The sequence below is a fragment of the Clytia hemisphaerica genome, unplaced genomic scaffold, assembly GCF_902728285.1.
Source record: "Clytia hemisphaerica strain Z4C2 unplaced genomic scaffold, Clytia hemisphaerica genome assembly, whole genome shotgun sequence".
In the NCBI taxonomy this organism is placed as follows: Eukaryota; Metazoa; Cnidaria; class Hydrozoa; order Leptothecata; family Clytiidae; genus Clytia; species Clytia hemisphaerica.
The window spans coordinates 602,198-716,293 of NW_027103770.1; the positions used below are offsets into that span (position 1 = coordinate 602,198).

Consider the following 114,096-nt stretch of genomic DNA (forward strand, 5'->3'; position numbering starts at 1 on the left):
TCCATTTATATACATTTATTATTTATCATTATTAGTCCAGAATGTATAAATGTCCGCCATCAAATCACAGTGGAAAAATGCAAGTCTAGAAAAAACATAATTTTTGTCAATAATTTGATGAAGAATACTTCAGCCTTTCTGAAATTTACACAGGAGCTGCACTTTAAATATATACTTGATTAATTTCTATTTACGCTTGATCCTAATTATCTCCAAGTCAAAAAGAACAAATGCAAGTGTCTGCTTTCAAATCGCAGTGAAAACTTAAGTCTAGAAAAAATCATTTTTGCGTCAATATAATTTGATGAAGAACTTTGGTCTTTCTCGATTCACATAGGAGCGGTACTTTAATATACTTGATCAATTTCCATTTACGCTTTATAATAATTATCTCCAAGTCGGTCCAAAAAATTAAACGTAACTACCAGTGAAAAACGCAAGTCTAGAAAAAAATCATATTTGCGTCAATATAATTTGATGAAGAACTTTGGTCTTTCTCGATTCGCATAGGAGCGGTACTTTAATATACTTGATCAATTTCCATTTACGCTTTATAATAATTATCTCCAAGTCGGTCCAAAAAATTAAACGTAACTACCAGTGAAAAACGCAAGTCTAGAAAAAAATCATATTTGCGTCAATATAATTTGATGAAGAACTTCGGTCTTTCTCGATTCACATAGGAGCGGTACTTTAATATACTTGATCAATTTCCATTTACGCTTTATAATAATTATCTCCAAGTCGGTCCAAAAAAACAAACGTAACTGCCAGTGAAAAATGCAAGTCATTTTTGCGTCAATATAATTTGATAAAGAACTTCGTTCCTTCTCAAATTTACATAGGAGCTGTACTTTAATATACTTGAACGATTTCCATTTACGCTTTATCAATATTATCTCCAATTGTCCAGAAGAACAAGCATATAAAATTTCTATAAATGTATCAAATAAAAAAAACACTCAAGTTCGAGAAAACATTATTTTTGTGAATGATCAGATAATTAAGCTGTGAACTGTAATATATGTACACTCCATCAAATTCCAGCAATTGTTGGTGGTTATTCTATATTCAAGTCCAAAATGAAAAAATATGTTTTCATGCTACAAAATAATGAGGTCTAGCAGGTAAAAGAATAACTCACAATTCAGGAAAAAACTTAAGCAAATAAGTTAAAATCTTCATACTTTAAAGAAAAGAACATCCTAATAATCTAACTCCAGTGTTGTATCTTCCTTAGTTATAAGTTTAAAAGCCACTTCAACAAAATATAATGATTGTATATAAAATAAAAGCTGGCAAGAAATAAACAACGAACGAACGAACGAAAAAGCACCGCTTTGGCAGCCATATTGAATTGTTTTTAACACATATCGGGAAACCAAACTTAGCCCGATTGGATGAATTGAAAGCGTATCCCAACCGGAACACTGCCCTAAAAAAGCTTGAGAGTAAATACACAGATCGGGAGACCAAACTTAACCCGATCGGATAAAAACTTTAGAAATCGGAATAAAAAAACCAAACTCTTAAGCGGCGGCTGGAAAAAAGGGATTTGAAGGGTCATCGGGGCTGACCAATAATCTAAAATTTTATAGTTGATGTAGCTAGGCCTGCGTTTTAATATAAGAAAAAATCACATTTTTATAAACATAAATCTTATAAGCATACCAAGCCTGAGAATTGTCAAATAAATGAATTTATGCACACGCTCTTACCTTAAGAAAAGAAATTTTCGCGGGAAGAAAATTCCGCGAAACAAGAATATTCAAATGATTTAAAAATCACCTATAGAATTGGTCTTTTTGGGGAAAAATAAGCCATACTTTAAAGAAAAATTTCTCTCTGGCGCGAAATTAAATTCTGCGAAACTTCCGAATTTTGATCTGTGAACCGCGAAATTAAATTCTGCGAAAATTTTTTTTCCTTAAGGTATTGGTATACATTGAAAACTTGATACCACAAAAATACTGTAGAACGGGGAAGCAATTGGCACCATCGGTTTTTCTTCAAACATTGGATAACATTGAATAGAGCAATTGGAGTCAACTTATAGGTTGGACCCAAAATCGATTAAAACTTATCATATTTCTAAATTTGATATTAATTTTTTGCTTCCATATTATATTGCATCCATATTCGCACCTTGCTTAAATTTCTCGCATAAATACGATAAATGTTCATTTTTAAGGTTTATTTCATAACTAAAAAAAATCGATTGTATTCTCTATCGAGAACATGGTGGCCGAAAGGCTGGTTTGCTTTGGATAATTTGACCGTTTATTTGTTGTTTCGGTAAACAGTGGACTCTCGCTGATTCCAACTTTTATCATTTGAATCTTTCTATAATTTGCAAGTCCCTGTTGATATAGATGCCATCGTAAAATAATTTCCATAAAACGAATCTCTCTCAGCTAAATTCGAGAAATGGCTTTTTGGCCAAATTCGAAGAATGCTTGAAGTTTAGTTGTTAGGATATTTAAATTATACTTGGGGAAAATTTGTTAAAAAAGTTCATGTTTTCGGATAGTTGTATTAGAAAACAGCCTCGATGTATTAAATGAATTCGATGACGCCATCACACAATGTGTAATCCGTTAGAAAATAATTATATGACTTGCCAAAACGTGAGTATCTGAATGACATGTTTACAATTTCGCTAAAACGTTTAGCCAGTAGAAACATTTCGTTTTTATTGTAATTGACTCTGAAAATACAGTTGACGCTCTGTAATTCGACGTTCTACTATTCGATAGGCTCCCTTATTCGATGAAATTTAAAGTCCCCGTCAACAAGAAACTCTTATAAACGACGCTCCCTTATTCGATAAGTTCCCTTATTCGATGAAAATCCAATTCCCCTTGAAGATCGAATTAGAGAGCGTCAACTGTACCTTCAACACCAAAGGGATGTCGGTAACCGATAATAACGGCTGGCTGGCTAAAATGCACGAGTACGCTTGAATTGCCTCAATGGTGACCAAATAACCTTTATATTATTATGTTTAAAATCAAAGTCGAGAAGTTCCAAGTACTTAAGAACCGTTTGTAATTCAAATTTCAGTTTTGATTGATCAGGTACTGGCTAAACGCATAATTACTTGTGGTTACCTCTAATTGTATGATTTCCGTCATGCGGAAATGCTTTTTAACTGAAAATGCATTTTTGTAATTTATGAAGCATTTCTTTTTGTTCTGTGAGTCTTTCATTGCTCTCTCAATTTGTCCGACACCTATGCTTGGATGAAACAGCTCAAGATTTTAATTTTGGGATTCTTACTTTGAGGGAGCCCAGCTGGCACACAACGTAGTTTCGACGTTTATCTAACCTTCGCAACGTCCATATAACGTTAGATGAATGTTGAAACAACGTTGTGTGCCAGCTGGTTGGGGGCTTTGTCGTTAGTCCTGGCTCTAATCAACAAAAGAAGGTCCAGGGTGGTTATTATTTTGTTATATTTCCTAGACTTTTTACTTGTTATTCTTTAGATAAAACATCCCTTTCTCTAGTCTAGTAAGTTTTTCCAAGTTCCTTGGTTTCTCAGGCTACAAATAAAGGGCTTCTAAATCCTTCGAGTAGCTAATTCTCGTGTAAGGAAAGTAATGTTTTCTTTTATCAAAGACCGAAACAGGAATAGTCTTCGTTGTAGAGATTGTCAAAATAATTCGCTTTAAGTCAAATATGTTTAGCTAATATTAGTTCTTGTTTTTCCAGGTTAATTTTACTAAGATTTTAATGGGTTTGAGATTGACAGTGTTTTTGTTGAATGTACAGCCTGTTGTACAAATTTCAAGAAAGAATTTATTGATATTGTTCATTATTCAAAGTTACAAAGTCTCCATATTTAATGGACACGCTTTTATTCTAATTTCTAATTTTGGAACAATCGCGGAGAATTTTCGAGTGGTCCGAATGGTACGGGAAATGCCGAGAACATATCTAGAACAGTAGCGTGGGGACAGGGGGCAATGCCCCTCCTCCCAGCGGCCGATTTTTTTGAGGGGCGCCGAAATACAAAGGGCGCAAAGAGACGCCTCTTATTACTAATTTCGGCGCCCCTTTGCTCTCTTTTTAGGCTGTGCGCATCCCCAGAATTTATTTTGTTATAGGGGATGCGTATCGTGTATGAAATTCTCGTCCGAGAGTTACCTCAAATTTGGGGTAACCAAAATTTGCATAAATTTACATGTTGTTTCTTAATTATCAATTTTCATTCATTGAACAAAGAAAAAAAGAAGTCATTGTATTGCTATGACGCATAATCAAAAAAGAAAAAAGAAAAGACGGGGTTAAGTTGGGACAGAAATATTTTAGACGATACGCATCCCCTATATCAAATCATATCAGAGGGTATGCGTGCAGCCTACTCTTTCACATATTAGATATGGCAGTTTTTCAGCCAAAAAGCCAAAATTTTTGTGCTCGCTTCGCTCGCGTAATTTTTTAAAATATTTACTTTCATAGGAAGTTCCAAAATCAAAATCTTCTAAAATTGCCTCCCCACTTTGCCCGAATTTTGCTCCACCCACCACGCTACTAATCGTAAGCCTGTCCCTGATTTACATGGTAATTTTTTTGGCTTAAAAGTAAAGATGGATATACAGGTTCAAGTTTGGCATTTTGAGTCTCGTCGCTCTTTTATGATTATTCTTATAGTTCTACTTTTTGTTCAATCAAAGAGTCAATTAGGTAACATCGGAAACTGAAGTATACGGTAATCGATTAAGTTTGAAAGATCCTGTCTTCATGTTGTCATCAAAATATAAAAGATTTTTCATAAGAACATTTTTGAACATTAGTCAAAGTATATATACCTTATCGGCGTAAAAAAAGGCTAAAATTTTGCAATTTTTACCTAAAAACGGCGTTAATTCTTTACCAAAACTTCACAAAAATCAATGATTTTCAATGGAATTTTCAACAGTTTAATACTGAAAGATGACATTTTAATATAAATTTTAGTTAATACTTACTGTTTTGAAGTCTGAATAGCGATTTTTACAAGTTTTATTGGCATTATTTACGGCCCTAATTGGCGTAAGCCAAAAATTAGGTTGTGGCGGAATAAAGGCCGGCGTTAAATTAGGGCCGGCGTAAAAAGGGCCGATAAGGTACTACCAGAGTGTATCCAACTTTTACTGCAACGTAGTACAATCAGTTCTGGCCACAGAGAATAGTCCGATATTTCTATATACATCCTTTTACTATAAGATCTTGCTTCTACATTAGAATTTTCATCCTGCTTCCTAAAACTTTGAATCAGATCATCATACTTTGAGGACATTGCTTTGTTTTTTTGATTGAGGATACGGACTTTCTACTTACACAAATTGAACCACCGCGGACTTATAAGTGCTATAAGTGAATTTATTTCGAGTTTCGAAGAGAGTACCAACACAAGATAATCGGACCATCAAAACAAGGGAGTTGATCTAGAAATCACTTCGCCACGCTAGCAAGGATACGCAGATTCACTAAGGAATCAATGTTCTTATAATGATTACATTGTATCTTTTTGAATGTCCTTTTCTTTCTATAGCATTACACAAGACATCAATCACAACAGGAATACACACATAAATAAATTGACATCAAAAAGGCGGAGCAATCAATACAAACCGACACTGGCTTTTGCTTTATCACAATTATTGGTCATACACGAAAACCACATGAAGAGGCTGGAGTAATTCATAGCTGGAAGGTGAATTGGATTTTCTTTTTTTTCTTTTTTTTCCTTAAAAGTATATTTTCAAGTGCAAAACATCAGTGGACTTACGACTTACGTAATCAATTTAGCTGTTTGGTTTGCGGAGATTTTGATGATGGTGTTTTGCAAAATATGTTTGCAGCAAATAGGATTATCTAGATAGATTCGAGTAATCTAGGACGATTGAAAAGATTTTTCAATTTTTTTTCACGGGGTCAACGGCCAACTATGAACTGAACGAATATAAGAGGGATCGTGGTTTGGAGCCGGGAACCCCTGGTTTTTGGCGCTGACTACTCGGCCATCGGTCGGGCATTCTTTACAGTTATTGTTATCTGTTTTCATCGATTTTAATTAGTAATATAAATAGTTAATCAAGTAGATACATATTATTACTTCTAGTTCTCAGGGTTAGAGCAATCGTAAATTCGTAGTGTATTTTTAAGAAGTCCAGTCCAATAGCGTTCTAAGCAGTTTAGGAAAATTTGTGTTGGAGAGCACAATTTTGTTAGGAAGTAAGGCGAGACCAATTTGATTAGTTGTTTTACGAGCCCAACCGACCCTGAAAGCCAAAAAATAGAAATAAAAATGAAATTGATTTGGTAGTACATTTTTGTTTTAAATGCTTTACAGGGTTCCAAATTTTCAAAATTGTGGTAGCTTTTCCAAAGTTTTGAGGATTTTATGTTCAATTTTTCATTTGATTCATGAATTCGAGCTATATGTGTCTTTTTTTTCTTCTATTTCACATTTTTAGGAGATTTTAGGTAAAATCGACCCTCTTTTTAGGGTGGCTTAGCCCTTAAAACAAAAAATCAAATTGGCCTTGCCTAGTTATATTTTAATGTTATGGATAGATAATTACTTTGTCACGAAAATTTGCTCTCCTACACAAATTTTCCGATACCCCTAAGAACGCTACTTTCTGTCCTGGCATTTGGAATATACGGTGCCAACTTTTATTATAATTTAAAACTTAAAAATTAAACCCAAAGACTGTAACAATTACTGTTAAATCTTCAAAAACACTATCTAAAAAGCTCATCTTGATACGTTAAAGTAATTTTGTTAGCTGTCTCGGTTCTCAAAATAACTAAGAATTTGTTAAATATTTAAGCGTACCAGAACTTATGCATATGAATATACTTAAAAGCGTACACGTTTTTTTTTTATTAGAACACCTAAAATTTGGCTGAGCCTGGATGTGCTTATTTTGTTTAGCAATTTTCAGCCTAAAATGTTCTTAAATGCGTTCTTAATTTTTCAGACTACTCTAAATCGATAATATGATACAAAATAAAGAGCACTTAAATTTGGCAAAATTTGGACAATATTTGACTCTCGACTTTTGAAGATCCACCCCTAAATTCGGTTAAAACTGCTTAAAAAGAGGAAAAATTTGTAGTTTCTTGTCATTTTTTTCCAAACTGAGGCTGGGCATGTTCTTAAGATGTTCTTAATTTTTCGACGAATTTCAGCCTATATGTTCTTATAAACTAGGTTCTAATAAAAAAAAAACGTGTATCTTACACTTTTGTTACAGTAACGAAAAAATTCTTACCAAATGCTTGGTCATCAACAACAATACGCCCTTATGGATTATCCGAGCATTAGAGATGTTGATATTGCACTCCAGGAACTCGATTACATGATATCAACGATGGAACCTTTTGGTGGAGATCAGTCGTCGTAAGTGTGATGTTTTTGTCGTTTTTATAATTTTTGTTAGTTCAGGGGGTGGTAATTATCTTACCATCAGATCTATGATCATCCCTTTGATGCACGATTCAACAAATTTGTCGATTTAAGCAAAAGATTTAAGTGAAAGCATTGCTCAGCTTACCTTCGCCCGGGTCGACCCATACCATGCGAGGGGAACTGTTTACCATCACTCTGATAAAAGAGTATGGGGAATATGACAGGCATTGCATGTGGTGTGGTGACGATATTCATAGGCTCAACACCTGCAAACATGTGTGTTCTCCCGTGTAGTTCGAGTATCGTCGTATATACACCAATAACTCTATCGTGTCGCGAGCGTGGGGTTAGCAGTGTCTGGTAAGCGTGGTAATTTCCCTATCCTAGTGTAAGTTAAGTATCTATCCAGGGATAGGACCCATTCCGGATGATTCGGAGGATTCACTTCTCTTCTCTTCTCATTTCTCAGTGCTTTGATGCACACAAAATTTTGTCCAAGTTTGCATGGAGAATTCAAATTGCGTATTTTTACCTATCCGTGAACTTTCAAGACGTCTGAATGCCAGAGCCCATCGCGAGAAATAGCCCAACCACCATTTGCAGCCATGAAAGCCATGACAACACACTCTTCTCACAGACCCAGTAGGATTTTTCCAGCCATCAGGGATTGGTATTCCCTTATTTTTCTTGGCTGGGGATTTCAATTCTTTTGTTTTCATATCAGAAAATTCAGTGAGGATGGGAAAAACAGCATAATATTTTGCAGTGTGGTTTATTTGATTATTTTCAGTGGGACAAAAATTGGAGGATAATTTTCCACCGGGGACGATATTTTGGACAATTTTCCCGGTGGGAAGGGGTTCCAGTGGGTCTGTGAGAAGGGGACACTTTTACTAGGCTGGCTTTTCGGCCAATCAGATGACCATTCTGTTGACATTACGCTCTGCTATAGTAGATGGATGCGGTAAATACCATGATTTGGCAAGCTTGTTCCGCCAAAACATTCAAAACCGCGTTGTCTTTAGCGAGTACCTCACAAAAAAAAGGGATTTCTTCATTATATTACCTTATTGGGGAAAAGAATGTCGGTGTTTAAAGCATTAATCCCGGTAAATAAAGGTGTAAAAAATTAGATTTGAATTTTGGTTGCGGTATAAAATTTCCGGTAAATGTTTTGGTTGGGATAAAAAAATCGGGTACAAGGTTTGATCGGGTGATAAAATGTCGGGGAAATATTTCGTCGGGGAAAAATTTCGTCACCCCCTCAAAATTTCCGTCACTTTCCCCCGTCATTTTTTTCCCCGATAAGGTATATTATTTGATGAGTTACGCGAAAACAAACCTTTCAAGCCTTTGGACGCAAATTTGATTTTTCGCTATAATAAGAGCTTCGAAAGAATTTAATATTTAGAGCTCAAAAAACGTATATTATTCCAAACATTCGAAAAAGTTTCAAAAAGAATTAGACGTTAATCCGTAAAAAAGACTTTCTAGCAAACGCTATGTTGCTTCTAAGCTGACTGAAAAGAAAACAGACTGGGTTCTGATACTTATGTTATGATCGCGCTTAAATTTAGTTGTACTGTTTTGCTTTATCCAATCAGCGCGCTCAAAAGCACGATATTTATTCCAAATCTGAATAATAATCCTCAAACCTTTGAAGTGAAGTGATCAGGATTCGCTCAGAGATAATATTATCCCGTACGTCTAAAAATTAGGCGTATTATCACCATACCTTATCAGCCCTTTTTACGCCGGCCCTTATTGGCGTTATTTTTGGTCTTGTGGCGCAGTAAGGGCCAATTTAAAGGATTTTAGGCATGATTAAAGGATGAAAACTATCGATTTTTACTCTATATTTAAAACTCAATGATTTTCAATGGAATTATCAACAGTTTAATACTGAAAGATGACATTTTAATGTAAATTTTAGTTAATACTTACTGTTTTGAAGCCTGAATAGCGATTTTTACAAGTTTTGGCGTTATTTGCGGCCCTAATTGGCGTAAGCCCAAAATTAGGCTGTGGCGGAATAAGGGGTGGCGTAAAAGGGGCCGGTGTTATATCAGGGCCGGCGTAAAAAGGGCCGATAAGGTATACACCTTTTCGACCGTAGCCGCCAATTCCGCGTGGGCTTTTTTTGTCCGTTTTACCACCCTAAAACCGTCCCAGTCTTTTTTTCGCACCTAAAGAGTAAAAGTTGTAAAAAAGGATTAGAACGAGTTTAGGGGGATAATTAAACAATAAAGTGGCACGCGTCTGACCACGCAACTACGGTCGACAAGGTGTATTGACGAAGGTAGTATCTTGCAAGTATTCTTCAATCGTAAACTAAACAAGAAAAGTTAACAGGGAACGGAAATCATCAAATGAGAAGTGTTCAAGGAGTTGGTAGGCTTATATATTTCAAAACCTGGAAGATGATCCAGAAACTTATGAATTTTGATACAATTTTGAGTGATGTTATATTTTAAGTTCATGCATGATTATAAGCAAACAAGGACAGGTACTTTATACAAAACCTTATAGTATTGTCCTTCAAAATATAAATATTCTTCTTTTTCAACTTGGACTATATTACAAACAGGCATAATTCGAGAAGCAAAGACTGGTAGCTTTGGTCTACAATTTTTGACCTTTCCTTTCCAACATCTTATGAACTCCGCCGGTGTCTTTCGACCAGCACATTTTATCTTGGCTTCTTCTTTGCAAGATATACCAGCTTTCTTTAAAATGCTTCTTTTGTTCAATGAAGGATGATGACTTCTCGTGTCTATACCATGTATCTTGAGTGTAATGATGATTGTCAAAAATACGAATATCAGAATGTGCCTCATTGCCGGCAATGATACCACCCACCAATAAATATTAACAGTTTTTTTACAGCTCAAGTCGAGCAATTGAAATATATGTTTATTGTTTTCGCTAAGATTTTAAATGATTCTCGACAATTTGAACACAGTGTTTCTAAAGTCTTCTTGAAGAGTATTGAGATTTTTTCATTTCTGTTTCTATCTCGATTATCTTTCCTTACTTTTACTTAAAGTAACAAGAGACCGTTTTTATACCCCTTTATTCTTTTGACACCTTCTAAAGAGATTCGACCAATCACCGAGTTGTCAATATTCAGTATTTTTGCCCTAAATTTCAAGTGTGAATATTTAGGATTTTTTTAAAGTGTCTTGACGAGAAAGCTTCTTTTCGTGTATCTCGGCCGTGTCCTCTATTCTTTACCACAACGTTAGAACATTTTTTAGTTAGAGCTCTGTTTTTGTTCCACTCCAAGTTTTAGCAAATTTCTTGAAATTTCACTTCAGCTAAAACGGTCTTTCGTTCAAAGTCAATATTGCAGTTAATTTTTTAAAATTTACAATTGATTACCTTTAGGCCCTAAAAACAATGACATTTCGCACGCATTCTTCATGCTGCAAGTCTTCAAAAGGACTGGAGAAGTGGGTTAGTTTTGTACGCATTCCTCATACCGCAAGTCTTCAAAAGGACTGGAGAAGTGAGTTAGTTTTCGCACGCATTCCTCGTGTCGCAAGTCTTCAAAAGGACTGGAGAAGTGGGTTAGTTTTGCACGCATTCCTCATACCGCAAGTCTTCAAAAGGACTGGAGAAGTGGGTTAGTTTTGCACGCATTCTTCATGCCGGAATTCTTCAAAAGGACTGGAGAAGTGGGTTAGTTTTGCACGCATTCTTCATGCCGGAATTCTTCAAAAGGACTGGAGAAGTGGGTTAGTTTTGCACGCATTCTTCATGCCGGAGGCCTTCAAAAGGACTGGAGAAGTGGGTTAGTTTTCGCACGCATTCCTCGTGTCGCATCTCTTCAAAAGGAATGGAGAAATGGGTTAGTTTTCGCACGCATTCCTCCTGTCGCATCTCTTCAAAAGGAATGGAGAAGTGGGTTAGTTTTGCACGCATTCTTCATACCGCAAGTCTTCAAAAGGAATGGAGAAGTGGGTTAGTTTTGCACGCATTCTTCATGCCGCATCTCTTCAAAAGGAATGGAGAAGTGGGTTAGTTATGCACGCATTCTTCATACCGCAAGTCTTCAAAAGGAATGGAGAAGTGAGTTAGTTTGCGCACGTATTCTTCATGCCGCAAGTCTTCAAAAGGACTGGAGAAGTGGGTTAGTTTTGCACGCATTCTTCATGCCGCAAGTCTTCAAAAGGAATGAAGAAGTGAGTTAGTTTGCGCACGCATTCTTCATGCCGCAAGTCTTCAAAAGGACTGGAGAAGTGGGTTAGTTTTGCACGCATTCTTCATGCCGCAAGTCTTCAAAAGGAATGGAGAAGTGAGTTAGTTTGCGCACGCATTCGTCATGCCGCAAGTCTTCAAAAGGACTGGAGAAGTGGGTTAGTTTTGCACGCATTCTTCATGCCGCAAGTCTTCAAAAGGACTGGAGAAGTAGGTTAGTTCTGCACGCATTCTTCATGCCGCAAGTCTTCAAAAGGACTGGAGAAGTGGGTTAGTTTTGCACGCATTCTTCATGCCGCAAGTCTTCAAAAGGAATGGAGAAGTGGGTTAGTTCTGCACGCATTCTTCATACCGCAAGTCTTCAAAAGGAATGGAGAAGTGGGTTAGTTTTGCACGCATTCTTCATGCCGCAAGTCTTCAAAAGGACTGGAGAAGTGGGTTAGTTTTTGCACGCATTCTTCATGCCGCAAGTCTCAAAAGGAACTGGAGTCACGCATTCGCCGCAAGTCTTCAAAAGGACTGGAGAAGTGGGTTAGTTTTGCACGCATTCTTCATGCCGCAAGTCTTCAAAAGGACTGGAGAAGTGGGTTAGTTTTGCACGCATTCCTCATACCGCAAGTCTTCAAAAGGACTGGAGAAGTGGGTTAGTTTTAGTATGGGATATTAAGTTGATGAAATTTTGATAAAATTTTAAGTTAAATAATTTACTTCGTGATATTTTACCAAGTTCATTTACTTATAATATATTACGCATACATTGATTATAAGCAAATAAGGACAGGTTCTTTATACAAAACCTTATAGTATTGTCCTTCAAAATATAAATATTCTTCTTTTTCAACTTGGACCACTTCACAACCAGCATCATAGCGAGAAACACTCCCAAACAGTTCTGAATCTGGTTTACAATTTTTGACCTTTCTTTTCCAACATCTTTTGAACTCCGCTGGTGTCTTTTGACCGGCGCATTTCAACTCTGCATCTTCTTTGCAAGATATACCAGCTCTTTTGTTCAATAAATGACGATGTTTTGGAATATCGATTGCAAACGTATCCGTGCCATGTCTGTTGAGTGTGATAGCCAATGTCAAAAATACGAGTACTGGAATCTGCTTCATTGCTAAACGGTTTGAAGGACAAGTATATTCTGAGAAAAAGATTTCAACGAGTCTTTAAAACTTGACTATTCTGTACCAAGTCCCATTCTATACAATTTAAGAGATTCAGACCAGTTATCGAGTTGTTAATATTTTTAAACGATAAGCAAAGAAGTGTGAAATTCGGATTTTTGGATTTTGTAATTACTTCTATTTTTCTCAGAATACAGAATAAAAAGTAGGCCCAAAATTTGAAGCTACGCAACTCGTTTTTTTTATAAGAACATCCAAAATTTTGAAGCCTTTGGATGTTTTTAACTTTTTGAGTTTTTCATGTGGTTATGGTTATCCTTGGCGACAGTTTCTTGATCCCGACCAATAAGAATCTTTGATCCGAATCGTTTAAATATTTATACTCTAATTGGTGAAAAGTAGGGTAGAAAAAGTGGAATAAGCCTAGTAGTCCTTACGTGATTACAGCTGGTACACGATTCTTTTATAAGAACAAACTATATAAGAACATATGGCTTCGATGACCAAAATGTTGAGAACAAAATAAGAACATTTTAAGGCTTTGTATAGGTGCGCTAGATTGCGGACGGGGTTAGTTGGCGGACGAGCGGACGAGCCAATTTCTTAAGAAAATGCACAAAAATGCTCACAAAATGGTGAAATTGAGAACAAGTTAAGAACATTTTCGGCCTAAAACTCAAAAACCTTAGGAACATTCTAAGGCTTCAAAATTTTTGGGTGTTCTTATAAAAAACATGTAAATGGCCTTGTGTATTTCCCCTTCTGTTTTCGCACGACCTTTTATACTAATCAGAGGCTCATTCTGCCCCCATTTTTATTCGATTTGCACTCAATTTTGAGAGATTCGAACTGATCGCTGAGTTGTGAATATCTAGTATGTTTTGTTTCCATGATGAAACTAGCCGGTACCCGACGTCGCACGCCGGTTAAGTTGTAGCTGAATGCACTAAAAGTCCTTTGGATGTTGAAGCTGGCTTAAAAGCACGATTAAATGAAGAACAAAAAGAAGTCTCTTCAAAATTTGATTATAGTCCTCCCGGGTGACGTATCTTTTAACTGTATTTGGAAAAATATTTTTTGATTATGTCCTCCTAATTTTAAATCTGCCGCAGTCCCGGGGGGGGGGAGTACTAGGATTGGTGAATGAGGGGTATGTGCGGACGGGACCTCCGAAAACCGACCCTTAGAGAGACCAAATTTTAATGGAGAGACTTTTTCGAAAAATTTTCTCTGATTTTCAAAATTTCCTACCCTTAGTGAGACTTTTTTGTAATTTTTTCTCTCAAAATCAAATTTTTTTCTAAAAATCGTGATTTTTCCCACCCTTAGAGAGGCTACTTTGAAATTTCCTGATTTTTGTAACCCTTAGAGAGACTTTGAAAGGTGAAAAACCCGACCCTTACCGTCCGCACATACCCAGCACCTATTTTTGCCTAAGTACCCCCCCCCCCCCCCCCGGGGGGCCGCAGTTCTCGATAATTCTAAAAACTTTGATGTCGAGATAAAGGTCTGGGGCCACTTGAAACATTTTTTATCAAATAGAAACATTTTAAAAACTGAAATGAAATACACAAAAAGTTCCACTTGATGAAAACGTTGCTATTGACCCCATATCTCAATTACGGAAAGAAAACAAATCGGTTTCTGAAATAAAAAGTGATTCAAAAAATTCATCAGCAGTTTGTCTAGATCATTATAGATAGAAACAGGTGCAGAAAACCTTTGCAGAATAAGAGAATTTTTATCCCTTATGTGGGAAAAAGTTTCACCGGTGCTGTGAGACAGGGGTGTACTTATCGAACCACTCAAAGTCATCTTTTAGAAGAACAAAAACATTGCGTCGTCAAAACGAAAGTAGAACACACGCAAAACAAAATGACATACAGACTACCGCTATTAATATATGGAAGAACTCGTAACGCTCTCTAGATATTCTCTTATTCGATTGGTTCCTCTTTTCGATCAAATTGAAAGTCAAAATCAAATTTCCTTGTCATCAATGCTGTATTAATCAACACTCTAGTACCCGATAAATCCTATATTCGATGGGAGTTAAAGGTAGTTCGCTCCCTTATTCGGTTTCTACCTAGCATGTAAGGTCTTTAGAAATGAGGACTGTTTTTACGGATTTAGAATTTCTTTGGTGTGCAAATATAAGAATTATTCCAAGAAACTTGGCAAGGTCTTCGACAACCAATTGAGTTTTGCATTCATGTCGGGGGAAATGGGGAACCACTTCCCTGACAAGAAGTGTGCTTAGATGTTTCAGACATTGTGACGTACCGCGACAGTTGCATCTGGTTCGGCCTCGCGATGCTGTTCTCCCGGTGACGTACACCATGACTATACATCTCGCATATCTAGTTTGTCACGATGCTGGACTGCGCTGTGACTCCTACCTTTCTTTGGGTAGGACCCACTTCAAGATATCGGTGGGCATATACGTTGCAAGAACAAACTGTATAAGAACATTTAAGGCTTTGAATGGCAAAACATTAAGAACAAGTTAAGAACATACTAAGGCTTTGTAAACTTTGAATATTCAGCATTGCCTTGTTCAGCATTGCCTTGTTCAGCATTGTTCCCAAATTGTTCTTATTTTTCGACAATTTTCAGCCTTGTTGTTTTGTAAAACCGTTCTCATAAAAAAGAGTTACTATTACGAAAGTACTTAAAGATTAGTTACTGGCGAAACGCACCAAACCTTTAGAAACAAATCAAACTTGTTCTTTTTATGTCAGCTAAAAAGTTCGAAACCTATCTAAGAATGTAGCACTTCTTTTCAAAATATTTGTTTTTCATACTTCTTTGTTGAATCTATACACGGACTTATTACATCCTATTTTTTTGCCAATTTCTTAAAATCTTTACTAATTTTTCTAAAGCGATATCTAGAAGACAGTATTTGACTAGTCGAGCTTCATTTAAACAGAATAATCTTCTAACTGGTTGTCTTGGATTAAAAGTATGAAGTTGAAATAATCTTACAGTAACTAGGAGGTTTTTTAGATTAGATACAGTAGTTGATTTTTTCGGTTTCCATTCGCTTTCCATGAATTAGTTTGGAGTTAAGCGAGTTAGTTGTGTATCCGGGGGGGGGGTACTTAGGCAAAATGGGTGCCGGGTATGTGCGAGGGTACCTTTTCTCATTCCTCAAAAGTCTCTCAAAGGGGTACAAATTCAAAAGTTAGTCTCTGAAAGGGTCCCAAAATCACAAAAATAAAAAATTTCTCTCTCAAAGGGACACGATTTCCAAGAATTTTGACCAAAATTTGGTGAAAATCAAACCAAAATTTGGAAAAAATGGACCAAAATTTAGGAAAAAGTCTCTCAAAGGGTCCCAAAATCACCAAAATTTTGTCTCTCAAAGGGTCGATTTTCGATTTTTGGCTCGGACATACCCGTCACCTCGCAAACCTAGTACCCCCCCCCCCCCCCCGGGTTGTGTATGTAACAGGTGGATTAAAAATTTAGATATTCAAGTATAATATTTTCAACTATAATTGTTTTTACTCAAAGGAACCAATCAGAAATCGGCTTATAAAGTAATACATCATACACAGGATGTGAAATGGAAGTTGTTTATTATCGATTTAGTAATTTGAGCTATACAGTAAATGTCTAAAAATGTCTAAATCATCGACTTCCTACTACAGATCACCTCTAATGTCAAAAATATCAATTCTTTTTCTATTGTATTATAAACTTTTCACAATATTGTCATTTTCGTGGATGTATTGTACAAGCTTTCAAAATTTTTAGAATCGTTTTTCAATGTGATTGCCATTTTTGTATTAATGTGTTGCTGGAAGTGAATTTGAATTTGGAGAATATCTGGCACGAACGTTTTCACAGTTTCTTATCTAACGTTATATGGATGTTATATAAATGTTGTTTTGATGTTCGTGAATGTACAAACTTGAGAATTCATGAATCACTTTTCAGTCTGATTGGCATTTTTTCATTAGTTTGTTTCGTTAGCTAGAGGTGATACACCATTGCATTTTCAGTCAGTCTTTGGAAGTCCAAAAATCACAAGGACTGCTAGCAAGCCTGTAGGTTTCTTCTGCCAAATTACCACTTTTGGTTCATTTGGGGAATTTCCCAAGTGTTAAAAAAGCTTTTCTTGGAACTTTTGAGTAATTTTTGAAAAGTTTACAGACCTTTTGTCCATGATTATAGATCACCCACGGACCCAACAGCTGATTGGGTCTGTGATTTAATGTCAGAAGACATTGCAATGGTGCATATGATGAATACAACTCTCAACACGAAACACTTTAAAGGGATGGGTTTGAATCTACCAGGCGTGATTGGCTTCGAAATTCTGTGTATATGAGAAAACAATGCAACGATTTCATACATTTTGAGGTCAATCCTGCGGGTTGATAGGTGAGGTTCAAAGATTGTTCACAACGTCTATGTTTAGATGGACGTTTGCTATGATATTTGAACAAATGACTATGAAGCAATACCGCATTCTGTATTCCCTTCGTGGTTATTTATTTTTATTTTGGGTGGTTAATCCCCGCCAATGTTGTATTAATGTTCCTCTATTCATATTCCCTAAGTAAGATGATTTTCATTTTGGATCAACTTCATTATTTGAATGTCACCTGCTGCTTGATTGTACCTGTGTGGAAATTTGTTTGCTTAAATCTTTGTATTGACTCTCAACATGTTCTTAGACACCTTCTCATTTTTCTTGCATAGGTTTAGATATAAAAAGGATAAAAAAACCTTGTATACTATGGGAAATAATGGAAGTAAAAATAACCGGTACCGAAATGATAATGGAAGACATCGTCAAAAATATCATCGGTAAGTATGTTCTCTTACCTTTCTGCTGGGATTGGGTTTTTTTCCAGAAAAAAACTTCACCCCCCACCGTTGAGGATATTGATTTTTCGAAGTATCAAACCCCCTGGATACTACTTTATTAGTAAAGACCCCTTGGATATCCACTCTTAAAAATATGCTCAATTCTCTGGATATCCTTTCTTATAAAGATGCTTACCCCCTGGATATCCACTTTTGAACAAAAATATTTAACCCCCTGGATATCCGATATCTTCAACAGGGAGGGAAACGGACTATTTCTGGAAAAGCTCTTAACATTTTTCATTGTTTAATGGTCAGCTTATTAAGTACCCGATGTAAAAGTTGCGAAAACTTCAAGTCCGGAAATTCATTAAAGAATTTTATCTGACTGCCATCATCACCATTTGTTCTTTGTTTGTTACGATCGCTAAGAACAATACGATAGCGGCCATTATAAAAAATCATTTTTGCGACATTTACAAGTTTTCAATTTGTTTCTTTGATCCTTTTTTGGCGTCTTTTTGCTATTACTTTTTTCATCAATAGTTCGACGTTATTGGGCCATTCCATTTTATAAACATACAAGGGGGTGGACGAACTTTTCCAGGGAATAAACTGAGAAGAATTTCCAGGAGGTCTAAGGAAGTGTTTTTTCATGTTTCCAGGGGTAAAAAGCTATTCTTAAACTTCCAGGGAGTAAACGACTGATATTAGTTCGTCCACCCTCACTTTAAGGAGATGAAATTAATTTTTCCAAGGGTTCTTTTGCAAATTTTGCAATTTTCCAGGGGGTATCCACACATTTCCAAGAAATGTGTTTTGACTTGAAATGGTTCGTCCACCCTCTGTATGGAACTTTTTTGGAACAGCCCATTAAGGAGCGTGGTAAAACCGAACATGATTATTTAAAGACTTTTGATAGGTATAGGGGTAAATGCTAATATCGGTAATTAGTTACCCCTTTCTTCCAAATTCGAATATCATTCCAAATAGTGTCAATATTTTCCTTTCTCAGATGGCTTACGCCGTCTTTTTTTTACAGGATATATTTTCAATAAACCAGTTTTTCGTTCTATCACTGGGTAAAGCCCTTTGAACCCGTGTTTTTAGTTCATTCAGCTGGCACAAACATTGTCTTGACGTCCAGCTAACATCTAAAAAGTCCAGACAAAGAAATACAAGCGTTAAAACAATTGTCGTGTGCTTGCTAGGCAAGAAGACAAACTTCAAGGAAGTTCTCATTATGATCAACTTTCTAAATCTTCTTGAATATTAATCCCCTTTAAAAGGTAGAATTTTTTTTTTGACCGCCCCTTTACTTTCGAAAACAAGTTTGGGCCGTGGAATCTCATCTCACTCTTACGTCTATTACATCTTGTTGTTAGAAACATCGGCAGGATCAGCCGCTGGTCGACTCCCCGATATGCGAGATCGGAGTCGCGTTCCTAATCGCCTGATCCTTCTTTTGGTTGGTCTATTGATTCGTAGCACTACAATTCCATTGATTATTGCGTTGATGAGATAAATTGATGCACAAACTTCGATATATAAGACCAAATTCCCCCTGATTAATTGTTCCATTATGTCTGCGAGGATCCATACCCGTGCGACATACAGCGCGAATAAGAATCCGTATGATATAAGATACAAGAAAAAATAAGATTTACTGACTTTCATAATGTCTCGATTGGATCTTAAACTGTTCGATCTTTGGACAGTTGTAGATCTTTGATGTCTATTGAGAATTTTAAACGATGCTAGATATGATACTAAAAATATGGTGAGCACGCCAGAGTTGACAGGATGGGTGTAAAGCGAGGTCTTGTTGTTATTATAAAAAGCATTGAAAACAAAATGAATCAGGCTTTGATAAATTATTGTCTCCGAGAATATAAACAGTAAGATATGAAAACGCAAAGATGTGAATTTAGTCTGGTAATCTTGTAAGTATTTGACTCGACATAAGCAATCAATACCTATCAAACATACCAAGGATGTGCTAGCGAATCGCGTGAAAGGAGATAGAAAACGCTCTGCAACCAGGTAAGAGCATGTGATGTGATTTGGCACAACCACCATAGGAATTTTGTAGAGAGTGATCAATGATGCCAGGATATCGTTGATGGATGAGTAAAAGATAAGCCTATAACATGAAAGTGGATAAGTTTTATTTTTAGGTTCCTAATAAACAGGGGGGGCTAATTCGAAAAATTAACAAGCGGGGGCCGTTTATTTGGAACCTAAGAGTAATCACGAGTTGTGCACTTTGCCAATTGCAATGAAATAAAGATGTTGTTTTCACCAGAACCGTTCGAAAACCATTGGATCTGGCGGGTTCCGAATCCACAATCGTGTCGTTTTTGGGCATTTACTCAACAGTCATTTGAAAAAAGACATCTCTAATTTTTGCTTTAAATAGGGCAGCTTTTACTTGAAAGAGCAAAAACAGCCAAAAATTAGATTTTTTTTATGACGAAAAACAGAAATCTATGAACGAAACAGACTTTTTGGAGAAGAGGGGATTAAAGCTGGAAACCCAGCTTTAGACCGATCAGTCATCTTGTCTAAAAAGCTGAGAAGTGAATGTATTATACTGGAGCCTAATTCGAGTGACGGTCTATCAAACAAATAAGGCCCAGTGGGTAAGTGAGACCAGACTACGAAAGGGACAAGCTTAGAACCTAGTGGTGCAGAACCTAATCTTATCTACAGACAGTGATGTGAGACTATGCAGTTACAATACATTCAGATTATTTAACAATAAGAAAACTTTACATTCTAACTATAGATATAAAGATATTTACAACCTTGAGTCCTGAGCTGGTTCGCCGCCGATCGCTGCCGAAAATAACACTAAAGTTTAGGAGGGCTGGACAGCAATTGTCACGTTCATCGGAGCGTGGAAGGCGCTATTTGGCGTTAGGAGGGCGCTAGGTGGTTGCTATAAAGGTGTGGCTGGAGGAACCTTGGTAAAGTATTACAAGGGCGTTGCTTTCAGCTTTTGAACAAGCTGAGAAATGCACTGAGATCTATTGGGGTTACCTACCTGAAAGACTGATTAGCCAGTTGTTTAGTGACAGTCATAAAATACACGACCAAAGAATTTACCACACATCCACCGAAAGCTAACAATGTTAAGTAAATCACCAAAAACAACTTTGAATCAGGCTTTATGTCTAATAGTAATTGTAATTGAACTTGGCAAAATTTTTCTCTGTATGTAAGCAAGTTTCCGGTAGAATTAGTTACATTCGGTGTAAAGTTTTGTATTTTCATGGCTTCGGTTTTATTCCATGTAGCATTCGTCATTATGGTCAAAAGTTAAAATTTCATATGGATCAAAGCATGCATAGTCCGTCAACTATCATCACCAGGATAATCTTTAACGACTCCAATAAAATAGTAGAGCGCTTTTAAATAGTCATTATCTAAATGAAAAGGGACGGACTATATGTTAATAACTTCCTTTGTATACCCAAATAATTTTTACTATTCTCTTGGCCTTGATAAGAGTTCGTGAAAGGTTTTACTTATATATCTTAAAAAGTGTCTTGCCAACAATACTTTGAAAACGAGGCGGTGATTATTTTACGCATTTCAAAAAAAGAGTGCATTATTGATTATCTTTGATGTTTCATTCCCTTAAAAGTACTCATAAATTGAAAATAACGGTTTTTATCTTACTACTTTTATAACAGAATCTGAAACACATTAATGTTTCAACGTCCATCTATTGTTTTATGGACGTCATGAATGTCAAATAGATTTGAAAACAACGTTTCATATCAGCTAGGTAGATTTACTGATTCTCCTGGTCGGTGCATTTGAATTTGGTTTGTGACGTCTATTGCTTTCAGTAACCAAAAAATCAATACGTGGTAAAAGTAATTTCGAGACTTTTTCACAATACTAAACTGATTACATTTTAAAACCGACCGGTAAAGAGCTAAATTAATCACAAAAGAGAACCTCTCGTCATTTCCATGATCTTCGTATCCAACTAGAGGTGCTAATGTACTAAGTTTACAATCGAAATTGAGTTACTTTTATCGGTTTTGTGAAATCTACTCATTAAAGCTGAAGTGGAAAACAGCAAAAAAAAAAACAGGATCTTTCCATTCCTACAAGTTACATTCGAGAGTAGAGTCTCTTTCTACCTGAACTTTGCTTTCTGATAATTTTCGAAGGTTCAGTGTTAGTAGACTAGAGAATTCCGCGAGTTTGGAATATTTTACTTTCGTTTTTAAAAATTGAATTAAAAAACCCAAAACAATGAAATATATTTTAAACTCCCTTCCCATCAAATGTCATGAACTAAAAAAAAGCGTGGCAATATCTTAAAGTTTTAAAAAGATTCGTCTATTGGTTGCCCCCGGGCAATGTTATTTGGGGTCATTGAGTTTGAAGCCCGAAGGCCTAGAGTAGAATCTCTAACTTTTCCCAGGCAAGAGAAAGTGAAGCTAATTATATTTCTCGTTCAGATCGCGTCTAGAACGTGCCGTAATCATGACGACGGATTGTATCTAGAGCCGTTTCTTCATTTTTGAGGACTGTATTTTCTGAAATCTAGCGATATATTTTAATTTCAATCCGGTGCGTTTGTGTAAAAACAACGTGCGGCCGTTCTGAATGGGAAATAAGTGGTTTCATTTCCCATCCAGGAGTCTTGAGTCTAGCTCTTCGGGCTTGGAATTCAATGTTTGGGGCCTCATGTGTGGCCTAGACAAATAAGTTATTTTCGGTGTTCATCGCATGCACGAATTAATGATGAAATGGTATTTTGTAAGATTTGTAATGATTTAAAGCAAGACAATTTTCTCAGGTATCCCCGAGGGTGATACACAGAAAAAGTTTTTTTCTTTAATAATTACGAAAGTAAAAAATTGAAATACCATCCAAAGTTTGTATAAGACATGTATGAGGACGGTTATAGATGAAACGATTTCTTTCAATTTTGTGAAATTTCTTACTTTTCGAATTTTGTTATTTTGAGTTTTGGTTTTGAGATACATAATGAAGTAGGATGAAAAAATTCAATTTGACAAGTCGAAAAGATAATTTAAAGTAAGTATTTTTGTAGGCTGGATGTCCAGCGTGTTAACTCTCTTTGTTTTGTTTTGGCATTTCTGAGTCTCCTGGTCTTCTTAAATCGCTTTGCATTATAAAATCATTAAGGTAGCGCATGCGTACTCGAATCAATCAAACCAATGATTGTGCGCAACTAAGAATTTACTGATCAGGAAAGTTACTTCACTACGCAAACAAATGAGTCTATTTTTTCTCCTTCGAATATCATCTTCATTAATAATTATTTTGGAAAATTTCTTAAAATAATACCTTACCTTGGGCTTTTCTAGAAAAAGAATTACCCCCACTGTTGAGGATATTGATATTTACCCCCCTGGATATCCACTTTTGAGCAAAAATCGGGGGCACGGATTAATTCTGGAAAAGCCCATTTGAACATGCAAAAAAGGTTGTCACTTTCCAATAATCTTGTCACTTTGTAACGACGATTATTTCTTGCTGATTTTTCTCTTACCAGAGAAACACCAGCACCAATAAACTGAGCAATTATTGTATTTCCTTTTAGTTTCTGTGGCAATCATTTTTCATAAGTTGTCACATAAACCTGCAAACTTCGAATTTGGCGTATTAAGTCTTCAATTTTGAACGGTAAAATGTTCAATGTAACCGGAAATTATCTTCAAAAATAATTTTCGGCAAAAAAAGGACTTCGTCGGTAAATAAATTTAGTCACTAAGCAGTTCTTTCGTCGTCAATTTCTTGCAGACAAATTTTCTACCGGTAAGTTAGTTCTAAGGAGATTTTTCAAGAAGTACAAAGCTCTATTCAGCGAGTTAATCGAAATTCACCTAACTGCGAATTGTTAAGAAGCTTCTAATTGGTAAATGAAAGGTTTGACATTTTAAAATAGATGAATTAGAATATTTTCAAATCGTACAAGACACTTTCAAATTTTATTTTTCACATCAAGATATGGCTGTGCTAAATAGCAGATTTGCTAAAGTAAAAAACCTTGGCTTGGATGATTTTCTATCTCTAGTATGAAGATATATCCATAAAACAACTTTATGTCTGACTTGTTTAGACGGGAGAACAGGAATGTCATATCTCAGGTGAGACAATTGGTTATCTTATTCTTGTGTGTAAAAAATACCTGTTTGAGTGTTCTCGATTTTTGTTCGATTTGAAATGCGTCTCTTCACTCTTCACTTACAAAAAAGCGTCGCATATGATTTATTTTACTCGGGCGGTATTTCCTAGCTCAGACGTAATACGTCCAGAAATGTAAAAATGAGACTATATCATTAGATGCCAGTTAGCTTTCGAGTCAGATGGGTAGCTGAAGTTAAACAATCGCAATAAATCGCAATATATATCAAAAACATTAACCTAGAAGAAACTCAGGTGTTTTTGCTTTCATTGCCATGCAGAATGCAACAGGGTTTTGAATGGATTGACTTTTAAAGGTGATGTTTTAAATAAGAGTGATATCGTTTGCTTACTCATCAATTTTAATTTACAAGCTTTTCCACATTGGATTAACAGGGATGTGGAGCAAGATTGGTCGGAAAGAGGAAAAGAAAAACATTTTTTGCTTATGTCAGCATAATATAACAATAGGTAAACACTATCTTAATATGAGATATGTGTCTGATATAAAACTGGAACACTTTATATAAAAAAAAAACCTTTAACAACCAGGTCAAATTATCGCATTTGTCGCATCGCGAGAAAAAAGTAAAGCGTGGTGTCTAGAAATTGCTGATCTGATAGTGAAATTAATACAGATTATCTCAAAAGACCATGTAATGTTCCACCAATAACATTCAAATAACGTTGCGTAAAAGCTGGAATACTAACCTACTACAATAGAGTCTGGAAACTCCGTTCGAATTATGGAAAATTCCAGTTCTGGAGATATTGTTATAAGGCATTGTTCACTGAAAGGAACAAAGAAATTGTTCGAGTTAAAGAGACATTCGAGTTATAAAGACATTCGAGTTATAGAGGTTCAAGTTATGACGGAGATAAAAGTTATGTTATGAAGTCATGAAGACTTCAGACTCGTTTCTCAACCGATGATTTGCTTCATGTATACAGTACACTGTATTATGCTACCACATGAAAACCAATCTTTGAAATTTGTCTTAATACGCTTACATGATATTCACATGACAGGAAAAAGAATGCACACTTAAAAGCGGATAAACTTTAGAAACTCACGCCCTCTGTAGGTGCATAAAGTTATCTCAACCTCAATATATTGACGTTTTTGAACGTTGTTTAGACGTTAGTTTGATGTTGCTCTGCAGTTTTATGAGGGCTGAGATAACAACCTTTTCATTTTCATTTTCAGGCACTTTCAACACCCCACCGCCGGCAAGCACCCCACCACCGGCAAGCACCCTTCAACTCAAAAATCAGTGGACTATAACCAAAATGTCAATGAAAACCACCCCTCTCAATCTCAAACGGACGGTTTCCACTTAACCACAGCTGACCAACTGATGCAACAAGATCTATGCAAACTGAAGCTCAACCTTTTCTCCATGGAAAGTATGCCAGTTAATTTTGGTACTAGTGTGGAGTCTCCATAACTCGAACACGCGCGTGGAACACAAATTTGTCCGAATAATTGAACTTTCGAGCTATGTAGATTTTTTTATAAGACATTGTTAACCGAAAGGGAAAATAAAACTTGTTCGAGTTAAGGAGACATTCGAGTTATAGAGGTTCGAGTTATAAAGATTCCACTGTATAATTTTTTACACTTATGAACTATACCGCCTAGTAGGGAGTAAAGAGTTTCAATGTTCTACAAAGTGTTAGTTGGGGTCGTTCTGATGAGCTTGACATCATCGGACCCTTGTAAACTCGGTCACAACCCCCTTCCAATCAACTGTAACGCATAGGTTTGATTGGTGTATATAATGTACTGTACCAGCTGTGCCTCCGCTGTGACGTAATGTTAACGTAACTTTATATGGATGTTAAAGACGTTAAAAGAACATTAAAATGACGTCATGTTCCCTTGACGTTTGTCATATTTTACAAAAAATTATCATTTGGCCACATATTTTTTATAGGAAAATCCACAACTTTTGAAGCCATAACATTTTCAGTTTTAAGCCTGTTCTTAAAATGTTCTTAATTTAACCTTTTCGTGAGTACTTTTGTGCAATTTCCTAAAAATTGGGTGTTTTAGAATCAAAGGTCTTTAATGTTCATTACTTGTTCTTAATATTTTGGCCATCGAAGCCTTATGTCCTCATATAGTTTGTTCTTAAAAAAAGTGTGTAAAAAAGTCACACGGCTACTGATTGTTGATTTTTACTCATCGAAAGTGAAAATCTTCTGGATGACGTGACAAACAATTTAGTAGTACATGCATTTATAGATAACAGTTTATCAAAGCTGATAAATCTTACAGGGCACTTGATAACGTTATATCAGTGGTCATGCCACTTTTTCATCCTTGTGACTTAAAATGAAATTAGAATTGCTGATAAATTTTAGAATTGCAAATAAGAGGAAATCATTGCAATGTCTTCCACGGACCCAACAGCTGAGTGGTTGGTTTACGTCACTTACAAACAATTAGCTGTTGGGTCCGTGATGTAATGTCAGAAGACATTGCAATGGTGCATATCATGAATAGCGGGTTTTTGAAAAGAACCAGGATTTTTTTTTGAGTTTGAGCCTCAAATAGCTCTGTATTCTGTTCCTATTTTAGTGTTAAAAGGATATTTGGACAATACATACACGTATAATTATTGTGCACACTTTTTAAAAAAATATAATAGTGTTTTCCCATTTCATTATGGATATTCTTAACTTTTTGGGGAAAATCATCCTAAGAGAGTGATCAGAAAGTATAGGGGTGGCTCTAATTTTGTTTTTTCATCTCTGCCCCTGAACCTAAACTCGTGGCTACGTCTCTGGCAGCTGTTATTATTGTAGCTTCAAATCCTCCGTTTTAAGAGCGTCAAAGAACATTTTAAGTGGAAAATATATTGACTGGTTAGGGGGGGGGGTGCTTGAAATTTTTTTGAGGATATTATTGATTTAATGGGGGTGCGAATTATTTTTTGAAATTTTGGAAAATATTCTCCACCCCACCCTAGTAAATACTTTCTGACAACTCCCTAAAATACTCTTACGGTATTCTTAGGTTAGGATTGAAATTCACCTAAGATCAACATGATACACATCTACACTTTTTTTTTTATAAGAATAAACTAAATAAGAACATAAGGCTTCAAGGCCCAAAAATTTAAGAACATTCTAAGAACATTGTAAGGCTTTGGAGACTTAAAAACATGCATTTTCTTAAGAAATTACATCAAAATGCTCAAAAAAAGCTGAAAATAAGAACATTTTAAGAACATTTTTAGGTTTCAAATCCAAAAAACAAAGAACATCCGAAGGCTTCGAAAATTTTTGACGTTCTTATAAAAAAAAACGTGTAGGGCATAAAATGGAATTTTTGTGAAAGTATTGAGCCTTACTGGGGTATTATTGACGATTTACAGATTTACAGCTCTAAAAGTAGCATTCTTAGATTATGTTGCCGAATTCCATGATGGTGTACCAGACTTAGATTGTTCTTAAATTGGACTTTTTTTGTGATTCTTAGCCTCATTGCTCTTACAAAGTTGTTGTGATAAAAAAAGAGCGTTGTACCGTTGTAAATACTGTGCTTGCATGCAGTGCCGTAGACACTGGGGGGGGGGGGGCAAGGGGGCTATGCCCCCCTCAATAATTTTTTCAAAAGTGGTTATTTTGCAAAATGTTCTTCTTGTTTTTTCTTGAAAGCATTTTGTTTTGAGTGCATTTTCAAGCAATCTAGAGCTTAAATTTTCAAAACCCCCCCCCCCCCCTCGGGCCAAACCATGGTTGGCCCTCGCCGTGTCACTAAACTTCAGCCCCCCCCCCCAATAAGAAAATGCTTCTTACTTCATACACTTATTTATAAGAACAAACAATATGAGAACATAAGGCTTTCGATTGCCAAAATTTTAATAATAAGTTCAGAACATTTTAACATTGCACAGAAATACCAAAAAAATGATGAAATCAAAGACATTTCAAGAACATTTTCAGCTTAAAACCCAAAAAGTTAAGAATATCGGAAGGCTTCAAAAATGTTGGACGTTCTTATTAAAAGAACGTGTTTTGTGATTCTGATTGATGCCGACGCACCGATTGATCTGATATTTGATTTGCAGTCAAACGGATATGCAGATAGCATGACGTCACTTGGCAAATGTCGGTCATTAGATAAGAATTTTTCATATCTTTCCATCCACGCTTTTCGAGTAATTTGATGCTTCAAAAGAGGAAATGGTATAAAGAAAACCTCTGTGTTGGTATCGATAAAAGCAGCTGTGGGTGAGTGTAGTGCTATGATGCTTCCAGCCTAGTAGGTGTCAATTTCTATGTGCTCTCCGTCGGAGGGATTTCAAGTATATTTGAAACTGTTTTTGTTGTGTTGTTTTTCTTGATAAGTATTAAGTGTGTCACAATTGAGTCATTAGTACATATCTAAAATCAAATCGAATTTTTTGTCATGATGATGATTTTTATGGGCAATTTCTGTTATAGAGACAATTGAAACATATTTGATCGGTATTTTAGTTTTTATGATAGGCGAGGGAATTTGGATTGAATGTTTGTGTGTTTGTGTTTGTATTTCGAATGAGGTCGTTAAAAATTTTATGGTTCAGTTTTCCATTTGTTGGTTTTTACGATTTATGGAGATTTTTAATGTGGATGAGGACATAGCGTTGAAATGCTTTTATTTTATGTGTGGTTTATTCAAAAGCTACAGAAACTTGAACTGTGTCTTTTAGTTGACCTTCTTGACTCAGAAGAAAAATATCGTCGATGAAAAGAAATATTTCTTTCTAAAGTGCGCTTGAGTGTGATAGTTTATAAAAAAGTAATATGTTTGAAGGGCGCTCTTTAAAATATTTGTGTTGCTCCCTGGCCTTGGTTTTTTTGTATGTGTAGTCAAAATTGTTATAAAACACGGAATTTTTATGATTCATGTTGTTTTGATTTTAATGATATTGATACTATAGTGAAAACTTGATAAAAATTAGAGAGAAGAAAAATAAAGCAGTTAAAAATCGGCAAAAATAAGCTGTCTGATACAAAACATCAGTCGTGTTTGCAGTAATGTCATAAAAAATTTAAAAGAGAAAAAGTTAATTGCTTGCAACTGGACAATCATGAAATCAAATCGAAAATTGATATAGCAGAAAGGCATACTTCAATCATTCAATCAAGGAAAAAAAAAATTTGTATGATCGTGAAATTAATTTTTTTGAGTTAGTTATTGTTATTGTCACCGAACCAAAAGAATATTTGATTGAGAAAGAAAATAAACTTATATTGATTAAGTTTTTGTTGTTTGTGGCTATTGTAATAGAAAATGGCATCGAGATTCAATAGTTTTATGAAACTTTTTGGATCAGCAACTCCGGAGACACATGAAGACCGAAGGAAACAGCGAAAATGTAAGGTTGATTTTTGATTGCATTTTTTTTGATTTCACTGTACAGAATTTTTTCTATCTTTGTTGCAGTGAATTTAAAAAACTTAGCAGCAAGGACCATGGTTTTTTCAATTCACATGAATATTCTTAATTCTTTTGGGAAAATCATCCTTTGATCTTCTTACGGTATTCTTAAGCTTGGATCAGCTAATATCTAGCATGTAATACATGAAGCAGAAATTTGGCATTTTTGTGAACTCCCTTAGCATTGCTGGGGAATATGGAAATTTGATGGCATTCTTAGGTTCAGTTGCCAAATTCCATGATGGTGGTATTCTTACCATATTCTTAATTTTTTTGCCAATTTCATCATAAATATTCTTAGGTGAGGCCAATTTAATTTGTTGTTTTACGGGCCAAGCTACCCAAAAAAGAATATCGGTGAAAAAAATAAAAATAAAAGTAGAATTTCACCTATAAAATCTCCTAAAAAGACACAAAAAGGTCAAATTCATGGATAAAATGAAAAATTCTCAAAACCTTGGAAAAAACTACCAAAATTTGATTGTCTATAAAGCAATGAAAATAAAAGTTTACTACCAAAATCTATTTTATTTTTATTTCGATTTTTGGAATTTCAGGGTCGGTCGAGCCTGTAAAACAACTAATCAAATTGGTCTCGCCTTTTATAAAGTTTAATCTTATAAAAGAAAAGAGTGTAATGGACAAAAAGAAAAAAGCAGGACACAAGATTTGGAACAATCTGGAAATTCAAATTTCTGACTTTTGTCCAAAATTTTTTTCCTCGGGCAGCTCTTATTTACTTTCTGCAATAGAAGAAAGGAAGCTTGTTTATGTCTAAGTTAAGTTTTTAAAACTTTGATAACTTTGTTTACGATATAGACAAAAGGGCTTATGGTGTTTATTAAACATGAGATCATGTCTGAAATTTAGTCTAATTAAGGCTAACTTTAGATTTAAAATTGATTTGAAGGATTACTGTATACATGTTTATTTCTATTTAAGAACAAACTATATAAGAACATAAGTCTTCGATGTCTAAAATGTTAAGAACAAGTTAAGATCATTTCAAAGGCTTTACAGGCTCTAAAACACCCGAACATTGGCGAAAACACTTATAAAAATGCTATAATTAAGAACATGTAAAGAATATTTTTAGGCTTGAAACTCAAAAAGTTAAGAACATCTAAAGGCCTCAACAATTTTGGATATTCTTATAAAAAAAACGTGTACTCGAATAGTTTTAACTATACCCTCCTCCCTTTTCCACTAGATTGATCTTATAGTCACTATTTTTTTAGGGTAATTAAGGTGAGCTGGAGCAATTTGTCTCTTGTTTGTGCGATTTCTATTCCCGGAGGTACTAGGTTTGCGAGGTGATAGGCATGGCCAAACCAAAGTTTGAAAAATCGACTCTTTGTGAGACTAGATTTCCAAAACTTTGACCTTTTTTGATGTTTTAACGACCTTTGGAGAGACAATTTCTTTCCTTTTATCCAGAATTTTAGAACTTTTATCGAAATTTCGAGAAAGGGGAAAACTTAGTCGGAAAAAGTGACAAAACTTTTAAGACAAGTGACAAATTCAAAAACTTAGCCCGAAATAAGTTTTTCCACTTTAAAGTATGGCGTATGAATCTTTACTTCACTTCACACATCCCTGTGTCCCCCAGCCAGACTTTGATTTCATCCCCATTCAAGATCCAATGTTTGAAAATTGCACTCCAAAACCATCCCCACTGGATTTTTTAACCTTGGAACAATAAAATATCCATCCCCATTGAGATTTGAGTAGGAATTTTTATCCCCACTGAGGGAAAAGCTCCATCCAGGCTGTGAGGCAGGGGTATCTTCACTTGCCCTTTAACTGCCAATGTCGGCATATGCCGACATGAGCATTTTCGATTTCTTTGCCGATGTCGGGATTTGCCGACATGGGCACTTTCCATTTCTTTCCCATGTCGGCATATGCCGACATCTGGCAAATAGTTCGAACCTTCTTTTTTTCCCGTGGCAAATAGGTCGAACCTTTCTTTTTTCCCGTGGCAAATAGGTCGAACCTTAAAAAATACGAACGGGTTAAAGGGCTAGAAATATTTTAATAAGAAAGTCTACGCCACTGAATAGACTAGTAAACCCGATGACGGTATAATCAATTTATACCAGCACGTCGCAAAATCTCTTATAGATGATACTGTTTACTTAAGTAAAATGTTTGAGTGCTTAATTCTATACTTTGTTGCGATATTTGCGTCAATGACATACCAACAGAAAGAAGATATTAAATGAATTTCGTCAGTCACTTTGATTCGCTTTTTGTGACTAATCGTTATTAATCTTCATTGAACCAGCCCAGCTGGCACACAGCGTTGTTTCAACGTTCATCTAACGTTATATGGATGTTGTGAACGTTAGATAAACGTTGAAACAACGTTGTGTGCCAGCTGGGAGTTTCGTTTCACAGGCAACTACAGTTGAAACTCTCTAATTCGACGTTCTACTATTCGATACGCTCCATCATTAGATAATATTGAAAGTCACCGTCAACAAGAAACTCTAATAAACGACGCCCCCTTATTCGCTGAAAATCCAATTCCTCTTGAAAATTAGAGAGCGTCAACTATACAGTATATCAGTAGCGTAGACGGGGTTGAAGGAACATTTGCTTAGGAGAGCAGATTTAAACGACACAATAATTATGTTTTCATACTACGAATAGGTAAGTGCTTTGTCGTAAAAGTCTGCTCTCCTACGCAGATCGATCTTCACCCCTGTCTACGCTGCTGGTATATCATCTCAAACTTTCATCAGCCAGAGAGAAATCAACATTTAAGGTTGAGCTAGCGCAGATTTTTAAAATGTTTTTTTTCCTACATCAGCTTAAGATCTGTTAAGCTTTCATACAATCACCCCACCCTCACCCGCTGGATAGGCCATTGAACCTAGTACCCAGTACACTCATACTGTCATTTTGCTGAACCCAGTTCCCTTAGTACACGTTTTTTTATATGAACATCCAAAAATTTTGAAGTCTTTGGCTGTTCTTAACTTTTTTAGTTTTAAGCCCAAAAATGTTCTTAACATGTTCTTATTTTTACCATTTTTTTAGTATTATTGTCCATTTGCCTATGAAATTGGGTATTTTAGAGTCCTCAAAGCCTTAAAATGCTCTTAACATTATTGGCTATAGAAGCCTTTTATATTCTTATATAGTGTACTTGATTCTACATGGTATTTTTTATACTAAATTCTCAGCGTGCCTAAAATACGTAATTCTGTGAATACAATGTATAGCAATGTGCCCTCCCGGTTATTACCATAGTGGCTTTATGGCAACTCCTGAACTTGGGCACAGGATGTACGGTTACACATTTTATGGATTGCATTGTGGAGTCACAAGAGTGCTCAAACTGCGAGCAGCGAGCAATGCATAATTCTGTGAATAAAAATATATTTCCATCACTCTCAAACAAAGAGAAACCAAAAATTACCATTTAATGAGTTTTTTATTGGTAATTTACAATTAACACTGAATTGTAATTAAAATGTTGAAATGTCACAAGCTGAGCTTTATGTAATTTCTCAGTTCTTGCCAGCAAGTGACGGTTGTTTGGAAGCTTAATGACAGACCTCCATTACCTTTAACTGCCGGTCCGTTTTCCAATTTTGTCATAAATATTCTTAAAAAAAGTTTACGTGTCGGTTTTCCTTCTAGCTAAATATTAGTTGCACCCTAGCTAAAAACTGTCTGTGAATTTCCCATCCATACGATTTCATGGAAGAAAATTAAATGTTCGTTTTGAATTTTCATATTCTCAACTTCAGTTGAGCTAGAATCTGAGAATGTCTCTCTGTTTGTGCAAAAAACTTTGGGGCAGCCTGGAGATTTCAAAATTGGTCGGATTTTGCTGAAATTGGGCACACCTTTTATTTGGTTGAATATCTGGGGGAGTTTTTTCATGTTTTGAAAATTTTGATTTTTGGGGTCTAAGGACGAGTTTTTTGCCAAAACTAGGCTAAAACTTTGGGGCAGCCTGGAGATTTCAAAAATGGTCGAATTTTGCTGAAATTTGGTACACTTTTTCCTTGGTTGAATATCTGGGGGAGTTTTTTCATGTTTTGAAAATTTTTATTTTTGGGTTCTAGGGACGAGCTTTTTGCCAAAACGAGGCTAAAACTTTGGGGCAGCCTGGGGACTTAGAAATGGTCAGATTTGGCTGATATTTGGCACACCTGTTCCTTTGGTGAATATTTGAGGATTTATTTTCCATTTTTCAAAAGTTTTAATTTTTGAGGCCTGATCACTGTTTTGTTTCATTACATTGGGCCTATGAATAATTTGAAGCTACTGAATTGGTGCCAAGGGCGTCGCGCACGTTTGATTATAAAGTAAAATCTTTAAAACTTATTATCTAAACTGGGCGCAGAATAATTGAAATAAGATTAAAATTCTTTGCTCAATCAAGAGATATACAATTCCCAAGATGATTGAATAGTTTTTGGAGATTGAAGTATACAAGTCATAAAATTTCGCATAAATCATGAGGTTTTTGCTTTACACCAAAATTTTTCCGCCCTTTTTTTGGGACACGCGGATTTCCAACCCGTTTTGGTGGATAAACTAGATACCTTATCGGAAAAAAAATGTCGGGGGTAAGTGACGAAAATTTTGAGGGGTTGACGAAATTTTCCCCCGACGAATTTTTTCCCCGATATTTTATCACCCGACCAAAACTTTTACCCAATTTTTTAAACCCCAACCAAAATTACAATCTAAATTTTTTACACCTTTATTAACCGAAATTAGTGCTTTAAACGTCGAATTACAAGATCTTTTTTCGAGCCATTTCATTTGGACAATTTAGTTGGGTGAAAGTGACTAAATTATAAATTTGGTCGGGGAAAAGTGACGAATTTGAAATTTCGGTCGGGGGAAAGTGAGGAAAATGTCTTCTGGGTGACGAAATTTTTCCCCGACGAAAAAAAACTCCGACTAAATAAAACTCTGCCATTTTTTTCCCAGATAAGGAAGTGGTTTATAGCCTTTCAATGCACAATTTTGTTCCGGAAGATTAATACGAAGGATCGGAACTGTAACATGTGAACGTAGTCTTATTTTAAGCATTCGCTTTCAAACCAAGGTTATCAAGGGACCTTATCGGAGTTTTTTATTTTTCTAAAACAGAAATGCATTGCGGGATTGTTTCGGGGGTATTACAATAGAATTTCCTCGAGGAATTCCTAAGAGATTTCTATTGTAATACCGCCCCGAAACAATCCCATAATACATCACTTTTTTAGAAAAATCAAAAACTCCAAAAAGATCTTTTCAAATTAGAATAACGTGTGTAAAAGTCAATGAAATAACAGCGTCATACCAACTTTCATTTCAGTTACCACCCGTTCGAAATCTCTATCCAACGATTTAAACGAAGAAGCTTTCAACCTCAAGAAAGCAAGTCATCAATCACAAAGCGTGACCACCCTTCAACGCCCTTCACGTTCGCCCTTTACCATTCGTCGTGTCAAAGCAGTCAAACCTGATAAAATCACTGTTAGCAACAATAATAACAGTCAAAATGGCGGACTGAGTAGTGCAAGCAAGAAACGTTCAGTTTTCCACCGGCGGAAATCACATTCTAATGGTATAATTTGTTTTTATTTTCTTCATCTTTTCTTCTTGTGACTGTAAAGGAAGAAGCTTAAAAGATATCCATCGTGAATTATTTAGAAATTTACTGGCCTTCATGAATCTGCAATTTAGTGAAAAGTTCAATTTTTCAACTGAATTATAATGATTTGTTAACCGGTTACTTTTTCGAAGCGGGCTACATGGCTTTTTGCGCAATGCAATTGGTTCTTTTCGCATGACGACGGGCCTACATTGTCCAGAGTTGCCCGTCGTTAGGAAAATTCATTGTGACGTCACTTTTTCAAAGGAAAATGAACAATGCGTTGACATCATTTCTCTCATTTTTTATTTCTGACGTCAGAATTTATAGCAATTTTTTATCTCTTTTCGCTTGTTTTTTCTGCTTTATTTCGCTATTTTTCCTGGATAAAGCGCTAAAAATCAATCCAAGTTGAAGGAAACGGTTAACAAATACAATAATGACCGGTTATTTTCGGGCTGTACTGAAAATATTGCCCTCGGTCAACGCAACAACCTAGCAAGCTCGATCGTTACTTGACCTCGGGCAATATTTCTCAGTACAGCCCTCACTAACCGGTCATTATTGTATTAGTATACACTATACAGTATAAAGTAGAAACAGCCAAGATATCTGATTATCTTCTAGACTATCCAACCCCTACCTTTAACATATCGAGTGAAGGTTTGAGTGACTGAGCCATTAACTATCAAGAAATCTGATCAGTATTCAAACTCAAACTCTGTATCCACCGGAGAAAATCTATGTGATGCGAATAAACGGTGCAATCTTAATACAATAATGACCGGTTAGTGAGGGCTGTACTGAGAAATATTGCCCGAGGTCAAGTAACGATCGAGCTTGCTAGGTTGTTGCGTTGACCGAGGGCAATATTTTCAGTACAGCCCGAAAATAACCGGTCATTATTGTATTTGTTAACCGTTTCCTTCAACTTGGATTGATTTTTAGCGCTTTATCCAGGAAAAATAGCGAAATAAAGCAGAAAAAACAAGCGAAAAGAGATAAAAAATTGCTATAAATTCTGACGTCAGAAATAAAAAATGAGAGAAATGATGTCAACGCATTGTTCATTTTCCTTTGAAAAAGTGACGTCACAATGAATTTTCCTAACGACGGGCAACTCTGGACAATGTAGGCCCGTCGTCATGCGAAAAGAACCAATTGCATTGCGCAAAAAGTCATGTAGCCCGCTTCGAAAAAGTAACCGGTTAACAATAATACAATAATGACCGGTTAGTGAGGGCTGTACTGAGAAATATTGCCCGAGGTCAAGTAACGACCGAGCTTGCGAGGTTGTTGCGTTGACCGAGGGCAATATTTTCAGTACAGCCCAAAAAAAACCGGTCATTATTGTATTTGTTAACCGTTTCCTTCAGCTTCGATTGATTTTCAGCGCTTTATCCAGGAAAAATAGCGAAATAAAGCGAAAAAAACAAGCGAAAAGAGATAAAAAATTGTTATAATTTCTGACGTCAGAAATAAAAAATGAGAGAAGTGATGTCAACGCATTGTTCATTTTCCTTTGAAAAAGTGACGTCACAATGAATTTTCCTAACGACGGGCAACTCTGGACAATGTAGGCCCGTCGTCATGCAAAAAGAACCAATTGCATTGTGCAAAAAGTCATGTAGCCCGCTTCGAAAAAGTAACCGGTTAACAATATATAATACTTCCCCCTTTTCGCACAGATCTTTACCACAATTTTACAATTTTTCAATCATTGAATAAGAACAGTTTTTTTTCTGTCGCCAAATTGGTGATCGTAATCTGAAGGAGTATTTACACTAATTTGTTCACTAATAGACTAAGCTATTTAAAAAGTTATTTGTTATGAAAGTTGAATGTATGTATAAGAACTCTTGTGTAAAACAGTCTTCCCTATTCCCTTACGGAAGAATTTGACCAAAGATAAAACAAAAACAGAGAGTATGCCTAATCAGTAACTATTTAGTTATAACTTATGCTTATAAGCTTAGCCTTTAAATTATCAAATTCAGTCAGCTACAAAATTATTGATTATAGTCACAAAATTGTGGTATATACCCTCCAAGTGGAAGTCTCGACTAATCTCGATTTTCCCATGCACTACACTTCGATTTAATGCAGATTAATGTGCTTTTGTCAGATATAAGAAGTTCTCAAAGAAAGTTAAAGGACTAGTTAAATCTAGACTAATAGCTATTGTCTCTTATACTTAATACGATAATTCAGTCACAGCAGGCGGCCGGTGGATAAGCTATTTTGTAAGCTCTACAATTTATGCGCCTCCTTGCATAGGTTGTGATAAAAGTAGATCTGTAGGCTCTCATTCGTAGAGGCTAATAACATTTAATAAAATCATTAGACTGGAGTCGTTTATAATGCATGTAATACTAATAATAAACACAAATAATGATACGGGATTTAGTTTGTTGGTTTGTATAAACGGCTGGAAGAATCCGGTGTTCCAGCCTTATAGATACCGGGCCTAGCTACGCAGAAACTTGCGTAGCGAAAAAACAATTTATCAAGCAACAACAAACTCTCAAAATAAAATCAACTCAAATGAAACATTTTTAACACACAAATCCACACATTTTATTTTCAAGAACTTTTTTTGAGCGGGAAAAAATTTTAATTGCGATATTGACACTTTTTTTTTTGTTTGGAGTTGGTGCACAAAGGTTTCTAGACGACTAAAATTTATTTTTTTGCTTTATTTCTAATATGACTGAATTAGTCGTCTAGCTTGCTAGACTATAAAATCATGGACGATAACCATACCTGGCAATATCTACAAATACGACGGACCGGTTACGACGCTGTACCAGAATTCCACAAGAAATCCCGATATTTTCCTCTTCCCGTCGCTAAAAACGCTGAAATTTCATTCGCCGTACCAGATTCAAAAAGCTTCCATTGTGCCTGATAACTAGAAGCTAACCTTACCAACAAATAACATGTGTAGTATGTCTTTTGATTTTTGCACCACCTTACAAACCATCAAAATCGACGTTCAAAATCGAATGCACTCGGCCATAGAGACTTTATATGGCCTTACAAACATAGGCTTTTGTTTTTTCTTATCATGGATGATTCAGCGTGAATATTTTCAACCAAATTGACTGACATCGTCAGATTCTAGTTGACCAGATCGACATGCTTTACTATCGCTTAACTGAAACAAGGACCCTCGGCAATGTTCAAAGAAACAAGTTTTTTTTCACTTTCAACTGAAAAAGTCAGAGTCAGTAACTTACTACCGAAAGAATGAACGGTGGAGTGCCGATAGTCCCAATATAGGAGAGAAGAGGAGCAATCTCATTATGATAAAGATGATAATCAAGCATTCCATTTGGCATTTTAAGTAATCTACTTTAGGGATTGTTGATGCTGTATTTTAAAAGATTCTATCATTAAAGACCGCTTTTGGCAGCTTTCAGATTGATTTTCGTCGTACTTTCAAAAGGAAAAGAATTTTGTTTACCTGCACAAAAGTTTACTTTCGAATACTTGCAAGGATATTTATATTCGTGAGCAAAATGTTTTCCAGTAGAAGAGCAAGTTGTTTTGGATTTTGATTATTTTCACCATATTATTTTACTGATTGTTTGTTCGGAAGAACAAAGAGTCAAATGGTTTTTATTGGTAACAGCAGTTTGACCGGCATGAGACGCAATGACTTTGGATATACGCCATCGTTGGCCATTTCCTCACCGTTGATATCTCCTTCTTACACTACCAGACGATTCACTCTAACACTTGGTAAGTGATTTAATATTTATGTAATTTTCTATTAAGCAACCTTGTTGCCCTCTAGCTGTGTGGCTGTTCTCTAATTCAAAAGTCTGCCTTATTATTATGTGGACAATTTGTTTACTTCTCAGTTTACCCACAAATCTTTGAACCAGTAGAAAAAAATATTGACTTTTCTCATTTTCGTTTTTCTTCTTCATTTTTGAATATTTTAAAAATCCTTGTCTATTTACCATGGAAATAACTTTCCTGCAGTGTACGACATTTTATATCATAGCATAAATGCGTGCTGAGAAACTATATTTAAAAAGTAAAGTGTCCACATACTTTTGAGACGACTTTAGTCTAGAGAACTAGTCCGACTAACGTTGTTTCAATCTTTTGCTTAACAAAGAATTATGTGCTCCTTATAATGTTTTATGAACATTTCATCACGTTTATATGCTTTGATTTCTTCTCTACTGTTGGTGAAATAATTTAACGGCTCGGTTGATGGAGTCATGAACATATAAACGACTGGACATCCATCTCCTTTGTCTTTTTGTAGAAAGGGCTGCTAGCTTCGTTGCTGCCTCGTTAAAAGCATAAAATGAAACAATAGATTTTGATGATATACCACTTGGGAATACCTTACTAACAACGTCAAAACTTCGACAAAAGTCTCTGTTGTTCTACTCTTCTAATGTCTTTCATCTATATCATAACAAAGATAACAGAGGCAAAATCATCGTCAGCTTGTCAAAACTCCGACTAATATTTCTAAATTTTGACTTAAAAGTGTCTAGTAATTTTAGAGAGTATCACATTCTAATTTCGATATTCTTATTACACAGGCTCTTCTTAACTTTGGCAAGCTATTTTTTTCATGTCATAAAAAAAATTATTGGAGTGACAAAAGGGATTCAAAAGTATACACGCAGTTGAAATTCTGCATTTCAGAGTTGAAAATGTTGATAAAATAAATTACAAACTTGTAAAAAAAATCGAAAATAATTTTTTTGTACATTAGGAGTAATGTTTAAGCTCTATCAATCTTTTTACCTAAATAATTCAAAGATATAAAATTATGACGGAATATTGTCGGATTTTTCATACCAATTTTGAAATACAGACGGCAACGAAGCTCGCTTCAAAGAGACAATAATAGATAGATGTCCAGTCGTTTATATGTTCATGCTGGATGGAGTAGAGTAGAGTATGTCAACACTTTATTCCTAGTTTCTTAAAGGTTTTGTTTTTAAATAAGATTGATATCGTTTGCTTATTCATCAATTTTGATTCACAAGCTTTTTCACATTGGATTGACACGGATGTGGAGCAAGATTGGTCAGAAAGTGGAAACGAAAAATATGTTTTTGCTTATATCAGCATAATATAAAAATAGTCAGACACTGTCCTGATATGAAATATGTGTCTGATATGAAACGAGAACACTTATGTTAAAATAAAATCTTTAAGAAAGAATCTATAGTGATACATTTTCTTTATCATCTAATCTAATGTCATTTAATCCGACCCTGATCTACTTGGATTTAATCCCAGTAATAACTAATTACCAAATAACAAAATCAAACAAAAATATTCCCACCAGTCAAGGAACAAACCCTTCATCTTATTTCCTACACAGTCAATAACTGTTTATCTATAATTTTTGCTCGTTTTTGGCATTTCTTCCAGCCTGGAAATTAGACATTTAAAACAAATAATTTCTTCTTTTTTTTTGTAAGAATATTTTGGCTGAGGCTCGACTCTTTCTTAATCTTTCAATATTTTTTGGTTCAAGGATCTTATCTGTTCTAGATACTTTTAATTTCCTTACTTCTGGAGACAGACAGGGCTTTCAAAATCATTATTTCTTATTAATTTTTGAAGCAAGAAGCTACGATTGTTCTCAATTTTGTTCATAAAGTCTGCAAAAACTAAGCTTTGTTTTCTTTTAAATCTTTCTTATAAAACTCCATCCTTTGTGTGTGGGAATGTTTCACTCACTGGGATCATTTAAGTTTCTAACTTTAAGAGACATCTCACCCGGTCATTTTATTCTCAGCATGCCTTTTTAATATTCCAATAAATACGACAATGTTTTCTTTGGCTTTGGAATATACATGCTTTTTTATATAAGAACCTGTACATTTTGGTGTGTGCCGTTCTCAATTCTGATAAGTGACTAGTGCTTTCAGTCGTTTTTGAAATCGAAGGCTGGCAATGTTTTTCATTTTTGTTTTTTTTCAAGTTTTTAGGTTTCGTTTTTCAGTTTCACCCTTTTTTAATAAAAACTTTTTTTTAATGAAATTCTTCTCGCATCTCTTCTTGATTTTGAACTTCTCGACTGTTCTTATTAAATGCTACTTTTACAAGAAGTTCTTTTGAGAAGATTGTATAGTTTGCCATGATTTTAAGATTTCTTCAAATATTTCTTTGGATGTTTGGTGGTATGCTGTTTTTTGACTGGGAGCTTATCGTTGTTAGCTAAAGGTTGTCTTAATATGGATTGTTCGTTACATAAGCGGGTGGCTTGCAAAATTATGTAACTAATTAATTTCTTTGACTGGGTGTAGAAACTTTTGAAAAATTTGTTCTGTTAGGTCATCTATTTAGATCATTGCAAACAATACGTGAAAACACTGTTTTGATACAACCTCCATATTCGCCTAATCGAATACTTTCTATCAATCGGTTTGCTGTTTTGGAACATTTTAATCCAAGATCGGTTTAATCTTTAAATAGAAGGACCTACCCTCTTTTTTGAATCTCATTCTCGGCATATTTCGATTTAATACTCATGACGTAAATGGTTGTCTCAAAGTTAGGTATTATGTAATTTTAGTTTTTCTATACCTATAAAACTTTTGTGTCACCACTACTTACTGATTTGATACCTTGAATCTTTGGGTGTAGTAAAAATTTACTGAACTTTGTATTTCTATATGGGACTTGAGAATTATTTACACTATATGGTCGAAAATTCATTGATAACTGGGTATGAGAAATCTTTTGCAACCTTCTGGTAAAGCTGGTTGGTTTGATATGAAAGGTATTATTGCTCTTAGATTTTACAAAAGTGTAGATAGATACGAAATGGGTGGGAGAAATCTCTTGGTACATAAAATTTCTGAAAAGATTACGGAGAAATTTGCTTAACTTTCTGAAGCGATGGTATTCTAATATTTCACAATCATGTAGAAATCCTTGTTTATGATTTCCCCAAAAAAACGTTTTTTTCGGATTTGTCAGACACTTGTGAATTTCTCTTTAGGTCTACTTTGGCTATTTTATATTTTTAAAAGCTGAAATATAAGACAAAGGCTTGATAAATGTGTCCCTGTACGTTTCGATAAATTTCTGTTGGACAGGCTAACAAGTAAGGAGCCTTTGATAGGGTTGAGCCGATGTTTGACGTGGATAGTTGAGTAATCTAAGGACTTTTAGACAGTCTTTTGATCTTTTTTACGGGGTCCAGCCGGCTCGTTTTTCTTCCTCAAAGTGGGGATTCGGGAATTCCTGGTTTGTGACGCAGACCCCCACAGACAACTCGGCCATCGCTTCCTAAACGAGCGTTCGTTAGTTAATGTTACATTTAGTTAAATTGTAATAAAATTAGAAGCTCTTGTTAAATGAGTAACATATGTGTCCTTTAAGTGTCTCCATCAACTTTTAGACAGTCTTTTGATCATTTTCACGGGGTCTATGGCCAGTCAGCCAGCGGGCTCGGCTTTTCTTCCTCGATGTGGGGATTCGGGAATCCCTGGTTTGAGACGCAGACGCCCACAGACAACTCGGCCATCGCTTCCTAAACGAGCGTTCGTTAATGTTGCATTTAGTTAAATTGTAATAAAATTAAAAGCTCAGCGTAAACTTAAAATCCGTAAATATGAAAAATCTTTAAAGCGCCGAAAACGCTATACTACCATAAGCCGTGTGTCCTAGCTTTGTGTATACGGGTTAGTTAACTAGGCTATTAAAAGCTCGTGTTAAATTAGTAACATATGTGTCTTTTAAGTGTCTCCATCAAACTATATTTAAACTTTTGACAAATCAGATGTAATCTTTTCAACCTCTGTAATTGTTTATCAAATGATAAATACTTTGAAATCTAACTAAAATTCAATCAAGGTATTTGTATCGACTTAACTTTTTAATCTTTTCATAATCACTTGTGGTTGTTTTTCGATTATCTGTACTAGATTTTATGTCATCATTTTAAAACATTTTGATTTGTCTGGCGCTTGTTGTCTCGGATGATGGACATCTGTTGAATGGGAATAACCAAGCTGGTAGAAAAAGTCAAAACAACGTTGTGTGCCGGTGAAATATCGTGTTAAACTGAGTTCTTTATTTTCCTTTAAAAAATATTTTTTTGTTCTAGCCTGTAGACCAATTCTTACCCAACTTCTTGCTATGTGGTGGTAGAACATTACGGCTAAGGCTTACATTTTCTAAATATTCTAAAGTATCTGAATTTCAAAGAGCTAATTTTGAACCACTTAGTGTCTTTTCTATGTCAGAATTTTCGTGTAAGCCATATTTTTAATCAGCTTTGGTGTCAACTATTGCTACACCATAGTCTACGAAGTGTAATTGTGTATGTGGAGTTCACAGCTGTGTTATTGCAATGAAAGGAGTACATGTGCTTATGATGTTATCTTCTGATCAGTCACTAGAATTATTGGAAAACCAATGGATCTAGCGAGACTTGAACATAAAACAATGCCATTCACGGGCAAATCTTACCATTGAGGTACTGGTAGTAAGTGGTACTTGAGTGCAAATCCAATTGGCAAAGTTTATTATTTGCATTATTTTTTATTGTTTTGTCGGTGAAAATGTTAGGTTTAGGTGTGGTTAATCTACTCGAGATTACTTCCCAGCTGGCAAAAATCTTTTTATTTTCTAAGCTCAATTAATGTTAAAGACATATTTTATGTAATTTTTAGAGCGTTAAACTTCCTTTTTTATTTTGTGTTGATTCTTACAAAAGAAATAGATAGTTCACATATTTTCAATCAAACGATAATCGATCGTTTTGGAAATCAAGTGAAAGTTGTATGTTGTAATAATCCAACATGAAACCCCACTGAGAAGGTTTTCATTATAAATAAATGTCCTATTGTCTTTTTACTTGAAATGTTGGCATATTGCATATAGGGGTTATGTTTAAAATTAAAATATATTTTTTCATAAGAAATATAGTTAAAACAACAAGCTTAACTTTTTAAGTTTTTTTCTAAATCCTGACCCTAATGGACTATGAGAACTAATTTTTGTATAACTGAAATCATTTAAAGCTCCTTTTTAAAGGAATCTCTTGCAAGAGCAGGTAGTTGATTGTCTTTGCATGCAGATTCCATAGCTCTAGGTATACATCACGTGAAGAAGAAAAAATTATTGAAAGCATCAACCAGGGAGTAAAATACTTCAACCAAAATGATTTTACAAGCACAACTTTTTTGTCATTATAAGATGAGAGACTGTACTAAATACTTGAAGTATTGCTCTATCTCAGTATGTTATAATAAATACATCAAAAAAGCTTTCTTTGATTAATCTCTATACAACTGTAAAGGATTTATCAGTGTGTAGTTAATCATCTCAACCATAATTTTTTTTCTTTCATTCTCTCTCCTTCTAGCTATACTTAGTTTTTGAAAGAATTTTTATGATGTTTTGTCGAATAAGTTTGTTTTCTATCAAATCTGTTAAAATCTTGTTGTTGGTGGAATGATGATTTTAGTCAAATTTTTTGGACCTTTGGAGACTTGTATATGTGGGAATACTAAACTGTACTGTTAAAAAACACTTTAAACACAAGGCATATATTGTTTAGAAGGTTTTATGTTTATCGAAATGTCTATTTTTTCAATCTATCAAATAGAAGGAGGGGCGTATCCAACCTCAATCCGTTAAGACTTTCGCATTCTTTAAAATCCTCAAAAACTAGATATCATCAATAACCAAGGAAGTATTTAGATGTCGCGACCCTTTGGTTTTTTGTTTTGATTTTGCAAGCCTCGCTTCTTGGAAAAAAAATATTTTAAAGAAAGACGCCTTTTTAATCAGTACAAGTAATTCGGTATTGGCTGAACGGCTGAACTGAAGAATTCATGGTATTCATGATGTAATGTTTTATACGAAAGCACCCAAAAAAGACCAGGTGATTGCCACTAATTTTTAATCTAAACAATCAAAACTAGCGGCAAACGCCCGGGCTTTTTGGTCACTTCCCTAAACCATTATGTCATGAATTACTTTCAATTTATCCTGCAGCAATGTGTGTGAACTATTATATCCAATAAATTTTCCTTGCGAATGCTTAAAATGCTTTATCAAAAGGTTTTTTCAACGTTGATAGGATGTTCATAAAGGCATTATTAGGTTAATGTTGGAACGGCGTTGTGTTCCAGCCTGGTACCTTGGCGAGTCTAGTTGATTTCTATTTGGAATTAGAAAAAAACGATATCCCGAGGTTGATTGATTTGAACCGTTGACATCTTAGCTCCATGTCATTTTCGTCATTCTACTTTCTTTGCCGCGTCCCAAACTTCGGTTTTATTTCTATTAATAAATGTTTTACTTCAGTTGTGGGTCCCTTTACAGTATTTTGAAAGGGACAGTGTGCTTGACATTTGATTCGTTTTAACATCATCCTATCGAGGAATTTTCTTTCTTTTTAAATCACCTTTAAATCACGGTTAAATGCATTTTCTTTTCATAATCTGTACTTGTTTGTTTGGAAGTGCGTGTTGTTATACAGGATCAATAGTTTATGAAGTAAGGATTTTCTACTTTCTTCCATTACTCCAGATATGAAATTCCGTGAACCAGAGCCAAGCTTCAACGTTTTTGCATATTGGGCTTTTCCAGAAAAAAAACCGTGCACCCCCTGTTGAGGAGGTCCATTTCCATTTCAAGGGGGTATGGTTTAAAATGCAGTGGAATTCCATAGCAATAGACAAAAATCCGTCAAAAATAAGTAGATTTCCATGGGGGTAATGAATGAAAATCTGTAAAAATTCGGAATTCCAGAGGGATTTGATCCCAAAATTGCCCGGAATTCCAAGGGGGTAGTTCACAAAAGATTGGAGCTCCTCAACAGGGATGTATGTTTATCTCTGGAAAAGCCCTTTGTGCTTTTCAAATTTATTTGATGAGGAAAGAATTTCTACGTTCCTCTCTGTCTCTTGCTTATTGAGACCGTTTACTCATTTCATTGAAAACAGAGGGCTTATAATTTCCCGAAAACTTTTAAGCTTTTCTTTTTTGCTTTCAGTGGTAGCAATTAAAATGAAAAGAAAATATATTGCTATTTCGAAAAGATTTTGTTTGTGAATATTATATTGTTTGTTTGTTAAAAATGTCTTATCTATTTTCAACGCCAAAAAGTGGTAGGTAACTTACACTCTGGCAAAATGAAGACATCATTTTGATGCAATTTCTTTATTACTAGTCTTCTATACCAAATTTGAATTCTACTTACAGAAGGCTGTAATAGAAAGCCGATTATAGGTTTCCAAAGCTTACTCAAGCTTTTATTGTGGTTGTGGTACCTCAGCTATCTATAAAACCCTCTTTTAATTTCCATGATTTTTATATTTAATGATTTATGCTCGGTTTATCTGTCGCACTGACTTTATAAAATTAACGCTTATCATTACGAGATCATTACGGTTGCTTTAGACCTTAAGAACGACTTGCAAATGCATCATTGGAGCATGAAGGTAATAAAGATAGATGGAGAGTCAATGCCTTTTGTTCTATTCTGATTTATCATCGGAAGCAAACAGCTGTTTGGTTGCTTTAGGAATGAGATGATTAATTTTGGGTATACTCGCGGGAATATTTAAGATGAATGAAAAGACATATAATAGCCTTGTCATGAAAAATTGAAAAAAACTTCACATAATAAGCACAATACTCCAAACTTCTAGGGGAAGCTGCCCATAAAGCCATCGATAGATTTAAAAAAGAATTACGTTTTACGATTAGGAACCTTGTATCGATTATTTTGTCAGAGTATGAAAACTGCTGCCCACTTAGACGTGAAGATTTTAAGATAAGAAACTTTCAATGATAATGTGATGCGACTCTCAATGTTCACAAAATGCCAGCCCAAAAATATATCCTTATGAAATCAATATATTCTTTTATCCTTAAATCAGTTGAAACTATTTCGAATCGCATTTTAACTAATATTTCTCGCAAAATTAAGTTTTTCAAAATAAACGGACCAGTCTCTTTCTGTTCTTTTAAAGTTATAAATTGATGTTTTTTGCTTCCAATGATGGTACATCAAAGAAAAGCCGCTTTGAATAGATTTATAAAAGATTTCAACGACCATTTAGGTCATTACCGAGACGTTTTCTCTCCATCTGTATTTTTATTACATTCATGATTGGAGATACCTTTTCATAAATTACGTTACAAACACCACTTGCCTCGTTTTGAAGTTATTGTCATGGTAATTAACTCCCAGCGGATTTTATTAAAACTACTTTTTATTCATAAAAAAGTCATTTAATGTCTCAAGGGACATAATCACCATGGTAATTGTTTGAATACGAGGCAAGTGATGTTCGTGACGTAATTTATGAAATCGTGTATTAATATATTTTTCTCTTTTCTAGAACCAATCGATTCTGAAAGCAGAATGGTGATCCGGCGTAACAGATCACCAATTTCGCCAAACCGTGTTTTGACAAGTTCGACGTCGTTCACTGAAACTTCCGATCCGATACTCTCGGCGGCAGGTCCACGCCGTAAGAAATTCAGCGTTCCGTCAAGGGGAACCTTTGACGCGAACCTATCGGGTATTGATTTACCAGCCGTAACGAGTGATATAGAACGGCGACGTCAACGTATCCGAAGAATTTCGAATGGTATGCCACCGCCGCCAGTTTCGTCAAAATACCGTGGTTACTTGCCTAGAAGTAGTAATACGATTTCACCTAAACTGAGTGAAGATTCGAGTTGCTTGTCAACTCGGTTTAACTCATCACCATCACGATATGGAAGTGCTTATGATAATGGTATATAATTAGCTAGCTAGCAGTTTATATAACAATGCTTTACGCGAACACATACTTACTATTTTCTTTGAAATTTTGCCATTCCAAAAGTAAATTTAAAGAAAAACAACAATGTTTTTAAAATTGAGCAAAAGCTTTTCGATTAAAAATCATCTTCAGTGCTACAAATGATGTTACTTACTAAATGTAAGGGTTTATTGCTAGCTGTCTCTACTGCGGTCGAGTAAAGATTGTGATAGCGTAAGCAAAAAAAGAAGCTTATAATCTTCATTTTAACAGGATTTTACAGATCTATTGTTCGATCATAACTTTTCTTTTCCTAGTAGTTTGTGATAGTACGTTACAAAGTCACGGTGATGTAAGTATCGCATATTTAGATTAGTTTATACGTGATGTTGAGTTTTATCACCTGCAGTATTGATTGAAGTTGAACGGAAAGTTAGTAGCTTTCATCTTAGCAAGAAGGGAAGTACATTATGATCAATGTTCACGATGATACTTCTCTTTTCGAAGTAGGAACCTTTTATCTTTGGCTTGAAACTTCAATACACTAAGTATCGATTCCTTGTGTTAGGAAAGTAGCAAAAGGGTCTACAGAACCATATAGCAATTACAGTCATTACATTGTAGCGTATAATTGCTTTTGATTTCCAAAAAAAACAATCTTTTTCATCGGATTTTTTGTACTGATTGCTAAAAAGATGGCGAAACTTTTCTCTTTTATCTCAGCAACTTGGCATTGTCACCTTAAACTTTAATTGGTTAATTTTAAAATTTTTAACACAATTAAGCCCCCCCCCCCATCTTGAATCGCCGGAATGAATGTAAATCAGTAACATTTTTGATCATTTTAAATTCCTTAAATTTTAGATAAGTCTTCCTACTCATCAAGAGATCGCCGTGGACTTTTATTCTCCTCCAAAAATGGAAGAACTTCAGAGAAAATCAATTTCTCAGATGATAACAGGTCTGGCACGGAAACGCCGCCAAAATCTACTGCGGCGTCTGAAAAAGATCCATACAAGGGGGATTCCGTGGAGGTTCATGTAAACAAGAACACGAAAGGTGAAGAAGAAGGATCGAGCGATCAACAGCAAAAGTAAGTTTTTTCACGTTTTTTCCTGTCTAGTTTTTTCCTCTTCTCTGTAGTTATTTATGTTTTCCTTTTGTTGTGTAAAATTTCTTTAGGTTTCTATTTTTCTTAGTTGGGACATACATTCCTTTTGCTGTTAAACTTGAGGGGTTAACTGATTTATTTTTCCTGCTGCAAGCAAACTTTTTTACCATGAAGTCGGGTATTGTATTGCATCCAGTGGAGAGGGAAACATGCATAGCCCTCAAATGAATGACCTGGCTCGTCATTAAGAATATAAAGTTAAATCAAAACAGAAATGATAGAGCTGCAAGTGGAGCTGTGTAGTTGATTTGTTTTGAAATTTTGCTGCTTTGATAAAATAGGTCTTTTTTAAAACCATGCATAATTATTACAATATGCATGATACAGTAATTATGCATGGCTCTATCATGGTTTTTATGGCTGGACTACATAATTATAGACCATTTACAAAGAGGCCACCCTGTTGAATAATTATGTAGTCCAGCAGAAAAACAATGATAAAACCATGCATAATTATTACAATATGCATGATACAGTAATTATACATGGCTCTATCATTGTTTTTATGGCATGAACCTAATTATTCAACAGGACGTCCTCTTTGAAAAAAGGTCTATTCAACAGGACGTCCTCTTTGAAAAAAGGTCTGTATATATAATATGACATGATATGATGTGGTGTATTTTGGCAAAAAAAAGTCCATGACTGACGCATGTGGCATATGGGCATCAATTTTTGCCATCATTATTCCACCTTCCTTTAGGACGAAAGGCAGAGGGAATTAATGAACCGGTTTACTGTTGACCACACCAGCATGCCTTCGAGCTCTGCCGCTTAAAAAAAGTTTATTTTGCCGTTTTTATTATTTCAATAAAAGTTCATTATTTTGTTTTCTTTTGAAATTTCCCAGTTCCATCATCTGAAATCCCATATAGAACCTTCCATATTATATACACCATTTCGCCACCATCTTTGAATTTTTAGCACGTACCGCAATTGAATAATGTTAAGAAGACATCCATACACCATATAGTCTGCACCTTAACTCAGGACCAGGCTAGGCCCAATTGATATTTTGGTTCGTGTCCTCCGACCGACTCTAAATTTTTTAGAAAAAGTGTTTCACTTTGAGTCCGAAAAATCAAAAAAAAAATTTACCTCCTTTTCACATGATAACTACTATCTCTGCGGTTCTTTTTTAACTGACTGCTTTGATTCTTCTAAACAACATCCACTTCGTGCACAGAAAATGTCCTGATGTAACTCGTACTTAAAAACAAATATTAAGCACCTAAAAGCAGAGGCGTACAGCTGTATTTCTTTATGCACACGCCATGAATGCCTTAATCTCCAACTAGAAGTTATCTTGGAATTGCGGCGCGAGCCTTTGTAGATAAGGCTCTAGGCTATTTCTTTACATTCGCGTTTGGATTCCAGGATTGCACGATTGCTTGAGGAATTTCAAAAAGTGAGGTTTTTGGTGGGAAAATGAAAAAAAGCTTCCAACTTTAGCTACCGATCGACCAACCCATTTTTCAAAGCTTCTAGGACACGAACCAAGCAATCGATTGGGTCTAGCCCCCCGCATTAACTCTTGATCACTTATCCAGCCGTGTAGTTCGCTTATCTGGCCTATTTGTTTGTCTGAGAATGGAAAAATTTATTTTGTTCCCCGGATATTTGCCCTGTGCTGTATTGTCTGGGAGATGGGGAGGTTCCTTATATTCTTTGACTAGTTTTGAAACACAAAGTTGTGGAATGATTCAGACATAGATAAAAGGATAAAATAAAATGAATTTAAGTTAGAGACATTAGTGCAGATGCTGGTGAAATGAGGTTGAAAGCACAAGAGCAGGTGAAGACTCAAGATATCAAGGCCCATAATGAGCAAAGACAAGAAATGTCTAGCTTCTAAGTAGAGAATTGTAGGAATTGTATCTGATTGTATGGAAAAAATATTTGTAATTGAATACAAGAATTAAAAACTATTGGAATAAAAATTTTTTGTATGAAAAATTTAAGTTAAGAATATATATATAGTCAAGATATCAAATTAGGTACTCAAATCTGCTCAAATTTCCAAAAAAGTAGACAAAAATTTACGAAGTAAGTTTGTACAAAAATTAGTGATTTTTTATATTTTTTTGAGTCTTTTTCAAAATTGTTGTAATTTTCAAGAAAAAGGAAAAAATTCAAAATTTTCACATTTTAAAGAAAATTTCCTAAATTTGAGAAGTTTGATTAATTTTGCATTCAGTCAAATATTCCTAACGTTTGTCCAACTCATAAAGAACCAGTATTAAAAGTATCAATATTTTCAAAAAAATAAATTTTTCGTTGCAAAGTCATCACTTTTGAGAAAAATGGTCTTAGACAAAATTTGTACTGAAAGGACCAAAACTGAATATGGTCACAGTGTCAAAATGTCCCCAAAAATTTTAGTATATACATATGTTTACTAAAATACCAATTTTGGTGGTATGCCAAAACCCTTTAGTATTCATATATGTCTGAGATTTAAGTACCGAATACTTTTCTATATTTCTTTATGCTGAGTGAACCAGTTATCTTTTAATGCTGCAATTCTGTTGACTTTGTATGTATGTATGTTCAAAGATCTTGAGATCAATGTTTATTAAAATAAATAGGCTTTAAAGCAGGCTTCATAAAGTTTTATGGTGTCTATAGTTAATATCAAAGTCTACATTCTAGAGATACCAGGCAAGTAATGCCCCTATTAGTTGCCACAAGTTTTTCTGATAACTCATAGTGGGAAGCATCCCTCCAACTCCCACCTAAATAAAGTCAACCCCACCTACAAAGGGTACTCCCCCACCTGCATGGGTAGCTTTTACCTGAAATTTGCTATTATAATGTTTTTGTATAATTTTATGAGCTAGGTTGAGGAAAGAAAGTTTTTGTGACAAAATAAGAAAACTAGTCTTAATAAGCTCTCCAATTCTTGCCTGAAAAAAGTCACTCCACCTGCATAGGGTTACCCCCATCTAAAATTTGTTGACATCCTAATCTTGTAATTTTCTACTTTGGTTCAATAAATTTTATTTTAGTGTCTCCTTCTGAAAGTTCTTTAGAAAGAAAGTCAATTATTAAAAATTGAAACAAAATCAAACCTCAGATATTGAAATATTTACTTTAAAGATCTTCCAAAGACTGTTAAGTGTATTTTAAAAAGTCAATATTAGCTACCCTTTGTTTACAACCTTATTTTCTGGTTCTCTTTTTTTCCTTATAGGATCATTTCTCAGATAAATTTAATACTTAGGTAAAAAATGCATGTTGCTTCATAAAACTTCTTATTGAAATATCAAATTTCTTTTAGTTTTATGTAAATTTATACAGTGAAATTATTTATCATTTACAAAATTTGTAGTAGGTGTGCGTGCAAAAAAACTTGTGCAAAGGGAAATGAAGCTAAAATTCACTTATTTAAATTATCATTTTCAATGTGTTTTTTTTTGCTACTGAGAGAAAAAAATTGTAACTTAAAACGACCCTTACCATTTTTTTGTCAGAGCAGAGAAAATACCTTTGTTTACATTCAACTTATATACAGTTTATAGCTTGTTTTTATTTGTGAAGTGGGCTATTGAAAATCTGATACTGTTGCAATATTTTCAAATCACAAGTTTGAATGTTAAAAGCTGGCCAACAAACATGTCTTGACTCAGAATTTTGTTTTTATTTTGATATTCTTAGAGAGTGAGCTGGGTGGGTGAGGGCAAAGAAATATGCCAAGTATCTCTTAGATAATAATCTTGCTCTAAAAAGTATACTGATCAAAATATTTCAGTGGAGACGATACGATATATATAAAACTCATAAATTGAGCAAAATACAGCTAGTTTTTTCACATGTACAATCAACAAAAAACAAACACCATTTAGACTCGTATTAGAGCTTTTGATACATTCATTAGTGTCTAAGAATACCTTATTCAGTGTGTTTGTGTTATTGGTATTTATTGTTCTGTTAGTTGGGATATGAGAACTGTTATTTAAAACACCTCTTGACAGTTTGTTTGTGAGAGATTACACACATCAAAATGTGGTTCTGGGTCGAAGGATACTGGTAAGTTTATATATTTTGCTTTTTCTTCATAATTCATTTCCACTCAAAATATATAACCCATACTAATTTTCAAATATTATTTGCTTCGAAATGTGTGCTTGTTTGCACATTTCAAAGCACATTATATTTAAAAATATCTAACTGAGGGAAAGTATTTTTCATACTTCGGACCGGGGGTCCCTTTCTTAAGGGACACCTTTCTGCACTACTGTATGTTTTTTATCTGAACTGGGTCCAACGTCTCTGGGTTTATATCTACTGGAAAGATTTAGGAGTCTTATGTGTGATTTCATTAACATGAAAGCACAACCAAACCCAAAAACGCCTAAATTCTTTTAAAGCGATTTAAGTTTCACAGGAATCTTTTATAAAAATAATTTCAATAAAATTATTAATTTTGATAGTTTTTAGATTATTCATCGTATCACGATACCATATTTTTATGACATTAAATGTTATGGAGGGTGATTTGGGAATAATAGTTCCAAGTTTCATTGAAAACATTTCAAAATAGCCTGAACCCCCTGCGAGGGCTATTTGAAATGATTTCAATAATGAATCAAGGGGCTATTATTCCCATAATAGCATCAAAATTAAACAATGGTCTTGCATTAGTTGCACAAAGAATTCGAAAATGAAATATATTTGTTTATTTTTCGTGTCTCTTCAATGAAAGAAATTGTACAAAAAGTGATGATTTGTTGTTGTTTGACTAAACAAACTTTCAAAAAATAGTACTGGATCTTGTGTAGCCAGTATCTGACTAATTCTTTGAACATTTTTTCAATGCATTTCTCTAATAATGTCATTTTGGAATACTTTTTTAGATTCCCAAAAGTATTCACTGTTGTTCTGTTTACTAAATAATAGTCAATGTTTAGTTCGACAAGAACTGACTTTGTTATAATTTGTTACCTGGATTTATTACTTCCAGCTATACAGTAGTTTTTCTTGGTACTTTAGAATTAGGTAGTACGGTACTGGCTTTAATGGGACTTGTGAAAAAGTGAAGAGATTTCTGGTTTCAGATTTTGTTGTGTTTTTGTTTTGTTTTGATAAAGATTAGGAACCCATCAATGAACGTCTGATATGACTTGCTTGACATATGAAATGATTGTCATCTTAAACATTTGTCTGAATTTTGCGAAGTAGTTTTTGTAATATTACAGTGATTTGGGTCATTTTTTTTTTCTAAAAAAGGAAATTTTTGGAGGTTGGTTGCAACTTTTGCTACTTTTTGTATTTTTTTTAATATTTTTAAAGTACAAAGATTTTCAAAAATGTTCTTTTTAAAGAACTATTAGCAGAATGTTTAATGTGGACTGAGCTAATCATGATATTTAAGACTTTAAGCCTGTAATTCATTTATTTTTCGCTTTGCAATCTTTTCTTTCTATTCTATTTTCCAAAATCTAGTAGGTACCCAAACATGAAAATTACATTCACTTTCTAACCATTACATTGTCTTTCACTTGTATAATTTGAAGACGAGTACCATTTTTAAAGGTTATTATAAAAGAGTTGTAAAGTATTGATTGATGGGAAATTCTAAACTGTCTGATCTGACTTTTCACAATTCAAAAAGAAAAGTTGGTTTAATGTTGTTTTCATGAAATGGGCGATAATCATTTATTCAATTAAGTTGTTATCTTTAATAATGATGTTGCTACTTAGCTTGATTCATCATTTTTTTAATCAGCTGCCTTCCATTGCAGAAAAAGAAACTTTTATGATCGTTTTATAAAAAGTAAAATGGTACCTCTTGTGACTGTTATTTTTACATTTTGAAAATTGCTTGTGATTTTACAGTGATTTAGCTTTTACTTCAGTTGCAATGCGTTTTTTTTTGGACTTGTATGTTTGTTGTTTTAATACCTAAAGCAGTTGAATTGGCTATATATTGTTTATTAATGGGACAGTTTGCTGTCAGTTTTACAAAAAGAGATATATATCATCACTGTAAAATCAGTCATTACTCTTTTTATAATAAGCGTTATGTGTAACGCTTTCATCGTCATAATATGTGAGCATGTTGTTTCCTTTAGAAAGCCAGATAGATTGTAGTTTATCATTTATCAGGAAGATTGTTTTTATGTAATAGCATCTTCCTTTTCATCATTTCTTCCTTTGCTTTTTCTCTTTTTCGATGTAAATGTAATGAGAAATGATATGAAAAAGACTTTTAATCAATTGAATGCCGACTTGTGCTTCTTATGTTGATGTTACTGTGTTTTATCATTTTCTGTTGATGATTGTTTTTTGAAGTAAAGGCAATGTTGTTCGAAAATCTTGTGGCTAAAAATTTCAAAGAAAATTTATGTCTAGCAATTTTTAAGTCAGTTTTATTGTTTTTATAATCTTTGGGCAAAATTGCACCATATCATTTTCAAATAGTGTTGCTTTTTGAAGCATTCGAATGCTTTAGGATTTTGTATTTGATATTATTGATATTGTACTCAATGTACAGTCAACTCTCTCTCTCGTTCGAATCTTTCTTTCTGCAATTCGAACTAAACCACTGATCCCCTCAGCTTGGAGTAGTACCTTCTGTAATTCTAATCTTTCTGTAATTCGAACTAAACCACTGATCCCCTCAGCTTGGAATTTAAATGACGTACCTTCTGTAATTCAAATCTTTCTCTAATTCGAACTAATTTCTTTTTCCATTGAAGATTGAATTAGAGAGAGAATCAACTAAAGTCATGTAACGACAGATGCATAATTATACTTTCCATTATGCTTTTTTAAGGCAGCACACAAAAGTTTTTAAAGAGTCGTAGATCATTGTTTGTATTTTCAAACTAAAAGGCTTTGATATCGATTAGTCTGGAACTATACTTTGTAGTATTGAATTATTAGTTTTATCTTATATGAAAAGACCAACATTTTTAGCGTGTAAGTGTTGACTGGACGTTTGGTTTTCTGATTCTCTCAATCAAAAAACTGAACGATAACAAAAGAATTTGTGTTTCGACACTTGACTAATGTATCGTACTGACAACCTATCAATCGTCTATTTGCTATCTGTTTGATTGATAAAATCAATTCCTTGTTGTTTTATTGCAGCTTTTTTGTGATGTATCTGGAAATGAAAGGTTTTTGAATTCTATAAACTTTTTGTTGATTTGTTTTTGCAGTATTGCAGTATAACTTTTCCAAAACTTGTGTGTTTGTTTATGTATACTTTGGTTATACTAAACAAAAAAGGTCCAAGAAGTCTCTGAAAAGTATATTTAAGAAATAACCATATTATAATAACCACAATCACTCATTCTAATCCGTTACATTACAACGATTTTTCCTGCATCCAGTTTTGATATTATAGCCTAGATCTCCCTGGTTAGGTAAATAGTATAGAGGACCTACCTATCTTACATATGTCGTCCCTCACGGATTTGAGATAGTAATTAGCTATATCGAGACCCTGGTATCCGATACTGGTCATTACAGCACAGCCAATGTTTGTACTAACCGAACAAACTATGATTTTTCATTTCATTCATATCATTTTTTTCTTCCCTTTATTTTTGTTTCTGTCCTTATGGTACAAAACCAACTGTTTGACAACTGACTATTGATGTACTAAAGGTTTTTTTGAAACCGCACTATCTCGTTACATCCCTTTATTTTTAGTCGTTTACAAGTTATGTTTGGGTATAACAACTTTGACTTTTTACACAATTTTTTTCTCTTCTTGTTTGGGACCTTGACAGATTATCAGCATCATGACCGCATAAAGCATATCATAGTATTATGCAGCCCCTTTAGTTTTATTAGTCGAGTTTACTATTAAATTTTTCCTGTTTTATAATAATTTTTTTTATTAAGCCTATCCATGTCCTATATATGAAAACCAAAATTTTGTTATAAGAATCATGATAAAGACTGATAAGTTGCTTATAACCCACGACGTACAATTTCAAACCTTTTTAATGTATTTCTAGCATCATTTTAAAAACGCCGAAGACATGCTCCAAAACCTTATGAGCTTCAAATGGGCTCCTTTAAATTACCTGTTATAATGAGACATTTTATAGTTCTTTTGTCCTAACATGAGACAAGTCAGATTTTAATTGTTTCTATCATTAATCTGTTACGCATAATAAACATTTCTATTGCGGCTTCCTGAGTGTCTAAAAACAAAACTGTTGTGTAAAAAAGACGAAAATCAATCTCATACGTATAATCTTGAATTTCAATCATTTTATTAACGACTCGGTGCAGTTACTGATATGAGCAGACAGTTATAGTGGTTGCTTTAAAATAGTAGTCTTTTTACTTTACTATAATGTTTCTTCCTTTGTCGGGGAGGGACCCAAATTTTGGGAGGGAATTTCGGGGATTTTTTTTTTGTAAGCAGTGAAGATTGTCAAAACTTAAATTTTTCAGGTCCTTGGTCACGAAGAAAGGGAAATCTTACACTGTCTGTATGATGGGAGATCTTTTTTTACGGAGTAGCTCTCTGGTTTTGATTTTGTTTTAATCAATTAGTGTCTGATTGATAATTGTGTTAAATGTTCATTATCATAAATTGTATTGTATAATCTTGAACTCAACTTTCATGTGCTATCATGTGATCTTTGTAAGTCCTATCTCTGTTGCCCAGGACCTTGGTGATAGCTCTTAATAATACAGTTCATTGGTTAAAGCAAATGAAAAATTCATCTACAGCCAACTCTGCCCAACTTTGTTTCATACGATTTGTCGACATTGTAACAAAAAATACTCTCACGTTATTTGAAAACTGCTAGATACTTTTTGTGAACTTTCTTTTGCCAGAGAACCCTTTCCATGGATGATTCTAGTCTAGATTCTAATCTAGATGATTCTAATCTAGATGATTCTATCTTTACGGTGTCGGCTTTTCGTAATCACCTGACCAATTGTAAAGTAGCGTTGACTTTTATTAGCCTTTGTTGCTACCTGTTCGTCAACTTGAAATAAACTATTACACATACATAGTATCGAGCGATCTAGTCGCAATGAGATATGATTACATCTTCAAATGAAGGGATCTCGAGGTGGTGAACAATCTTGAAAGAGTTTGGGTTGTTGGTGAATATCATCTTTAATAAAGAGTGTATAGGGGGTTTTGCCTCCAAGTTGATATGAATGAGAAATTTTTCCTGCCAATTGAACCTCAAAGAAACCACTTTACCACACAATTCTGAACTTTTCTCTTAAAACTATTTTACTTTGTTTTTCAGCAATTCAAGTAATGATAATACCACCAAGAAGAACGTCCTGAGTTTGAGTAAGCTATTTTGAAAATTTCCGGATTCTCAATTTTTGATTTATTCAGACTTTTATGGTATTTCGGTCTCCTAGTCAGTGCTTATGAGTCGATAAATTCCTCTAGGATGCCTCGGTTTTGCTGATTGTCAAAGAATGTCTTTGATTTGATCTTTGTCCAATTTCAGCTTTGTCCGAAAAAGTTGGCGTGTGTCATCTTTAAAACGAGGCTACAAAATCGAACATCGTAATAAATAATTTCCTCTAATTTATAGCTCTCAATCTTTCGGACAAAAGCGACGTCGATGAATTATCGGACATGGAGAGCAGTAACAATAATAACAATAAGCCAAGGCGTTCAGCATCCCTCAAGGTGCCACCAAGAAGTGCTCCAGTACCATTGGAAAGGTAAACATTTTGATCTCATGCAGTGAATTTTCCTGTACTTCGAACTAAAACATTGGGTCCCTCATGCAAAAAGTAGTTTAAAATAATTCGAATTTTCCTTTAATTCGAAAAAAGCTGTCGGTCGCACTTGAAGATTGAATTAGAAAGAGGCAACTGTATTCAATTTCTTTTAAAAAATTAGACTCTGTAACATCAGACAAAAATAGGCGATTTTGGAGGTAAAAAGCACGTCAAAAATATAATTAAAAAGATTTTCCATAATAGGCGCATACGCAACCCACCCGCTTATGCTTTCTGGTAAAGTTTTACTGTGAGCAGCGCGTGATTTGAATCAACTATGTATGATTGTATTGAGCTTAGAGGGATAGGGTTTATAAATATTTTCACAAGAAATTTGGACTCAAAATGTTCTGAATTTGTAAAAAATATCTTTACTAAACAAGGGCTTGGCTATCAGATCAATCGTAGTATTGAATGTAAACTTCATGAAAGCAGGATATTTTGTCATCTCGCCAATGTTATTTAATTAATGATTTTTGACTGGGAAACTAGTTGTCTTTGATAATGAGATCACCCCCTTCTTTCAGCAGAAAAGGTTGTTTTTCTATGGAGACTTTGATTCCATTTTTGCTAGTTTGGGATCTTTTTATCTCATTAACATTTTATTAATGATACTTTGTTTTTGAGCTTATGATATTCATGTGATATTAATCTTGCGTTTGTGTTTACTTTGAGATGCAATCTGTTGTGATTTCTTTTGGGGAAAATAATATTTGAAAGTATAGGAGCTGTATATCAAGGTCTACGTTTAGTCTGCAGACTTTCCGCTGTAAGAATATATTCAGCCTTGTTGTGATTTTGTTTTAGAGATAATGGTCATATATTTAAATGCATATAAACTTTGTGTAGTGTTGGCGTATACCAGGGTTCACGCTTTGTCTTCAGACTGCGTCAGATCGAGAGAGTCGCTTATTTCAAGAAAATAAATTGATTTAACTGAGGGTGCATTTTCTCCTTTCCATACTGCAATGAATTGAATACAGTGGCTCGGATGTTGCCTCGAATCCTTATCTGTAAGCTAAATGGGATAAGATTTTACACTTAATTCTGTTTGATTATCTTAACTAAAACTTACAAAAAATTTCTCATTTTTTTCAGGAAAGTGAGTTCTCCAATTATATCAGCCAATCACTCAACAGATTCCTTACCAGACCTCGAAACACCGCGCACTCCGAACAACAGTGCCACTCGCTTGAAACGTGACTACCATATCACGGACACGGAAATAGCCGCTCTGCGTGCCATCATTAAAAAGGCTGATCTGTACGACCAAACAGTCCGAGAAAGAATGTTTCAGGTATACCATTTTGTGTTTAGTACAAATGAATGTGTGTATCGTGAGCCAAGTGTAAAACTTAAGCTGTCGATTTCTTTCACTGTTTTCATGATTTTTTACACTTTTCAGGGATAAAATTATTTTTGTTTGATAATATTTGATGGCACTCTTAGCCAATTTTTTTTACATCAAGTTTAAACAAACTGTTTCATCTTAAATTATTTAAAAAGCTGCCCTGTAATATCAGCTACTGAACCAGAGATAAGACAATAAAACTTAACCATAAATTGAATTTTACGAAAAGCGGTCCCACGAGTTTTTGTTTATAAGAAAATTAGAATAACCAGAAGTTTCATGTATTTTTAACAAATATTTTCGAGGTTTTTTTCTAGATTTTATTTTCATCCGTAACTTCCTATCATAATACTTCCTACAATAATAGTCATCTCAATTCACTTTGTATTCAGTTTTCATCTAAGCGAATATGATTTTGATGTTTCGGTCGATGGATGCAAATTTCTACGTATTTACACTTTTGCATCCATTAGCTTATGACATGCATTATGACTTGAGCTGATCTATAAATTAATCAAATAGTTAACATTGCTTTTGCGGACAGAATAAAATGCGGGAATATTTTTTGGTATCAAGTGAATTTGAAATAAATTGATTTTAAAACTTTAAAATTTATCTTATTTTATAGCAATCTATTTCGCAAGTTTATTGACCTCTGTGAAACGGGTAATATTTTCTTTGTAGGTTTTGAAGATCGATGAAACGGACGAGGCAGATGCTGAAGCCATAGCTACCAAGGTAAATAATCAAGTAACTTACTCTACTAACTACAAATGTTTCTCTAGACAACTTTTGCGTTTTCTGTGCGACTTCTTCTTCACTATGTTTGATCAGGTTTTCTCAGGATTATCACTATCAGTGTCTTTTTCATACCTCGGTCGTAAATTTTTCACTCGTAGTTAATTTCAAGTCATAATAGTCACGACTAATACACTAATGAATCTCGATAGCTGTTAGTCCTATTCAAATTATAGAACTAGAAGGAACTAGAAAGCCGGCCAGGTTGATTCTTTATAAAATAAATAGATTAAAAATAGGACAAGTTAGGATCTGATCGTTTTTACTCTATTGGTTTCTTTCTCTCGCAGGTGGTTAGCGACAAAGAGATTGAATCACTGAAACAGCGTTTATTTATGTCTCGTAAAGAACTCGACTCTTATATCTCCTTCACCAAGAAGATGGAGCGCGAAAAACGACAATCCATTTCCGAAAAGGAAGAACTCGAAACGAAGATTCAATGGCACGAAAGACGTTTATCGCGTTTCGAAAACGAAAATAAGACCCTTAAACAAGAGCGCGCTAACCTGATGAACCAAATTTACGAGCTCCGTAGTAAATCAAGTAAAGAGAGCGGACACACGCGACAGAAATCAGTCGACGTTGCGGCTCTTTTAAGCGAGCAATCGGAACTCGAATCATCTAAGCAACGTTTTATTCACGAAGCCGACGTCTTTGCTCAAGAACGTACTAAATATATCAAGGAACGGCAACGACTTGACGAGGACAATAGGAAAGCTCACATTCGGAACGTCTCGCTTATCGCTCAAGTACAACACTGGGAGAAAACGGTTAAAGAACTGGAAACGGAGAAGGAAGACTTAAAAACGAGATTATCGAAAATGACTCGACAATCAGTTGATGAACAACGAAAATCGATTAGCGCCGGTACTTTAAACAATAACAACAAACTCGAGAAAACTGATTCGATAGATGAAACAGACAGCAATAATTACAGTTGTTTGATTGAAACGATTAAATTCGATGATTCTGAGATCAATCGATTACGAAAGGAACTCGAAAGCGCGGAAGAACGCTATGAGAACTTGAAAAACGAATTTCGAAACTTGGAAGAGAACCAAATTACGATTGATCACGAAAACATGGCTTTGAGAGACACTGTTAACGTTTTGACGAACGCCAAAGAAGACTCAGATGTTCGTCTTAATGATATCGATACAAAATACCGTGAATCTGTCACCGAGCTCAAAACTCTCTCGATCGGTGCCGAAGAGCTAGAGAAAGAAAATCTACGTTTACAAAAAGATTTCGAGTTGGTTTCCTCCAATTTAGCGGAGCTTCAACAAGAAGCAGTCGAAATGGAATTAGACCAAGATGCTTTTAAGAAATTTTTGGAGAAACTATCGATGGAGTTGCAAGAGAAGCTGGGAGAAGAGCACGTCTCTAAGGACACCCAGGCCGACTCGCTTCAAGAGCAAGCGGAGATTGTCGGCCGCGAGATCGTGGCTCATTTGAATCCGTCCAGGAAATTACAAGAGGACTACGAAGCTATGAAGGAGGATAAAGAAGACCTAGAAGAGGAAATCCAATTCTTGAAATTTGCTTTATCCAATCGTATGGAGATTAAATCCATGCAGAAACCGGTTGAGAAGTGTGATTGCTCGAAAGAAAAAGAAGTCTTGAAACGTGACTACGAGGAAGCAATGGGACGGTTAGAGAGTTTAGAAGACGAGGTGAACAGGCTACACCAAGATAAACAACAATTGTTGATGAGCTTTTTGAACTTACAAGCGTCTCAACGGTCGTCACGTGATGTGAGCCGGATTGACGTTGGCATGACGACAGATGATGATTTGTCTGATGAAGAAGGTGAGTATCTTAGAGGAGGCTCAAACCACAGATATCTAAGCCCGAAGGGCTAGATTTGCAGCTTTAAGCTTTCTCCAGCAAAAAAAAGTGAAGCTAAAATTTGACTTTTTAAATTTCGTGCCGATGGATAGGATCTAGCATTTTGATTGTTTTCGGAGCGCGATATCAAAAAAATTAGGTGGCAAACGCTATTTCACATCTCTCAAACCGGTGAAATTGCATATTTTAGTCACGTGACTCTGGTAGGAAATCCTTCCAAAGATGAGCTTCACTTTTTGAACAAAGCTGCAAATCTAGCCCTTCGGGCTTTACAGATATCTGTGGCTCAAACCATTCTTTGCTTATAATAACGTCTCCTTTGGTATAATGTGCGCGCGGTCGACTAAGTTCCTATATATCGCTCAACCATTTTCAAAATTCTAAGTTCGTGTACGACTACATTACATGACATCAATTTTCGTATCAATTTTTAAATCCTCAGATCACTCCGATCGCATCGAAGGATCCTCAGTGCTTTATATTTTAAATAATGAGATTGCTCCAAAACGAAAATCTTCCAACCCCCGGACCTTATTAGGACACCAAATAAGTGTAGAAATCCCGAACGTTGTGAATATGAGATTTTTTTAAGAGAGATAACCATCCTCATTCAATAGTGTATCCAGAACATTCTTTGGACATAGACGAGAAGTATCACATTTTTCTTCATTTAAGGTACACAATCTTCAGGTTCTTATCATTCATCACGTCGAAACACTGGTACCAGCTCTAACGGGGATACTAGCGACCTCCAAGAACGCTTAGAAGACGCTCTCAATCAAATTGAACGCTTAGAAATCGAGCGGGAAGAAATGCTGGAGTCGCTCTGCAAGCAGGCTGATGCTAACAATGCTCTAAAAGATGAGATTGAGGATCTGAAGAACGGTGGCAATGGCGGTGGATCTTCTAGTAACGTTGATACCCGACCCAGTTCGCGCACGGGAAGTCGGCCTAATAGCGCCATCTCGAAGAGTGAAAGCATGGCCAGTATTTCATCGGAACGATGTCCAAATTGCATAGAAAACAGTAAGTCACTTATCTCATGTAACACTTGTCAATTTCTCGAGGTCAACCGATCCTGAATTCCTCATTTTCGATTTTGTAATAATGGATTTGAAACTAAGCCAGTATATCTATTCATAATTTTGTTTGCCTATTCTACAAAAACATTCCACAGCTCCATTAAAAACGCAGACAATTCATTCCAATTCTTATTCGACACTTTGCAGTCAAAACATCGTAAGCTCTCTGGTCATTAAAATGTTATATTAAAGTGAAGACATTGCGGTGTTGAATCGAACAATTACGTCACGTGCTATCTTTTGTTTTGACGGTTGGTTGAATAACTGCAATCTTTATGCAAGCTCAGCGTTTTTGAAGCAGCAATTCAGACCTCGGAAAACATAATTTCAATTTGGCTTTAATGTATGAATCGATATGCTCACAATGCAACTTTTATTTTCAATTTACCAGCTAACGAGATCCGCAAGTATCTTTCCATCATTGAAGAACTGACCGAAGACAAACTACGTCTCGAACGAATGCTGAACGATCTGGAACTAGACAAAGACAAAGCTGAATCCGACCTCGCTAAACTGACGGAAGATTTCTGTCAGATGGAGAGTGAAATGACTTTAGTAGACTCTGAGAAGGAGAGCACGGTGCGAAGCGCAAAGGAGGAGACCAAGTTGTTGCTACGCAACATGCAATCGTTACAAGAGGAGAATCAACTGTTGGAAGAGAATCTGAAGAACTTGGACGAGGACCGACGCGAAGTGCTCCAGAATTTGAAACAGGCCGAGGAGGACCGGTTAGGTTTTATCCGGACTTTGCAATTGATAACGGAACAGAAAGAAAGTGTTGAGGAACAAGTGGAACTTTTGAAAGCGGAAAACGAAACGCTCAAAACTGGAGGTGAGTTTATGATATGATATGAGGTGAAGTGGATGTATGGGATTGTTGTTTTTCATCACTTGATCAATCAAACCCCTCCCCCTCCCCGACTCTCTTTTCTTTTTACATAACCTGGCAAGGTTCTTCTTCCCGACCTTCAATTTCAAAATAATGTCAAAGTAATAATTCCCCGCCATTGTCATCCCTATTTCGGGAAATTATTCCGTTTAACGATTTCAATTTCCTTCTCCTTTACGAAAATCGCCTTCTTTTAAACACCACTTTTAATTTTTATCTGCCTAATTTTTCTAATGAAAACCAACGGTCCATACATCCACTTTTTTCTTGGCTTTTGACCATTTTTCTAACGTTTGCTACTAATCAAAATGACCTCTTCTGATTTGTATTTTAGTGACGTTTTGATAAAGGAAAGTAGTTATTGTACTTTCCACTTTGCTTTTTACGCACGTATTATCTTTACCGTAAATTATTTTTATGACAATTTGCTTTTTATGACAATTTGCTTTTCAATTAATTATCATGCATGGTAATAACTCTTGTATGACACTCGTTAACTTCCGATTTCGCGCACTTTTACGTTTAACAAATATTTCTATGCACACTTTTGAACGATATGCATAACCTATTTTTGTACGCACATAAAGATAGGAACGTTTTCACACCCGCGCACGCACATAATGACACGAACCCTTTGCACCTACACATTAGCTGGCAAGCTAATTTGATAAAAAAGGTAAATTTTAAAAGAATTTAAACTTTAAAAGGTTATAGCCAAACATTCCATCATAGTTTTGCAATGTCTTCTTGAGACCACTATAAAGAAATTAGCTTGCCAACCACTCCCAGTCACATCGTCTTGTGTTAAATTCTTTCGACTGCAAACGACGTGTCAACCCAAACTCAACGCAACCGAGAAAAACTGAAACCAGCAACAACTAACATTATAACCGACATGCGCGAAATCGGACGGAGAGAAAAAATATTCCTATATTGGTAAGATTCATTTTCCTTCTGTTTTTCTTTTTCATAAAAAGTCACAGGCAACTCAATTGTGTCTCCTTCGGATTTACCAAAGGCTATTAATCGCTGTGATGACGTCATCAACGAGCACGAGGAGTCTGGCGGCGACATTGCCGGCCAAGAAGATTTCGAGCTCGTCCAACGTTTGTTATCGCAAGAACAAAAGGCGGACTTACATCTTGCGCTTAAGCGCTCTATCTCAACGCCCCTTGGGGACTCGGTAACGCCCACGACGGAGAGGGCGCCTTTGGAACGTTACCATTCAACGGCAGTTACTTCGCCACGTGAACACCCGATACGGAGAGCAGATTCTGTAGAAGACATTGCTACGGGGGAGGACGAAAATAAAGAGTTGGCACGCCAGCTAATCTCTTTGAAAAACGAAATTCTTTTATTTAAAACTAAAAACATAGAATTGAATAAATCATTAGAGAGATCGAACACGTTATTACGGGAAGAACGAAAACGTAGACTTTCGGAACGTAGCCCGGCCACGACGCCCGTCAAAGAATATACGAACGTCGAAGTTGATGTTCAGCAACAGCAACAAGAACTACCTTTGAATACCATCACTGAGCTACCCGATATGGGTGAACGTGCTGACTATGTACCGACGCGCCGGCTAAGCGGCGAACGTCGTCGGTCGGCCGAATTTAAACTTTCGGAAGAGCTTTTAACGAGACCACGTTTGTCGTCGGGATCGTTTATTTCCGAGGACGAGGTGGCAAATCGTCGGAAATTATACGGACAACGGAAATCGTCAATGTCGTTAGACGAAATGTATAATTTATTCGGCGTGACGGAGAAAAATAATATGGAAACAAAAGTCTTACCGATGTGAATTTCTTCCGTCTCTCGTTTTTTGTTGTTGGATTGATAAATTGGTTGTTTATTATCTCGTACAATTAGCCTTTTACCCACATTGTAAAAATAAAAGATTTTTTGTAGTATATTTTCTAAACTAGGGACTTTTTTATTAGATTTGTCACTACTGGTTTTACATAGTTTTTGGAAAGCAAATTGATTAGGATGATGTGTTTTTCATTCATAAATCGCCGATTCCTTAACTATTGTCGAAATATACACCTTTTCGACCATAGCCGCCAATTGCTGCGCGGGCATTTTTTTGTCCGTTTTACCACCCTAAAACCGTCCCAGTCTTTTTTTCGCGTCCAACAGAAAAAAGTGTAAAAAAAGGATTGGATCGAGTTTAGTTGGTTAAAAGTGGCACGCACCTGACCGCGCAACTACGGTCGAAAAGGCGAATTTTGGTACGGAATAACCTTGCTTGTTCTGCTTAAGTTGATTGATCTTGTCTATCTCGTGATACTAAATGGGTTTTACATTGGCGGTGTTAGCTTTCTACCTAAAAACCTCAAATTTAGAAATGTTTTTTTTTGCATGTGTTTCATGTTGTCTTTTATTGTTGAAAAGGGAATATTTTATAAATAATACTTTTTTGTCTCCTTTGTAAATAAAAGAATACTTTTGTTATTAAAAAATACCATTTTACGAATAACAGTGCCCACCCCTATTGAAAATCTTATGGAAATGGAGCAAAAGCCGTAGAATGGGGATTTCTACATCCTTCTTTTTCGCATTTTTAGGCGAATTCCAATGTACTTTAATCGTAGAAATTTTAGCGAGACTAATTTTAGTGTATTAGCGAGTCAGGAAAATCTTGATTTTTTTGGATTTATTTTAGCGAATCACGATTTCAAAAAATTTCGCGTGGATAAATTTCAACGAATACTTGTATTACATTATTGACTGAATTCGTTTTCTAGCATTTCTTTGCACTGAAACCCTTCCTATTGATAAAAATGTATCAAGGCAATATAACCAGAAATTTCGCGCGGATAAATTTTAGCGATCTGTCGATTCGGCGTGTTTTAGCGAGATTTATTTTAGCGAAAATAGGGAAAACTCGCTAAGACGCTAAAATTAGTCTCGCTAAAATTTCTACGATTAAAGTATTGTGCGAAAAATGTGTGTGAAATTTTGAAAATTCTGCGGGTAATCTTAGAACCTTTACCAAAATATTTAAGGGCTCTGACCATAGTGAATTTTTCATAATTGCCGTGTTTAAAATGTGTTTTCTGACTGATGTAACCAACAAAACAATGGCATGTTATACATTTTCTGTTAGACAAACTATTCCTGAATCTGAAAAATTCAAAAATTGCATTGAAAAAGTTTGAAGAAGAAAATGAAGTTATTTCAACTTTGAAGAGCTTAGTTTCGGCGAAGAAAAAACATTTTGAAAATAATTTTGCAGTAGATGGTGTATCTTTTACCGAACAATAAAAATTTTTGCGGAAAATTTTTGTACATGCTTCTTTGTCTCGAAATCTTCAAAATAGTGGTTTTTCATCAATTTTTCATCTGGATTTTGCTTAAAAAAACAGTCATAACTTTTGACACATCTTTTTAGAAAAGATTTTCCGCAAAATTTAAAATAGTTCAATTAGTGACTGGGAGACAAGAAATAGACACAAAGTTGAGTCGTTTGACCCTGATGAAATATATTTTGTAGTATTTTATAAGTTGTATGTACAAGTGTGGCGGATATATTTGGGTCACTCCTAGAGGAACTAAGTGGATGGCAATTCTTTATTAAAAGTGTTAAAGACGGGGGGGGTACTTAGGCAAAAATAGGTGCTGGGTATGTGCGGACGGTAAGGGTTGGGTTTTTCACCTTTCAAAGTCTCTCTAAGGGTTACAAAAATCAGGAAATTTCAAAGTAGTCTCTCTAAGGGTGGGAAAAATCACAATTTTTAGAAAAAAATTTTAATTTTGAGAGAAAAATTACAAAAAAGTCTCACTAAGGGTAAGAAATTTTTGAAAATCAGGGAAAATTTTTCGAAAAAGTCTCTCTAAGGGTCACTTTTTCACTAAAATTTGGTCCCTCTAAGGGTCGCTTTTCGGAGGTCCCGTCCGCACATACCCCTCATTCACCAACCCTAGTACCCCCCCCCCCGGGGTAAAAGAATCTAAAATATAACTTTTATGTTCAGATACTAAAATCAATTTTCTGACTATGGTCAGAGCCCTTAAATCTCTCTTGAAATAATAAACGAAAAAGGCATTGGGCTTTTCCAGAAAGAATTTAGGGGTGGAGGATTTTTTTTGGAAATTTACCCCCCGGACATTGTGACTTTTGACGGGGCAGCAGGTCCGACCTCCCCCTCCCCCCCCCCCTGGACATTCAGAATTACCCCCCTTCCACTACCTCCGGACACTATATCCTCCTCCCCATGTACGAACATTTTCTGGAAGGGCCCATTCTTATGAAAAGAAGACTGGAAAGTGAAGCTTTGAGATTTGTGAGATGCTAATTTAATATTGCTTGGTTTTGTCTAACTTTCTAAAAACATTATTTTGAGCTATAAAGATGGGAAATTACAAATTTGTGTCAAATGTCAAATTAACTTTTTTTTGATATTCAATATTCCTGTGAGAACGGATCGAGTTCGAAACATTTCGGGAAAATCAAAATATTCTTTATCACCGTTCAACAAATTAACTTTTTTTGATATTATGACATTTTGAAAAAAAATTGTTTTACTGTACACCATGTTACATAAATTTTGACTTTACACAGCAAATAAAATATATTAATCTGAGAAAAATATCATCTGGGCTAAGGCTAAAATGACGACTCAAAATAAAAGTATTTCTCCTTGGAAGAATCCTTGCCTTTTTGGAGTTTTCAGTATCGAGGGATAAAGTGAGTACAGTATTTTATAAATATATTTTTAAACTCAAGGATATAAGAAGATAATTTCTCGTCTCAACTAGGTTAGAAATGGGCTGTTTTACATTTTCATTACATAAAATTGGAGGCATTTTGAAAAATTACAAAATCAATTTTCAATCTGACACTGAAATTCTGCTTTGTTTTGAAAATAATTCCTCTCGGCAACTGTATTATAAAACTCATTTCTTTCTAGTTTCAGCTTTAATAACCCGTTTAGCTATGAAGATCCAACTTGTTCTCCTTCTATCAACATTGTTGCTACTACCCACAATAATGGCGCTTGTTGTTGTTGAGAAAACTTTTGAAGAGAGACTCACTGATTATAGCAAGACAGTTCCTTACATACCGCATAGAAATACAGAGGAGTCATTACTCGAGTGCGAAAGATTTGTCACACGTTTATGTCGTGATAAAATGTATCGAAATGTCGATCATTTCAACAGGTATGTTTCTAATCATAAGTTCCTTCACGTCCCACCAGCGAAATTTTGTTCTCTCAGGAACGATATTTTCGGTAGCCGGTAGTTTTGATTAAGAGTTTAGCTATTGCTAAAGCCGAAATAATTCGATTCAAAGTTTACGCATTGAAGAATTTTTAGTTTTTTGAGAACGTCAAGTTAAACTTTCTTATCCCCGGTAAATGTTTCAAATCGTACTAGGTGGTCATTCTCAACGTCGTTGCGTGTTTTCAACGCATTTGTTGGTATGCCAGGAAAAAAACAGCGGAAATTCATCCGGAATGAGAAAGTTTAGCCATCATGCAGTATAATATTTACTCTAAAGAACAAAAAGGTATACAGATGACGATGTTTGCTAATATGATTTTTTCCCAAATGATTTGCAGTCGGTGCAATTTTGAGGTATGATGATTGCTAGTATAATTACTTGCTGGAAAGACAATTTCAAGTTGATTATAGGTTAAAACCCTTTTTTTTTTAAATTTGGGAATCTTAATAAGTTAATTCGAAATTATATGGGCCTTGTGTTTAGAAAATTTAAAAACATTTTAACGTATAATTTCTATCAATTTCTAGCTGTTGTGCTGTGGAATACCAGTTTTGCTTGGAAAGAAAAACACGAATTTCAGACGGCCTCCCTTGTGAAAACACACTGGTACCTGTCGTTTTTTGTTATACTCCTGACAACTGCTTCACATGCTACGTTGAAACTATTTTATGCACTCATGTATAGTAATTGAAAATGATTATCTTACAATCCAAAAGTCTGGTCAACAACCAAAACTATTTGTGAATGCTGGTTGGTTGACATTTGGCTCAGTTACATTATAATTTGTCGCTAACCAATTGGATTTTTCGAGAAGAGATAGAGTTTTTACAAGCCCTTATTTGATTTGGTTGGTTGTTAACCAGTATTAAAACAATTTTTGTTACTTTTTCTAAAAGAACACGTAATTTTTATTACTTCAAATGACCAATTATTGAAGTATCTTATAAAAACTCCATCTTATCTGCTTATTTCACAATTTATTGATTTATCTTATTTGTTGTATGTGAATATTCAGGCCTGGGGTTTGAATAAAACAAATTCAGTTATATGATTTCACGCAAACCCGATTTTCTGAATTTGTTTCGGGAAAAATCGGAGAGTTTGCGGATAATCGGTGGATTTTTACGTTCACGCAATTTTTTATTTTAACTCACGCATTCACGCAAACCACATCCTAAGGCATCCCATCCTTTCTGTAGCATACATAGGATCCTTTCCTCAAATATTTTATTTTAATTTTTCTTCACTATTTACAATCTTCAAAATATTACTTAATTACGAAATATCACTCACACGTAGCTGTATTCTAAATTCAATGTTTTCATCAATTTTCAAGCATCGAATACAGTTGGCACTCTCCAATTCGACGTGCTACTAAAGGGAAGAGATTTTGGCGGGAATTTAATTTGGCGGATAGCTTGAAAAATAAAATTTGGAGGATGAAGAATATTTTTGGCCAAAAAACGGGGAATGAATACAATAATTCAAATTTGGCAGATGGCGGGAAAAATAATTTTGATTGGAACTTAATTTGGCGGATTTTGGTCAAATCCGCCAAATTTTCTTTCCGCTAAAATTTCTTTCCCTTAAGGTATTCGGTACGCTCTATTATTCCAATTATTCGATGATAATGTAAGTCAACGCCATCAAGAACTCTTGTAAACGACGCTTTACTATTCTATACACTCCCTTGAAATCTAAGTTCTCTTGAAAATCGGATTAGAAAGCGTAAACTGTATTTTCTTTCCTTCAATATCACGGTTTCACGCAACGGTAATAAATATCCGTGACAGTGTCTTCACCGTACATTCCCCTCTTATACACCAATTGTAAACTGACCACGCAACGTTTGGTGTCTCGTGATTGGATAATCTGCTTAGCGCAGTATTTATTCAAATTTTTGACGTCGTCGGTGGTGCCACGGACACCGTTATACGTAATATCTGAGATGTGGATGGCCCCTTGACATGTAAGCTCAATTTCTTGATTCCCTCTTGCAGATGCTAGAAAAGAAAATGACTGCAGTAAGGAACCTTTAAAATTCAATAAAGGACTGACAAAGCCGATCATTGAATAAGGGTAGAAAGGCATCTAGATCGAGGAATAAGTCCATCAAAAGTCACCATTTTCCAAAGTGTCATATTAGTTTAAAGAATTTTGAGAGGAGTGAAAATATCTCTTGGTCGCCACAGGTTTGTTAAGATTAGAACTCTTTATTTATATTATCCTCTACTTTATCTAAGTTTTCAGGCTTGCAGGTTTGGTGTCATATTGAGTGATAAGCTGTCGAGGATGCTAAAAGAGCTGCGGTTAGAATTACTAGAATGTTAGAAGAGCATGAAATCTATGTTAAAAAAATCTTGAGCATACCTCTATGTGGAAGCATACCGTAAACAGGTGCTGAAACAAAATAAAAGGAGATATTTTCGAAAAAGTATTCATATGGTAATTTAAAAGAGTTTTGGATGGACAGCTTAGTACTAACAAAATTCGTCTTAAATACACCTTTTCGACCGCAGTCGCGCAGTCAGGCGCGTGTCACTTTATTATTTAATTATCCTCCTAACTCGATCCAATCCTTTTTTACGCCTTTTTCTATTGTCTCTTGGTACGAAAAAAAAGACTGGAACGGTTTTAGGGTGGTAAAACGAACAAAGAAATGCCCGCGCGGTAATTGGCGGCTACGGACAAAAAGGTGTATCATATAAGAGCTCTTGACAAAACCTCGGGGCTCAAAAGTATAACTCTTACAGCTTCCTTACTCTGCTCTCCTACGCAAGAGTGTATGGCTGCTAGGAAGCCGATAAAAGGACAAACTATAAGACCCTCCAAAGAGTTCCTCCCATTGAACTATCAAATACCATTGGAGCTTGGAAATAGCATGAAATTTCAGATAAGATCAAAGGTTTGATAGTCCATTGTGTTTTTAGTAACTCCTTCTTTATCATTCTTGAGTTTTTTTAGGGTTATATCATAGCAAACTCTGGAGATGTCTTACCAGTCAACGGCATTCCACCACTGCTTGCTCCAGTATTAGTGACAATGTTTGTATCATTGTAACGTTCTATTAAGCCTTGGAAATCTGTCAACAGTTTCCTATCAGCTATGGCGAGAAAAGAAAAGATTATAATCGAAGGAAAATTAATATTTAATGTTTTTTTTTAACATATTTTTCTTTAATAAAATTCATTTTGAGCATGGTAACACCGTTCTGTCACAGACCAGCTGGGGCCCCAGCCTCACTGGAAATTTTGGCAAAAATTTCGTCCCTGGTAGGAAAGGTACCCTAGAATTTCAGCCCCACTGAGAAAATGACTTTGATTTCATCCCCATTTGAAATTCATTGTTTAGAAATTGCACTCCAAAACCATCCCTACTGGATTTTTTAACCTTGATGAAATAATAGAATTTTTATCCCCATTGAGATTTCAATTGAAATTTTTATCCCCGCTGTAAAAAAAAAGTTTCACCGAGGCTGTGAGAAAGGGGTGTAGGGTATTTTTACGAATTCTATGGGATGGTTTCAAAGTTGATCGATGAGCAGAATTGGCTCTTTTTTGAACGGTTTGGCGGATATTGAGCAAAATCAGGACGACGGTGGTTCGAAAAATAGGTTAGCCTTAGAATTTCGCCAAAATTTGGTTGAAATTTCGAAATTTGTAAAAGAATATTCAATATTTCCGAAATTATTGACAAAATTCTTGAATCTCAAAAAATACTTTCAATGGTGGAATTTTGGTTCCTGACGGCCTAACAGAGTTTGACGGAGGTAACTCTTAACTCCCCAATTAAATTGCAATCAAATTTCGTCAGCAGCAAGGTTTAATATTGACAACAGAAAGAAATACAGTGATTGGATGGCTCGAAATCGATTGCCAATTCTAATCTTATTTTTGAATTAATAGACAAATACACCTCTGTCTCACAGCCCCGGTGAAACTTTTTTCTCAGTGGGGATAGAAATTCCTATTGAAATCCTAATAGGGATGGAAATTATTTTGTTCCAAGGTTGAAAAATTCAGTGGGGTGGTTTTGGAGTGCAATTTCTGAGCATTTGATTTCTAGCGAAGATGAAATCAAAGTCAATTTCCCTATGGGGCTGAAATTCCATTTTTCATTCCAGATTTCGGCCAGTGGGGATGGGGTCCCAGCGGAAAAAGTTAGGTACATTGAAAACAGTTTATTTTTTTCGAAAACATTAAAGAATTCCTTACATTGACAAGCGTTCATATACATTGTGATGTAAGGTACAAATCCAAGTGTAATACCAATGATGAGAACACAGAAATAAGAGAAACACATGACGGTCTTTGGGTGTCGTTTAAACCATTTCACTAAATCGAATCTCTAAAGGAAGACGAAAATGAAGATTGAAAAACATTAGTAATAGCGTATACGCCTTTTCGACTGTAGTCGCGCGGTCAGGTGCGTGCCACTTCAATATTTGATTTACCACCGTAAATTCGCTCCAATCCAATTTTTTCTATTGTCTTTAGGTGCGAAAAAAAGATTAGTACGGTCTTAGGGTGGAAAAACGGACAAAAAAATGCCCACGCCGCAATTGGCGTCTACGGTCGAAAAGGTGTTTTAAGAAACCAACCTTAGGATGCGTAGTATTTTTTGTGGGATGCAACCGTATCTGATTGGTTCGAAAGTAGATAGGATTTTGAGACTTTTTTGAGAGAGGGCCTGCAAATAGGACCAAGGAAGATGTTTTTGGTAAATACTAGAAGTCACGACCAGCTCAAGAGAATGGGTACTAGTGTCAGACTAATACATCAAGTTTAGACGAGTTTCATTTTTGAGTCACTTGAACCACTTTTTAATTTTACTGATGGACGTGATACAAACCTCTTCTGAGCGCTATCAGAATCATAAAAAAGCGGGCTAAGGGACTGGATTCGAGTCTGAGTGTGTAATCAAAGTACAATTAAAAGTAATTTCCTTGAAATTTGGAAATTTTCATCATTTTTTTAATTCAATATTTCTCACCCTTTGTACTTTGAAAATCTCTCTTGTAATCTCGATCCTTTTTCCATTGTCAATCCCGCCTCCACCGCCCCCAAAGTTGTTATTGCTTGTATAAGGTGCAGGTGGTTCTTGGGCGTATGTTGGAGCTTCGTGATAGCGTATTTTTCTACCTGTACTGTTCGACCAATGGGCGTTATTTGAATTAGGCGGTTGCTGTATGGATGGATATTGTTTACGGGCGTAGTTATGCTGCATCTTTGTTTATTTTGTAATCTGGAAAATTTGGTGATAACTTAATGCTTCGAATTCCATTGGCCAGACCAACCCAATAGATACAAAAATAAAATTTAATAACATTTTATTTTGAACGTTTTACTTGTATATGCGCTGATGATGTTTTTTAATAAAACGGAAAAGCTTAAGCTGAAAAATATTTGTCGAAATGTTTTTTGAATCAAAACAAAGATACAAAAAAACTTCATTTGAAATTGAAGATAAATAGTGACTGAGATCAAAAATGATATTATCGTTTTGGTGATAGTTTCAAAACGAGGCAGGGGTTGTACTTGGCGTAATAAATGAAAAGGAGTATTTCTTCAGTGATAGTAATCACAATATACGATATGTTTCCAAATAAAATTCATGCCAGTAAGATCTCTTCTTTCCACCAGAGCTTGTAAACAAACCTTTTATGCTAAAAATTCAAACCTTTCAAGAATTTAAACGTCCGCAAAATAAATAATATTCTGATATTTTTCATCTTCCAATGAATGAAAAATATTCCCGGAAATATATCATCGTTTTTTTGAACCAGGCAAATAATTTATGTGAAAAATAGACAACAAAATAAATAAATTAAATATATAGTCGCTTTTTATGAGTCATCTTAGTGCTCTACCCAAGAGTGCTATTTTTAATTCAAACTTTTTGGCGTTATGAGTTTTTAATTTAAGTTTGTTCTTTTTAATAACGAAAGTCCGAAAAAAATTGTATGTGTTTTTCCTTAAAATGTGCTCCTGGATTTTAAGAACCGATGTCTTTAAAAGGCGACCGCTGGATTTTACCTGGGTGTTTAGAGAAAAGTCTCTCCTAGATTTATCCATAAAATTTACTCTCCTGGAAAAAAAGAACAGATATTTCAAAAAGATCTGCCGGCGGCTACTCTTGAACCTGCATAGGATGTGAATCTCCAAACCACACTCTTTAAGTCCGAAAAAGAAAACCTTAATTAAAGTTCCAACGAATTTTTCAGAATTTCAAAAAACGATTAAATTAAATAGTCATAAATCAAACTGACACTTAACCTCCAAGCAGATTGTGACGACTATGCGCATGGACATCATATGGCTTCAGAAGAGGATCTTTTTTGGCTAGCGGAACCCTTTGATGATTTGCCATGATTTTCATTCAGATTTTGAAAAAATATTGAATGAGCTTTTGAGCGCGGTGATTGGCTAAAGTAAACAATCGGACCAAAATCTAATGTCAATCATAAACATTTAAACATTAGACCCATTCGATCGATTTTGATTTCGTTTTTAGGCAGTAGGAAATGGATTACACGTTTTTTTAATAAGAACATTCAAAAATTTTTGAGGCCTTGAGATGTTCTTAACTTTTTGAGTCTTAAGCTTAAAAATGTTCTCAACATGTTATTTTTGCCATTTTTGGGTATTTTTGTCAATTCGGTGTTCTAGAGTCTGCAAACAAAGACTTGGAATGATCTTTACTTTTTCTTAACATTTTTGCTATCGAAGCCTTACTGTATGTTATGATATAGTTTGTTCTTATAAAAAACCCATGTATGAGAAAAACTGTCACGTAACTTCGTTTCAACGTTCGTATAACATTACTTTGAGGATGCACGTTTTTATTATAATCAAGTTGGATGGCTGAAATTTTAGAAGAAATAAGAACAAGACTTGCCTGAGAATTGAACAAATCAGCCAAATTTGCTGTAAATGAATCCATAAGAAACTTCCGTAATTGCAGATATGTCACTGACAAGAGGGTAGATTTAACCAAAGAAAATTATATTGGTCAGTTAATTTACGAAGCCCGAATAAGAATATTAGACTCGAAACTGTCAAAAATAAGCATATCCAGGCTAAGCCCAAATTAATATGTTCTAATAAACATACGTTAAATGGGAGTTGTTTGGCACGAACAGACACCCCTGTTTCACTACCCCGGAGGAATTTCAAATTTTTACGCGTTAGATAAAACAGAAGAAAAATTTAAGCCCAAAACTATGTGATTTGATCGCGAATATTATACTTTGAAGCTTATTGAAGTCGCCATTGTAAATTCAAAATTTAATTAGAAGATAAATATAGATATCTGTAAAACTTTTAACTGAAAGCCACTTGCAGTTATAATGCTCCCTAATAATTCCACCAATAAAATCAAATTAAAAAATTAATCATCTCTCAGATATATTCGTCATTTCTTGAAAGTATATTGTGAGAAAATAAAATTTAAAGGGCCCTTACTGCTCCTTTGCTTTTCTAAACCACGTCTACAAAAATTCATTTTGCTTTTATTCTTTTATTTAATATTTTTCCCAAAATTCATAAGCATATTTTAAATATATTTAAATCATCAAATCGAAAGCTATAAAAATTGATAATAAAAATGAAGAAAATATATTAACAGGGTCAAAATAGTTATTTATTTATTTAACTTCTTTTTTTCCTAAGGGAAAAAGGACCCTGCGTTGTTAACTTTTAAAAATCTCACTTAGGGAAAATGAGGTTAATTATTTATAAAGGTCTTGGGTACTTTTGATGAGTTTGAACATTAATAAAGTTGTACTTTTTTTATGAATTTTTTCATAATTTAAAAGTTTGTCAATCTTTGTAAAAATAGATTTATGACTCCTTGAAAAAACCCGCTCTATAATATCATACCTTCTTGACAATCTTTAATAATTTGGTTGAGGTTCCAGATCATACTTATTCGACCCAACGACTATCTATGACTCAGGCCATCACCTTGGCAACTAGCGACATGACGACAACTGGCTAATATGAGCAAACTTTCATGTAGTACCTCGAAATCATCACCCTCCAATCAAAAGTCAAATATATCAATAATATGACTCAGGCCATCACCTTGGCAACTAGCGACATGACGACAACTGGCTAATATGGGCAAATTGTCATGTAGTACCTCGAAATCATAACCCTTCGATCAAAAGTCAAATAGATCAATAATATTCGCGAATCATACCGTCAATAATGGGTTATACAAATTAAAATCTTCTAATAAGAAATCTTTTAAAATTTTGACAGGAAAAATTCCCACTATAAGCCTTCCTATCTAACAATTTCATCTCGGACCAATCATTTATATCGAGTTGTTATGAAAACCCCGTTGCCGGGTTATTTCGTCCTTCAATAGGTTTAACGCGGAGCGACCTTTTTCATTCGCTAAATTATATAAGACCAACCCCTTTTCCCAGAAAAAATAATTTTTCTGTGTAAATTTTCTCACTTAAGAATTTGAAATAATTTCTAAAGGTTACTTTCTTTTTATAAGATGAACAAATTATTTCTTGATTTATTTTTCACGCCCTTGTGACACGTGTGAAGATCCGCCCTAGAATTTTATTTCTTTTTTTGTGAATAAAAAAGTAAGTCAGTGAAGCTTTTGGGAAAAAAATCCTAAAAAAACCGAAACAATGATTTTAGGTAAGAAAACTGTATTATCTGTGGCTTCAGATAAAATTTCGGTGTAATTTTGGTTTCAGCTTTTTAAAAGCATTATCAGGAGAGTTTTCCGTCATCACAAAAGAAATTCTAAAATAATTTTTTCCAGCCTATTTTGAAGTAAGTAAAAAATTCCCGTAGGGTGGTTCCTTTCATAATGATCAGTCTATTCATCCATTTTTTATTTCAACCTTTGAAGTTTTTGATTGTATTAGATAATATGGAATAGACAGTTCTATTTTCTAGAATATTTTTCATATATTCTCGTATGTCAAATTTATTCAACTTTCCAAAGGAGAAAGTTAAATGCATGACTAACAATCATTTAGAATTTGACTTTTGAAATTACTTTGGGGTTCGTGAAATTTTGCTCATTTACGATGAAATTTTAAGTCTACTGCTAACGTTATTCGTACTTAGTAGATTTTTTTCTCGTTGATTTGTCGTCTATGCTATGGACATTAGATGGACGTTGATCCGAGGCTTTGTGAATCAGTGCCCGGTGAAAATGATATTAGGCTGCTATTCTTCTAATAAACAGTGCCGTAGGAAGCATTTTCATATTGAGGGGGCTGAAGTTTAGTGACACCGCGAGGGCCAACCATGGTTTGGCCCGAGGGGGGGAATTTTGAAAATTTGAGCTCTAGATTGCTTGAAAATGTACTCAATTGTGACAATTATGACAAATTAAAAAAGAAAAACTTTGCATTTAGCAAAATAACCATTTTTGAAAAAATTATTGGGGGGGCATAGCCCCCCCCTTGCCCCCCAGTTGCTACGGCAGTGATAAATCATATATAATTTTGTATTTTTCCAAGAAGTCTGTCCTTGACTCGTGACTCTGAAATCGATCAAGTTTAACGAAAGTTTAAAATAATTTATAAACGAGCAAAAATTGTGTTTCTGTATAGCAAGATGTTTCCTAAACAGTTTCTATCATGGTTGATCTGAAATGGGCTCTTGAGACCCCTGTGTATAGACAATACTTAAAAAATCTTGCTCGCCGAATGTAACATTACTCTAAGATCCAAATAAAAGGGTGTGGGACCTAGTTAACGGGAGGGGCTGGAAATGTTCTCTAAATAAGGCAATTATACACTAAACCCAGGTTATGTAAAGCAATCCAGCCTTTGATTGAAAATGAAAATATTTTCAAAAATAAGTAAAAGGGGAGTCCGAATAAGAACAGGGGTTGGACCCAAATATTTTTTCGACAATTGAAAATAACTGGTTTGGGACGTTTATAGTGAGTATTGCTCTTTATGTAATGACATTGAATGACATTGATATTCTGATGCAGAGAAGTAATCAACAGAAAAATGGGTGGACATTTCTTAAACGAGGAAAATGAAGAAAAAGCTGCAAAGATTTTATTATCAAAAGAATATGATGGAAGTAACAAGTCTGGAAAAGTAAGCCATTTTTTTAAAATTTAAATTCAAACTGCTACTACTAAGAACTCCTGATTTGGAGATTGCACTACCTTTGTCAATCGACCAGGATATTAGAAAAGATATTAGTTAGAAAATGGGCTTAAAGATTGACTTCTTTAAGAAGTTTTTGGCTAAAATGTTTGAAAATATGACCCTGAATAAAATCCTAAATTTCCGTTAGATTTTCTAACCCTCTAAGACTTTACCGAAAAGGGTACCCAGCGAAGAACTGGTTTTACCTTTTTGGTTTTGTGAGTCCTCCTTGGATGTTTACTATGCTATAGTCTAAGACAAATCACTATCTAAGAAATAAGCCCAAAGCCGAAGAAAATTCGCAAAGGGGATATTTTTGCCAAAAAGAGTTTACAGTCGATAGAGTTTGCAAGTTTCTCTCCCACCGATTTTTTCTCCATATACCGCCATAACGTCATACCGCCATATTTTCCTGCCTTTACTACACTGTAACAGAAGATAACATTGTCTACTTTGTCTACTTTGGATGACACATTTCCACCTCTTTCATTACCTACAGACTTGAACCCAATCCCCTTAGTTTGTTCTTTAAGATTCCGATATCGCCCAAGAAATTATTGTACCTAAATACGCCCAGCTGGCACACAACGTTGTTTCAACGTTAATATAACGTTATATGGACGTTGTGAACGTTAGATAAGCGTTGAAACAACGTTGTGTGCCTGCTGGGCGTCCATCAGTAAAATCAAAAGTGGTGCAAAAGACTCTGGGTACGAGATTGTTATTGGGCTTTTCCAGAAAAAAACCGTATACCCCCTGTTGAGGAGGTCTATCATTTTGTAGCTGGAAATGACGTAACCCCCTGGAATTTCCAGGCAATTCCAGGATTAAACCCCTCTGGAATTCTGAATTTCAGTAGGATTTAAAAGGCTACCCCCATGGAATTCCAGTTATTTTTGACAGATATGGAAATGGACCTCCTCAACAGGGGTATACGGTTTTTTTCTGGAAAAGCCCATTGCCTGGCTACCCAAACTGGAAATCACCACCATCAACAATACAGTACTTGCAGTAGTGAAACGTTTTCTCTATATCTATTTTTTTTCGTTACAGTGTACGAAGTATTGCAGTAAATTACCATATCTTCTTTTGTATACTTTCATCTTTCTATTGGGATTTATCGCTGGTCTGACTCTTCCATTAACACAACATTTACAAACAAGTTTGATAGGTGAGTATCTCAATAATGTATTGTACAGTAGAGCCTCTACATTGCCTCTTACGGCTAACAACCCCAAAAGTTCGTTCATTAATCAAATGAAAAAAATTCCGCTGAAATTGTAAATTTCCAAATAATTCGAGAGAGAGAGAGGAATCGAGCTGACCAACTAAAAAAGCTCCACAAAAACTGTTTTGTGAATTACAAGCCAAATTTGTTTGTACTGCCTATTCCTGTTATTTTAAGCAAATAGCTGGCGGAAAGTAGGCTGTTAAATGTTAAAATGTTAAAAAGATATATAAAGTTTTGCAGTTACTTTAGACACCCAACTTTTTACCCACTTTCATAAAAGGTAAACACAATGAATGCTAGTTTTTTTCATTGTCTTTTTTTTTCAGATAAAAAGATTCAAAAGTTAGAGTTGATCGTTGAAAGATTCGAATCGAAAGGTAATTTTGCTATAATTCCACCGAAGTACCTATTTTTTTCTATTTTATAATTTCTCGTGTGTTTCTTTCCTGAATCTTTAGTTTTACCTGCAAAAGTACCCTACTGTAAATTACACTTTCGTTTTCTTGTGTTAGAAAATTTACAGGTTTATAGGATTCCCGATACTGATTTACACTTCTGTACCACAAAAAGAAGAAATCCTTACTCATTGAAATAAAGATCATCGATCCAGGGCTTTTACTATCCCAGCTGGCAAGGGGCTGGCACACTACGTTCTTTCAACGTCAATTTAATGTTCAAAACGTCCTCCATTTAACGTTAGATGAACGTTGAAGCAACAGCTGGGATAGATAAGACATAGGACAATCTGGGAGAAAACAATTTCAAACCAACAAGTCCATTTATATAAAAATTTTAGACTGTATATTCTTTTTTATCCGCCATAGTTTCCTCCATCAGTAACAACTCACTGACATTCAAGAATCAGATAATGGATGCTTTGACTGAGGCTATTTCAACCAGAAATAATCGGTCAATAAAGCAACAGTATTTAGCCCGATCTCAAGACAATCTATTAAAGAAATCTATCACAAAAACTTTATCGACACAGCATGCTTCAACAACAAAAGCTGCAACCACTACAACAATGGCTTTCACACCAACTCCAAGCCAAGATAAAACTGGTAAACTTTACTAGTAACGCACACATGCATAGTATATTACTGTGCTACTTTTACGCGTAATACATCGTAATTTCTTTTGTTACTTCTATTACAGTATATATGATTAAGGATGCTGCATTGGACTCCAAATCCCGGGGGGGCAGTCAGACAAATTGACCGACGGGTATGTGCGGCGGTTAAGGGTATGTTTTTCAAAATATCAGAAATGCACTGTAAAGGTGGACTTTTGATAAATGCACTGTAAGGGTGGAAATTTCAGCAAATCTGGGAAAAATTGCAAATTTCTGCTCGAAAATGTAGATTTTTTTTGCTCTAAAAGAGTTTAAAATTTGAAAAAATGCACTGTAAGGGTATGAATTTCACCGATTTTTTTCTGCACTGTAAGGGTGCGATTTTAAAAGCCATTTTTTTCGCCGCACATACCGTCAGTTGGTAAACCCACTGCCCCCCCTGGGCTCCAAATACCCTGGTACCCAGAAGCCTTTTGGGGATATTGACTTTATTGTCACTTATTTCCTTGAGAATCTGGGTAGATGTTGGGTTATCATTCCAGCCACTTTATTCAATATCCAATGTCATACATCTGATCTATTTTCAGTCGCCGGCCCCGACAACGTGGACATCCATCTATCATGTCCTCTCTTCTACAACATCAACATCAAATCAGTGTATTATCAAAACGTGCAAGCCAGTAGCGATTCTCTCAAACGTCTTCAAAATGTATGCAATGATTCTACTCTTATTTCTGGCAATCGTACCAAATGTGCTGTCAGCTTGTTGAAAGCTTATGGTTCATCTTTTGGTGGAACTATGAAAGTGATGTATAATTGTATTCCAGGTCTTTGACTTTGAGATGACTTCTCAATAAGAATATTGAAGTAAAAAGTATTTTGAAAATTGAATTCAAATATACAAAAAAAACAAAACTATCATGCAATATGTTACAGCCTCCGAAGGAGAACTTTCAGAATGAAGTAAAGTAACAACCCCGTCTCACGAACTAGATTAGACCCCCAACTCACTCAAATCATTTCAAAAGAAACAGTTTTGGGAATAACTAAAGGACATCAGTCTTTTCGTTCACATTGAATTTGACCTTTTCATTTTATTCGATATTCGATATTCGATTTATTATTATATATTTAAAAATAAAACAGCGACTGGGGTTATTCTCAAGATCTAAATCCATTTTAATAAAGCTATCCTTGATCGATTCTATTGTATTGATTTATTCCGAAAATACAAATATCACGTTAAGAAAATTAAAATTCAAAATCAGACTGGGAAATTTATTTGTAATTGTTGCATGATTGTAAATATTTCAAATATTTAATTTCATTAAGAATTTTATGTCCAATGTATTTAATCTAGACCCTCGGTTTTTAACATCTCCTACATTTTCATGAAAACCTCTTCTACGCTTCAACATTTGTCCAACAACTCTGGCACGACCGCCTCTTCTTTTTTCAGGATCCAATAAAAGCTTATTACTGTTGTCATTGAAATCTTCATCTTCTTTCGTATTCTTTACAAATAGTTTGTTTGATAGAAACAACTCCAAGAATGACCTTGAAACACTACAGCTTCAAACACACAAAAAGCCTTCAATAATTTTGGATGTTCTTATAAAAGGAAACAAGTAGAAGGCGAAAATGGGCGTAATTAATAGGAAGCTCCTACATCAAGGTATGTAATATTTTTTAAACTTCCTTGATATTCCCACCAAAAAGCAGGCAAAGTTTTTGATAACTAATGACTGGCCATAGTAAAAAAGGTTATGAAGCTACTTATGAATACTGTGAGCCTTAGATTAAACGGGTCTTTTAAAGCTCTATCTGTTCGCACACACCAAGCAGCCATTTTTTTGGCTAAGTGCACCTCTGGAGCTAGATCTTCCTCATTAAGCTCTTTGAGTCATGTATTTTAGGCTTTTTGCTGCGCTTTTCTTCGAATTCAACTCTTAATTGTCTAAAGAAGAACATTTTTATTTTATCGAGTTGTTAAGGCATTTATCCCGCATTTATCTATGATGTTTATTTGGCATTTACGACATCGACTAGATGGTTAGTTTCGTGGTTTTTAGCAAGGGTAGCAAGTCTTCTTTGCAGATGATGTTGAATGATTTCAACGGCTATGTTGCTATGAGATAATGACAGTCCAGTCAATGATATGTCGTTGAAATCTTTTGAAAGATCATCAAGTTTACGGACTCGATGACAATAAAATTGTTCGATTTGATCCATCGGTTAATGACCCCAGGTTCCAAATTCCATTATTACTGTTTTCAAGAAGTATCATTGTCAACAAAGAAAATATTAGTTTACCCTCGTCAAAAGACAACAAGGAAAATATCTCTCGTCAAAGGAGGAGAACAAATAATAGACAGCAATAATTGAGATGATTGAGTAATGACTTGTAATCCAAGGCAACCTCGTGATAAAAAAACTAATGTGATTTTTCTTGTTAAATGCTTGTTCAAATAACAAAGAGGGGTATCTTCCTATCACTTGGTATAACATTACAGATAGAGAAGTTTTTTGTCACTGTTGAACTTTGATTCAGTGTGATCACAAGATTTGATCATTCAAGAATTTAAAATTCTAAACTTCTGGTAAGTTACCACTCTCTTTTGTTCCTTTCTCTAAGGACAACTTTTTCAGCTCGATTGCATTTAATACACATACAATGTATTGTGAAAGCAAGTGGGCGTGGCAGATTTTCACTTTTTAAATTTCTGTCTTATATGGTTTCCACCCTACCCAAATTTCCCATTTTTGTTAGATATCAAGTGTTGGATAAGGTGTAAAGGCGCATTAACTTAACCGAACGGCTATTTTTGGAGTTTAGTACGAAGTATGGGGAGGAATAGGAGGGATAGGAGGGGGATTTTCATGAAGAGGTGTGTCATCTGTTACTTTCAAATATTATATTAATATTTTGGGAAGGGGTCAAACATAATACAGGTGTTTATTGAAGAAGGCAAAATTTAGTTTTCATATTAAAGCTTTGTAGTGTTAAAATTGGGAATGATATTAACTTCCTAGAACACGTCATTTTTATTACTTTAAATGACCAATTATTAAAGTATCTTATAAAAACTCCATCTCATCTGCACAGGGTTGATATATAAACAATTCTTTATCTCTTTCAGATACTAAACCAACTTCATCATGAATGTTTTGTGGGCTTTAATCTGGTTGATTCTTCTATTATTTATTGGTTGGCCTATTGCTGGATTCTGTGCTGGATGGTACGTTCTATGTTTACCATTCGAAGTATGTATCAGTCCCTTGAAAGAATTGAATGAACTTTTATACAAAGGTGTTAAGCTACCATGGGAAATGGCTCACCGCTTGAAGGAAGGACGATCTGGATGGTGATGCGCTGTTTTAGATGATAAATGACATTTACAAAACAATCAAAATATCCGACAGATTCATTCCAGATATGCACTTTCTGCACCAACTCATACATCCAACTCATGATACGCTTCCTCGTTTCATACCTTGTATTTTCCATGCTGACACTTGTAATATGTTATTACTGGCAGTATTTCTTTCATCATTTTTACTTTAAAGTTTCTTGAACCCATTCATCTTCGCTAAATTATTTTCATTTGCATTTTTATTTACCTAGATTTATATTTCGTAATAAAAAAAGAAAAATAAACGAGTTGTTATTACTCTTGTCTCCCGAATAGACGGGGGGGGGTTTTCCGAATAGGCAGGGGGGTAGGAAAATTTTCTAAATTCTAATAAGCGGGGGGGATGGAATAAGAGGGGGGGGGGTAATTTGAAGACAGAATTTTTTCTAACTGGTATCAATTTCAACAACAAAAAATGAAACTTTCACAAATGAACGCGTAAAATAAGAACCAATACTAACAAAAAGGAAAATTTTAACAAGTTTAAGGTCTATCTACACTGTAATAAAATATTGAATTATTCGAATTTAATTAGCGGGGGGGGGGTCTTAATAAGAGCGGGGGATGGATTTTTTGTCTCTTAACAATTAGCGGGGAGGGGGACGTCTATAAGATAAGATACCGTATAAGGTAACTTTTAACAAAAAAATTTCGATGACGTCACTCATTATGCCTAAAGTGAGCGAAAAACAAAAGTTTCCTTTGTTCTAAGAAAGACCTTAAAGTCCCGAGTACGAGTAAGGGTACAAACTTCAGGCTTCCCAAAGTCCCAAAGTGCACTGTAAGAGTTGAAATGTGACAGTGACCCGGTGAGAAATATTAAGCCGAATTAGGTGAAATATCGATGGATAGAGTAAAAGACCAACATGCTAATCAAAATAGAAAATCGTCTGTTTTTTAATGGGTCCCCACTTTGTCTTTCTATGAAAACCAACCTGTGACAACAGCCTGACAACAGAGTCCGAAGAAATTGCCTTAATGTAATGTCCATTGTCCATTAAAAAGAACGAATTAGAAGAGTAGATATCCGAAGCTGATGATCATATCATTATAGTCATTATAAATGTCTAATTTTAGCAATTCCTCGGGGAGATATGAATTATTAGGGAAACAAGTTTTCCTATGTGTGTAACATGCAGTGGACAGCAAATTTCAATTCGGTTACAGTATTCTATTCTATGGGGAAATTTGTCTGATACGTTTTGAGCCCAGGGGGGGGGGGTACTTAGGCATGAATGGATGATGGGTATGTGCGGACGGTAAGGGTCGCTTTTTTCACCTTTCAAAGTCTTTAGAAGGGTCGGAAAAATTAGAAAGTTTTAAATTAGTCTCTCTAAGGGTTGGAAAATTCAGGATTTTTAGAAAAATTTTTGATTTTCAGAGAAAAAGTTGTAATAAAGTCTCTCTAAGGGTATGACTTTTTTCAAAAATCATGTGCGCGTCTTGTAATTTCTCTTGACACTTTTTGATTTATCTGGCAGAAATTTACGCCAATACGCTAAAGCTTTGAAGGTCCGGTAAAATATTCATCATCTGGAAGTTTTAGATTACGGAAGTTTGCAAGACCGCTTCAAGGATATTGCAGTTGTAGGCCTGACTCCCAGCTCTCAATTTCAGAGATCGGTGGGTCAAACTGAAATATTTACAGCTTTCCGCTAAAATATACTTTTAAAGTATACAACAGAGTGTTTCCTGATAAAAATTTGACCCAAGCCCTAGCTGTCGCTCAGTGTTATTTTCCGTTCAATAAAATAAGTTTTTTATACCGACGGGTGATCAAAATTTATGAAATTCTTCTAAAATGAAAATGGTTGCAAACATGTCGCTCAGCGTTGTTTCAGTCAATAGAACGTTTTACAGACGTTAAATATTGAACGTTGGACATTAAACCAAGTTTTTAGGAATGCTAACGTTCTTGCTTATAACGGGTAATCAAATTGATAAAATTCTTCAAAAATGTAAATGGTTGCAAACATGTTGAAAAGAATGTTGAAAACAAATGTCTTACGATTCTATTTCAATTCAAGAATCAACATTGATCGATTTTGACATACATACAGTATTTTCCTGTAAGAATCCTTTGAATTATAAGATTATAGCAGAACATCTCAATGAAAAGATATCTTTGGTTCTAAGAAATTTCTTAAAAAAGGGGAATCGAATTTTTGACCATTGAAAAGGAATTATGTGGTAATTCAGAGCTATTTCGTCAATTTTTCAAGTTAAATTAGCTCGATTTATATTAATTACCTGGACATTGCCAAAAACTCAAACTTGTTACATATTCTAAAAGATAATATTGAATGACAGGTTAGACAGCAGAAATTTGATAAATTTGCTAAACATTAACAAACAAGATAGCAAAAACAATCTTTATATTTGATAACACTGAATTATGCAAACAATTTACATTTTATGTAGTAGATAAAAGTCAAACTTAAGAGGTATTACATTTCTGGTTTTCCAATTAAGATAGTCAGATTTGAAGTGTGTTTAAATGCGTTTTGATAGATATCAAGCCTATCCAATTACTGTGACTTAAACAAATTCTTCATTTTTTTTTGATAAACATTATATATACTAAGCTGACTAAATGAGAATTTCAAATTTCACTTAATGTATTTTACGAGATAAGTAGTCGTTACTGAATGAAGGTTTTATAACATTTTGATTGATTGATGTTTTGTTTACAATAGAGCTTATTGTTCTAAAACAAAGGTCTATTGTTTAGGAACAGTTTCTATTGTTTATTGTTTCATTGAAATGTGAGGCATCTTATAAAAACTACAAGTGTCAATTTCAGAAGATCTGTTCCTTCAATACTTCAGTTACCAAATCTAAAAGAGATTAATTTGTGAGATAAAAAACGAGGTGTTTGATATATACCTTGCTGAGATATGATGTATGGCGCAGTTAGTTCTACAGACGAGCCAGCGAATACAGGAGAAAACCTAATGGCGGATGAACAGCAAAAAGAAAATGAGGATGTTCCTTCGATGGAAGAAGATAAAGAGCCAATAGACAGCAATGGAAAAGGTAATGATTTGATTGATTTACAAATTTTTATTCGGGGGTTCGAGGCAAAACGTGTATAGACATTTGTAAAATATAACCGTTTAAAAAATAATCATACACGAGTTATGGTTACAAATATGGTTAACTTTTTTCACCTCAGCGCCAGATTCGTCTTGATGCTCAGGGCAGTACCCCTTTTTCGACCGGTTCGAAGACAGTAAAACAGGACTTACTTACAGGACTTTTTTGTGACATTTTTTATATTTGACGTCAAAAAGAGTACATAAGTGACGTTTTTCTTGTATTTAAGGGTGATTTACTCGAGCTACGTTGAGACATCGACTTTACCCATTTGAAAGTCTTCTGTATTATTTTTCGATTTTCGATTAAGTGAGATCACTCAGACACTTCATTAGCTCTAAATTTTCCTAATTTCTGGACGCCTCAGAAAACAATTGCTAGCTATTTCAGATATAGTATATAGTTCGCTGAAACGCAAGTCCTTGTGTAATCAAAATATGATAGCATTTTAACCAGTTATTTAAGTAGATCATAATCTCTGTGTAATTAATGACTATAACCTCTTCTTCCATTCGTTTATGGATCAAAATCAAAACTATAAGTAAAGTTTTGTAAAAGACCTCTGTATTCAAAGACCTCGTTGTCAATATATATTTTGCACTCTTTTTGCAGAAAAAGGCGAACCAGCTCTCAGATTCTGGGTAAACTCGATACCATATCCTGGCCTAAAATGTATGGAGAGCTGGGTTTGAGTCACGCCCTTAACACAAGATGAATAGAAAATCATAGACAAGCCAAGGGTGGATTGATAGAAATAGACTAGACTTACTTTTGATAATGTATTATTATTTTATCATTTTATGATTAAAAACCCCAAACTTCAGACTGTAAAGATTAAAGTTTATGAAAGCTTGCTTTGAAGGAAATATATGAGAAAAGTTTCAAGACTATTTGAAGGATAGAATTCAGTTTGTTGCACATGAGAAAGCATGGGTGAGTAGGAAATATCTTAAGTCTGTCTCATAGAAGTAAACTTTTAAAACTTTTCTCAGTAACAACTAGTTGTATTCATTGCAATCTCTTCTGGTATTACATCACGGACCCAACAGCTAATTGGCTGTTAGTGACGTAAATCAGTCAATACGTCACTTTCGTAAAAAAGATGTCCCGGGACCCCTGGCTTGGCCCCCTACTATTTGATATCTTTGTCAAATGTTCCAATGAGAAGGTGACATAAAAGATTTTTAATACAGGATGTATCACGCAGGCTTGATTATTTGAAGAAGAGGCTGGTAAGGGGCTGTAAATCAGTCTCCATAAATGAGATTTTTTTTTCTGATGTAACTTGACTAAAGATAAAAGATAAAGCTGTCAATTTTTGAATCAGATAAAATCTTTTTTTAAATGACATTAATGCTGGCTAATTTGACTTGAGATTATCTAATACCATATAGTAATCCATATTGACAAAAGGAATTTTGATAACCCTTAAATCTTCCCACAAAGATTTGTTTACTTTTTCTCAGTCTCCCTTGTCCCTCCCTTGTCCCTCCCGCATTTTAAGATAAAGTAGATATTAGATATCGTAAGTCGAAACTCTGATGAAATTGTAAGCGCCAAGAATAAAACATTTCTTCATTTTCAAAAAGTTTCTCCCTTTTGATGATTTTAAAACCAACCCTAACAGCAACAACCCCTATACACATTGTACCGTACTTTCCTTTAACAATCTAAAATTTCCCTTAACAATCAAAAGCGCCGAGACAGCAAAAAGTGCCTATACCGTAGCATTTAGCGAATATTTGCGATTTTGGTGCTTTTGATTGTTAAGGGAACTTTTGGATTGCTATAGGTAAGTACGGAATAGATTTTAAGAACAAGGTATTTCTGAGAACGAAATTTGAAGAGTCAATAGGCAAAACTTGAATATGTTCTTTTCACAAGTGCTTAAATACCGTTAACTCTTTCCATACTGCTCAATAAAATATCTTTGGAAGGATATTCAAAGCAACTAGAGGAGACTTGAAGATATGTTCACTAATTCTTAAACCCTGTAAAGACCTTGTTATTCAAATTGAAATATTTTTCTTCTTCCGTAGCTGCCAACGAGTCAGAAACACCTACCGATCCTGATGAAGTCGAAATTACCGAAAGTCCACGACCACGATGTTTTCCCGACAAATACATGCTTCCTGCAAAATTCAGTTATTTCTTTGTCATGGCTAAGGATTCTTGCTATCAACCATACTTTATTTTATTCCTGATCGGGGTCGGGATGAGTCCTCGGGAAGCTGCCTTCATTAATGGTATTCGTCTTATAGGAATGATGTCGGGAGTCATATTCTGGGGCCACATGTCGGATAAGAAACAAAACCATAAACATGTGATCTTGATTTTGACTGTGGTTGGCATGATCCTAATGGTCCTGAATCCGTTAATGGCAATCGCTGTCGGCGACAAGAAACGTAATATTTGTCCTTATCCTATGGACACTGTCGGTAATGAAGCATTAAAGATCGAAGCTTCATTCTGGGTTTTGTTATTTTTGAATATAGTGGCTTCTTTCTTTGATGGTTGTACTGTTAGTTTTGTTGACGCTGGTGTGATCCAACGAATCAATGTTAGTAATCAACCAAAAGATTTTGGATTCAATCGTTTATTTGGTGTTTTTGGATTCTCAATCGGATCATTAGTCTCCAGTTTAGTGATCAAGAATTTCCCAACGGGAGATACGAATTGTTATACAGGCATTTTTATTCTGCACGTTGTTTTCTCTCTTGGGTTGATTGTATCATCTTATTTCCTGTTCCGTGGCGCTGATATGAAAATTCCACATAAGGAACGCAACTTGAATGTACGAAACCAGGTCTGGAAAACTTTTTCACAGATTGACAATCTGATGTTTCTGGTCACATTGCTGGTTATGGGTACAATGCAAGGAGTTTTCATTAGTTTCACATCATTACAATTGAAGAATTTGAATGCACCAACAGAGGCCCTGGGATTGACGACTATGATTGCCGCAATGTCGACAGGTTTGTGTTTAAATTGACTTTTTTATGTTGATGCAAAGTCTTTGTCTAAGGTGTGTCACTTTATTCTGCGTTTTGATAAGACTTTTTCAATTTCTACCTTAAAAAAACCATTAGAATGATGTTTTTATCCCTTAAATTGAGAGAGCATGAATGTCAACAGGTTTATGTTTATTTCTACCATACACGTTTTCTTTATAAGAACATCCAAAATTTTTAAAGCCTTGGGATATTCTTAGCTTTTTGAGTTTAAAGCCTAAAAATGTTCTTAACATGTTCTTATTTTCGCCAATTTGTGACCAATTTTACCCATTTTCCCAAGAAATTGAGTGTTTTTGAGTCCATAAAGCCTTAAAATGTTCTTAACTTGTTCTCAACATTTTGGCCGTCGAAGCCTTATGTTCTTATATAGTTTGTTCTTATAAAAAACCGTGTAACTGTGAAAGCCATGTTAAAAGTGATGGCAACTTTAAGGTAATTCTCACTGTTTTTTTCACAAGAATTCAAGCCTCCATAACCCGATTCTCTCCTAAAAACTGAAAGTATTTTCCTGGTTCCTTGAAAGAATATTTTGCCTTCTTAGAACTAGAATTTTACGTAACTTGCAAACGAATACATTCTCTTTGTTATAGAAACTCGACTGCAAGGTGGCTTCGTTATAATCATTTTTCTTTAAACCAATTTTCATTTTGCAGGACCAGCCACAGCAAGGTCCACCAAACTGATTGGTCTCTTCAAAAACACGTGGAATGTCACCATCTTCGGTTGTTTCACATATTTCGTCAGATACATCGCATTTGCTTACATCACTGATCCATGGATTGCACTCCCAATCTCTATTTTCCAATTTTTCGGTCTCGGTTTATTCATCATTGCAACCATCCACCATGTTAAATCGATCTCCATTCCTCAGATTTACACCACTATGTACGGCATTGCCAACGCAACACATTTCGGTTTCGGTTTTATTTTGGCGAATGTTATTTACGGTCAAATTTACAAGTTTTATGGTGGTAAAACTATGTTTATCGTGGCGGGAAGTACAGCTGGTGTTTGGACAGCGGTACTCGTCATTTATAAGGCATTCCGTAAAGTGGTAGCTCCGGACGTTGACGGAAACCAGGAACTGGAATCAGAACCCGACGAGAAATTACGCATTCGAGGAGAATCAATGAGATTTATGTGAATGTTATCAAATGTTAGCCATTAGTTAGAGATTTTCAGCGCATACATCGCTATAATAGAAAACTGCACAATCATTTTAGGAGAACTGCACAATCATTTTAGGAGAACTATTTACCTTCCATCAAACTTCGAGGAAGCTTCGGAGCCGGGGAACTAACTTGCTGATTGAAACTGAAACATGTCAGACAAGAGCTCGAACTATGGGCCCTGACAGGCAAAATATTGGACTTTGTTGGATTCAAAATCTCTATAAAACCAGCCCTAATAAGTGGTAGGAACTTCAAAAAGTCGACCTAGTCAGTTAAAATTTTTCAGATTTTGTGAATTTGGGACACTTTCAGATATTTTCAGAGCTTGGAATTAAAGAGTTCTGAGCAGTGGTACATCCCGTGCCCTACATTGCCCGAGTGACTCCAATTTATTAGTATTGTATAAAATCAATAAAATTGTAACTTTTTTTATGTGTTTTAAACTAATTTTTCTAATTACCATAAATCTGTGCGTGTGTATGAAATTTAAAACTATCAACTATATACTTATTAGAAATAAAAATTTATTTACATATTTACAATTATTCCCCACGATTTAACATATTTACCATTGTATAAGGATAATTTGACCAAAGTTTCGTTTTGTGCATTTCTGGTATATTCTTCAATCTTTGTTGACAAAATTGCCAAAGTACTTGAAACGATCGACATTTTGTAAGGGGTGACTTCATCGACGTAAAGAAGATTGCTTCTGGACCCATACAAAGGACTTCAGTTTTGCCTGCATTGATCCTTAATCCAAAAGGTTTGGATGCAGCATTGTAGGCATCGAGTTATTCTTTTAGATCTTTGGCCGAGTCGCTTAGCACTGCGATGTCATCTGTATATCGTGCCTCGCGAATAAATTCGTATATTACTACTTTGGTTTTGGCCTTCAAACGAAATCTTATCAGGATTGAACATCGCTGTTTGACATCTTTGAATACAACAAGGAGAAAAACTGCTGCATATATACCAAACAGGGTTGGGGCAAGCTTGCAGCCCTGTTTCACATCGCTGTTGTATTCAAACAGTTTCGATAACTTACCATCCACGATCAAACGAGCTTTGACATCAGTCTATAGAAGTTTGATGAGCTTTATCAACCCAGGCGGACAAACGATCTGTCCCAAGATTGAAAAAAACAATTGACGGTTGACCGTGTCAAAAGCCTTGGTGAAGTCTATAAAAGCAATGTATAAATCTCGATGTTGTTCCCTGCTTTTCTCCATTCATCAATCGAACAAACGACCTTCACGATAGCCTTGTTGTGAATCAGGGTAAACTCTACGTGCAAGATAAATCAATCTTTGCAAAATCATATCGGCAAGAAACTTTCTGACCACAACACTTAGAAGCGAGATTTTTCGATAATTCCCACATTGACTACGATCTCCTTTCTTGAACAGAGTCTTGATGTTTGGGTTAATGAGGTCTGACGGTAGAAGTTCTGTAATCAAGAATAGGTTGAAGAAAGTTAGAAGGTAGTTTTTCAAAGCATTGCCTCCATATTTGATGGTTTCTGGTATGATACCGTCTGGTCCTGGACTTTTTCCTGACTTCATGTTTTCAGTCGCTTTATCAAACTCTATCTCCTTGAACGGTTCATTGAGTGATTTTTCAATTGGTATTTGACTGATTTCGTTTAGAACTTCCATGTCTACATCAACTTCAATATTCAAGAGATCCGAGAAGTGTACAGTCCAACGGTCATTGATCTGCTTGTAGGTGGTTAAGAGTGTACCGTTTTTCGAACGAACTTGGTGAGTACTTTTTGATCTTGGACCATACACTTCACGAACTATCGCGTTTTTTTTTATTAAAGAAAGTTTCAGCCTGATTGGCTTTGTTGATAAACCAAGCGTTTTTTTCCGTCGAATTCGTTGTTGGATTTCTTTCTTGTTTTAGTGACGATCTTTAATGAGCGAAAATATTTCGACATCACTCTCATCGAATCAGTCATTCCGTTGCTTTCGTTTCTTTCCAAATGTGAAGGTGGCAGCTTTTTGGAGGTACTCCTTGAGATCATCCCATTCTTGAAAAAGGTTAGTCAGGTGTTGTTCAATCATTTCACGCGTAGCTTTGATAGATGGTCTGGTAGGTGGTTTTTTAACTCTTCTTTTGCGCTTCAGGGAAAACGAACATTTACAAGTGAGCAGTCTAGTACATGAAGGAGTCAGTTGAGAGGTTAATTTTTAAATACATCAATGTATTGACGTGTAAATTGATTTTCAATGGCATGATCAAGTTGATGCCAGTGTTATGACCTGGGGATGTTTCCGTGTGGGTTTGAAAGAGTTATTAATCTGAAAACATAGACCACATAACAGGGAGATCACTCTCAGTGCAAATGTCTAGAAGCAGTAGATCATTGGAATTCATCCAACCTGCACAATGCTTTCCCAGTACATTTGGCCATAACAATCAGTCGGAACCAACACGAGAGTTGAAGTCACCGAGGATAATGAGATGTGGTCATCACTGTTGGTGATGAATGAATGGTTGCTGAATTTGAGGCTGATAAGATAAAATCCCACCGGGTGGTCAGTGAGAAGGGGTAACGACTGTCTCGTTTTTAAACCATTACCATGGAGATTCCTCTGGGAATCAACTACAATTGCAATAATTTGAAAACGAGATAAACGTTACTCATGACATAAGATATGAACAAGTTCATTCATCCACCAACGCCATGACGAGATGAGAAACCTCTTAGCCAACCTCGTTTCACAAGTTCACACTGAAGTTTCCATCGAACCTCACCTACAACCTCTAACTGGAGAATCACTACCAAACAACTCTAATAAAACAGACGAAGCCCAACTTGGACGAGTCAACCAGAAATTTTGGCAAAGGAGACAAGTTGCATTCTTTAACGTAAGGATCGCAAATCTGTTCGCAAAAAGTTACCTTAGCCATACCATAGTATAAGAAAGCCGCAGCTGGAATGATGACGATATTGTTTTTGTCGTTAATGGATGTTCTATCTGGGTCTCCGTGATTTATAAGAACTAAGTCGAAGCTAACAAAATCCTTAGCCTTAAAAGTGTTCATAATATTCAATTGAAAAACAATTTACTTTTCAAGTCTCAAATTTTTCTCACTTTCCTCTCTTATCACCTTATTTGAAGGATATTTTTATAAATTCCAAATAAATTTTTATAAATTTAGGACCAAATAACACACATTTTATTAAAAGAACTAATATTCAAATGTTAAACTCTGAATGCTTGCTGTCACCTCAATACTGTTGCTTTTTTAATGAAATTTTCACAGAATGCAGCTTGAATATTTATTTACTAATACCAGTAAGAATTTTTCAAAATAATCTGGAAGGCATTTCGAGGCACTCAATTTTCTTCAAGTTCCTTAAGCACTGACATTCTGACGTTCTAGTACTTTTAAATCAAGTGTCTTTTCTTTTACTTTGATCTTATGAATGCGTGAATTATCAAGAGATTTGCGTTTATGAGCAAAATTACGTCTAACGAGGGAGTTTGTTAAAAGTCAAATTAAATTGACAATGGAAATTGTCACTGGTCCATAAAAAAATTCGTTCTTACAACATAGATAGAACAACCGAAATTCAGCTTTACTCATTCCAGCCGCGGCTTTCTTATACTATGGACATACATAGACTTCAAAGCACATTCCGATCGAACGAACAATAGAAAAAGCGGAAGTACAACAACCGAATCATCACAGTCAAGCATGGCCCGTTCAGTCCGTTCATTATGTCTCCATACGGAGGACAAGGAGGAGAAACGGAGATGATCATCACGACACTTGCAAAAAAATTCTCAGACAAAAAGGACATTGAGTTTGGTATCATGTTGAATTGGTTGAGAACTAAACTCTCGTATTGCTTGCTACGTTCAACTATCCTATGTTTGCATGGCTCGAGAACTGTTAGAGAATTGAACATTGATATGAATTAGATTGAAATTCATGAAACTTCTTGGATAAATCTTTAGTCAATTATCTTTAGATTCGTAGCTTTCGAGATTCTTTTCACATTTTTGCATTCTTATCGTTAACCCCTTAGGTGCGCCTGGTGTCACCGCAAGGTTACGCCACAACCATTTCGATGTGGCTCAGATTTGTTTACGTCTTATTTGCCTCTTATTATTGGTCCAAATGTATCGTAATTTCTTTTTTTCGCTCGAAAAAACTATTGATATCCAGGACAATTTGGTCATTAATTTCATTGCACGTGGAGCAAAAAAAACCAAAAAAACTCAACTTTCTCTCGGTTCCACTGGTCCAAATGGCACTTACAGACACCACTGTCTTGTTTGGATAAAAATCTCTGCCGAAAACTCAATTGGAATGGAAATTCTATCGTTTTTAAGTCGAAAAATTAAGTTGGGATTATTTTGGAGTGCAATTTTCCCTTCAATTTCAAATGGGGATGAAATCAAAGTCAATTTCCTAGTGAGGTTGAAATTTTGGCCAAATGGGCTCTTCCAGAAAAAAACCGTTCATAGGGGGTCGAAGATATATTGTCCAGGGGTATAGAAGAAATCCTGAAAAACTGCCATTCCATGGGGTGAATTTGCAATATCCAGAAGTAAATTTTAGTGTCCAGGGGGTAAATGTCTTTAAAAGTTCTAGGGAAGGTAATTCGCGAAAGTTTATACTCGCGAAAAATTCTCGACAAAATAGAAAATCTGTAAAGCTTCAAACTTTGAATAAAACTTTAATGTCATATTTTAGACTGCTAAAAGACTAATAAGTCAAAGGACAAATTTTCATGTGAAAATTCTCAATGTTACGTCTTAATTCGCGAAAAATATCTTTCCGTTAAATTCGCAAAAGTAAATGTCGTGAATTTTGCGATTTTTCGTCCTCGCGAAAGTTTCTACTATCGCGAAAGTTTGTATGGGGCCCGAGAAGCGGGTCTGTAACACAGCGAGAGCAGTTTTGTTTAAAGATTTCAATTTTGATAAAGAAAGGAAATGCTGAATAAGCAGAATGAACTTTGGAATTTTTTCTCAAATTTTGTGCTCATACAACACAGGAGCAGGGAACATTGTATTTTATTCCTTTGTCTAAAAAAATGCCGTGTAAGCAAATGATAGGAGATACTACAATCCTTGAAAAATGTTAGATGGACGTTGAAACAACGTTGTGTGTAAGATGCGGGGTCATGAACTGAAATAAATTTAAGGGAGAAAAATTTCGTATGGTTTCATTGATATTACTTTTTTCTATAAAATACATAACAAATTTTATTATTTACACCTCAAAATTATAAACCAATGTACATTACTAAATAAAAGTTAAATTCTATTAGTCCGGCGGCGACCCAGGATCACCCTTACAATTAGTAAATATGGGTTTTTATTTTATTTTCTCATTATATGGTCCCTTGGGACCCCAAAACCAGTTTTTGCCAAACTGGCAAAGCTGGGAAAAATTTTTTATGGGGGCTTGAAGGGGGTAGGGTCATTTTAGCCTGGGGGTCCTTAGAAAGTCGATTTTTGAAGTTCTCATTTAGCTAAAACTGTTTGCGCCATCAGATAGAGCTTGAAGAGTAGATCTCCAAAATGGGGTTATTTGTCTCATTTAGTGGACTTAGTCCCCTGGAATTGGCCGATACGTCTTCAAAAATGCAATATTTTATGCTGACGTCAGCATTTTTGAGAAAATGTTCAGCGAAAGATACCAGTTTTAACAGATGTGTCTCGAAGAGTACTATCGATTAGAGGGGTCATTTATAGGGTTTCCTGGGCTAGATCATGAGATATTTGAGTTTGAAATTTTGCTGACTCAGCGTTTTTCAACGTTTTTTGCCCTTTTCTGCTGAGTCAGCAAAATTTCAAACTCTAATATCTCATGATCTAGCCTAGGAAACCCTATAAATGACCCCTCTAATCGATAGTACTCTTCGAGACGCATCTGTTAAAAGTGGTATCTTTCGCTGGAAATCCTCTCAAAAATGCTGACGTCAGCATAAAATATTGCATATTTGAAGACGTATCAGCCAATTCCGGGGGACTAAGTCTACTAAATGAGACAAAGGACCCCATTTTGGAGATCTACTCTTCAAGCTCTATCTGATGGCACAAACAGTTTTAGCTAAATGAGAACTTCAAAAATCGACTTTCTAAGGACCCCTAGGCTAAAATGACCCTACCCCCTTCAAGCCCCCATAAAAAATTTTCCCCAGGAGGGGGAGAAGGTTTCAAATCCGCAGATATAAAAAATGACGTATTTCAAATTAAAGACGCAATGTGATTGGTTGCTGGCTTCAAACTATCTTCACAGCTAAAATGGTAGATACAGCTGCGACGGATGAATCGTGCACAAAAAGTGAAATGCTCTGGTCTGTCTGGTCCTGGTGTGGTGCTTTGATTGATGCTGGATGTTTTTGGCAGCTTAGATACCAGTACTGTACTATATTTTGTCAAGGTCAGGCATTCCGCTCACAACTTAGCCACCTCAGCAGATACATTTATCAATTTTTTTATTTATACTAGTTATTATGTAGTGATATAATGGGCCGTTCCAGTTTTTATTCGTTACCCCCCAATGGACGACATGGAATTTCCGTAGCAAATTACTTTCAAGAAAGTCCGGAATTTCCGTAACAAATTTACAAAATACTTATCAAAACCGTGGAATTCCATTATTGTTACCTAAAAAAATCACGGAATTCCAATACTTTAATGCAAAATTAAGTAAAATTCATGGAATTCCGATACTTTCTCTTTAAAGTTTGCCTGGAATTCCGTGCCAAAACTTTTTTCAAAAATTGATGTCATCCATCAGGGGGTAATTCTTTTTTTCTGGAATGGCCCAATGAACATCCATAATAATATGAGATAATGCTACTTAAAATAAAAATATATATAGCTAGCATAGATATATAGATATAGATAGACATATACTGTTGCTAAGCCTGCAATTAGGTGGGTTGTGAGTAAATACTTTCAACAGCCCCCTCTCTCTCTCTAATTCGGTCCTTAAGGGACTGAAACTTTTCTGACGACACACCCTCCAGGTCCAGCGCGCAGCAGCCTCAGTCAGTCAGATATATGATCCTGCTGACGCACTTTAACACCGGACAAGCAAAGTCCGGTGTTGGTTGGACGAGGATACTTTTTAACACCGGACAATCTCAACATCGGACTGTCCTGTGCGTCCGGTACACATTATTTTGAAAAACATGTGTCGGATGGTGTCCATCCAGAAGTAAAAAAAACAACACCAGACAAAAGGTTTCCAGTGTGGCTGAGGGATACTTTTTGGCACCAGAGTGTCCAGTGCATTGACAGGGTCGTCCTCCGATTTGATACTTCGGCCTTCAAAAAAATTATGTAGATTTTTTATAGATATTTAATTTGGGCTTGTCAAAGTTCAAAGATCTTTCAAATGGGCAAATTATTTCTTTTGAATTGAGGGATAAGTATTTTTTCTAAGCTCTAGTCTTCAATTTTAACCTGACAAAATGAAGATTAAGCTTCCGATGGCCGGTAGAAACTACGAAATGCCGGTAATTACACCGGTACCAGCCGTTATTTGGCGATAGATAAGTTTCGTAACATTTTTGGGGGATTAATTTGGCGAATTGGAAATTATGTCATCACATTAAAATGGGCGAAGATTACTCAAACATCTACTTAAACGTTGTAATTTTTCACATAATTCTTTGTTTGTTAATTTGGCGAATTGCCAAATTGAAAATTTGGTGAGGATTTAATTTGCAATTTTGGCAAAATGATTTTTTTCAGAAATTATATTGCTGGAAATCATCTTTTCAAGGATATATCATATGTTAAAATTCAATAATTTGTTTCAAAATGGCAAGCAAAAACAAAGATTAGAGTACACTTCAAGCGAAGTACTCTTAGTGCCAAATAAACGGGGGGGGGGGTTGGAAAATTTTCGAAATTTTAATATTCGGCCTTCAAAAAAATTATGTAGATTTTCGAGATTTTTTATATAGATATTTAATTTGGGGCTTGTCAAAGTTCAAAGATCTTTCAAATGGTGCAAAATCTATTTCTCTTTGAATTAGAAGCACGATTAAGTATTTTTCTAAGCCTCTAGTCTTCAAATTTTAACCTGACAAAATGAAAGATTAAGCTTCAGAATGGCCGGTAGAAACTACGAAATGACCGGTAATTACCACCGGTCACCAGCCGTTATTTTGGCGATAGATAAGTTTCGTAACATTTGGTGGGGATTTAATTTGGCGAATTGGAAATTTTGTCATCACATTAAAATGGGCGAAGATTACTCAAAAATATACTAAAAAGTTGTAATTTTTCACATAATTCTTTGTTTGTTAAATTTGGCGAATTTTGTCATCACATTAAAATGGGCGAAGATTACTCAAAAATATCTAAAAAGTTGTAATTTTTCACATAATTCTTTGTTTGTTAAATTTGGCGAATTGCCAAATTTGGAAATTTTGGTGAGGATTTAATTTGGCGAATTTTGGCAAAATGATTTTTTTCAGAAATTATATTGCTGGAAATCATCTTTTCAAGGATATATCATATGTTAAAATTCAATAATTTGTTTCAAAATGGCAAGCAAAACAAAGATTAGAGTACACTTCAAGCGAATGTACTTTAGAAACAAAATCATTTATCCTGTTTATACTGACTGAGGGCAAGAAATAAATGCTTTGTGTAGTGCTTTGTTATTCAATACACCATCACATTCTCCTAAAGGTCTATCAAGCATAAAAAACCACCCACCTTCTATTTTAGAGATCTTAAAATGAAAAAAACAACTTTAAATCCCAATTAAATCAGGAGAAAATATCAAATACACAGTTTTGACTGCTCAAGAAATTTATATTCAGTTATATTATGGATTCTGAAACTATTCAAGGTACAATCTTTTTTTATTTTATTTTCAATACGAAAAATATTAATATATCACACAGAATAGAATTATATGTTATAAGGAACAAAACTGAACCAATACATGTGACTAATGACATAACAATTGACATACATAAACCTCTCAATTTTTTTACAGATTGAATTGGTTGGAAACTTCGATTGAACATTTTGGTTTATGCCAGGGAGTCTTTTTTCCATTTAAATAAATTTCAAATTATCGTTAGCGCTATTACTGTGCTCATCTTGTATACTGTATTAAAAGAATATTATTAAGGTTTGATTCAATTATGGCGTTAACTGTGACAAACAAATGAGAACATGACAAATACATATACCAAATAAAAACATAGACCAAATCTTATTTTTGTTTAAAAGAGACAATGTGACAGAAACAGAACACCTTTCAATAATAAGAATTATGTTTGTACTTGTGTTGTTTCTTTTTAAAAATTGATTTAGAAAATGGTGATTTTTGAAATTTCTGTTAATTTTTAGTATCACAGCCCATCAACTCACATATATTTATGTTATTTTGTATTTATGTTATATAATCTTCATTTTCATTCCAGCTCTTCAGAATGAAGCAATCAGCCAATCAATACTTCTCTCGAAATGCTTGGAGGCTGCCTCTTTGGATATGCTCTATCAAAAAATAATAAGTGACAGCATCACTGATCTCCAATCTCAGACCCCTCCACTTATACTATGTGAAAGGAAATTGCTGACTTTATCTAGTCATGTTGGGTGTACGGATGGTATTCTGTATGCAATGCCTTTGATAGCAGAAATTAATGGTGAAAGACATTTATACATTAGGTAAAGAATTTGGCTTCTACTTTAAGTGTTCGCTCTAGGAATTATTTCAATCTCTCTTTTCCCATGACACTTTGTATCAACAACTGCTTAAAATCAAAATTTTTATTTTAAACTTATTGATTTTATTTGTTTGCATTCAATTTCAGGTGTTTTGAGTCGGGTGTGTACAAAGGCTACTTTGATCAAACTGAAATGTTTGGTGAACTCATGGATCAGTACGAAATCACCAAGAAGTTTGTCATCAGGATATACACAGAGTGGGATGTTCTTGCTGTTTATCACACTGAACGAAACAAACATAAAAAGGGTAAATAATTTTGAAATTTAGTCTTTTTTCCCAATAGTTGTATTTTTGTTATTACTGAACTGAATTTTTGAAATTGTTGCCCAAACTATATTCTATTATATACTTTTTTATTCAGGGACTAAGCATTCAACAACATTTAAAAAGGCTCACAACACTCGATAAACATTCAATCGATAAAACCATTAAATCAGCACACGACTCTTTAAAGGAAACATTTAAAAGTTTTGCACCTGGTTTTGTATTTTATTGCCGTAGAGACATGTCTCATACAAATCGAAATACTGATCCCAAAGATAACCATAAGATAATACTTTTCTTTGGTTCTCTACTGTCTTTTCTATTTGAAGAGAGTATTTTTAGAAACTAAGATTATGTACAAATTCGCCTCTGTGAAATATTCCACTTTTACATTACAGCTGTTCTTCGAACTCGAACTCGGAAATCTAATTTGTTGAATTACAGACAGTTTTTTAAGAGACCTAGAAAATTCAATAGTATCAGGGATAGAAAGAATTAGTGAAATTCTAGTTCGCTAAAAGAAATTTTATTTTATTTCTTATTTTTCACAGATTTTACTTGATTGAGGGTCTTGGTGCATCTGAACTCTGGTTTAGAAACTTTCAAGATTATGGAACCGAACATCCAAACGACCCATATCCAACCGTTCTTGAACAGTTCGAAGGAAAAGAAGAACTTTCACTGATCGAGCAATTCCAAGTTTTATCCCATGTCCCGAATCTTCATTCTTGGGCTTCTGAATCAAAAAGTGGAACGAAAAAACAACAATACTTTGCTTCAAATGGTTACTCCCCTCGAGATATCATCTTACGTGCTCTAGATGACATTCATTCTGACATGGAAGAAAAAGTCTCATCTATAACACCTATCTACTCGCTGATTTTATCCAAACAATACCATGTCCCGAAAGTGTCTATCCACAAACAAAATGTAAGTGTTAAACTTTTCACGTTATATGATTGATAAGATCCATTCATTTTCTAGTCTTCGGAAGACAAATCATAAAAATTTATATAATTACTACAAATAAGAAATGAAATTATGATGATTTTTTCCGATAAATTATTAATCTCGATATCCTAAATATTTTAAATTTAGAAACGGCGTACTTGCAATCAAACTCACCGGCGAAAAGTATTGGACAAGACGGCTTTGCTAGAGCATCTTGACCACCCTAATTTTGTTCAACCTGTATATGAAAAGTTGGATGTTTACCCAAATTTTCGATACAATATTTTCAACCACGGGACGATCGTTTGGCGTGAACTATCACAAAACCAACATGTTGTGGTTATGAATGATTACGACTCCGATAATATTAACGGGAACGTCAAGGTTGGTTTAAACCATTAAATGATATACTTTGAAGGCTTAGATAATTTTTTTAGACGAAAAAAAAACCGATTCGTAATTTACAATAGTTGTAAGATGGAAAAAGAAGGTGTCTTAAAAAATTGGAAAAATTCTGAAAGATTTCTGAAGATTTTTTCAAAAATTCTTTGAAAAAAAAAAATTAAATTTTTTCCAAAATTGTTAAAAAATGCTCCATTTTGGCTGATTTTAGAACAAAATACTAAGATTTTTCAAATATTTCTTTAAGGGACCACCCTTTTTGGTATTTTAGTACACATGGTACTAAAATTATTTTTGAGCTTTTTTGCAGTACCACCACGTCACTAAATGTCATGATGTCTGAGATTTTAGTACCGACCCCCCCCTGATCGTCACCTTGTTTTCTTTCCTATCTCTCTCTTTGTATTCACACCACCAAAATCACAATATGAAAATCCTGATCTCAATCCTTCGCAAGTTACGGAGAAACTTGATTATTTTGACCTCACAGAGGACGACTTTATTAGAGAGATACAAACCCTCTCTTCAAACTCAGCTGCTGGCCCAGATGGCTTTCCAGCTATATTTCTACTCAAAAACAAATCACAGCTTGCAAAACCACTCAGATTGATATGGCAGAACATTCTTGACAAAGGATTCACTCCGAAGATACTGAAAACAAGTTACATCACCCCTATTTTCAAAAAAGGAAATCAAGGATTGGCTGAAAACTATCGCCCTGTCGCTCTTACATCACACGTCACTAAAGTTTTTGAAAAGATTGTAAGAAAAAATTTGCAAGATCATCTGGAAAGAAACAACCTCTACAACAGCAACCAACATGGATTTAGGTCAGGAAGATCCTGCTTAAGCCAACTGCTTGCTCACACTGAACGTCTAATCCACTATATTGAAAATGGCTACAATGTAGATGTCATCTATCTTGATTTCAGTAAAGCATTTGACCGTGTTGATCACTCAATACTGCTACAGAAACTTGAAAGAAATGGCATTTGTGGAAAACTTCTATCCTGGATAAAGTCATTTCTTACAGGGAGAACACAGAGATCAATAATATGCAACTGAATGGACTCAAATTCGAACATATGCAATATGGAAAAAATGAAGAGCTGAAACCCTATTCAGTTTATTATTCTGATACTCGAGATCAAATTGAAACAAAAAGCCAAGTCAAAGACCTTGGAGTTACTCTAGATGTAGATATGAGCTACAATCAACACATCAAAAACCAAATCAACAAAGTGAAATCTATCAGCTCTTGGATATTTCGTACTTTCAAGACAAGGGACAAAGATGTCATGTTAACCCTTTGGAAGTCACTTGCCATTCCACACCTTGACTACTGCTCTCAACTATGGTCTCCATCAAAGAGATGTCTCATTCAAGAACTAGAGCTGCTACAAAAATCATTCCTGAACGGTATCCCCTCGTTGAGCCACTTAAACTATTGGGAAAAATTGAACCAACTGAAAATCTACAGTCTTGAAAGAAGAAGAGACAGGTACAGAATCATTTACACGTGGTGCATACTAGAAGACATTGCCCCCAATTTCAACTACAATGACGAGGCAGGCGGCGTGCATTCTTACACAAATCAGAGACTGGGTAGAAAATGCAATTTGAAAGCTATAAATGTCAAACATAAAAATATCTGGAGAGGTTGTCTCTCACAAGAAGGACCAAGGCTCTTCAATGCTCTGCCAAAATCCCTTAGAAACCTCACAAACTGTACCAAACAAACTTTTAAACAGCATCTTGACCAATTCCTCAGTACACTGCCAGACGAACCGCTGCTTCCTAATTATTTCAACTTCAGGAGAGCTGACTCTAACAGTACAACAGTAATGGTCAATCATCGGATTCAACGAATTGGATGAGTACCATAAAGTACATAATCAATAACGAAGTATCACGAAGTAAGTATCTTATCCTATTTTTCTCTTTTCTGACTGTCTGAGTTTCTGAGACTTAGTTTCTCATTTCTGACTGAGTTTTCATACCTGTCAATCATTTGTCCATCAATTTCGACCAGTCTAATTTTCGCACCGAGTGGGATTCGAACCACCACCAAAGAAAGACCTTCAGATTCGGAAGCCAGCGCTCTATCCGTTGAGCCGTCGCCGCACAGCAAAATCACGCAATTCATAACATATTATACCAAACTGGCAAAAGACGGGGGTAATATTATTATAATATGGGTAACAGTACCCCTTTTTTAAACCTGACTGAAATTCGAGCCGTTACTAGCAACCCTGCGGGGCCCAAGCCAAGGCGCCGAGTATGCACCCGGCACAGTGACAAGCCGTTACTGGCAACCCTGACCCTATCTAACCCCCGGAAAAGTGACTATCAGCGATCCGTGGATAAAAAAATAAAATAAAAAAATGAAGGTGACTATTGGCCATCCGATATAAGAGCATCCAAAACAATCATGATCTGAGCAAACAAAGGTTAACCATCATATCAGACAAAGCCAGCAGAATAGTCGTCCACCACACCCCTTTTCTTAGCGAAAAAATTCAATTGTCATTAATCATTTAAAAGTATTGCTCAATTTCTGGCCCATACCATGGGTAAAAGAACATTTTCTAGCAATAATGTGGGTCGGCGGTCCAAACTAAAATTTCCTGGTTTTCCTCTCTCTGATATGTTAGCCCCTCCACTTTACAATCTAAGGCCCTTAAATGATGATAAATCAAGAGACTTTGCTATATCAACCAAGAGCCAGGTTCCATAAATCTTGAAAATCATTAAAACAGATCATTAAAAAGTATTATTACAGCAGCTCTACCAGCTACCAGGACAATTGAACTACTCGCTACTAGGTCTACCATCTTTATGGATTCCCGCCTCACTCAAGTCAGAAGCCAATCACATCGCATAATTCTATAACATTATGTCATTTTTTATATCTGCGGATTTGAAACTTTCTTATACTGATAATGCAAAAATGGCGTCCCTGATTCCAAAGTCCTCCGACTGCACAACACAAACAGTAAGAAAGAAAAAGATACACATATTCTATGTTAGAATTGAAAATAGTTTTCAGGACATCTACTGGTAACAAAAAAAGGTATTATATGCTTTAAATGGAGGTAGAATTTTTTTCTAAATAGTTTCCAATTTTCAGAGAGCAATGAATGGCCGTTTTCATATTAATTAATTCGGATTATTGCGTTGCCGTTGATTTGGGTACGTGTCACCGTACGTAAATATCCGGTTAGGATGCAGGGCATTTCGTAAAACTATGGTGGTAAAACTTTTTTTTTTTGCATTAAATAAGGCAGCGGTCACAAATAAGTTTTTTTGTGTGTTGGAAAGTCTGAAAATTTGTCAGATTTTTTAGCGATATTATTCAAAGAATTTTGTAGATTCAGCGTCGTAGGGCCAGGCCCAATTGATTGTTTGGTTCATGTCTTAGAAGCTTTGAAAAATGGGTCTGTCGGTTGGTCGGTCGGTCAGTCAGCTCCATCAATATGCCAAAAACATTTTGTTCAACCGGGGAAATCCCACTTGTTCGACAGTATACTTGTTCGACGGTACATTTGTTCGACAAATCTTAAAAAATGTCGAACTGATGCGCTGTCGATCAACTGATCGCTTAGTTGTTCGACAGACCAGTTGTTCGACAGTTACTTGTTCGACATCCACTTGTTCGACTGTATGGTTGTTAGACACCCACTTGTTCGACACTCATTTGTCAGTGCGTCTCAAACCGCGATATTTCGAGAGCACGGAAGCGCGTCAAAACACCAGCTTTTTTAGAGTTTTGTCTCGTTTACCCAAACGCTGCAATCCTGCGTAGGCTTTGGGCTCAAGACTAGAACCCCCAATACGAGACATTGGCCTGACCGAAAAAAAATCATCATCATCAATTTTGTTAATTGTCAGAGTCGTTTACTCACTGGAAATACGCAACTTTCTGAAGTTTCGATTTTTTTCGGTTGTGCTTCATTTTAAAAATAACAAAGATGAAAAGTTACCATCAATCCCGCGAGTAAAAGAAAGTACTCCGACTAGTCTACGAAAAGTGCGCTCGCGCGGCGAATAGAATATCTCGCAAATTAATATATGCATAAAACTGACGAAATCCTTTCTTTTTTATGCTCAGGTGACGTCACCATCGATCCTGACTCGACAATGGAGAACCAAATTTGGCAATGTATAATTATTACGAGCGGCCGAGAAAGTTTGTGTGACGCAAAAATTGCGCGATAAACGAAGCCCTAGAAGAACGCCCACTGAAAATTGAAACCAGGAATTTATTGAATATTTCACTAATGAAGTATCAAACTTTTTGTTTTTTGTAATTATTATAAATTCATAATTTTTAAATACTATTTTTTGAATGTCAAAGGACAATTAAAGTGAATTTAAGCTGATTGGGTGGATATTGGGCGGACGGGCGTTTTGCACGTGCCAAGATTGGAAATTAAATGAGAGTAAAAGACGGGGGCGTCTTAGTATGTAATATTAATTCATTATTCTTTTATTTTTATTTTTCGCGAATGAAAAATGAATTTTTGATTTTTGAATTAAGAAAATATAGTATAATATATTGTATTTGATTGTCAATGCCAAAAGATACTTACGAATAATCTGCTGTGTTGCTTCGCTATTTACCCCCGGATTGTTTTAGTAGGCACTTCGGTCACGTAAATAAAAACACGTGTATATGTTGAAGCCGACTGTGGACTGACCGCAATTGCAATTACATAAATTATTGTGGAAGGGAACGCTTGAGACGAATGTTTGGGAAATCAAAAAGACAACTTTTGTGAGAATGTTGAGTTTTGTTTATATGGCTGTTTGCGACGCACTGTTTGTCGAACAAGTGGTCTGTCGAACAACTAAGCGATCAGTTGTTCGACAGCGCATCAGTTCGACGGACCAGTTGTTCGACAAAATAAAACAACGGAAATAAAACGAGGCCCGGAAAACCTAGGCCCGGAATTATCGAGTTACCAAAATTCGAGTTAGAAAATTTTCGAGTTAGCGATTTTCGAGTTAGCTAAATTATGATGAAGTGAAAGTTATGACGTCACTTAACTGTTACTCGCTTTTCCATTTTCCCAAAAGGATTTTCGAGTTAGCAATCAACTCGGATTTCATTTTTCTCAAAAAGCATAGACTGTAAGAGCCCCCCCCCCAGCGGCACCCCTAATCACGCCATCACGCAAAAAAATTTTCTCCATCACGCTTCACGAAAATCAATCTAAATCAAAGCTAAAATTTGTCATCACGCAAAAAATAGCGAAAAATAGCCCACCAAACGCGGTGACTCAAACTTTCTGTTGAATCCATTCGCCATAGTTTATAAAAAATCAAAATTTATTTCACTACATAAAAATAGAAGCTTTTCGGCTTACGCCATCATCAGTATACAAGAATGGTAAAAAATCACAAATTTGTATCTAAAATGTTGAAAAAAATTGCCTAATACAAATAAAAAAGTCATTAATAAGCGCTTGATAAAAAATTCGTTAAAAAACATAATGGGTAATAAAATTTTATTTTTATTTTATTCGCTTTATGCGCTTATTAATGACTTTTTTATTTGTAGATAATTAGGCAATTTTTTTCAACATTTTAGATACAAATTTGTGATTTTTTACCATTCTTGTATACTGATGATGGCGTAAGCCGAAAAGCTTCTATTTTTATGTAGTGAAATAAATTTTGATTTTTTCAAACTTTCTTTCCTGGCCTTTTGAACCCTAGCCAAGCCTTACTACACACCCTGACCACTCATTTTTGCTATGCTTTCACCGCGTTTACCCTGCCAAGCCAAACGCGGTGACTCAAACTTTCTTTCCTGGCCTTCTGAACCCTAGCCAAGCCTTACAACACACCCTGACCACCCATTTTTGCTATGCTTTCACCGCGTTTACCCTGCCAAGCCAAACGCGGTGACTCAAACTTTCTTTCCTGGCCTTCTGAACCCTAGCCAAGCCTTACAACACACCCTGACCACCCATTTTTGCTATGCTTTCACCGCGTTTACCCTGCCAAGCCAAACGCGGTGACTCAAACTTTCTTTCCTGGCCTTCTGAACCCTAGCCAAGCCTTACAACACACCCTGACCACCCATTTTTGCTATGCTTTCACCGCGTTTACCCTGCCAAGCCAAACGCGGTGACTCAAACTTTCTTTCCTGGCCTTCTGAACCCTAGCCAAGCCTTACAACACACCCTGACCACTCATTTTTGCTATGCTTTCACCGCGTTTACCCTGCCAAGCCAAACGCGGTGACTCAAACTTTCTTTTTTGGCCTTCTGAACCCTAGCCAAGCCTTACTACACACCCTGACCACTCATTTTTGCTATGCTTTCATTGCGTGGTAAAAATTTTTTCACTGTTAGGCTAAATTTACCCAAGTAAATTTATCCTCACTTTCGCGTGATAAGAATAATGGTCCGGAAATCTAGACTACATAGACTGGAGTCGTTTATGTGTGTAATACCGTAAGTATATATGTTATATGATATTATGATTTACGGGATTTAGTTTGTATAAGCGACTGGGAAGAATCCGGTATTCCGGCCTTATAGAATCCCCGGCTACTTACGCAGAAACTGTGTAGCGAGAAAACGAAGGGTCTTTTTCTGAAAAAAAGAGTTTATCGGACGGGGGTGCTATTCCGTTAAGAGCACAAAGGGTATAGATTAAATCAAATTAATTCTTGATCAAGCAATAACACGTATCCTCGTATCATCTGCTTTTTGATGCTTCAATCTGGGACACACGGGACGAGATTAGCATCAACAAACTCTCAAAAACAAAATTTTTTTTGAGCGGGAAAAAATTATAATTGAAATAATGACACTTTTCTTTTGTTTGGACAATGGAGAATAATTTCTTGGGAGAGGAAATTGTTATGTGTACTGATATCTCCTTTTATGTGTTTCAACCTTGTTCAACCGATTATGTGCGTCTCTTTGGGGTGGGACTCTGAAATTCGGCGAACCAGGGCTCTAAGTTGGGACCCACAATTCGGGACACTGAAGTGGGACTCTGAATTCTGCAAACCAGGACTTTGAAATTCGGCAAACCGGGTCACTGAACTTACAGATATCTACATATCTCTGTGGTTGTTCTTTCGAACTTTGTGTATTTATTTTTTTGCGATCACAAATAAAGGGCTTTTCCAGAAAAAAAATCGAATATGAGGGAGGGGCAGAAGCAGCCAACGACAAAAAAATCGTAAATACCTATCTGGTTCTTATTTGCCAGCTGGAAGGATTTTTCATGAAAGAACAGATACCCCGATTCCAAGGGCACAAGTCTTCTACTCAGAACAGATCGTGTTTTTCCAGCCAAGAGAACAGATGCAATTTTATGAGAAAAAAACTTTGCACGTTTTTAATAAGAGTATAAAGAAAAACGGAAAGAAAAATTTTTGCTATAATAGAGCACCAATGTTTATTTATACATTTCGATCAGTTTAGCTTCCCATCTACAATAAAGAATTCTCTTATCACAGTATAGAGGTTATGCTTCTTTGTTTCACCACGATAAGCTTCTAAACTAAACTTTCACCGGCGCTGGACCTTCACGCCCAACGGGCTTCTTGTTATTTTTCAAACTAGAGCGATTCGGATACCGGTTGAAAAGGAAGCTAGAGGTGTCGAAACTAACATGATGAGTTTTCTAAACTATGATTCTGTCCTCTTATAACTAAAGTGAATCAAAGATATATGTGTTGCATGTAGGAGATGGGGTAGAGTCACAGATTTGTAAAGCCCGAAGGGCTAGATATGCAACTTTAAGCTGTCTCCAGCAAAAAAAAGTGAAGGAAAAAATTGACTTTTTAAATTCGTGCCCGCGGATAGGATCTAGCATTTTAATTGTTTTTGGAGCGCGAGATAAAAAAAAGTAGGCGGCAAACGCTATTTCACATCTCTCAAACCGGTGAAATTGCATATTTTAGTCACGTGACTTTGGTAGGAAATCCTTCCAAACCTAGGCTTCACTTTTCGATAAAAGCCGCATATCTAGCCCTTCGGGCTTTAAAGATATCTGTGGGTAGAGTATTCCTTCAATAATCGGATTCAAAAATTGGGATTATTTGGCAAAAGAGATCTTGCACATTTCGTTATGTTTACGAGATTCCGATAAATAATGAGATCTCTCACGAGCCCGCGTGGGGAAAAATTTGTGCGCGTAAGCGCACAGGCGAGCGCAACGTTTTGTTAGGGATAATCACCTCATCCCTAACGTGCACCCAGACGGTGGTGCACCCGTGTGTGGGGTCTTCTTGGAGGAATGGCGATTATAACAGTTAGCCTAACTCGTCAGCTGGAGTTATTTTATGTATACACTATATGTGGAGCTGGGAGTCCGTGAGAGATCTCATTATTTATCGGAATGTAAGTTACGTAATTTGCCGCCATTATGGAGTAGACATGACTTACTTGACTTGACTTAACAACATAGGTCTATCGACCCTTTGCGACTCTTCTGACAAACTCTGCCCATTTCAAACCTCGTTTCAAACGGTCTCTTGTGTTTCGTTCCGTAGTGAGGAGAGTACTGTGCTGGTGTACTGCGGGCAATATTCTAAAGGTGGACTCACTCACATTAGATAAAGAGCGCTGTAATCAATATAGGCTAGCGCAAGACAAACTTTAAGACGCCAAAATACTATTTTCTATATACAGGAACCCCCGGGAGTACTAGGGTTGGTTGGTACTAGGGTTGGAAGCTGATATCATTTTTGCCACCGCAGCGAGACTCAGGACGAGGAGACAGATAGCATCACGCAAGGATATTGGATCCCTTACAATGGGTGCTATTGCTCTCATTTTTGTGATTTGTTTCTAAAAACTTTAGACACGCCCTAACTCACCCGAGACAGCCGTAATGGCAGTTTACGTAAAAAATAGCGGCGGTAGAGTTTGGAACAAAGACCACCAAACTCTACCAGCTGTAAAATCTTTTCGACAAAACACCCGTGACTAGAAGTTTATGGTCTATTCTGTAAATCAAATGGTGGTAGCGGTGGTAGTAACTGATTCCTGTTTCAAAAGACCCTCTATTTTTGAAACAAAGAGGCCGATCTGTTAAAATAAAATCAATGCATCTATCCTCTTTTGACTTGAAGCATGTTGATGGATTTTTTATCAAGCTCTTCAAAGAAAGTCTTTTAAGTTTCGAAATGTCAAAAACAATGCTTCGCTCTCCACCGTTTTATTTGATGTTTATCCAGAGTCCTATGATAAATCCATGATAGTTTTAACGAGGATCGTTGACAAAGTTTTTGTCACCATCAGTTGTTTCACTATCCCTTTGTTCGGCTACTCCATGGATTATGGTGTTCCTTTGACGTTGGTCGTGATCCCTCTTTTCTTTGATTTCAGCGTACCTTGTCTCTTTTACGATTGATTTCAAGCCACTCGCTAGCACTTATGTTGCGTTGGCATACGATTTTTGGGCTTCGTTGACTTTGGTTTACAACTTTTGTCAAGAAGGAAGACTGGATCTCTTTTAAAATTGATGATAAAACAAAAGGAAGCAAAATCCCCAAGTTAAAAAATGAAAAAAATAAATCGGAAAAACTAAAGGAAGAAAAATAAACCTACAAGCATGGTCATAGTATTTGAGAAAAAAGAGAAATTCCCCAGAAAGTTTTAAAACCACGCAATCTACTTGTAAGTGCTCTAAAGGAGGTTTCGAAGTGTAGAGTTTTAGCTCTGAGTTTTAACGCTAGACGCATTAACGCTTGTAGTTATGGAATGTCCAATTCCAAAATTCAAGATATGAGGTCAAAGTCTGATTTCTCGTGAAACGGTTTTATTAACTCGGAAAAAATTATCTCGGGGATACTCTTCCAATCCTCTCGTGTATGTATTGGCCAATTTCCCATCGGAGAGGAATGAGTGATAGTCAACTACTTTTTATGTGCAACGGGTGCAACTAAGCTTGAGCGTAAAGCTAAAAATATTACGGTTGGACCCGCC

At 35.4% G+C, this 114,096-nt stretch overlaps 6 protein-coding genes and 2 long non-coding RNA genes across 18 annotated transcripts; 6 read left to right on the forward strand and 2 right to left on the reverse strand.

The window, feature by feature from the left end:
• The first annotated feature begins 7,250 nt into the window (after positions 1-7,250).
• Positions 7,251-66,889, forward strand: LOC136805865 (girdin-like). 11 transcript variants are annotated; one of them, XM_067062422.1, is made up of 12 exons: positions 7,251-7,396; positions 24,941-25,140; positions 34,497-34,748; positions 48,404-48,632; positions 57,947-57,993; positions 58,247-58,379; positions 59,538-59,736; positions 60,475-60,528; positions 60,879-62,397; positions 63,112-63,462; positions 63,910-64,350; positions 65,385-66,889. In XM_067062422.1, the coding sequence occupies exons 1-12, from the start codon at positions 7,272-7,274 to the stop codon at positions 66,209-66,211; spliced, it is 4,377 nt and encodes a 1,458-aa protein (XP_066918523.1). In that variant the 5' UTR covers positions 7,251-7,271; the 3' UTR covers positions 66,212-66,889. The 11 variants fall into 11 exon arrangements, with proteins under 11 accessions (XP_066918523.1, XP_066918532.1, XP_066918525.1 ...); XM_067062431.1 differs by having other exon boundaries at positions 65,426-65,514; XM_067062424.1 differs by lacking the exon at positions 7,251-7,396 and adding an exon at positions 17,453-17,556.
• LOC136805959 (uncharacterized) lies at positions 18,844-20,923 on the reverse strand. The gene is made up of 2 exons (XM_067062550.1): positions 20,603-20,923; positions 18,844-19,699 (listed from the first exon to the last, which is right to left on the reverse strand). The coding sequence occupies exons 1-2, from the start codon at positions 20,863-20,865 to the stop codon at positions 18,925-18,927; spliced, it is 1,038 nt and encodes a 345-aa protein (XP_066918651.1). The 5' UTR covers positions 20,866-20,923; the 3' UTR covers positions 18,844-18,924.
• A 1,847-nt stretch (positions 66,890-68,736) lies between the features above and the next one.
• LOC136805870 (uncharacterized) lies at positions 68,737-70,558 on the forward strand. The gene is made up of 3 exons (XR_010846460.1): positions 68,737-69,100; positions 69,324-69,573; positions 70,165-70,558. It is a non-coding gene; the product is annotated as an uncharacterized lncRNA (long non-coding RNA).
• Positions 70,559-70,708: 150 nt separating this feature from the next.
• Positions 70,709-74,898, reverse strand: LOC136805869 (uncharacterized). Its single transcript, XM_067062436.1, has 5 exons — positions 74,630-74,898; positions 73,852-73,984; positions 72,636-72,740; positions 72,008-72,037; positions 70,709-71,640 (listed from the first exon to the last, which is right to left on the reverse strand). Exons 1-5 carry the CDS (start codon positions 74,861-74,863, stop codon positions 71,393-71,395), a joined length of 750 nt encoding a protein of 249 aa, XP_066918537.1. The 5' UTR covers positions 74,864-74,898; the 3' UTR covers positions 70,709-71,392.
• A 4,679-nt stretch (positions 74,899-79,577) lies between these two features.
• LOC136805960 (uncharacterized) lies at positions 79,578-83,274 on the forward strand. Its single transcript, XM_067062551.1, has 5 exons — positions 79,578-79,730; positions 80,838-80,955; positions 81,342-81,392; positions 81,840-82,076; positions 82,675-83,274. The coding sequence occupies exons 1-5, from the start codon at positions 79,638-79,640 to the stop codon at positions 82,920-82,922; spliced, it is 747 nt and encodes a 248-aa protein (XP_066918652.1). The 5' UTR covers positions 79,578-79,637; the 3' UTR covers positions 82,923-83,274.
• A 1,320-nt stretch (positions 83,275-84,594) lies between these two features.
• LOC136805961 (uncharacterized) lies at positions 84,595-85,745 on the forward strand. The gene is made up of 2 exons (XR_010846472.1): positions 84,595-84,687; positions 85,228-85,745. It is a non-coding gene; the product is annotated as an uncharacterized lncRNA (long non-coding RNA).
• Positions 85,746-88,304: 2,559 nt separating this feature from the next.
• On the forward strand, positions 88,305-93,327 carry LOC136805871 (major facilitator superfamily domain-containing protein 6-like). Its single transcript, XM_067062437.1, has 3 exons — positions 88,305-88,536; positions 90,636-91,571; positions 92,264-93,327. Exons 1-3 carry the CDS (start codon positions 88,398-88,400, stop codon positions 92,752-92,754), a joined length of 1,566 nt encoding a protein of 521 aa, XP_066918538.1. The 5' UTR covers positions 88,305-88,397; the 3' UTR covers positions 92,755-93,327.
• Positions 93,328-101,509: 8,182 nt separating this feature from the next.
• Positions 101,510-102,928, forward strand: LOC136805991 (uncharacterized). Its single transcript, XM_067062574.1, has 4 exons — positions 101,510-101,629; positions 102,213-102,459; positions 102,606-102,766; positions 102,882-102,928. Exons 1-4 carry the CDS (start codon positions 101,608-101,610, stop codon positions 102,926-102,928), a joined length of 477 nt encoding a protein of 158 aa, XP_066918675.1. The 5' UTR covers positions 101,510-101,607.
• Positions 102,929-114,096: the final 11,168 nt, after the last annotated feature.

What these genes read in the sequence shown, in the direction of transcription:
- LOC136805869 (XM_067062436.1), bottom strand. Translation starts at nt 74,863, where the DNA reads ATGCAGCATAACTACGCCCGTAAACAATATCCATCCATACAGCAACCG. An exon ending in AGATTTTCAAAGTACAAAGG is followed by an intron (nt 73,985 to 74,629) that starts GTGAGAAATATT and finishes GTCTTCCTTTAG; the next exon opens with AGATTCGATTTAGTGAAATG. An exon ending in CGGTATGCTTCCACATAGAG is followed by an intron (nt 71,641 to 72,007) that starts GTATGCTCAAGA and finishes TTTCTTTTCTAG; the next exon opens with CATCTGCAAGAGGGAATCAA.
- LOC136805865 (XM_067062422.1), top strand. Translation starts at nt 7,272, where the DNA reads ATGCTTGGTCATCAACAACAATACGCCCTTATGGATTATCCGAGCATT. An exon ending in TCGAGCGATCAACAGCAAAA is followed by an intron (nt 48,633 to 57,946) that starts GTAAGTTTTTTC and finishes TTTGTTTTTCAG; the next exon opens with CAATTCAAGTAATGATAATA. An exon ending in CGAAACGCTCAAAACTGGAG is followed by an intron (nt 64,351 to 65,384) that starts GTGAGTTTATGA and finishes TTTCATAAAAAG; the next exon opens with TCACAGGCAACTCAATTGTG.
- LOC136805991 (XM_067062574.1), top strand. Translation starts at nt 101,608, where the DNA reads ATGGATTCTGAAACTATTCAAG. An exon ending in GGATTCTGAAACTATTCAAG is followed by an intron (nt 101,630 to 102,212) that starts GTACAATCTTTT and finishes TTTTCATTCCAG; the next exon opens with CTCTTCAGAATGAAGCAATC. An exon ending in GAAAGACATTTATACATTAG is followed by an intron (nt 102,460 to 102,605) that starts GTAAAGAATTTG and finishes ATTCAATTTCAG; the next exon opens with GTGTTTTGAGTCGGGTGTGT.
- LOC136805960 (XM_067062551.1), top strand. Translation starts at nt 79,638, where the DNA reads ATGGGTGGACATTTCTTAAACGAGGAAAATGAAGAAAAAGCTGCAAAG. An exon ending in GAAGTAACAAGTCTGGAAAA is followed by an intron (nt 79,731 to 80,837) that starts GTAAGCCATTTT and finishes TTTTCGTTACAG; the next exon opens with TGTACGAAGTATTGCAGTAA. An exon ending in TGAAAGATTCGAATCGAAAG is followed by an intron (nt 81,393 to 81,839) that starts GTAATTTTGCTA and finishes TATCCGCCATAG; the next exon opens with TTTCCTCCATCAGTAACAAC.
- LOC136805871 (XM_067062437.1), top strand. Translation starts at nt 88,398, where the DNA reads ATGATGTATGGCGCAGTTAGTTCTACAGACGAGCCAGCGAATACAGGA. An exon ending in AATAGACAGCAATGGAAAAG is followed by an intron (nt 88,537 to 90,635) that starts GTAATGATTTGA and finishes CTTCTTCCGTAG; the next exon opens with CTGCCAACGAGTCAGAAACA. An exon ending in GATTGCCGCAATGTCGACAG is followed by an intron (nt 91,572 to 92,263) that starts GTTTGTGTTTAA and finishes TTCATTTTGCAG; the next exon opens with GACCAGCCACAGCAAGGTCC.
- LOC136805959 (XM_067062550.1), bottom strand. Translation starts at nt 20,865, where the DNA reads ATGACGAATGCTACATGGAATAAAACCGAAGCCATGAAAATACAAAAC. An exon ending in CTGGCTAATCAGTCTTTCAG is followed by an intron (nt 19,700 to 20,602) that starts GTAGGTAACCCC and finishes TTCATGTTATAG; the next exon opens with GCTTATCTTTTACTCATCCA.